The 122,768-nt window shown below is 43.1% G+C and overlaps 2 protein-coding genes across 2 annotated transcripts; both read right to left on the reverse strand.

The window, feature by feature from the left end:
- Positions 1 to 7,033: 7,033 nt before the first annotated feature.
- On the reverse strand, positions 7,034 to 9,781 carry SSTR3 (somatostatin receptor 3). The gene has a single exon (XM_075286269.1). The coding sequence runs from the start codon at positions 9,454 to 9,456 to the stop codon at positions 8,245 to 8,247; it is 1,212 nt and encodes a 403-aa protein (XP_075142370.1). The 5' UTR covers positions 9,457 to 9,781; the 3' UTR covers positions 7,034 to 8,244.
- A 4,867-nt stretch (positions 9,782 to 14,648) lies between these two features.
- RAC2 (Rac family small GTPase 2) lies at positions 14,649 to 83,495 on the reverse strand. Its single transcript, XM_075286889.1, has 7 exons — positions 83,349 to 83,495; positions 67,540 to 67,611; positions 59,402 to 59,519; positions 58,363 to 58,425; positions 48,834 to 48,993; positions 44,051 to 44,183; positions 14,649 to 14,976 (listed from the first exon to the last, which is right to left on the reverse strand). The coding sequence occupies exons 1-6, from the start codon at positions 83,381 to 83,383 to the stop codon at positions 44,053 to 44,055; spliced, it is 579 nt and encodes a 192-aa protein (XP_075142990.1). The 5' UTR covers positions 83,384 to 83,495; the 3' UTR covers positions 14,649 to 14,976; positions 44,051 to 44,052.
- Positions 83,496 to 122,768: the final 39,273 nt, after the last annotated feature.

Below are 122,768 nucleotides of genomic sequence, written 5' to 3' on the forward strand. Positions count from 1 at the left end.
CGCCAAATTTGCTGCATCTGGCACAGATGGAATCTGTAGATAAATCTGAGGTCAGAAGCCCTCACTTCACTGAACCTGGACCAGATGTTCCAAAACTGGCAGAGGGGTGTCCAGTGACAACCTAACTGGTGACTATTAGAGATGAATGGATGCACCTGGTACTTCCGCTTTGACGGCGGCCGGCCGCTTAACCCCCCGCGTGCCGGCTACGTCCATTCATTTCTATGCGAGCGTGCTGTTCGGATCGGCTGATCCAAACAGTACTCGCTCATCTCTAGTGACTATAGGGGTATCTCCAATGGTTCCATTCAAGTGAATACAATAGAGGCAAACCACTGAAATTAGGGTGCAAAGCTCCCAGTTGTCATTCTCTACTGGGACCACCTCCTTGACTTTTCAGGGGTAATATGGATGCAGTGTGCGCCAGTCCACATTAATGCTGTTATTGTACATAATCCAATAGCGAGAAATACTTCTGTCCGCTCACTTAGAAACAGAATCCCCTGCCTTGTAACACAGTAGTGGCGGATTGGGGAGATGACAACTGTTGTCAGGTTCCCTTCAAATAAATTTCAGTTCCAAACGAAAGCAGCAAAAATCTCCCATTCTATAACAGGGCTGAGTATTTGTGACATATACTGGTCATCTGTAAGAGCGTCCTTCACATGGGATGACAGCCGTGCTCTGCAGAATAAATGGTATGCTCAGACTCTGTCAATTATTGTATAATACATCTCGGTCTCTGATGGGAGTATGCAGACATGTACCAGCCGCTGTGACAGGAGGATGTCGTAACACACAGTGACATGAAAATAGGGCATATGTTCATTATTCATGGATTTACAATGAAATATTTAGTTCATTCATCCTGTGTATTAGATATTAATTGTGGATAATGGTATTCTTTACAATCGTCTTCCCTTTTCCCCACGGTAATTTGTAATTTCAGGACGGATAGGACACAGCACGAACAGAGAATATATAAGCAGTGTTTGCACAGTCTATTTGGTCAGCAATATTGCCATGGATCTGATATTGATGCCCTAGCCTAACAATAGGCCATCAATAGCCCCGAAGATCCCTCTAAAGGCTACACATTGACCCCTATTTCTTACTCACAGATCCTAACTCAAGTCAAAGAGATTGGTGGGATTCATTTCTTATGCTGGACTTGAATGAATTTTATCTCGAGTAAAGATGGTGACTGTACAGGGACAGTTATAGCCAAGCTATATGATCCTCCTGGGTCCTGTAACCCTAGTGCAGGGACGTCACTTATTTCATTGTGCTGGGTTACTAATATATATTTTGAAGGTCAAATGTCATGAATTACAATAAAACTCATTTAGACTGATGCCCTGCATAGCAGACTGCAACAAAAAAGAGCTGTTGGAAAACTGCGGCGACAATGCTACACGTTTTTCCCGGAGTGCTCTTCACAGGTTTCCTCTACGGTCTTTCTGCTTTCATTATACCTGTAGAGAAACCACCAACAATTCCGTAGGTATAGTTGACATGCTGCAATTTCCAAAACCACAACTTTTTTTGGAAATTTCAGCTTGTACACTGCACATATTTTTCTGCAATGTGTGGATGAGATCCGCTAGAATTGGTAAATACTGCATTTTTGCCGCAGCATCTTGCCAGGGCCAAACCGCAGTGTCTACGCCACGTGGGGCCCCAATATTACATTGTAACTGTCAGTTTAATATTTTGCCCTATGTGAAGTCAGCATTGTAAGTGTCTTTACTAGGGCAAGTTGTAAATATAGATATGAGACCCAGACCGTAGAGACCATAGATATGAAACCTCACGATTTGGCCTGAAGACACTCCCCTCCTCCGGACTAGGCCCATTCACTGGGCCTAATCCGGAGCAGAGTGCACCGGCTTTGAATCGCGGCTATCCGGTTTTTGGTCCGGAACCTGAGGCTGCCTCCCTCTCAGGTTCCAGACCAAAAAACCCGTCTGAACTTACCCTAATACATTTCCCCCCGACTTTTGGGTTGGTAATAAATGGTTTCACCTCCATACCCAATCTGGAAATTCCCTCTCCATGTCTTTACTAGTAAGACTCCAGATACCTCATTTGGCATTTGCATGTGATAGAGTGACTACTACTTGCAGCCATGTTGGCACATGAAATGCATCTATGTAAGGTCAGTGTAAAAAAGTTACGGGTCCATACTCATAGTGGTCAATGAAACCAAGAATAAACTAGACACAAACAGTAGTTTATGTGTCCAGTGTATTCATGAGGACAACGCTCTTCCCCTTTGTGAATGACGGGCTGCTATGTGTCCAGCGTGCAGAGGTGTAGCTTGAGGTTCCCTGGGCCATTTAGGTTAGTAGTATATTTTATGTGGTGAGAGACCATTGTGGCCTGCCAGTCACCGCTTTAGGATGGAGGTAGCACTGTGTCCACAGATATATTGAACTAGTATGTGTGCATTGAAGTCCTTGAGTAGTAATGTGCGTGCTAAATGGCATACCATACACCCATTGCCAAAAGAAACAACTCACCCAGATAGACATTTTGGATTTCTGCAAAACTTGATAGGTATATAAATGATATGCTATCTATAATTACCTCAAATATAGAACAAGGCCTTCCAAAAACCACATAACTATATATACGCTGGGATTCCATTGCAGTGGGCAACTCCCCACCCCTGTTTTGTGGGTGTGTTGACTTCATTGCGCCCATGTGGTCTGGTGCTCTGTGGTGGCGGGCATGCAGAATCATCGTGCTCTACATGGGCAGGTGTGTTGGCACTGAGTCTATGCACCATGGTGTTCATTGTTGCGCCTCTTGGGTGCAGCGGCAATCATCATGGGGTTGATGCGTCATCTTTTGCCATTGTTACAAGTGAATCATATCTGGTTTTCATTATTTCTGTTATATATACCTGGAGCTTTTACTTATTTGTTATCCTCCTGATGACATCTATACAGTGAAACCTGCGTCTTGGCGTGTCTCTTTCCACTGTATGGTAAGAAGCACACTAGGGCAAGTTGTATACATAGATATGAGACCCAGTATATGGACAAATATATACAAAATCTGTATTAGCACATTTGAGTCAGTTAAAAATAATTAAAAAAAAACAAAACAGGTCTTGTGAAAAAGTTGTGTTACAATACAGAGGAAAATCTTCCCACTATATGACACTACTGGAGACATTGGCTGCTGATATGCCCAAGGGGATGTTTTATTCATATATGCACTAGTATACCAAGTATTCCTATGTATCCCTTGGTATTGTTTTATGCATATTTAATATTCTTTGTCACCGTTTGGGAGTTGTCTTCCCCTAAGGTTGTGATTATATAACTTTAGGATGCATATCCTGCCTATTATAGGGAAAATTGTATTTTCTTTTTCTCTTCTCTTTTTATAGTATTCATCCATGAATTGTACTGCATTTATTACATATTTATTGTGGGGAATTGTATCCCAGCATTTACCTGTGAGTTTATTCTTTGTCATGATCTTTGTTACCATCTGCTCATACTGTGTCTCTGTGTTTTTAATGTTCTATATGTAATATTTATGAATTAATAAACATTTCTCTTATTTGATGTGGAACTGGGTATTGCCACAAGAGGGCATAAAAGAGCTTTCCCTACTGCCCCATAATAAGTCTCTCAGAGGCTACTTTTGGGTAGTGTAGCTCTTGGTACCACACATACCTTCAGAGACATTTCACAGGCCACAGACTTTGAGAAGGACACATCATTCCATTGAGATAAGCTGGATCATTGTTTCAATGAATTTCCCACTATCTAGGCTATTCTGACCTATCCATTAGAAGGTATTTGGAGCAATGGTTACATGCATGGCAAACAGGCTCCAGCGGACCCAGCAGTAGAGAGGATCTGTTGCTGCTCCAACAAGCTTATCCACCATGCCGACACAGGTGGCACCTTCATTACACGCTCCTGTCTCTGCCCAGACCATTTCCAGGTGCTTACCAGAAGGACATTTGGTGTCATGGAACTCATTACATGTTCTGCCATTAACAGCCAGTCATTGTTGCCTTTGTTTGCAGTGCTGTAATGCATGATAAACCTTTTATAGATTGGAACCATATTGTCTGTAGTGATGAATCCTGGTTATGACACGGATCCGGCAATGTTGGAGTTTGAGTATGGTGGCCATGTGGCGAGCTCTTCAATCCTGTGGAGTGACATAGTATTCCAACTGCTGATGTTATGATCTGGGGAATCATCTCATAAAACAGTCACCCCTAGTAGCAATACCAGGGACACTAACAGCTCATTGACATGTGCAGGACATCTTACAGCCACATGTGTTGTCTCTCATGGCAAGGTGGACAACTGGCATTTATAAGCAGGATAATACAGAATAAAGTTTTAATTTTGCAACCGTTTTCATTTAGGACATTATAGAGTTGGACATATCAAGTTCACAATGACTTTTATGTAAATTTTTCAACCAGTTGTATTAAATTTTAGACAATCAATGTTGAGGGATACCCATAGGGCAGCAATGAATAAGAACATGAAAGGGATTGTCTGGGGAGTTACATTTACCTTTCTTCATCCAGTGGTTTCTTCATTCTGGATCTTGGTATTCTAACCAGCCTCCAACCCTTGGTCACTCCCCCAATCCAATAATTAATTACCTGTGTTCTAGTAAATAGTAATTGGTTACCTATGAAATCAGTGGAGGGGTGACCCAGGGGTTGGGGGCTGGTTCTGATCAACCACTGGAGGAAGGAAGGTAAGTTTAATTCCCCTAAAGCAGGGGAATTAAATATATTTTGACTGGAAGATCCCACAACCTGCAGATGGGTTTTGTACAATTCTAGTTGATGACCTCATTATCATATTGTTTTAACACTTTCCCTTCTAGCTTAACCCCTTAAGGACCAGGCCATTTTTTGGTTTCGCATTTTCGTTTTTCCCTCCTCACATTTCAAGAGCCATAACTTTTTCATTTTTCAGTTCACAGAGTCACATGATAGCTTATTGTTTGCGGGACAAATTGTACTTTGTAATGGCACCATTCAATATGCTGTGCAATGTACTGGGAAGCTGGAAAAAAATTCAGAATGAGGCGCAATTGGAGAAAAAATGCATTTGCGCCATTTTCTTATGGGTTTAATTTTTACAGCATTCACTGTTTGGTACAAATGACATGTTACCTGTGTTCTACGTGTCAGTACAAACGCGGTGATACCAAATTTATATAGTATTTGAAATGTTTTGATACTTTTAAAAAAATGATAAACTTTGCAAAATAGAAAAAAAATTGTGTCATCATGTTCTAACACCTGTAACTTTTTCATATTTCCATGTATGGAGCTGGTTGTGGTGTCTTTTTATGCGGGACAAGATGACGTTTCTATTGATACCATTTGGGGAAAGATCCGATGGTTTGATCACTTTTTATTCAATTTTTTATAGGAGGCAAAGTGTTGAAAAAAACGCTTTTTGGCTGTTTTTATTTTTTTTGCCGCTACGCCGTTCGCAGTACGGGATAAATGTTTTAATATTCTAATAGTTCAGGCATTTTGGAGCGCAGGGATACCTAATATGTTTATGTTTAATGTTCTTTAATTACTTTTATAGCTGATCTGGGGAAAGGGGGGTGATTTGAACTTTTATATTTTTTTTATTTTTTTAATACTTTTAAAAACTTTTTTTTTTCTTCTGTTACATTTATGATCAGACCCCTTAGGTACCTTGAAACCTAGGGAGTCTGATCGCTCATACTATTCACTGCAATACTACAGTATTGCAGTGAATAGGAAAATCGCAGCACTTCTATTAGACGATGCCTCTGGCCTCTGGCATCATCTAATAGATCTCGTGCAGAGACAAGCCTGGAAGCCTTCAATAGGCTTCCGGCTGTCATAGCAACTGATCACCGCCCTCTTGTGACGTTCAGGAGGGCGGCGATCGGGGAAACATGGCGGCGCCCATGCCGCCGGCGCCGTTTACACACTGCGGTCACGTTTGACCGCAGTGTGTAAAGGGTTAACAGCAGCGATCGGCTCGGGCACCGACCGCTGCTGTTAGTGGCAGGTCCTGGCTGTATTATACAGCCGGCATCTGCCATGTATGGAGCGAGCTCAGCGTGTGAGCTCGCTCCATACATCCCCATGCGACCCATGACGTACAGTTACGTCAAGGGTCGCTAAGGGGTTAAAGTGAACGCTGTTTTTATGATTAAACTAGGTTTTCTAAAATAAGAAATAAAGCTCTGCTTCTTTTTCCAATCTCTTTACATACTGGCCTAGATTTACTTGGCACAATGTGGCACATCTTTGCACATCTAGTTTGGGCTAATGACTTGCTAGACATGTAGGTGTGGATTCTTACAAAAAGGGGTGCCAAACTTGTATTGAGAAAAATTTAATTACAAAGTAGGCCAATAAAAAGGTGGAAAATTAGGTAGAAAGTTAGTTAGACAGTGTAAAGGTATGCCAGATTTATCATCCAACATCAGACCGGCTATCTGGGTCTATGGGAGGAATATGCAAATCTGTCTCCCAAGATGTAAATAGGGAGACAGTGCCTCTGTTATGCCGCCCTCTAGAGGCACTGTCTCCCTGTTTACATCTTGGGAGACAGGTTTGCATATTCTTCCCATGTTCCCTTGCAGTGGAGCAACTATGGCTGTATAAGTTTCCACACACCTGAAAAGGTGGTCTCTCCTTAAGGATGGAAGTTATCCCCATATCTGGGTCTAGTTTTGCAAGTTTACTCCCTTTACGTCAATGGGGTAAAGCAGCAATACTGTGGATAAGTTTGGCACCATTTCTGAAAATTCAACAGACCATTTTTATAATCTCAAACAACCCCTTTAACTCACAAGGGTGTAGCTATAGGGGTTGCAGTGGTTGTAGTTTCTACCAGGCCCTGGATCCTGCATCCGGGGCCACAAAGGTCCTTCTGCCACATGTGTCAAGTTTCCTTTAAACTGACCATCTCCATATCACACTCATTCTTCCTTCCCCTTTATTCCTCCTTAGCTTTTGTGCTTGTATCAATATTTGCATACTTAATGCATTGATGGTCAGCTACATGGAAAAGGATTTGAACTGGAATATTTTAATAAATTCTCATTTGCTTGTATAGAATGGAGTCTGATAATTATTAAAATCAGATTAGAACACTATAACCTATTTGTCTGGGATTGAAAAGAGATATTTACTTTTCCAGCCTCAAGGAAAAATACTGGCTGCTCAAGGCCAAAGGGAAATGTCACGGGTCCTTATATTGACAGATTGCATTTTTGCGCCACTCAGAAATTCCATCCTGTTTTGCTACTAACTCATAAATTTCAGCAACATTTTCTGCGGTGAACAAAAATAGGACCGGATTCTTTTTGATGGGTTATAAAATAATAATTGATCTTTGTCACCCCAGTCCATCATCGTGAGAAAAATACATGCATGTCATAGCTTGGCAAACTTTTTAATTAATGACAACTTTCTGGTTTTTACAGTGAATTTCATTGTTCGGAATATTCTACCGACAGTCAGTGCGAAATTACAAGTGGAAAAAACACAGGATAAAAAGACAGAGAGGAGACAAGTGTGAATGGAACTGGAGCGTTCTGCTAATAAACAACCTTTTTTCTGTCGCCTTCTGTAGCATAAATTCAGGACACATTATTTTTTTGCTCATTACCTTTACAAATGCAGCATGAAATATAGAAAAGTCATATTTTGGCATATTGATCCTTGGTATTCTCTCGAAATAGAAATGTTTGTTGTAGATAAGAATAATACGATAGTATAGCATTGCACATGAAAGTTCTTTGGCTCTATACATCTCTGGCCCGCAGAGGTAACAATCTAAGACTTGCTATAAATTTAACATGACGTAAGAAATTTGAGAGCTTAATCTTCTCATTTTGTCGCTTCTCAATCCTTTTCATCCCTTCACTTCAAATACCGTACTTGAACATCCTGTCAAATGCTTAAGAAGATAAAAGGGATTATATTCCGAGATGGTTTGCACAGACCAGTCTGGCATTTAAGAATAAACTTTGGAAATTAATCCCAAATTGAATTTTCCAACTTTTGCTGATACAATGACCGAATTAAAATTCTAAATTTCCTTTCTGCAGTCTTGAGTTAAAATTACCTTTCCCAAAAAGACAAAGTGATTGTAACTGGTACAGTAGGTCATGTAACATTTGAGGACTATGGAAATTGCTTTTTTCCACTTCAGATTTAGAGAAACATGAATTGTCCAGAGTAGATTTTTACAAATAACTGATACCTAACATGTTTTCTTTTTCAGAAGCGCCTAGTTCCTCAGGGAGAGCATTTTGTGAAGAAGGACCAACTTCTTGCTGTAGTGGTTCTTCACTTGCAGCTATCTGTCCATTTTCACCCACACTAATCACTTTTGGACTTTTCCTTTCTTCCGAGATGCCACTAACCCTACTCAACTCTCCTTGTGCTCTGTTGTCTCCTCCACTCAAAACTCCATCTGCTACCCTCACAGAGGTCCTGCAGAGGACACGTCGTAGTCCACGCTGGAATGGACGAGCAAGTAGGGCATAAATAATGGGATTCAGACAGCTATTAGCATAGGAAAGGGCCACAACAAAAGAGTAAAGTCCATACAGTCTTGGACCTGCAGGCAGAGGCCACAGGAGATTGATTATGTTTAAAGCATAAAATGGTAGCCAACATAGTATGAAGGCAGTCACTGCAAGGGCAACCATCTTGGTAACTTTACGTTCGGGTCCCTGGCGTCGAGCTGGAGCCACTCTAACTCGATTACCAGATGATCTTAGCTGGGCCACAATGAGGATGTGGCAGATACAGATAACAAGCAATGGGCAGAAAAATCCAAGTGCAGCAGTATACAAAATAAAACCAGTCCTCCATGCTTGTTGTGGCTCAGGCCAAGCAATATGACACATACCAGATTCCTTTGGAACTCCAGCAAAGAAAACTACTGGGAGCACAACCAAAAAGGAGAGTATCCATACTGTGACATTGATACATTTTGCCACCTTTGGTCTTCTCCACTTTGCGGACTGTATAGGACGAACGACAGCTAAGTATCTGTCCATGCTGAGCACTGTTAGGCAGAAAATGCTGGTAAATTGGTTTACTGCATCCAAAGTCATTACTATCGTGCAGACAGGAGAGCCGAAGGGCCAATAGGACAGGGCACTTTGGGCAGCCAGAAAAGGAAGGCCCAACATAAAAAGATCATCAGCCAATGCCAAATTTAAAATATAAAGAGCTGTGACTGAATTCTGGCCAGCAGGACTTCTCCATGCCAAGTATATCACTAAGGTGTTACCCCACAACCCTACTGCACAAACAACTAAGTACACTAAAGGGATGAGTAGTCCTGGAGCAGCCACATTTGGTGTAGACGAGACATTGGCATACAGTGTTGTGTTAATGTCAATATAAGAACTTGAAAAGAGGCTGGTAGGAGATGTTGGTGTCATCTTTGCCAGGAGATCAGAACATGGTCCTTCTAATAGAATGCTCCTAGCATCTTATGGAAGTTAATAGCTCTCTGAATCTTTGAGAAATATTTACATATTTTGATACCAACTGCCACTTCATTTTTTCTTCAATATAGGAATTTATTTATTTTTTAACTAAAAATATATAGAAATTAGAACAAGGCTTCTGGTAGTTGTCTTACTTATCTTCTTTAGAGTGATCTTTTATGTTGTCTAGTCCCGTATTTTTCTCTTTGGTTGGAATTAGGTGTCTTATTTTTTCTTAGAAACGTAAATTTAGTAACATTTTTTCTCGTTATGAATGGATTTTTTTTAACAAACTACCTGGTAAAATAAATGGAATAGAAACTGATTCTTAGTTGAAGGTTTTTCCATGTAAAATTTTGGTATCAAGCGAATACATTGCTTCATTCAAGTCATGTTTCTATAGTGGTCTTTTTGCCAGGCCCAAAGTTTCACTGGGAGATCTAGGCTCTGACAAGAAAACAAAGAAAGAATGTTATTTATTTCAAAATTTACTTGTGATAAATGAATAAGTACATAAATAATAAATCATCTGGTACAATATAATCCTACATCCCATAAAAGTATTTGCATGTAACACTGTGACCAAGGCCAACTCCATGTGTATGTCTGACCTTGGGTAAATAATTAATCTTTGGTTTCACTAGTATTGTCCACTTTCACCAGGATCACTATGGGCTCGCCAAGTCCTGTGGGCCTTATAGACAGATGCCAGCCCAGCATGCAGTCTATATTGGAATATAAATGGAAAGCCTTAAATTCACCAATACTATTATAGATATTTTGGTAAAGAAGAATTATCAAATCTTCTGAAATGTCTGTTTTCTTAAATAGTTGTGTTCCCATTGAATTAACAATTCTGTGGCATCTTTTCTAAGTTCTTGACAATGTATCATTTCTCTATTATTCCTCATCCTAAAAATACATGAATAAATTGACAACTGGGTGTTACCAGGGGGGTGTCCTTACTCAATCTTACACTGTCCAATAAGGACAGGCAGTAGGGACTCATCTCTTTGACAAGGGGAATTCAGAAATTTGTAGTGGAAATATCAAGGAAGCGGCACAACACAGAATTATAAGAAGAGGTTCTCCAGAATTATTATAGCGAGGGGAACTGTACAAGAGTCTATGAAAAGAGACATGTCAGAAGAGTGACAGATACTCTTTAAGATAAAGGAATATATTGGACGGGCTATTATAAAACAAATCACACAGAAGTGCCAAAAATAATAACCCCCATGTCACTTTCTCAGCTGGAACTCCCACTTTTAGATGAAAGTTCCCGAGACACTTGTAATAAATCCTTTCCATGCTAGTCAGAGATGCTTTATCGCCTTTGAGGGTCTTAGCTCACGTTGACTACCAACTGTATTTTTGTCATATCTTTGTGGACTAGAGGTAGAGTTCCCCTTTCCACTTCAGATGAAATGATACCATACCAGTAACAGGACAAAGCTATGCAGATTTTTCTTTACCAATTTTGTGACTATAATTAATGTACAGACTTACTGCAAAAGAAGAACTGTTAATTTTCTCCCCTCTCACCAGTCCCCACCTTGGTTGAGTTGGGATGTAGCTGCCAGCTACATTAACACTGATCATTCAATTTCAGGAGGATCAGCAAACCATCTAATGTCTTTGAGAGTCTCTTGACTCCCCCCAACAGCAGATACGAGGCATTGGGTATGTTGGACTTCAACATGACTGATGTTTTTGTTCTCAAGAGAAATAGACTGCCAGAGATCTATAGAAGCAGCTTAGTCCCCTCTCCCTATTGAGGATACATGAACTCTCATCTAAGAGAGAATGCATGTGTATGGGGGTCGGTGGGAATAGTGGACAACTACTGAACTTATTGTCCAGCTTTAGACTGGCTATTGGGGTTTACTTTTTATATTAAATCTAAATGATGACTTATGACTTTGTCGTAGGGAGTGAAAGTTTTTATGTTCCTTTGTAAAGAAAGGGTTAACATAAGCTGCCCATCCACTAAATGACATATGACAGCTCAATGGGCCCAACTTTAACACCTGAAATATGGCTATCCTCTTGGGTTGTGTTGGTTGCTATAGAGATGATGTTAGAAGTTGCATCAAGGCCTTGTGTATTTCACTGGTAAATAATTAAAGAGTGGTATTCAAAGGCGCAAGCTATTATAGACGATATGGCCGCCAACTGTTTCCAGGCCAGATCAGTGGATCACAGTGATTTTTACGATTAGGTCCTCATGTGTACTTCATATATAGGAAATGAGCCCTCCGGTCTGCCTCTTTATAGGAAAAGAGGGATTAGTGACTCGAGTGACTCAAGTAATAGGGGAAACGTTCCATAGAAAATATTCCTCCTCTTTCCTGCTATGTGATCCAATCCTCCTTTCAATCTAAAGTGACAGAAGATCTCCCATACGTGAGGGGAAAGGGATGTAATAGAAGTGTTTCTGCCGTAAGGTAAAAATGGAATAAAATTATCATAATAACATGTGGACTACCCAATCTCTAGGTCACAGCAGCTAACACAGGAAAAATACCTCTAGCTTGGTATTGGATAGCATGCCAAATCTGATAATACAGCACTTGAATGTGTCACGAGACGAGAAGCAGTAAATTTCTTCTACTTCATCCAATAATCCAGGTCATCCAACTACCAAATCCCATTGATCATGGATTAAAGAACTTTTCTTATATATTGAAATCACTTCTGACTATATAAATGACTGTGCTGTGCAATTTTTTAAAATATTTTCATCTATTCAATCCCCTTTGGCAATTAAAACTAATATATATATATTACACCTTTCAGCCCTGATGACGTGGCGCCATGCTGAAAGGGTTAATAATCTGTTTTTATCGGTAAGATCACATGCATGGCTGTGTCCTGTGGTCTGTGTCGCCTTGTGACCGGACACTGATAATTAACTTCCTGACTTGGATTAACTCTTCTAGACTTCATGTGGCAGAACCTGATGTAATGTACTTGTACGAGTGCATAGAGATGGACAAGGTGATATAAACCTGGCAAACACACACAATAGCTATCGCTACGGGCGGAAGGTTAAAAGCACGGAAAGAGACTATATACACATATAGAAAAACCAAGGGCAGTGACTAAGAGAGTTACTTGGTGACGCATTGAGCAATGTACGTAAACCAGTGAAATACACAGGGGGCTTAGTAGTAAAACACAGAGGTTCATGTTAAACTTCATCATCCATATGCAAGCCTATACACAGTTATTACAGACTGTCAGAGACACTGGTGCGAGAGGTACAAGATTAAGACATGAAGGGGACTTGAGATTGATGCATAGATTAAGTTTCTAATAAAGACGTATACCGTAAATGCAGACAAATAACACATAGCTAGATGCTATAACCAAATGACATAGTGCAAGTAAAGGGTGCGACAAAATCTATTTTGAAAGACAATGATACGCAGTAATACAAGTTACAAGAGGATATAGCAATAAAAAGACATAGATGTGATAGCTAGCCCTAGACTTAACAATGCAGATGTATAGTGGAGAATGGAATAGGTATACATATAAACACCATAGAGTATATATCAGATACAGATAGAATACAGTTTACAGAATTATTTGCCATCATTCTCAGGTGTTCCCTTGTACAATCTTATACATTGAGCACCGCTGGCAGGTAAATCTTCCCCAGTGCAGGTTGTAAGTACCTACCTGTCCTAGCACTGCTCTGATCAGCTGTATGGCACTATATACATGCAGGCATGGTATATTTCTATAGGTAGAGTAGATGTAGGTACCTACCTGTCCTAGCACTGCTCTGATCAGCTGTATGGCACTATATACATGCAGGCATGGTATATTTCTATAGGTAGAGTAGATGTAGGTACCTACCTGTCCCAGTACTCTGCTCTAATCAGCTGTATGGCACTCTACACATGCAGGCATGGTACATTTCTATAGGTAGAGTAGATGTAGGTACCTACCTGTCCTAGTACTCTGCTCTGATCAGCTGTATGGCACTATATACATGCAGGGATGGTATATTTCTATAGGTAGAGTAGATGTAGGTACCTACCTGTCTGCTCTGATCAGCTGTATGGCACTCTACACATGCAGGCACGGTACATTTCTATAGGTAGAGTAGATGTAGGTACCTACCTGTCCTAGCACTGCTCTGATCAGCTGTATGGCACTATATACATGCAGGCATGGTACATTTAGATAGGTAGAGTAGATGTAGGTACCTACCTGTCCTAGCACTCTGCTCTGATCAGCTGTATGGCACTCTATACATGCAGGCACGGTACGTTTCTACAGGTAGAGTAGATGTAGGTGTTGCTTGCTGCTTATGGTGACTTGGACAGGTCAGTCTCACAGGTACAAGTGCGGAGCTCAGGTGCTGCTGCCTCTTTTTCTCCGTTACAATTTCTACTCCTTTGCCCCCTCTTTTAACCTGTTCAGTTTCCTTATCCCTCTGTCTCCATCTCTCCGTATCAAGAATTTGTCTGTCAGTGGCACACAGGTTGCAAACCAATCAGGGGCTGAGAAGGTGGAGAGAGGGGGAGTGAGTGGGAGTGAGGGAGAGAGAGAGCTATAAATACATAAGGGGAGAGAGGGATGGACAGATAGAAAGAGTGAGAATTTAAAAAAGGAAATCCAGAACTGCTACCGAAATAATGAAGAAAGCTATGGAGAAAAACATTAACCCCTTTCACGGCGCTGCTGCACGCTACAGCAGATAATGCTTTAATCTGTATACACAATACTTACAAAATATTCGTCATACATACAGCAAAAAGACTATTTCTTAAAGGCATTGGGTGCAAAAACAAGATTCCTTTCTGCCACCCTTTAAGCGCTGGAGATTCTCTAGCATGCCACACTGCATGCCTTAAGTGGCAAACAATGGGTTAATGAGAGTCATACAGTGACCTCCCCCCCTCTACTGCGTCATTCCTTACACTCATTCTCCCCCTCTCTGCCTCATTCATTTTTCCGCATGCATCCATTGTACCCCATTCATACCCTTGTGCACTGACGTTCACATACCAATGCACCCATATTATACACAGTCACAGCAGACATCCCTGTGGACTGCAGACATATCACATATATTATTGCCAACCATCACATGGTCCAGTGAGCAAAAAATAGAAATCTGTTCGGAATAATGTAAGCTGACTTTATTGCAAGACGTTCATCCGTAAAAGTCAAACAAAGTAATACATCTCATGTACAAGTATATATATATATAATGCAAAACCATTACGATATATTTTAGTTCACTTCTTAACATACAGGGTGACAAAGGACGACCGCAGAAGGAAAAGCAATTACTATTGAACAATGTGTTGGGCAAAAGCTAGAACTACATCAGTGTTTGGGGGGAAAGAGGAGGGGGCATAGGCAATAGAAAGAGCAAGCAAACACAAGTGTTTGGCAGAAGGGCTACGTCATTGTCTTCCGAGACAAGCTGGGGAATCCTCTTCTGCAATCCTGTGCAAGACAAAAGAAAGACAATTATTAAGAGCGTGGCTATAGAAATAGGAGCGCGGAGAACACACAGGGTACACTATGCCCTCCTAACCTTACAGTGACAGGCATACATGATCATTAGCATTGGGATAACATATGGTCACAGAGCTGAAGAATACGGCAAAGGAAAGTATCCGTAAAAACCAATAGATACAGCCAGTCAACAATGTAATGGATCGTATAGAAGCTTCGCTAATCTATAAATCAGACATTTTGCAGAGTTAATGAATATATTAGAGAAAGGAATTTGCGTCATGACCTGAGGTTTAAGGCTGGAGACAACTTCATTGTACTTGTAGAGCTAATGGTTGCCATACAATATAGTGTCTATAGGCTATGACAGCATGAAATGTCTACCAGCACATTGACATGGAGCCTTTATTCCACTGACGTCTGCACTGCAGGGTTATTACTGCATCACTCTGGTTGTAAAGAGAATGAGAAATTGCTAGTTTTGTAGTTCCATTATATGCATGTTACAATGGTTATAGATGTTACAAATGGATGCAGGTTCTTCTGAATTGCGCTATTGTTTCTTGGTAAAAGAAAGCAAATCTGTCAGGTGATTTCTGCTGCCCTGTCTGAGCCGGACATGACAGTGGGAGGTAACCTGATTTCTGGGATATAGGTTTATACCATCTGGAGCAGAATTTCTGAATAAAAATACACGCAGGACTCCTAGGAGAGACGGTGAGAGTCCTGCTTACCCTGCCCACACCGGATGATTGACAGTTTGGGCAGCAGTATATATATGGAGAAGTCTGTCATTAAACCTGTGTCGGTGGGGTTATCTGGACTCTCAGAGTTTCTCCTAGGAGTCCTGTCAAGATTTGACTACTTTTTACTCAAAAATTCTGCCACAAATCATCAGTGTTTTAGTGGTGGTTCTAGGAGAAAATACTGGGGTAACTTTATTCAGACTGGCATATCTGAAGTTAGTTGTAATTTCTTCCATAACATGCAAAAGATAAATGAAGAATATTGAAAGATTCTTGCTTCTTAATAGGTGGCAACTGAAGTCTAATCAATCTAAATCTGACAGACCAGATCTGCCTTGATTCCCTCCTTGTTCTGCCTACTGTCTACAAAAGCAGGGTGCAGGAGGACCAAGAGGACCATCATGGACCAAACATCAAAAATGTGCCAAGCTGAGGCAAATTTTTGCCTACTTTTTAGGTGCATTCCAGTTAATATAAATATCTATCTATCTATCTATCTATCTATCTATCTATCTATCTATATGTTTATTCATTTATTTTATTTATTTATTTATTTATTTATTTATTTATTTTTTGGGGGGAAGGTAGCTCAGAACAGCAATGCTGTGGACCCAACCCGTCAGAGACAGGGACACACAAACAGGTTTATTTAGAAAAAAGCCAAAATAAATAAACCTTTAGGCCAGGTACAAAAATAAGCAAAATAAAATACAGCCTTAACTTCAGGCAAAAGGCAAAACAAAACTCCTGCTCGTCCGAGCTCTAACTAAAACAGAATAAGGTTAACTGTACATGTGGCTTACTTCCGGCCACATAATCAAACAAGGCACAACAAGTCCCAGTCTGGTCTCACAAAAACTCAGCTCTCCTAGGCTCTGCAGTCTTTTATGGCCCAGTAACGAGCCTAGGACCCACACCTAGGGCTGAGGCCTATTCCAGACCCACACTGGACCAGGATTCTGGGGGAAATGTACCGTGACTCCAGCACTCTGCCTGTCACCTTCTCTCTATAAATATATTTATATATATCATGTTAAAACAATATTCAGAGCATCATAGTAATTACCTCCAGAGTGCTATGTCTTATGACCGTGACCACTGTCAGATATGTCGAAAGTATAATCTGGGCCTACTGATTCCTCTGACACCCACGTCATATAAGAGAATAATCCTAGCTATTATACTTTCAATACAGACTTTGTGACATGTCGCATCTTAGATGCTGGCCAAACATGACACATCTTCCACTTTTCCACTTTCTTGCTATAAATACTTAGATAAGTCATTCCGTATATAAACTGTTGGAGCTGACATTCCTGATGCTGTCAATTATTTAGCCTCCAGTTTCTTGAGAGAAATAATTCTCATGTGATGTGAAGATCAATTTTATATTCAATCCGTAAAATAAGTACCTGTACACATTGAATATGGCAGATTTTACTGGGATCTTCTGGATTCTAATATCTATGTGGGTTGGCAGTCCATTCGGCCACTGATATAAACAAAGGTCCGCCAGTATGGACGTTTAGTTCTCAAATCATATTTCCTTTCAGAAAAGTGTCTTGTACCTTTACACCCCCATATCCTTGAAATAACATGTATAACTCTGGGATCACCGCTATTGGCCAATCAACTGAAATCTCTATGGCCAAAACTATTCACTGGCAGAATTAGGATTTACATACTATAAGACTGGACAAGATGAAAGAGATGTCGATGACTACCCTTATGATCTTTGGAGTAAGAGTTGGACCAAAAGCTTTTGTCTAAGATGACATTCACATCTGCACCTGAGTCTCCATTGGAGACTCTATCGCAGTGTCCTCCAAATTGGTGGAGAAAAAGGTCCTGTACGGAGGACTTTTGTTCTTGGCGAATTACAGTTTAAAAACGATGGACATCCGATGGAACCTATTATTATGGTCAATGAAGTCTGCCAGACTCGGTTTGTAACCGCTGTTTTAGCAGTCTGCCTCTAGGTGATGCTAGTGTGAACATTGTGTAAGTTTGGGCAAGCCCTTTAAACTTAATATGTTGTTTGTAGCCTACACCAGATCAATGTGAATGTAGGAAACTGAAGGCAAGTTTAAAGCGGCAATGGTTGACGCAAATTTGAAGGAGGGTATTGGTGAAGAATAAAAAAAATATATTAAAAATAAAACTAGAAAATGTCAATTTCTGAAAAACCTTCACTAGATGTGTAAATTATTACAAGTGAGGCCAAATTACACACTATGACTTGCCACAAGATGATGTAAAAAGTGCTGCCCTATAAAAAAAATATATATATCTCAGATGGCTACTTTTGGGTAATGCACCTCTTGTGAGATATGGTTGACTGGTAGACATGCCTCTTTTGGGTAGTGTACCTCTTGCTAGAGATGGTTGACTGGTAGACATGCCTCTACAATGCACTCAAAGACATTTTGCCCATTTGACAGACCTTTAGAGATAGGTGCATCATTATACTAAGAGAAGTAGAAGGATCATTTTGATAAACCGCCTGCCATCTCAGATGTTTTCACCAAGCTGTTAGGAGTAGAGATGAGCGAACACTAAAATGTTCGAGGTTCGAAATTCGATTCGAACAGCCGCTCAATGTTCGTGTGTTCGAACGGGTTTCGAACCCCATTATAGTCTATGGGGAACATATACTCGTTAAGGGGGAAACCCAAATCCGTGTCTGGAGGGTCACCAAGTCCACTATGACACCCCAGGAAATGATGCCAACACCTCTGGAATGACACTGGGACAGCAGGGGAAGCATGTCTGGGGGCATCTAACACACCAAAGACCCTCTATTACCCCAACATCACAGCCTAACAACTACACACTTTCCACATTCAAAAAAACCTCTATCAAAGTGGGAAATACCTGGAAACCTTCTTTACTCCCCAAATGGATGGACACAAACCCCAATTTAAGCTCAACAAACAGTAACAACCACCCCTTTAAATCACGTTCCCCATGACAACCACGGATGGAATAGACAATGGGAAATCCAAAAGCCCTCACCCTTAACTGTCATTTTGAGTGTGTGTGTGTGTGTGTGTGTGATGTGGTCAGACCTTCCAAAATTCACTTTTCTAGCCCTTAACATGAGCCCTTCCAAACAAAGTTACAGGACCTTAAGCTGAGCTACCAGCAGAGATTGAGGCCCTTGGCATGAGTAGAGCCTTGCACCAGCAGTGTTTTTGGCACTTAGGGTGAGTTGAGCCTTGTACCAGCGTGTGTCCCTTAACATCAGGCGGGCCCTAAGTTCTGCGCTTTGCACAAAAGTTCCACATTAACTAGGCTGAATGGTACAAAGATTAGTAGGCCCGAGAACCAGGAACAGGTCTTGCAATGGCTGTCGGATAACGCTTAAAGCACATTGTCCACCAGCCAGTCAGCCTCTACCTCCTCTTACCCAACAGTCTTGTCCTCCTTCCACCAAAAATTCCCAATCTTCCCAGAACAATAACCCCAACTGTCCCTGCTCCCCAGAGCTGTTCTCCCTTCCTTTGACTGTACCGCAACCTGCCCCTCCATTTCGCGATTCCACAGACCTAACAGACGAGTATCTGTGTCCAGATGCTCAAACACTAGAGTCTCCTCCATTCCATCTCCGGTCGATTTGGTGGCGGATGACCAGCAACCCACCCTCATCGACGACGATGAGACGCAGTTGCTGTCAGGGCAGCCAGTTGACATGCGCATTGTGCAGGAGGAGGAGGCGAGACAGGAGTTGGAAGAGGAGGTGGTGGACGACGAGGACACCGACCCCACCTGGAAAAGGCGGATGTCAAGCTGGGAAAGTAGTGTGGATGTTGAGGCAGGTGCAGCACCAAAAAGGGTAGCTAGAGGCAGAGACATGTCCAGAGGCAGAGGTCAGCTGCTTTGCCGAAGCCAGGCCAGACCCGGAATGTCCGAAGATGTTCCCTTTTGTACCCATCCCAGAAAAACTCCCCCATCGAGGGCACATTTCTTGAAGGTGTAGAGTTTTTTCAAGGAATGCGCCGAGGACAGATATAGTGTCGTCTACACAATTTGCCTCTCGAAATCAAGTAGGGGCCCTGAGAAGAGCAACCTGTCCACCACTTCAATGCACCGTTATTTGGAATCCAAGCAATGGAATCAGTGGCAGGCAGCAACGGCAGGACAAACGTCGCCCGCCGTTCATGCCACTGCCTCTGCTCACAGTGCTGGCGATGCACTCCAGAGGACGAGCCAGGACATCACTTCATCTGCCTCCGCCACTTTGTTGACTTCTCCCTCATCCTCCCCTGTTTCTGTCTTATCTCCTTCTCCTGCACCATCAAAGGCACCATCAGGCGCTTCTTTACAACAACCCACCATCTCTCAGACATTGGAGCGCCGGCAGAAATACACCGCTAACCACCCACCCACGCAAGCCTAGAACACCAACATCGCTAAACTGCTGGCCCAGGAGAGGTTGGCGTTCCGGCTTGTTGAAACTCCCGCCTTCCCGGACCTGATGGCAACTGTGGCACCTCACTATGCCGTCCCTAGCCGTCACAACTTCTTCCGGTGTGGCGTCCCCGCCTTGCACCAGCACGTGTCACTCAACATCAGGTGGGCCCTTAGTTCCGCGCTTTGCTGCAAGGTCCACTTGACCACCGACACTTGACCACCCTGGTCAGGGATGCTGCTTATCTTTAAGGACAGGCAGGGTGAATGTGGTGGAGTCTGGTCCCGGGGTGCAAACTGAGGTACCCTATCTCCTCTCCCAGGCCAAAATTCATGGCAGGAGTAGACTGAAACCCTACGACGCTGCAACCTCCACCCCAGTTACTATCGGCAAACGCTAAAACACTGGTGTGGGGAGACGTCAGCAGGCGGTGCTGAAGCTCATCAGCTTGGGGGACAGACAGCACAGTGCCTCCGAGGTCAGGGATGCCATCCTGGCTGAGATGGCATTTTTTTTTCCCTGCTACACCTGGGGCCTGGCATTTTTACGCCTGTGATAATGGCTGGAACCTGGTAGCGGCTCTGGAGCTTGCCAGCCTCCAACACGTTCCATGTTTGGCCCACGTCTAACCTAGTGGTGCAAAGTTTTTTGAAAACATACCCAAATGTACCGAAGCTACTGTTGAAAATGCGCGCTTGTGCGCCCACTTTTGCAAGTGTACAGGAGTCGCTGCTAGCCTAAAAACACTCTAGCAAGGCCTACATCTGTCCAAACACAGGCTGTTGTCCGTCATTCACACACGCTGAAACCCTACAATACCATATCTTGAGCAGGGTGTGTGAGCTGCACAGACCTTTGATGGAGTTCCATCTACAAAACCCAAGGGTTCCTCAAAGTCAGCTCCCAAAGTTTCTGCACCATGAGTTTCCAGGGGTTGCAGAGTTATGGCTAGGGGCAGAGGCATGGATAGGGATGATGTCTAGGGACAAAAGCAGTGTGGATGTGGAGGCAAGCTGAGCAGAAAAAACTGGGGGTACAAGCTAAGGCATGGACTGGGGTGATGTCTAGGGGCAAAAGCAGTGTGGATGTGGAGGCAAGCTAAGCAGCAAAAACTGGGGGTACAAGCAGCCGGTGGCATCATCACTGACAAGCACAGCTGTCTGTCAGCTGACAGGCTGACTTTCACCAAAATGAACAGACAATGGATAGACTCATCATATACATGTCAGTTACATGACAAATTTAGTGCAATTTGCAAGTCCAAGATGGGTTGGAGATCTGCAGAGAGGAATCTCACCACCTCTTGCGGGTGCCATCATTTGGAAGGCAAGCCCTGGGCTCAGTGGGTGAGAGCAAGCACAGGATAATCGTCGTTTGGCCTGGCGGCCACTGCCTCTCCCACTGTTGACAGGGCTGGCGCTGCAGTCCAGACCAGCAGCCAGGACACCTCCACATCTGCCTCTGACACTTTGGGGAGTTCACCCTCATCCTCACCTTTTCCTGCCATTTCTTCTTTTGCCCGCGCCATCATGCGCCTCTTCCCAGCAACTCCCCATCTCCCAAGCCTTTCATTTCATGCTAAAGTACAGCGCAACCCACCCACATGCCCAAGGCTTCAACGGCCTCATCTCAAGAAATCTGGCCCAGGAGATGTTGGAATCCCGGCTGGGGGACACTCTGCCCTTTTTGGGCAGAGTGTCTACTGCGCCACCGCACTGTGCCGTCCACACCAGCACTTTCCCCCAAACATGAGGTGGTCCCTAAATTCAGCGCTTAGCCCTAAAGTTCCACGTGACCAGTTACGAATGGACAAGTGCATGCGGACAGGGACGCTACCTTTCAATTTTGGCACAGTGGTTGAATGTAGTTGAGGCGTGGACCGGGTCGCAAAATGTGGTGGCCTGACTTGTCTCCCCACACAACATTCCTGGGAGGAGGGCTGAAACACCACCCTCCTCCGCTGTTAAATTGACCCCAGCTACGAGCTGGAAACGCTGTAACACTGGTGTGGGGAGACGTCAGTGCTGAAGCTCATCAGCTTGGGGGCCAGACAGCACACTGCCTACAAAGTGAGTCATGCCATCCTCGATGAGACGGCAATGTGGTTTTTGCCACTGCACCTGGGCCCAGGCATGTTGTCATGTGTGATAATGGCCGTAACCTGGGATCGGCTCTGTAGCTTGGCAGCCTGCAACATATTCCATGCCTGGGCCACGTTTTTAACTCATTGCTGCTAATCATTTTATAAAGGTACCCCAATGTTCCTGAGCTACTGGTGAAAGTGTGGCGCTTGTGCGGATAGTTTTTAAAGTCTATAGTTGCCGCTGCTAGCCTCTATGCACTCCTACAACGCCTGTACCTGCTGGAACAATGGCTGTTGTGCGACGTCTCCACACTGCTGGCACTAAACATATCATGTGTTGAGCAGAGTGTGTGAGCAGCACAGACCTTTGATGTAGTTCCAACTCCAAAACCCTCGGGTTCGTCAAAGTCAAATCCCTCAGTTGCTCAACCATGAGTGGCCATGGGTGGCAGACTTATGTGAAATCCCATCCCATCCATTGCACTGGACACGAAACATTAGCATGCGCTCAGCACAACTTCGGATATGGCAGCTGCGTTAAGCAGGGTGCAGGGTACAACACAGACCAGGCCCGAGCACCAGGAACAGGTGTTAGAAATACTGCAGCATCCGCCATTTCCTTCCAATTTTGGGGTTTTGGACCCGCCACCGACTTGTCTGGACCTAAGTGGGGATCATGAGACACAGTTGCCATCAGGGCAAGCTGTGGTCATGTGCGGTTTGCAGTAATGGGCCAGTGCGCAATTGGAAGAGGAGTTGGTGGATGACGAGGCCACCGACCCCACATGGACAGGGGTGATGTCTAGGGGCTAAAGCAGTGTAGATGTAGAGGGAAGCTAAATCAACAAAAAACCTGGGTAGAAGCAAAGGCATAAACTGGGGTGATGTTTAGGGGCTAAAGCAGTGTAGATGTGGAGGGAAGCTAATTCAACAAAAAAAAACAGGGTAGAAGCAAAGGCATAAACTGGGGTGATGTTTAGGGGCTAAAGCAGTGTAGATGTGGAGGGAAGCTAATTCAACAAAAAAAACAGGGTAGAAGCAAAGGCATAAACTGGGGTGATGTTTAGGGGCTAAAGCAGTGTAGATGTGGAGGGAAGCTAATTCAACAAAAAAAACAGGGTAGAAGCAAAGGCATAAACTGGGATGATGTTTAGGGGTGAAAGCAGTGTAGATGTGGAGGGAAGCTAAGCAGCAAAAACAGTGGGTAGAAGCAAAGGCATGCAAAACTCTACCCTGTTGGAAGACTTATTCCTAGGTCTGGAACATGTTAATGGCCCCCCTGGACAAATTACTGCCACTCAGGGGCCTAGTGTCACCAGGAGGGACAAGTATAGGCGCATGTTGTGGGAATACCTGGCCGACACCAGCTCTGTCCTCTCCGATCCCTCTGTGCTCTACAGCCTACACTTATTTTCTCATCTTTTTTCCTGCACTGCACATCTCTTGCCTGCTTCCTTTGGGATCTTACAAGTGGTGGTCCACTTCCACAGATGGTTACTTCACTAGACAGTGTAACGGGAGTAGCTGAGGGATCGCTGTCTTAACCACTTTTTGGCACAAAATTAACTTCCAAAGCCAAATATGTTGCAAGTATATGATGCAAGGACACCTACACTCCTATCTCTGACACATTGGGGAGTTCACCCTTTTGGCCTGCACCATCATGCGCCTCTTCCCAGCCACTCCACATTTCCCAAGCTTTTCATTGCAGGCAGAAGTACAACACAACCCACCCCCATGCCCAAGCCTTTAACAGCCTCATCGATAAACTGCTGGCCCTGGAGATGTTGGTGTTTGTTTATGCTTCTGGAGACCCAGGCCTTCCGTCAGCAGATGGCAGCTGGGGCACCTCCCTATGCTGGGCCTAGCCGTTACTACTTCTCTTGGTGTGCTGTCCCTGCCTTGCGCCTGCATGTGTCCCATAACATCAGTCGGGCCCAGAGCTCTGCGCTTTGCTGCAAGGTCCATTTGACCACCGACACATGGACAAGCGCCTGTGGTCAGGGATGCTGCAGTGCTTATCTTTAATGACAGGCAGGGTGAATGTGGTGGAGTCTGGTCCCCGGGTGCAAACTGGGGTGGCCTATCTCCTCTCCCAGGCCAAAATTCATGGCAGGAGTAGACTGAAACCCTACGAAGCTGCAACCTCCACCCCAGCTACTAGCGGCAAACACTGTAACACTGGCATGGGGAGATGTCAGCAGGCCGTGCTGAAACTGATCAGCTTGGGGGACAGACAGCACAGTGCCTCCAAGGTCAGGGATGCCATCCTGGCTGAGATGGCATTTTTTTTCCCCTGCTACACCTGGGGCCTGGCATTTTTGCGCCTGTGATAATGGCTGGAACCTGGTAGCAGATCTGGAGCTTGCCAGACTCAAACACGGTCCACGCATGGCCCACGTTTTCCAACTTGTTGGTGCCATGTTTCTTTGAAAACTACACCATTGTGCCTGATATACAGGTCAAAGTGGGGCTATTTTCGTAAGTGAGAACTAGCCTCTGCTAGGCAGAAAACATTCAGAGCACACTCCTCTCATCTTCGCACCGTTGGCTGGCGGAGGAAGACGAGGGGGTTGGAGTGGCATCTGATGTCCCTGTCCCACACGAGGCTAGAGGGTGCACTTCAGTGCATCCCATTGCTTCACCACAAATGGTGTGAAGGGGAGTGGAAAATGGAGGAAATGGAGAGTGACCCTTACAGTTGGGGCCAGCAAAGGCATGCCAAGTAACACACTGGCACACATGGCTGACTTCATCTTGGGTTGCTTTTCAACACATATTTCACATCATGAAGAACAAATAATACTGGATTTTTACAAGCCTCGAACCCCGGTCTAGGTCTAATGTCTGTTCCTTTCTTATATTAGGGGAGAGGGAAAAAAAATTACTTCAGTGATACGTTTAGCGTACATAGACTGACTATTAATGTGTATCCCACTTAGTGTTGTTAGGGTTACACACCGTCACAACCTGGCTAAAGCTTCTATAGCTGTTAATAAAGTCAACATAACTTTACGGTATCCAAAAAGACAGCTGGTACCGACAGGGAGCAAGACAAATGTCAACCAAAGCTGTGAGCTCTGAACACCCACAGTGACTTTGGCGTCATCATCATTATAAGGGAGCGGGTGGTAATAAATAACTTGGCAGTGCCTAAAACCCAAAAAGCTTATACAACTATATTTACATTAAGATACACAAATGACACTTTTTAGTAGCATGTCATGAGACAAGCTGATAAGATCTTCCTTTGTGCAGTGCTATTTGAAAGTTAAACGCTGCCTTTATTTTAATTCTGGAGAAGGTGTAGACATTAGATTTAGAACATGTTGTCTTCATTGTCCAAATCCTCTATATAGGTAACGTGTTTTTCGGGCCGAGCTGTCTGGGAACGAGCTGGTGCAGCACTGACAACCTGGGTGAATATGGCAAGAGCCTGAGATGTAGGGTGAATGAATCCCCAAATTATTTGGGGAATTTCCACTCAGAAACTGGCACTATATACCAGTAGCAAAAATTGTGGGTGCACGTAACCCCAATATATTCTTTGAATTCCCAGTCAGAAACTGCCACTATATGGCAGTAGCAAGAAATGAGGGTATTTGTAACCCCAATATATTCTTTGAATTCCCAGTGAGACAATGGCACTATATACCAGTAGCAAAAATTGTGGGTGCACATAACCCCAATATATTCTTTGAATTCCCAGTCAGACAATGGCACTATATACCAGTAGCAAAAATTGTGGGTGCACGTAACCCCAATATATTCTTTGAATTCCCACTGAGACAATGGCACTATATACCAGTAGCAAAAATTGTGGGTGCACGTAACCCCAATATATTCTTTGAATTCCCAGTGAGACAATGGCACTATATACCAGTAGCAAAAATTGTGGGTGCACGTAACCCCAATATATTCTTTGAATTCCCAGTCAGAAACTGGCACTATATAGCAGTAGCAAAAATTGTGGGTGCACATAACCCCAATATATTCTTTGAATTCCCAGTCAGACAATGGCACTATATACCAGTAGCAAAAATTGTGGGTGCACGTAACCCCAATATATTCTTTGAATTCCCAGTGAGACAATGGCACTATATACCAGTAGCAAAAATTGTGGGTGCACGTAACCCCAATATATTCTTTGAATTACCAGTCAGAAACTGGCACTATATAGCAGTAGCAAAAATTGTGGGTGCACATAACCCCAATATATTCTTTGAATTCCCAGTCAGACAATGGCACTATATACCAGTAGCAAAAATTGTGGGTGCACATAACCCCAATATATTCTTTGAATTCCCAGTCAGACAATGGCACTATATACCAGTAGCAAAAATTGTGGGTGCACGTAACCCCAATATATTCTTTGAATTCCCAGTGAGACAATGGCACTATATACCAGTAGCAAAAATTGTGGGTGCACGTAACCCCAATATATTCTTTCAATTACCAGTCAGAAACTGGCACTATATACCAGTAGCAAAAATTGTGGGTGCACGTAACCCCAATATATTCTTTGAATTACCAGTCAGAAACTGGCACTATATAGCAGTAGCAAAAATTGTGGGTGCACATAACCCCAATATATTCTTTGAATTCCCAGTCAGACAATGGCACTATATACCAGTAGCAAAAATTGTGGGTGCATGTAACCCCAATATATTCTTTGAATTCCCAGTGAGACAATGGCACTATATACCAGTAGCAAAAATTGTGGGTGCACGTAACCCCAATATATTCTTTGAATTCCCAGTCAGACAATGGCACTATATAGCAGTAGCAAAAATTGTGGGTGCACGTAACCCCAATATATTCTTTGAATTCCCAGTCAGAAACTGGCACTATATACCAGCAGCAAAAATTGTGGGTGCACGTAACCCCAATATATTCTTTGAATTCCCAGTCAGAAACTGGCACTATATACCAGCAGCAAAAATTGTGGGTGCACGTAACCCCAATATATTCTTTGAATTCCCAGTCAGACAATGGCACTATATAGCAGTAGCAAAAATTGTGGGTGCACGTAACCCCAATATATTCTTTGAATTCCCAGTCAGAAACTGGCACTATATGGCAGTAGCAAGAAATGAGGGTATTTGTAACCCCAATATATTCTTTGAATTCCCAGTGAGACAATGGCACTATATACCAGTAGCAAAAATTGTGGGTGCACGTAACCCCAATATATTCTTTGAATTCCCAGTCAGACAATGGCACTATATACCAGTAGCAAAAATTGTGGGTGCACGTAACCCCAATATATTCTTTGAATTACCAGTCAGAAACTGGCACTATATAGCAGTAGCAAAAATTGTGGGTGCACATAACCCCAATATATTCTTTGAATTCCCAGTCAGACAATGGCACTATATACCAGTAGCAAAAATTGTGGGTGCACATAACCCCAATATATTCTTTGAATTCCCAGTGAGACAATGGCACTATATACCAGTAGCAAAAATTGTGGGTGCACGTAACCCCAATATATTCTTTGAATTCCCAGTGAGACAATGGCACTATATACCAGTAGCAAAAATTGTGGGTGTATATAGCCCCAATTCTATTGCTAGGGGACTTGCAGGGTATTTCTGAGGTGAAGGTGGGGGGGCACACCGTTAGAACGGGGATTTGGGGTGTATATATGGGGTATACGGGAATACACTGTCAGTGTGTTCCATTCAGGATCCTGGGAAAGCTGGGTTGCGGCGATTGAGCCCGTCAGTGCCACGTTACACTGACAAGCTTCTCCCTGGAATTGAAGTGATATGTAACCGCAATATATTCTTTGAATTCCCAGTCAGACAATGGCACTATATGGCAGTAGCAAAAATAGTGGGTGTATATAGCCCCAATTCTATTGCTAGGGGACTTGCAGTGTATTTCTGGGGTGAAGGTGGGGGGGCACACTGTTGGAACGGGTATCGGGGGTATATATCGGGTATACGGGAATACACTGTCAGTGTATTCCATTCAGGATCCGCGGAAAGCTGGGTTGCGGCGATTGAGCCCGTCAGTGCCACGTTACACTGACAAGCTTCTCCCTGGAATTTAGCTCTTATAAGAGCTGTTGTGGTTGTCTTCTCCTTCCTATCCTAGCCTGTCCCTGCCTACCCAGAATCTAACCCCTAGCTAACTGGACGGAAACCTCCGTCCCCGGTGAATTGCAAGCTCAGAATGACGCGAACCTGGGCGTCGCTGTTCTTTTAAATTAGAGGTCACATGTTTTCGGCAGCCAATGGGTTTTGCCTACTTTTTTCAACGTCACCGGTGTCGTAGTTCCTGTCCCACCTACCCTGCGCTGTTATTGGAGCAAAAAAGGCGCCAGGGAAGGTGGGAGGGGAATCGAGTAATGGCGCACTTTACCACGCGGTGTTCGATTCGATTCGAACATGCCGAACAGCCAAATATCCGATCGAACATGAGTTCGATAGAACACTGTTTGCTCATCTCTAGTTAGGAGGTGTTGGGAGCAGGGTTAGGGGGCGTTCACACTACCGTCGGTGTCCAACATGTAGTGTCCGCTCCTAGTGTCCGCTCAAAATCTGTCACGGACACTAGGAGCGGACACTAGATGTGTCCGTGACACCTGTCATTCACTTGAATGGGCATCTGGTGCGTTCTTTTGCACTCCGTGCCCGTCCTTCCCTGTCCGCAAGAGAAGATGTCCGACTTCTCAAGCGGACAGAGGAACCCTGCATGCAGGGTTTTTCTGTCCGCTTGAGAAGTCGGACAGCTTCACTTGCGGACAGGAAAGGACGGGCACGGAGTGCAAAAGAACGCACCCGATGCCCATTCAAGTGAATGACAGGTGTCACGGACACAGCTAGTGTCCACTCCTAGTGTCCGTGACAGATTTTGAGCAGACACTAGGAGGGGACACTACATGTCGGACACCGACGGTAGTGTGAACACTCCCTAACATGAGGGAATGGACACATGGTGAACAGATTCTGGATCGCCAAGACACATCACCAATGGGGAGGGTTGTTTGATGCACTAACAAGCCTGAACAGCTCCCATGGTTTCCTTGTCCACCATCCAAACACAGGTAGCACCTTCATTACTTACCCCTGTCCATTCCAACACCTCCTGTTTGGTGCTTTATAATTTTGGCAATGGGTGTAATAAGCAAGAGAAAGCATAAATAAGGACACATGTTGGTGGTTGTACTGAGCTGTAACATAATCATGTAAATTTTAAGTTATTACAATTCTGTGTGTACAAAGGAAAGCAAAAATTCACATTCCCATATCTATATTGATGTAAAAGGTTTTTGTTCTTGTGTTTCTATATTGTAGAAAAAAATTCTTTATGCATGCTTGCACTATAAATGCAAATCCATGGCAAGACCTTTACTTATAATACTTGCATTTCCAGAATATTGCTGCATCTCATTAGTGGTCTTTTCTAGGTCATCTCACCAGGCAGGTATATGCATAACATGTCGAGTATGATGACTAACATGATATAATTGAAATTGGAATATTTTACATTTTTGAATATTTAACAGGTTTTTCTGCCCATAGGAAGTGAATTCTAGAATATTCCACCACTGTGATCAGTGCTTGTCCAATCTATAGTCTCTGATCAGAGATATATCACCTATGCATACACTATATGGACACCTACACATTACACCTATGGGACCTTTTATAGTATGACGTCCCTATCTAAATCCATTAGTTGATCTCCATTTTGCTGCTAAAACAGGTTCCACCCTTCTTGGGAAGATACATCCAAGATTTTCGAGTAGGAATTTTTGCCCATTCTTCCATAAGAACATAAACATTGCACTCGCCAGGGGTACTCTCTAAGGCAGGGGTGGGCAATTAATTTTCCCATGGGGCCACATAAGAAATTGTAATGGTTCTAGAGGGCTATGCGCGTCGCGGTAAATTTAGCTCCATCCACTTCTCCGCTGACTCCGCCCATTTTCAATCATTTTTCCATGTGCCTCACAAAGTAAAATACTCCTACAGTCACCCTAACATTATACCCCCCCCCCCCCCCACATTATAACGTTTCCCTCCAAATGTCCCACAGTATTAAGTGCCTCTCCTGGTGCCCCAGAATAAACCAGCAGAAACTAGAGGGGACATTAAACTGGGGCAGCTGGAGGGGGACATTAAACTGGGGGCAACTAGAGGCAGACATGTCCCCTCCAGCTACCCCCCATGGTTTAATATCCTCCTCCAGCTGCTCCAGGTTAATGCCACCCTCCATCTGCCCCCTAGTTTAATGTCCCCCCCATGTGCATTCAGTTTAACTGCCCCCCTACATCTGCCCCTAGTTCCCCCCTCTTGCTCACACATGCTGTCTCTTCTCTCTTTATCATCCAGCAGCCTCCATTGCCGGCAGCTTGCAGAAAGCACACAGTCCTGTGTGGCTCCGCCCACTAACGAGTCATAGCCTATCCTGGTGATAGGCTGTGATGACATCATCACAGGTCCTTGAAAGACCTTCCACTAGCTATGCGGGCCGCATAGAAGTAGTCAGAGGGCCGGATGTGGCCCGGGGGCCGCACATTGCCCAGGTCTGCTCTAAGGAATCCCCTCTTTTGCTTACTCCCATCTGCTGAGAGGGTCCTAAGCTTGTCTCACCAGCACAAAATACTCTTGCTGTGGACAGGCTTAACAACTCTATTCACTGAGTGTCTATAAGATGGGCACTGCTCTTGTACTTCATGAGGGAGCCTGTTCTGTGGTAAAGGTTGTAGTGTCCCGTATCCTGGTCTGCACATCAGCCAACATGTGCTCCGGGCCTATGTACTACACTCTGCCCATTACCATAACTCCAATCACACAGATTACACCCAGGTTACCCCCACAGGGAGGGACATAGGGGCCCAATGCCCCTGCACACAAGGTCAAATGCACATATTTGTTAACTCTTTATTGTCCTGGGCCACTCAGCCCTTATAATAGTATCATGTTAGTAAGTAAGTTCTTTATATCTACATATTCTTTGGCAAATGTATGTAAAGGTAGACAGCCTGACTAGGGCCGGACTGAATGAAACACCTAAATACAAGAATTATGAGCCTGGACGTAATACTTTTCTTCATACAATGTATATTCACATATTTCTCTTCAGCCCTTATTAGAAATGAGCGAACACTGTTCCGAACAGCACGCTCCCCTAGAAATTAATGGAAGCGGCCGGCACGCGGGGGGTTAAGCGGCCGGCCGCCGGCAAAGTCTGCGTGCTTCCATTCATTTCTATGGGAGCGTGCTGTTCGGATCGGCTGATCCGAACAGTGTTAGCTCATCTCTAGCCCATATGAATGGCCCATACAGAAATTCAAGTGAAAGGTTAAGGCCCCACCTAGCGAAACACAGTAGGAAAAAATGCAGCGAAAACACATTCATTTATTAAATCTATAGAGAAAACACTTGCAATTCTTCAACTAAAATTAACAGTTTGCGTTTTCAGAAACACAGCTTTTCCACAAAGTTTGGATGAAATGAAAGAAATCTCATTCACTTTTCTGGAACTGTAAAATGCAGAGTTTTTTCTTTTCTGAAATATTTATGCAACATGTGGTCTTAGCCAAAAGCCGCCCATCGCTCCATCAGGGGGGAGATCCTTTCATCTCCAGAGGCAACAAGACTTCTTCACTGTAAGAACTGTGAATATTTCCTTGTGTACGTCACTCTTCTCTTCAGTCATGCTCTTTCCCATTGATCGGTTGACCTTGATAGATATATTTAATGGACATAATTTTTTTTCCATCCATACTAACAATATAATTATTAAAGATGCAAACCAGCTAATGTAGTGTGAAAGGAGAGATGGCAAATCATATGAGTGCATGAGATCAAGCAGACCTCTTCATAATGTTTTTCAAGCAGAACTCATGACAAAGGACTACAGGTCAGAGGTCACTCACACACACTATAAAACCCAAGAAAAATGAGAAGGTCTCCATTTTATGGGGATAGATTGGAGAGATAGGGTCTCAGACATAGCCAGAGAGATAGCAAAAATACACAGATAATACAGTGTGGAGATTCGGGAGAAGTGTAGTATATTTAAGATTAGAGAGAAGTCTGATTTCATTGATGGCAAGAGAGATAGGAGTCATTATGTCTGCCACATTGACGCTAGGTTCACACCTGCTTTCAGGTTTCTATTTTTGGGGTCCCCATGAACGGAAACCTAATCTGTTTAAAAAGGTGGTGTGAGGAAGGTAGCTCGGTAGAAGCAATGGTGCGGACCCAACCAGTCAGAGACAGGGACATAAATCTTGCAGCAAAAACTGGTTTAGTTTAAAAAAAAAACAAAAAAAAAAAACAGCAAAAAAAAATAAACCTTTACATCAGGCACAGATTAAGCCAAATAAAATACAGCCTTAACTTCAGATAAAAAGACTAAACAAAACCTGCTCATCTGAGCGCTAACTAAACAGAAAATACTAACTGTACATGTGGCTTACTATCAGCCACACAAATCAACCAAAACAGTAGAACAGCATCGTCTCACCAGACTCTCAGGGTTTCAAGATAAACTCAGCCACTTCGTCTCCTCCCAGGATCTGCCCTGAAGTGCAGGCTCTGCAGTCTTTTATGGCCTACTATCGAACCCATGACCCACATCTGGGCTCTAGCCTATTCAAGATCCACCCTGGACTACACATGTCAGGAATCTGGGGGAGATATACCAGGACTCTAGCACTCTGCCTGTCACCTTCTCACAGCGGTTACCCATGGAAACCCGCAGACCCCATATACTAGAATGGGGTCCACCAGGTATCTGCCTGAAAATGCAGAAAAATGGGGAGAGAAAAGTCCTGTTTGGTGGAATGCTCAATGGGATGTCCAAATGGTCAATGAGCCCAAGTGTGAATCCAGCCTGGGTGTATCAGTCCCTGTTATAATGGAAATGAGAAAAACAAAAACAAAAAAAACCCCTATATTAAAAGGTTTTTTGTGATGTCATGGGGGGCACAATGTAAAAAAAATAAAGATAAAAATTCAGACAAAAAAAAAAAAAGTTAAATTAAAATTCTACCACACCTACATCACAGGTTCTGTCTAGCCCTGCTCCTGGCAACAAAAAAGTACGTCACCCACATAAAGATCTCCATAAGGCTGGGGGCATACATTACGTAAACGCAGCGTTTTACAGTATCTGCAAAGTGGATGGGAATTTGGTTAATCCTATTCACATAGAGTAAAAGTAGAGTAGAAACTATTTGAAACTTTTTTTTTTTTTAGCATGGTGTGAAAACAGACATGGTCAGACTGTTGCTTGAGTCAATGTTTCATTTTGTCAATACTGTACTGTATCAAGGTGCATACTAAGCCAGATAGATCAGAAAGACTGCGACTGCCATGGTGGGAATAAAATTTGGTTCTCATCAGGAAAACTGATGTAGCTATAAAGTGGATTATACACTATTTATCGGTATGTTGTATGACGATATGTATCAGGACACTACATACTGTATTAAGTATCAGGACATTATGTATTATAGTCTTCATGGCATTATCTGGGTGTGTTTCTGAGCTTTACAGGTAGAAATATTATTTGCATCTATCTGAAGGTATAAATGAGAAAAAAAAACAGTATACAGTATATTAGTTATAGCCTTATAGCCATACCATTATATTTTGTGGCCAGTATTGTTTTAAAGTGATTGATTATACAGAATTCTATATAATATATAAAGTATACTTTATGAGCCATGTATGATATATATATATATATATATATATATATATATATATATATATATATATATATAGTATTCATTCAAAGAATCAATATTGCTGGCAGCAACATCCTGCCATACAAACAACAACAAGCGCATAGCCCAGCAGACCATGCATCAGGTTTACATTCATCAGTAACCAGGTAACAGCTTCACATTGTTCAATGTCATGTTCACCTTTAAAGAGTCTTCTTACTTGAATGCAAAAATCTCCTCTTGTGATCTGCAGTCTGAATGTTACCCACAATACATGGTAACAATAGACCGGGGTAAGGATGAGTAAGCTGGGTCCTCTACAAATTTTCCAACAATTTTGGGCCATGCTGCTTTCACGCAACCTTCATGCTGTCACTGCTTCCCACATGACCTCTGTGTTGACCCCAGGGCCTAACATCAGAAATGATGTCAGAAGAGGACCACAGATGTGGTCAATGGAGCTCAGGAGAGGTGAGGGAAGGTGTATTAGTGTTTATAGTAACCCCAAATTATAATAAAAGCACTTCCAGTTTGGAACAAACAAATTTGGTCTGAAACAAAACTAGTGGATGAACGTTGTGAATCTTCAAGAAACAAATCTCACAAGGTTGGTCCATCTCTAATCCTGAGTATCTAGGTAGCAGGTAGTAGATAATCCACATCCTCCAGGGTTAGATACAACTATGGACCCAGGAGATGAAATTGACATTGGAGATCATCACTTGTTAGTAGTAGAGATGGCTGAACCTCTCAAGATTCGTGACATGTCTATGGAAATCAGCGGATACAAACTTCGATTTAATCCATGACACTCGCTTTTATACATTTAACATTTGGTTTTTTTTAAACACACATGGCAGTTACATTACAAAAATTATTCCTTTAAAAAGCCAAATGTGAAATCAAAATATGTACATTAGAGTTCCATCAAATTAGAACGTTACAGATATGACTGTGCGAAGGCAAACTGTTTTGATGCTGCAAATCGAGCAGGACGTTTTTTGCTACATAAGAACTGATAAAGTGTGCAGAGATTTTTCCAGCCATGAGGAGCACCTATTTTAAGTCACTATACAGGTTAATAATGTGGCAAACCACACGTTTAAGGAACTACACCATATAGGGACAATATGTTATTTGCCCTAGGGGGCAACACGGTGGCTCATTGGTTAGCACTGCAGCCTTGCAGCGCTGGAGTCTTGGTTTCGAATCCTGCCAGGAACAACATCTGCAAGGAGTTTGTATGTTCTCCCCATGTTTGCGTGGATTTCCTCCCATTCTACAAAGAAATACTGATAGGAAATAAAATGTACATTGTGATCCCTATATGGGGCTCACAATCTACATACAAAAAGAAAAAAAATTTTTTATTTGTCCTAACTGCAGTGCAGCAACAATATTGGTGCCATTGTTGCTGGTACTGATGCCAAGTTGAAGTTGGCGAGAATACTTGCTGCAGGATACTGTGAAACAGCTCCTCTGCTGTGAGCCTCTTCTGATCCAGACTCATTAGCTGAAAAACTACATGGCAGCATTTTGCCTTACACCCATGAAACTAGGGGGGAGGACGAGAAAGAGGAGTGGAACCAGTGGCTTGCCCTGTTGAAGATGGCGGCGGAAAACGGTCCAGAAAGGAAGAGCCAGAGGAATTCATTGGGTCCTTTATGATGTTGGAACTGGGTCTGCACAATCAGGATGGAACTAGCAGCTGACCTTGCTGCAATTCTATATTGTGGCTGCTCAAAACATTGACCCAGTGGGCCATGAAAGCCAAGTATTGTCCTGTTTATAATTGCTGCTCCACATGTTGACAGTGGCATGCATGAGGAGCATGCTTGATGTATCCAAATAAACGCCCATGTTCTCCAAAACTTGGCGATATAAAACAGGGACAGTTTTCCTAGAGAAATAATGGTAACTAGGTATCCTCCATTGAGGATGAACACTTGCCATCTGTTAGCGAAACGCAGTGGAATCCCATAAGTGGTATGGCAATGACTGTACTGTCAACAGCTTGGTCGGGTGCGAGTAAAGTTGTCCATGTTCTTGATGTCTGGGCGCATATTGCTGACTCTTAGCCACACATTCCCTTATGGATGATTGACATTGGCATTGAAGAGGAGGAGGAAAAACAGTTGGTGATAATGATGATAACAGCGACCATGTACAAGTGCTACATGTCTGTGTGGCCTGCCTACCAGGAAGTTTACAGGGGAGAGTAGGAGAACCACTTTGCTCACTTCACCTGAAACCTCAAATAAGAAAGCAACGTCTTTTCATGTGAATATGTAGAGATGTCATTCCTACATTTGTTCCTTTACGGCCATGGCTAAGCTTCTGCTTGCAGATTTTGCAAATCACCATGGATTTATTGATTGGCAATGTACTAAAAAATTCACAAACAGGAGATAACCACATGTAGTTGCGACCGCCAGCAACAGTTGAAACAAGTCTGCCACTACCACCACCAGTGCCACTGAATCTCTTACTAAAAATCAGGCTTTGACCAAGGCAAAAATGGTCTCTTCCTCATATGCTACAACCGAAGAAAGAGACTCTCAGGGTTTTGACAGAAGTAGCGATGATTTAGACATAACTCAAAAAGAAGACCTATCCCCCTCGCACAGCCTTCATAAGCAAATGCTATGAAATGCTCTCTCTGCAGATATCAAGAAAGACATTTGTCATATTGGTCATAGGGTTGAATCCCTTGACATGATCCAGACATTCCTTATAGAATACAATGTCGCTGCTTCACAGAGCTTCACCTCCTGCCAAAAACATATCAATCTGCTTTACAGAGTATTGGCGGACCAGTAATACCACAGCAGATGCAACAATATTCGCGTGTGTGGGATTCCAGAATCTGTATCCAATTACACTATAACATAAGCGTTATGGAAAATCTTCCAATTGCTGCTGGGCCCAGAATAAGCAGCAACATGAGTGATAGAGAAAGCTCACAGAGCCTTACGTCCGAAACCAACTCTGCTGATCCCTGAGGAACATAATATGTTGCTTCCTCAGTTATCAGGATAAAGAAGCTCTCCTCTTTAAAGCAATAGGATCAGACTTCCTGAAATTTGAGAAGACCCAGATCTCCAGATTCCAAGACCTGTTCCCGGTAACCCTGTAGACAATCTACACTTTTTGTTCTGTGGATATCCCCCATAAGCCACAGTACACCCTTTGCTTTGGCTCCCTATTGCTGATTGACTGACTCCAAGAAGATTGGCCTGGCCACGCTGTTTCTCTTGTCGGCAAAACTGCTCCTCCATCTACACTGGAGAAAACCAGACCCCCCACCATTGCTCAATGGTTTAACAAAGTTAATGATCTATGCAGATTGGAGGAACTATTCCACTGGACCAATATATCTAGAGAATCCTTTCTAAAAACCTCATCCCCCTGGATACCATTCAAACAAACTTACATTTGAATCTTCAACTTTTGTGGCCATTGACCCACCTCTTACTTCCAACGTCTATGCTGCCACATTGCTAGGGGATCTCTGTACGATTGTCTCCTAAGGGCCTTACCGTTCTAGTGAGGTCTTGTGGCATATGTCTACTGTCTTTCCTTATTTATCATATATGTATCTCACATTCTGTGTACATGAAGATTAAGCCCTCAGAAGACCTAAAGAGCAAATATAGCCAGAGATGGTCACTTCCATTCTCTTAATATTAAATGTCTTGACCACGGCTCTCCTTCAATGTAAACCTTTGCATGTATGTATGGGATCTGCATAACCAGCATTTCTACAATATGTTGTTATTACCCAAATTGCTGTCTCCATGAGCAGGAACATTTTGAGTAATTGGAAGAACATTTGTTGGAGATCATATTAGTTACTCTCCTGGGGCTGGAAACAAAATACAGGCACCTGCCTTCTGTCAATTGAGGGATATTCAGTATGGCCTGTTGTGAAGCTCTCTATTGACATAATGCATATGGATGAATCTTAATGAATTAACTTCATTTCATCTTTCCTATTACTTGCTGCCACCTGTGATGCCAATCCCTCATGTAATATGTACCTAGGTTATAATGCAATTCTACAAAATACAAGTGATAGTTCATGTTTGGCCAATTTATTTTTCCCGACATGTCTATTATGTTAATATCTTTTTTTTTTTTTTTAAATGTAGATTGTGAGCCCCACATAGGGCTCACAATGTACATTTTTCCCTATCAGTATGTCTTTTTGAAATATGGGATGGAAATCCATGCAAACACGGGGAGAACATACAAACTCCTTGCAGATGGTTTTTTGCCCTTGGCGGGATTTGAACCAAGGACTCCAGCGCTGCAAGGCTGCAGTGCTAACCACTGAGCCACCGTGTGGCCCCTATTATGTTAATATCTGTATTCTCCAAGAATTTACAAATCTAAAGCAGCTTTTTTATAATTCTGATTTGCGCCATTCCTTCATGATATTTCTGAATACATTGACAACTTGATCTAAACATTGTCCCTATCAATGGGGTGTGTCTCTACAAAATCTGTCACCGTCAGCTCTGATTTATAAGATGCTGTAGAGTTATCCTACTAATATTATAAATGTGAAGGTTTGTGTGTTTGGATGGTTGTTACTCGATCACACAAAAACGGCTGAATGGATTTGAATGAAATTTGGCACATAGATTGTAACCTTGATTAAGACATAGGCTACTTTTTATCCCGGTAAATGACATGGTTTCACGACTGTTATGAATTTATGTTCACATACTATATTAAACTGCTCTTAGCAGCAGCTTATCTCAGGTTCTGATAACGCCAGGTATGTTATCTTGCTATGTAAAAATACAGCTAAACCTCAGTCCATTCTGTACATGCATTTGCATATTCTCTCATCAGCTCCAGGCAACAGCTGATACACTGGATAGGAAAACAGCTTTAATCCAAATTGGCAGTTTGCTACTTTTAAACATGCCGGGAAAAGGAAAATCTAATTTGTTGCAAAATTCTAAAACAACGAGAGCTATGAACATACCTAGAAGTCAACAGAATTCTCCTCAAATAGAGCTGGTGGGGATCATCGGCACCAACAACATGCTCATTATATGGTGTCCCAGTGAGCTGTTGAGATGCCGGAACAATCAAGGGCACAGTGCGAGGAATGAGTTGAGCGGCAGGCCAGCTTGACAGCTGCCAAAATGCCGGAACAGGCGGATCATCAACGCTAAAAACGCTTATTATATGGTGTCCCAGTGAGCTGCTGAGATGCCACAACAATCACACGCACGGTAGGAGGAACAAGTTCAGCAGCAGGATGGCTTAAAAGCTGCTGAAATGCCGGAGCAGGCAAACCATCGACGGCAGCAATTTACTGAATATAGGTGGATCATAGATGCCAACAACATGCAGACGAAGTCATGGGCACAGGCTAGTTATGTTATAAGGAATACATGTATTTACTAAAACAGTCATGTCAGGAGAGAATTAAGCAAACAGATTTCATTATGCTAAAGATGTTACCACCATTGTTACATATACTGAGTGCCTAGACAAAATAGCAAAATTCAGAATAATAGATGACTGTTTTTAGTATTATATGTTCATGATCATTGTTAATAAAGGGTTTGTCTCATAAAGGACATATAGAGAGTCCCTGGAGCAAATGTGGAGAGCTGCTGACAATGTAGTCGTGAGTCAAGCCCATCAGTGTGCTCCATGGTCAGCTATTCAATTCAATGGCCTTTATATAACACAATCTCTGCTGGGTTTTCAGACTTCTGCACATGAAGTCATTTCATTATACAGGTAGTCCTCGGGTTACGGCAGTCTCAGGTTACGACGTTTCGTGGTTATGACTAGAGATGAGCTAAAAAGTAAAGCTCCCTCGTAAAAGAAAGCTGCCAGCACTCCCGACTAGCAAGGATGAGCCTGCCGCAAATCAACGCTGGTTCTGCAGCAGGCTCATCCTTGCTCGTCGGAAGAGAGCTGGCAGCTTGCTTTTACAAGGGAGCTTACTTTTTCTCATAGGAATGAATTGACCATCGTTGATTGGCCAGTGTACAGCATTCAGACAATCAACGCTGGTTCTGCCGGAGGCTCGTTTGTGAGGAGGCGGAGTCTAAGATCGGACCACAGCAGTCTTCATTGTGGTCCAATCTTAGACTCCACCTCCTGGCCAGCATTGATTGGCTGAATGCTGTACACTGGCCAATCAACGCTGGCCAATGCATTCCTATGAGAAAAAGTAAGCTCCTGCATAAACGCAAGCTGCCAGCTCTCCCTGTACAGTACATGATTTAGTGTGCAACGGCTCGGAACCGAGGAATACTGTACTGTACTGTATTGTATATGGTACAGTCTTCCTCGGTTCCGAGCCGCTGCACGCTAAATCTCGTTGATCCGTTCCTACACGGCGTCGTATTGTATGTTTCCGACTTACATCGAAATTCGGTTTACGACGCCGCGTAAGAACGGATCAACGTCGTAAGTCGAGGGACTACCTGTATAAAAAGAATGTATGCAACTTTATATTGATTGAGAGGATGTAGTGGCTGAACTTAGTAGTACAGAAATAGGGATCAAAATTTGTTACAATGTATCTATCTAAGCTTAAATTCATATCTGCTTCTAAAGTCTGTTCTGATCAGAGGCGTAGATTGTGGGCGCCAACTCAATTCTGCATCTGCATGACACCAATGCAGTTGAAGTCCATAGTAGAGGAGGAAGCCTCTCGATTTTTGTTCTACTAGTAAGTAGCTTGTAAGCCACAAGCGCCTGCAGGTCTGTGGCCAACAACCTGCTCTAAGACACCTGCACCCTGGCGCAACACTGTATAACATCCCTGTCCTGCGCCTTTTGTGTCAGGATGTAGACATCCTTGTGCTTTCCCTTGAGTGGTGGACGAAGCCAAGGTTCCTCCTCGGGGCATCAGAGGTAGGTGAGTTTATTTTTTTACATACTTTGGGCATTGTAATAGAGGAAGAAGTGAAACATACAGGAGGGCAACTGGGGGCATTGTAAATTTAAGGAAGTGACTTTATATAATATAAAGGTAGCATACCTAATAAAAGGGCATTGGGGGCTTTAAAGGAAGTCTATCATTGGGAAAACTCAATTTGACCTAAACACACATCTAAATAGCCTTTAAAAAAAAGCTATTCTACTACTGCCTTTACATTTTCAATTGACCCCGCTGTTTCTTCAAAAATTGCTATAATAGCTTATGCAAATGAACCCCACGGAGTACCCTAGGCGATCCTCAGGACCTCTGAGCACCACCCCCTCCATGTCATACCTTTCATCCTGTCCCTCCACTGCTTGAGCTCCGTCTGCCCTCCTCTTCCCTGGATATTCTGCCGCCCAGATTGTGCTCTTGCAGTTCAAATCTCGTGCATGCGCAGTTCTGCTCCATTAAGAGTGGTACTGCGCATGTCTGAGCGCCATTTTGGTGTAGTTCACTGAAGAACTGACCTTACTGCTCAGTATGCTCAGTTCTCCAGCGAACTACACCAAAATGGCCGTGACATGTGCAGTACCACTCTGACCGGAGCAGCACTGCGCATGCCCAAGATTTGAACTGGTACAGTGCGTTCGGAGAAAAGGCACCATACGTGAGGAGGAAGATAGACAGAGAACAAGCACTGAAGGGGCATTATGAAGGGTATGATGCAGAGGAATGCTCGAAGACCCTGGGGAACGCCCAAGGTGCTCCGTGGGGTTCATTTTCATAAGCTATTATAGCAATTTATAAAGAAACGGTGGGATCAATTGAAAACATAAAGGCATGTGTTTATATAAAAACTACTTTTACCAATGATAGACTTCCTTTAATAAAAGGGGGAATAATTTATAAAGAAAATCGGTGGGGCAGTACGAATATAAGGGGGCATTGAGGAAGCATTAAAAGGGTTTTCCAGTGAGTAATAAAGTTTACTGGTAAGTTTTAATATTCCCCGGTTAACCCCTTTAAAGCAGTTGTTCAGTGTTTGGACAAATCTCAAAGAAAGCCGGGGAAGGTGAATCATAAAAGAAATACTCACCTGTCCCAAGCTCTCTGATGTCTGCAGTCGCTATTCGTTTCCTCTGCTTTCCCCAACATAAATCCTGCACTGCACTTGACTGCTGAGGTCAATCAATAGCCTCAGCAGTGGCTGGAAAGGACTCAATGATGTCACTCATATATGCCACTGGGCCACTGCTGAGGCCAATCGGTGCATTGCTGGGCTTAAGATGAGGAAGGCACAGCACACGCTGGAACATATAACAACAACGGACGCCAGGGACAGGTGAGTATGATATTTTTTGTCATGTTTCACCTACACCAGCCCCCCTTGTTTTGGTTCAAAATGTCATTCCCTTTTTTGTGATGTGACCTTTACAAAATGTGGTTACATCACATACAACAGAGATTATGGCGGCTAGGGAGCATTCTGGATGCAAAGAATTTGTCCACTCTTCCAGGATACCATGAGGTTACTTCTTTTTGCAGGAGCTGCACAGCCATTTTGGGAGTTTTTGCAAGTATGTATAATACTCCAAATTTATTATGCTGTAATGAGGTCTTTGGGCCCCTCAACCTGCAGGGCTCCATATTATCTGCAGCCTTTACACCCCCTGTAGCTATGGCCCTGATGTAGACAGAATGTGCTCTGTGTGCATCTGTCATATTACTTAACGTATATACTCGAGTATAAGCCGACTCGAATATAAGCAAAGGCCCCTAATTTTACTGGGAAAACTTATTGACGAGTATAAGGGGGGGGGGGGGGGGAATGCAGCAGCTACTGGAAAATTTCTAAAATTAAAATAGTCGGAGTTTTTGGGTGCAGTAGTTGCTGGGTGCTGGGGAAGGGGAGGGGGTGTTTTGGTTGTCTGTCTGCCCCTTCCCTGAGCTTGAGGACTGAGTTTTTTTTCCCTCACGTGGAATTCAACCTGGCTGAATATAGGATATCTGCAGTGCTCCTACTAACACCGTCCCGACAGAATAGGAGCACTGCAGATACCCTATATTCAGTAGACCGGGCACTTTCAGACACAGGGATACCTAATGTGTATGTGTTTCACAGTAATTTTCTACTGTTATATGTATTTTAGGGAAAGGAGGGATTCAGAACTTTTATTTACTTTATTTTTTTATTATATTTTTTAAAGCTTCTTTTTTTTACTATTTTATGGGAGATTCTATAGATTACTATTGCTGCTGGTCAAATTTTTTAATTTTTTTTGCTTCACTCGAGTATAAGTCGAGAGGGGCTTTTTACCGCACAAAAACTGTGGCTTATACTCGAATATATATGATCCTATGATGAATCTCATCAAAGGACTTAAAGAAACAGGTGTGAACTTAGCCTAAGAAATCATCGGTGAGCGAAACAAAGCAGGGCTCTTATACCACGGACATGGACCACCTGACCTTATAGGAACCGTGTTTGCAAATGAGAGTCTCCAAAAAAGTTTATTGAGCAAACAACAAAACAACAGAGAGTATCTCACCTCTTCTTTGCTGAAAGGATTCCCTGTTTTCTTGAGTGGTGGGATCCCACAAGAGCAATGTAAACTACCCATATAAATATTGACTTCCAGAGGAGAAACAAAACAATGATAGATAGATAGATAGATAGATAGATAGATAGATAGATAGATAGATAGATATTCACCTTGGGGCCCAGCCATTCCTAGTTATGCCACTAGATAGATAGATAGATAGATAGATAGATAGATAGATAGTCCAAGTACAGAGCAGCACCAAAAAAATAACCTGACTCGGCTGGTGGGTGCAAATCCTAAAGATCCGGCAAATGATCCAAGGTAAGTGATGCAAAAAATGGACAGCACTCCAAAAATGTGAATCAAAGATGAAGATTTATTCTATTGCAACATTTCGGTACTAAGACTACAGGATAGATAGATAGATAGATAGATAGATAGATAGATAGATAGATAGATAGATAGATAGATAGATAGATAGAAGTACTGGGTGGTCCCCAGTGTGGTCCCTAGGTTCCCAAGGTGGTGTCGACTCTGTGACCTGTGATTCTTGTGCTCTATTTACAATCTTGCCCTGGGTGCACAACTATAAGATCCTTGGATACTGATTCATAGAGTATGATAACAGCATAGCGAGATCACACGTGTAATGTCAAATGACAGTAGTGATTTTAGCTCACCTTTACAGCAAGATGCATCCGTGTTTCTTAGGCCTGGAGGGTGGCGGACATAACACTGCTCTAATAGCCTCATCAAACACTGTCTTGAGACCACGCTGTGTAAGAGCTGAGCACTCCAGATACTTCACAGACTCTGCAGACACAAAGAAACAAAGCTTACGAAAAGAGCAAAATGGAGAATAAAGCATATAGGTGATAAATGGAATGCAGGTAGGCTCAAAAATGGCTAAAGACAAGAAAGCGATCCAAGGACATTGTAGGTAAATATTGTACGTGAGGCGGATAGACAGCAGGCTGGTGGATTATTTATTATGGAAGCATGGCTTTTTAGTGAGTTTACATTCAGCCCTTGTCTGTGCTCAACCAAAAACAAGATCATTATCCATTCTTCTCCACGGCATCATTAGTCTTCCTTTTCTCTTCCCCACAGCTTCATGACTCCTTTCTCCATGCCGGTGATATTATGAGGACATATAGGATTTACTTAACCCCGCTACAGCTTAGATTCTTCATCTATGACACATTTACCCCAGAGGCATCACTGATACATTTAAAGGGATATTATGGTTTTACAAAAGCAAAGTTATTCATTGTACATTGAAAAGTTCTATCAGTTATAAGACACTTTCCCTCATGGTTTTTAAGACCTCTGCTTGCTGTCACTCAGAAGAAACCATCATTGATCTTCTTTTTATTAACCAGTTTAGACACTTTCAGACTTTTCAGCAGTTTGCATAGCAGGTCTTACTGTAAGGGGCTTGAGTGGGACTTAAAATGCCCTCATAACTGTAATGCTAAGATTTTGTCTCCCTGCGTAGTGTATAGGTCTTTAGTGTAGGCTGAGGCCACACATTACAGAAAAGCATTTTTTTCAGTTTTTTTGAGCCAAAACTAGGAGTGGACTGAGCGAAAGGTAAAAATATACAAACTTCCCATATATTTCCTATTCCTTTGGTAGCCACAATCAAAAAACCGCAGCAAAATCTGCAACCAAAAGAAAAACTGGTTTTCCACAATGCGGGGCTTTAGCCTAAGGCAAAAAAGCGTTGCAGAAAGAAAACGCTTAAACTTTCTGCTTTCCATTATACCTATAAGGAAATTCCCCACATTGCAGTAGGTATAATTGACATGCTGAGATTTTCCAAAATTGCAACGTTGTTTGGAACTGTGCATGTTACTATGGCACAGCAGGCCATGACACTTCCTATAGCGGTATACCCGCACATTTTCTTCATCTAGCTGCAGCTTCTTCTTCTAAATTCATTGGCAATCGGGTCTGATGAAGGTCCTTTGTGGACTGAAAAGGTTAACAACATTTCATTGGATTGCATTTCTTTGATGTACGATGACATAACACTGAAGTGTGAGAATAAAGTATTCACCTAAAGCTACATTATCGAGTGCCTGAATTGATTATTGATCTGCATTTGGGGTGAAACCCTTTCAGAGCACCACTACCATATCTATCTTCTGGAGTGCCATGATTAATCTAACAACAGAACATATAACAGTGATAAGTAATATATCCCTGTTATATATGTCACTTTTGTAGATTTGGAGAAAAACAGCTTTGAAGTCTTATGCAAATTAGGTAGTTGGTGCCTTCAGCTCCCTACAGCGTACCTCACAACTTTTAAAGGACAGAAAGAGGGACAAAATGAACGGGCCGTGGTAAATTTAGCTCCACCCACTCCTAAATTGACTCTGCCCATTTCCACCCATTTTTCATTGGGTACACCCTACACACCATACCTCTCCCCCCACAGTACACCCATGCACCCCACATCTCCCTCACACTCAGTACACACTGAACTCCACATCTCTCCCTCCACAGTACACCCTGCATCCCACATTTCACCCCCCCACAGTACACTCATGCACCTAACACCTCTCCCCACAGTACAACCTTCACCCCACATCTCTCCCCCCACAGTTAACCTTACACCCCATATCCCCCCACAGTACACTCTGTACCCCACAGTACACCCTGAACCCCACATCTACCCCTCACACTGTCCAGCCTGTATCCCACATCTCCCACACACACACAATACACCCTGAACCCCACATTTCTCCCCCACACAGTCCACCCTGCATCTCACATCTCTCCCTCTCACACACAGTACAACCTGAATCCCACATTTCTCCCTCCCACACACAGTACACCCTGAACCCCACATTTCTCCCACACACACACACAGTACACCCTGAAGCCAACATTTCTCCCCCCACACACACAGTACACCCTGAACTCCACATTTCTCCCACACACACATAGTACACCCTGAACCCCACATCTCTCCCACACACAGTACACTCTGCATCCCACATTTCTCCACCACACACACAGTACACCCTGCACCCGCAGTACACCTTGAACCCCACATCTCCCCATCACACACAGTCCACCCTGCATCTCACATCCCCTCCCCAGTACCTTAGATCGCACATCTCTCCATCTCTTCCTGCACTGCATGGGATACAAAGACACGCCTACCTAGTCACGTGACCATCTGATGTCACACAGGTCCTTCTGAGTACAGTAGTCAGACTTTCCCCTGATCACCACCCACTCTTATCCCAGTTACAACCTTTTATCTTTTATAAGAGCGGGTGGTGATCAGGGGAAAGTTTAATAAACAAAACACTTCTGGGGCAGAGTGAGACATGCGTTAATCCGTGTGGGACCGTGGAACAGGAGACTAAAGTCGGTTGGGAGCTATGCCCCAGAGCAATGCTTTTGCCACTTAATTTCCCACCATCTCCTGCCTGCACCACCCCTTAATATTTCAAACTACCCTGACTTTGATGAGAAGACTTTGGGTTGTAGCTTTTGCAGTTCTGTATCAGGACAGCCATTCATATTCCATAATAACTCACAGCCCCCGAGTTACAATTTGACTTCATGTTTTTGCTCTATTTTCCCTCCTGTCATAGTACATCATGATAAAATAGAGATTTAAACATTCATCTGTAAATTTGCATCTCCCGTGTGAGTGCTATGTATAATTAACAAGAGATATCAAAACCGTGAAATTAGGGAAGGATAAGCAGATGTCCTAAGTCATAGAAATCCACTATCCATTAATTATCATATATTCAGTCTATTAGGCAGAATGCCGCGAGAACTCCAATTATACCCAATATGTCTCAGAATTGCTTCACAGGACAATATGACTACTTGGCATTTGAGCTCTGTACAATCTGAGTATTATTTATAGGACGGAAGATATTTATGGCGGATACATTATTATATAAATCATTCAATAAAAATGTATATTCAGAATTAACATCAACTTCATGAAGATTATCACATGAATGATTACATCGTTTATATGAACCTTTATGGAATATTTTTGCATTTCAGTATGTAGTGTAACATGTGCCCATGTTGTGTTCCCTTCTACTGGTATGCCTACACTGAACCTTGCTACTTCTTAGCCTCTGTTCACACTGGTGCTAGTTCTTTTCCAGCAGGGTTCTTGCCTTTTGATGCTCAATAGCATGGCATTATGTGGTAATAGCAATAACTAACTGTTTAAAAGTCAATGGGGTCAAAACGAATGAGCTCCATTCGATAGTAATGAATCCATCATGGAACCTGTAGAAATGAAAGAAATGATGGCCTACCTATGAATTACTGGAGCATGAACATTTATGCATATATCTGTAAAGGATGTGCAGTATATTCTACTAATTTTATATAAAAGTTACCTAGCAGTCTCAGGGGAGCATTTTATATTGTGTGGGGCCACTGTGGAGCATTATACATCATGTGGGGTCACTGCTGGGGGCTCAGTTGAGCATTTTATACTGTGGAGAATTAAATACCATGTGGAGCATTATATTGTGTGTTTTGGTGTGTGTGTGTGTTTGTGTATGGAGGGGGGGGGGGGGGGATCAAAATTGCTGCTGGCAGCCCTGTGTGCTATGTCTGTATCACAGCTCCCTGACTATAATCTTGCACGTACATGTAGTGCTCCACAGCTGTGTCATTCCCCATACAGTACTGTGCATGAACTGGCCATGGAGTTATTGGGGCCTGCCCAATACTATAGGGATGAGGATGACTATGCTGAGAACATACTCAGTAACTCCGGATAGCCAGCACATATATAGGATTTCAATGAAGGAGCCATGGTGTAGACTATTACCAGGAAACTGTTGGGTAGGCCCCCAGAACAAGTTCCACTGGTGGGCCCTAGGCCCTTCTGTCTGACACTGACTGGGTCTTTACAAGACAAAGGTCTCTTTGCTGCGCTGTGACTGTAACAAGCTGTGCACCTGTGTGTACATCACATGACCATGGACTGTATATCACATGACCATGGAATGATCTTTAGTCACTAAAAGTATGCAGAATTAATGAACCTAGCAGAGATCTAGAAAACTATGAGGAATTGACACAGAAAGTATATTGAAAAATTGTAGAACTTTTCATTATACAAACAATAACATTTATTTCCTGAAACTGGACATCCCCTTTAAGCTGCTGACAGCTTTGTACAGGCAACCGTTTCTGATCAATGTTTTGTTTTGCTTATTTTCTGGGCCTCAATCTGCCTGTCTGCTGCCTTCACCCTATGGGGTTCCTACAACTTTGTGTCTCCCCATGTTCCTTCTTATCCCCATAGAGCCCCTATCACTTTCTGTTCTATTGCTTTACACCTCCTAAAAGCCTCTGACACTTTTATATCCTTCCAGTCCCCCTCCCCTATATAATAATAGTCCCCATTTTTGAGTCCAGCTATTTGGTCAGTTTGCCAACAGAGTATAAACTTACCAATTTCCTTGGCCAGAGCCAGGCCTTGAGGATAAGAAATCGGAGCCAATTTCTTTTCTTTAAGCTTCTCAATAGTTTCTTTGTCGTCGCGTAGATCAAGCTTGGTTCCAACAAGGATTATCGGGGTGCTTGGGCAATGGTGCCTGACTTCTGGAAACCACTGCCATGGGTCAACAAGTAAAACCATTCATTAGCAAAACAAAAATCTATATTCTCAGTTATAAATGCTTTTTTTTTTATAGAAAATACTTAATTTTTACTAGATTATGAACCTGAAAACTTACTTCCAGCTGAAACCCTTTTCTCTGTCTAGCCAGACAAGCCATTCTCTAGCCATCACACGGTTTGCTTACTCAAGCACTTGTCATCCAAATTATTAAGCAAATGCTCCAAGGCGATATAAAAATTCAACATTTATTTAAGCCGGTAATAGTAGCCCATTGTGGTACTTGTAACATGGATCTTTATATGTCCTTGGAGCATATGTTTCTTTGTTGTTCATGTGAAGAGAGCAAACAACATTGCAAAGGAATCCAGATATTGTAATAGAGGCAATAAACGGGTCCATCTTGATAGAATTGGTGCCAAATAACAAAAGCAAAGTCTTTTTGTCTGTTAGAAGAAGTCAATTACGGGTCTACTATGAATGCAGGTCCATAAAACTACTACAAAATTATAATATAGAGATGGTATCATACTTTATTAACAATCTGAGGAAATGATCAGAAATATTATGAGATTATGTTGGTACGCCATACAAAAATACAAAAAAAGGTGAAATATGAACCTGTTGTAAAGACATAACCTCAAATAGAGAAGAAATGAGCTAGAGAAATGCTTATATCTGAAGCAGCGCCACTGCAAATAGCCTTTAACATGGGAAAAGCTGAAATTACAATGTTGACATTGTTGGTGTGAAGACAGATGTCAGCATCATTTTTCTATACAATCTTTTCAACAGATGGAAAAAGTGTTGTTTTTTTGCCATTAAAGTCCATGGAAATGAAATTCCATGGACTTTAATGGATACGTTCTCCCTACTCTGACACTAACGTTAAAATCAATAGGATGACTGATGAAACCAATTGACGTTCTTTGTCCATCTATCCCATTATCTCATCCACTGGCCATTTGACAAATGTTGGAAAACTACATGACGTGACTGACTGAGGGGGAAAGTATTGTTTTCTCTAGGCAGGAAAACATTGCACGCCAAGCAAAGAGCACAACTGCACATGGACACCTTGAAATATGAGCATTTCCAGCTTCCTTGCTCTGTATTCTACAAGAGATGTTTCCTCTTTTCTTCACCCTTTTCCTTCCCTCCATATAAAAATGAATTGACCCATGGCCAGGCTTAGACTTGGCCATGGGGTAAGTGACATCTCTGGTGGCCACTGTGCCAGAGGGAGCCACCAGCCCCCATCACTTGTATGATTAGTGTGACATGACTTCTAGGTAGAGAAGTAGCCTGACCAATATCCTCCATCCCCATATGGCTTCTAAATTTTTGTATAGGGGCCCCAATCACCAATCCTCTTGTTGCATCTTGCTACTGCCTGAGGATTACTACTGCGTGACCACATATCCCTGGCTCACAGAGATAGGAAGGTTCTAGTTCAATGCAAGAGCTTGTCAGCAGGTGACTGACAGGGCCTCTAGGACTGAAACAGGGCTGAGCTAAGGACTAGGCCACACGCTGCTACTAAGAAAATGTTTCATTAGAGTTTCAGGAATTTGTCTAATGGGTGCCAGGTAGGGTTGAGCCGATCTTGACTTTTTAGGATTGATTTTAAAATCCGATTTCCGATCATTTTTCATTCGAACCTGATCTCGATCCCAATTCCGATCCCAATGCAAGTCAATGGGATTTTTTTATTAATCGGAGATCAGATTTTAAAAGCAATCCTATTCACTGTACAGCATGGAATCTAACAATTGTTAGAATCCACGCTGTGTAGTGAATCACTAAAGTAGCCAGAGGATTTTTTTTTAATTCTCTGGCTACTTAGTCCCCCCTGGTGTCCACTTACCTCTAGAGATGGCTGGTCCTGTGCCCCGTGCCTTCATTCTTCGCCTCGCTGCTGCTCCACACTGCTCTTCTCCCTTCGCTGCCCCCTCCCTGTCAGGTTAGGAGAGTGTGGGTGGGTTAGGAGAGTGTGGGCAGGTACTGGGAGGGGAGACGTCACGTCTCCCCGCCCTGTACCCGCCCACACTCTAAGCCACAAGCCCCGCCTACCTAGCGCTTTAAACACTAACCTGGGAGGCGGGGCAGCGAGGCAAGAAGAAGGAGGGCACCGGAGCAGCCATCTCTAGAGGTAAGTAGCTGCTAGAGATTTAGTTTAGCCTTCCATTCGAATGAATGGAGGCAGCCGGTGCGCAGGGGGTTAAGGCTGTGTGTCGGCTGCTTCCATTCATTCCTATGGAACGGCAGCGGAGCCTTCACACTGAATATACAGCGTATACTCAGTGTGAAGGCTAAGCAAAGCATTGTGGGAAAAATCACCGATCTCGATCCCACATAAAAAGATCGTGTTCGGAATTCCAAAGGTGATCGTGAAATTTTCTCGATCGCCAATCGGAATCCGATCTTTTCCGAACACGATCGCTCAACCCTAGTGCCAGGCAATTGCAATGGGTGACCGGTCACACTGTCTAAGGCTTTGTCCTCTCGGTTACAGATTGACATGGGGTCCTATCCCTGGTCTGCGCTACCTGGCCCACTCTGGCCCCCATTGCATGATAGCATCTGCTATTGGCATACACTGTAATGGTAATATTATGGCAATAATACAAAAAGTGAAGCTGCCTCTAGTTTACCTATATACACACCACAATAATGGATGTACAGACGTTATTACATGCTCTTTAATGCTTTAAGGGGAATGTCTCAAAAAGGCTCTGACTTCATGTAACATTTTCCTGTCCGTGATTTATGAGGGCAATGACTGATGCTTTTTTAATAACCTGAAGATCAATGTATAAGAGGATAGAAGAGGAAGGTAAATGTTGGATCAATGAGAACAAACCTTTGCAAAAATCTTTCTCCACAAAATCAGATAGAAAGTACGGGTACATAATGTCTATGATTTCCCTGGAATGGCCAATAACTAAGCAAACATTTCATGCTATCACCCATCCATAAAAAATTGAAGGTGAAAGAGATGGATGCTTCCAATGAGGCTTAGATTGTCATGAATGAACCAGCGCTTGAGCTTCTGATGGGGGTAAATGAAAAATTATTCCGTGTATCCTCATGGCTGGAGGCAATATTCCTTCCTGAATTATTAAAAGCTGTAAATCTGAGAGTGTTGAAAAGCTGATCATGATTTAACAAATTCTGTATCACCTGACCAAAATAGGAGACATGTGTGTGACAACATGAAGAATTATTCCATAAGAATGTGCAGATAGCTGGAGCCCATGATCAGATAGATCATTCCATATAGTGATTAATAGAAAATTAAAATGCAATCATGTATGGTCGCTGTAGGACAAAGATCACATTCACTGTAATTCAGTTTCCCTAAGGTTAAAGGGGGTTTCTGGGCAAAAAAATTTTTTTAATAAAAAATGTCTGTTAGTGCTATTAATGGGTTAATAAATGCACCCATATACCTTTAGCTGTGTTTTGAGTGATTTCTGGGTGTCTCTGGGAGACCTTGGTATCTCCCGCATTTGTTTACTTGGTTCAGCTTCCTGCTATGCAACTTCTTCACAAACTCCTCTCACTTTACCCCCCCTCATTCCGTTCTTCTCCCTCCTTCCTCATCCCCCCTTCTTCCCCTCTCCCTCCCTCCCATACACCCCCTCCCTGTCTCTCTAGCTATCCCACCCTTCTCTACCTACTCAGCCCAACCCCCAAGCCATATTATATACTTACCCTCCATTCTTCTTCCTGTAAGACAGCCCCTCCTTCTGTACTGATTCTGCCTGTGCTCACTCTTCTCCAGCGATGATCCACCTCTACTGTGCATGAATGGATGAGGGGAAGAGGTGAATTAACGTCAGTAGTGCGCACAGCGCTTGGAGAAGAGCGTGCACCTTGCAGAATCAGTACAAAAGGAGGAGCCATCTTACTGGAAGAAACGCGGAGTTTAAGTATAGGTGGATGGGGGGGGGGGTGTTTCCAGAAATGGGGAAACGGATCAATACCGGATAATCAGAAATTGTCCCTTGAACTGTCTCGTGACCACTCCAAGAGTATACATTTTTGATTAATTAATAGAGATGAGCGAACAGTGTTCTATCGAACACATGTTCGATCGGATATCAGGGTGTTCGCCATGTTCGAATCGAATCGAACACCACGTGGTAAAGTGCGCCAAAATTCGATTCCCCTCCCACCTTCCCTGGCGCCTTTTTTGCACCAATAACAGCGCAGGGGAGGTGGGACAGGAACTACGACACTGGGGGCATTGAAAAAAATTGGAAAAAGTCATTGGCTGCCGAAATCAGGTGACCTCCATTTTAGACCAATAGTGGATTTCAAATCCGGGTCATATGAGAATGTGAACTTTGTGACTATGAGACAGGGATAGCTGTACAGGCAGGGATAGCTAGGGATAACCTTTATTTAGGGGGGAATGTTATTAAAAATAACTTTTTGGGGCTCTATCGGGTGTGTAATTGTGATTTTTGTGAGATAAACTTTTTCCCATAGGGATGCATTGGCCAGCGCTGATTGGCCGAATTCCGTACTCTGGCCAATCAGTGCTGGCCAATGCATTCTATTAGCTTGATGAAGCAGAGTGTGCACAAGGGTTCAAGCGCACCCTCGGCTCTGATGTAGCAGAGCCGAGGCTGCACAAGGGTTCAAGCGCACCCTCGGCTCTGATGTAGGAGAGCCGAGGGTGCACTTGAACCCTTGTGCACCCTCAGCTCTGCTACATCAGAGCCGAGGGTGCGCTTGAACCCTTGTGCACACTCTGCTTCATCAAGCTAATAGAATGCATTGGCCAGCGCTGATTGGCCAATGTATTCTATTAGCCTGATGAAGTAGAGCTGAATGTGTGTGCTAAGCACACACATTCAGCTCTACTTCATCGGGCTAATAGAATGCATTGGCCAGCGCTGATTGGCCAGAGTACGGAACTCGACCAATCAGCGCTGGCTCTGCTGGAGGAGGCGGAGTCTAAGATCGCTCCACACCAGTCTCCATTCAGGTCCGACCTTAGACTCCGCCTCCTCCGGCAGAGCCAGCGCTGATTGGCCGAAGGCTGGCCAATGCATTCCTATGCGAATGCAGAGACTTAGCAGTGCTGAGTCAGTTTTGCTCAACTACACATCTGATGCACACTCGGCACTGCTACATCAGATGTAGCAATCTGATGTAGCAGAGCCGAGGGTGCACTAGAACCCCTGTGCAAACTCAGTTCACGCTAATAGAATGCATTGGCCAGCGCTGATTGGCCAATGCATTCTATTAGCCCGATGAAGTAGAGCTGAATGTGTGTGCTAAGCACACACATTCAGCACTGCTTCATCACGCCAATACAATGCATTAGCCAGTGCTGATTGGCCAGAGTACGGAATTCGGCCAATCAGCGCTGGCTCTGCTGGAGGAGGCGGAGTCTAAGGTCGGACCTGAATGAAGACTGGTGTGGAGCGATCTTAGACTCCGCCTCCTCCAGCAGAGCCAGCGCTGATTGGTCGAGTTCCGTACTCTGGCCAATCAGCGCTGGCCAATGCATTCTATTAGCCCGATGAAGTAGAGCTGAATGTGTGTGCTTAGCACACACATTCAGCTCTACTTCATCGGGCTAATAGAATACATTGGCCAATCAGCGCTGGCCAATGCATTCTATTAGCTTGATGAAGCAGAGTGTGCACAAGGGTTCAAGCGCACCCTCGGCTCTGATGTAGCAGAGCTGAGGGTGCACAAGGGTTCAAGTGCACCCTCGGCTCTCCTACATCAGAGCCGAGGGTGCGCTTGAACCCTTGTGCAGCCTCGGCTCTGCTACATCAGAGCCGAGGGTGCGCTTGAACCCTTGTGCACACTCTGCTTCATCAAGCTAATAGAATGCATTGGCCAGCACTGATTGGCCAGAGTACGGAATTCGGCCAATCAGCGCTGGCCAATGCATTCTATTAGCCCGATGAAGTAGAGCTGAATGTGTGTGCTAAGCACACACATTCAGCACTGCTTCATCACGCCAATACAATGCATTAGCCAGTGCTGATTGGCCAGAGTACGGAATTCGGCCAATCAGCGCTGGCTCTGCTGGAGGAGGCGGAGTCTAAGATCGCTCCACACCAGTCTCCATTCAGGTCCGACCTTAGACTCCGCCTCCTCCAGCAGAGCCAGCGCTGATTGGCCGAATTCCGTACTCTGGCCAATCAGCACTGGCTAATGCATTGTATTGGCTTGATGAAGCAGTGCTGAATGTGTGTGCTTAGCACACACATTCAGCTCTACTTCATCGGGCTAATAGAATGCATTGGCCAGCGCTGATTGGCCGAATTCCGTACTCTGGCCAATCAGCACTGGCTAATGCATTGTATTGGCTTGATGAAGCAGTGCTGAATGTGTGTGCTTAGCACACACATTCAGCTCTACTTCATCGGGCTAATAGAATGCATTGGCCAGCGCTGATTGGCCGAATTCCGTACTCTGGCCAATCAGCACTGGCTAATGCATTGTATTGGCTTGATGAAGCAGTGCTGAATGTGTGTGCTTAGCACACACATTCAGCTCTACTTCATCGGGCTAATAGAATGCATTGGCCAATCAGCGCTGGCCAATGCATTCTATTAGCGTGAACTGAGTTTGCACAGGGGTTCTAGTGCACCCTCGGCTCTGCTACATCAGATTGCTACATCTGATGTAGCAGTGCCGAGTGTGCATCAGATGTGTAGTTGAGCAAAACTGACTCAGCACTGCTAAGTCTGCATTCGCATAGGAATGCATTGGCCAGCCTTCGGCCAATCAGCGCTGGCTCTGCCGGAGGAGGCGGAGTCTAAGGTCGGACCTGAATGGAGACTGGTGTGGAGCGATCTTAGACTCCGCCTCCTCCAGCAGAGCCAGCGCTGATTGGCCGAATTCCGTACTCTGGCCAATCAGCACTGGCTAATGCATTGTATTGGCGTGATGAAGCAGTGCTGAATGTGTGTGCTTAGCACACACATTCAGCTCTACTTCATCGGGCTAATAGAATGCATTGGCCAGCGCTGATTGGCCGAATTCCGTACTTTGGCCAATCAGCACTGGCTAATGCATTGTATTGGCTTGATGAAGCAGTGCTGAATGTGTGTGCTTAGCACACACATTCAGCTCTACTTCATCGGGCTAATAGAATGCATTGGCCAGCGCTGATTGGCCGAATTCCGTACTCTGGCCAATCAGCACTGGCTAATGCATTGTATTGGCTTGATGAAGCAGTGCTGAATGTGTGTGCTTAGCACACACATTCAGCTCTACTTCATCGGGCTAATAGAATGCATTGGCCAATCAGCGCTGGCCAATGCATTCTATTAGCGTGAACTGAGTTTGCACAGGGGTTCTAGTGCACCCTCGGCTCTGCTACATCAGATTGCTACATCTGATGTAGCAGTGCCGAGTGTGCATCAGATGTGTAGTTGAGCAAAACTGACTCAGCACTGCTAAGTCTCTGCATTCGCATAGGAATGCATTGGCCAGCCTTCGGCCAATCAGCGCTGGCTCTGCCGGAGGAGGCGGAGTCTAAGGTCGGACCTGAATGGAGACTGGTGTGGAGCGATCTTAGACTCCGCCTCCTCCAGCAGAGCCAGCGCTGATTGGTCGAGTTCCGTACTCTGGCCAATCAGCACTGGCCAATGCATTTCTATGGGGAAAAGTTAGCTTGCGAAAATCGCAAACTGACAGGGATTTCCATGAAATAAAGTGACTTTTATGCCCCCAGACATGCTTCCCCTGCTGTCCCAGTGTCATTCCAGGGTGTTGGTATCATTTCCTGGGGTGTCATAGTGGACTTGGTGACCCTCCAGACACGAATTTGGGTTTCCCCCTTAACGAGTTTATGTTCCCCATAGACTATAATGGGGTTCGAAACCCATTCGAACACTCGAACAGTGAGCGGCTGTTCGAATCGAATTTCGAACCTCGAACATTTTAGTGTTCGCTCATCTCTATTAATTAAGTTATTTAGAAAGTAGGAGGGGGCTGAGATTAGTGTAAGGATTTCCAGTTATCCCAGACAACTCCTTTAGGGTAAGTTCACACGGCGAAAAGTAAAAGAGGAAATTGCTGTTCACTTTCTGCCACCAGCTTTTTCACGCGGCTAGCCACAACAGGATGCCGATGCAGTGCATCAGCATTCCGTCGCAGCATCCCACTCCTGATTAGGCCCCGGATGAATGGGCCTAATCAGGAGGGAGTCTTGAGTCATGGACACTATGGCTGACTCAGCTGCGGAATCCGCGTGAAGATAGGTCATGTCTCTTTTTTTCCCACTAGCTGAAAAAAATCGCGAGTGGCTCCCACTGAAATGAATGGGAGGTGTTTTTTCAGGCAGATTTTGAGGCGGATTCCACGTCAAAATCCACATGCAAAAAAACTCCATGTGAACATACTTTTAAGGTCACAATTATATTTACCTATAAAAATGAGTAGAATGTAAAAAATTGTTGCCCATATTTAACTATGTTAGAAGTGTGATACCAATCAGGCTATGTATACCCACTGTCTTATTAACATAACTACACATGCAACTAGAATGTCAAGATCAAAAAAGTGAAAATAACGTTCATTATATTCAGTGTTCTATATCCCCTTCCATCACCCATAGTTATAACTAATTGCACCCTAGATCCCAATTAAAATGGACCCCATAGCAGCTGTTATATCTACTACCCTGGTTGATTCATCCATGCCCCAGAAAATATAAAAATGGCAACACCCAAGGTTGGTTTATAACTTGTCGTGCAGATTTTATTGTATTGACTTGGTTTGAGCTTAAAAAAGTTCCCATTTGAAGAAAGAGTCCATGGTTTTACATTCCAGAGATTGTCTACCCTTACCTTAGCTAGTATTTAGTTATCAGAGTTTTCCTGGACTAGGATATAAATAATCTTCCCCTTAGAATAGGTCCTCATTGTCATATTGGTAAGGGTCCATATCCCTGCCCCCATGCTCAACAGCTTTTTGAGGGAACTGCAGTGCTCAGATGAGCAGGCCCATTGGTCACATGGGCATGCCGCAACTTAATCCAGTTTCGATTAAGCTGTATAAGAAATCACAGCTACTATAAAATGTATGGTTGCCAGGATAAAGGTACATTTGCGAGCACTGCCACAGTCTGTGTCACCTCTGGTCTCCAGAGTTTACTTATTATGGCGTGGCTGATCCACATGCAGTGTATCCACAATGGAGAAAACGTCTGGTCAAACTTAAAGTGTAACTCCAGTTATAAAATAAATTTACAGTACTAGTGAACTTAAGAAAGTTTGAAAATTTTCTTATAAAGAAATATGTTTCCTTCTCCTCTTATCTGGCTGAGGTACTTTATATCCATTGCTCAGTATACTTTAATACATGTATAAAAGTTCTCACCTTTGCGCGCACGTTTTCATAGGATGCTGGACTCACCAATGAAAAACATATAAGAAAAACATCCTGCAAGAAGAAAGAAAAAAATGAGATTCCTGACACCTTGGTTTGGTTTACCTAACCATTGTCATCAGAGACAACCCTTTTCAATATGCAAGCATTGGGTGATCAGCTGATCGGTGCAGGTCCTGCTCCTGTCACTTACGACAAACAGCCTGTCCTTTCCTAGCAGCACATGAAATGCTCAGGCTGAGGGAACATAAAATTCTTCAATACGAGCTACAAGAAATACACAAAATCATCCTTTATTGTACAATAAACATTTTAAAAACACATTCTAGAACAAATTTGGGTGGAAATTGATGTGAGAGTCACAAGATACATGTTACTTTTTTCGTTATAGACAATAATAGAAGTTCCTTTTGATGATGTAACAATGTTCCATCCTTTAAGGGGCCGAGACTCAAACACTTTCTAAACTTGTATTCTAAGGGTATTATTTATTATTGTTATTATTATTATTATTATTATTATTATTTATATAGCACCATTAATTCCATGGTGCTTTACATTTGGGGGTTTACATACAATACACAAAATATACAGGTATGTTCACATGTAGTTTTTTGGAGCAGATTTTGACTGGGAATCCACCTCAAAATTCGCCTCCAAAAACGACTCCCATTGACTTCAGCTAGTAGTGGAAAAAAGAAGCGAGCTGCCCTATCTTGCCGTGGATTCCGCTGCTGACTCAGCCACGGCGTCTGCGGCTCGAGGCTCCCTCCCTATCAGGCCCATTCTTTGCGGAATGCCGCAACTGCCGCATGGAAGTGTTCACATGTGGAATGCAAATTCCTCCGTGTGAACATACCCTAAGACCTACTGTACAAGGAAAATAATATAAAAAAATGCATTGCTATGGGCCTGTCTTTGCTTTGATTTTGGTAAGGAACATTTATATTTTTCAATATTAAAATCATTTTGTGAGTTTTGGTCAACCATAGAGAATTTATTGTCTTATCATCTATAAGAAAATACTCACCGTCTGAGGGTATGATAATGGTCTTAGACGATCATAGTCCTCCTGTCCTGCTGTATCCCATAATCCCAGATTCACAGGCTTACTGTCCACCATGACATTAGCTGAGTAGTTATCGAACCTGGTAAAGAATGGCCATAGATCATAGTATAAATTAGTAACGGTGTGTATTCTTACATTGTGTCCATTTTACTTTCATAATGTAGATGTTATATGCCAGAGCCACAAAATATATATATTTATATAAACATATAGGCCTAAATCAGCCATTACAATCTTCTGAAAGAGGTGACAGAAAGGCAGTTTTTACTTGCTCAGAACCAGAGTTCAAAACACACATATTGCTATTTGTGGACCACAGGCCTAACATGAAGCTGCAAGACCCCATTATGTAACAGGGCCCATGTGATATGTATAATCCTGGTGTCTTTTCTTTTTTTTTTTTTTTAAGAAATTCTTTATTCATAAACAATTTACAAATAAGCAAAACACAAAGCAAAATTATAACAAAACAGGGCCGAAGCAACCGGACCTACGGAACCAAGTCACACAAATAGGCATGTCCAAGTGGACGAAACAAAACAATACAATAGGAATCAAAAGTCAAAAACAACACACCTAGAAACAGAAGGGAAGGGAGGAAAAGAGGTGGAGAAGAAGTGAAGAAAAAGAGAAAAAGAAGAGAAAGAAAAATGGGGGGGTTGGGGGGGCAACCCCGAGTTCCGTCCACCAGCCTGCCAACTGCCAAGACACATCATCCAACCAGGTCCTGATACTGAGGGAAATGGGCCTATAAATGGTTCCTGCCCTTCTTATGTATAACTGTGATGTGGGTCCTAGTAAACTCAGGAGGAGTTGTCCCACCCGCCGATAGGGAGTTCAAGGCACGGACCAAGGGGGACACAAGGGTCTGGGAGCAATTCTTATAATAAGAGACCGGGAGACCATCCGGGCCAGGAGCTTTACTAGGCTGCATCAACTGTAGCGCCAGGGCAACCTCATCTCCGGTAATGGGGAGCTCAAGAGCAACCTGGGCCTCTGTGGGAAGTGTAGGCAGACGCAAACTCTCAATATATTGCTTTTTCGCATCCTTTAGTGGAGGGGCACCAGGGTCAGCGGTGGGGGAGGGGAGGTTATACAGATTACGATAAAAGCGGGAAAATTCCTCCGAAATAGGGTGCGGATCCAACAAGCAGCCGCCTGTCAAGTTGGATATCGTAGGGACATAATTACGGGTTTTCTGCTCCCTAAGGGATCTGCTAAAGCACTTGTTTCCAAACTCGTAATAGTGCCTGCGACCCCTGGCAAGAAGGCATTTGGTACGAATATAAAAACATTCTCTCAGTTTTTTTACAGGCCAATAGAAGAGCAACCTGAATACCGAGAGGCATGTGTACGCTTGTGCGCCTGTTCCAGGGAAACCTCCTCCGCAATCAAGGACACCATCTCACGCGACCTCTCTTGAGTTAGGTACCATGCTGTACAAACACCCCCCGGATCACACACTTATGAGTCAACCAAATCGTCAACGGAGAAACATCAGGGGTGTAATTCTCCCTGAAATAATTGGCCAAGAACACTGCCTGAGAAGTAGGAACGTCCTGAAGCAGCGACTCATTAAGCCGCCACTGCCAGGACCAGGGTCTGGTCGCAGGAGAGGAAAGCACAGCATGCACCATCGCATGATCAGCACCTGTTGTCTGTTTCTTGTTGTAGAAAGACCTTTGGGCCCCCTCAGGCTTCAGGGCTCAGTGGTGATTGCAACCTCTACGTCCACTATAGTGATGCCCCTGGTGAGGACACACCCTGGACACACATTGGGGGAATTTATTTCTTTAATTGGGGGAGTTTTCTGGCATAGATTGCTGATAATGTGGTACATCTTTGGAAAAAGGACCTTTCTTGTGCCAAGGATGCACCACATCCCTCATTCTGCACTTAGCCAGCCACTTTCTGAGATGGGCTGGTGGAGCTAGGCAGAGAGTGTGGCGAGACAAGCCCGAAAAGCGTTATACAGAAAATCTATGCCAGCTACTGACTAGTGTAGATCCCCACTCTGCTGTATGGACGTGTGCCTGATTCATTAAAGGGGTTGTCTACTTTCAGTACAATATTGAGAGGCAAATGTTATTGGTTGTGTAATAGAAAGTTGTACAATTTTCCAATATATTTTCTGTAGGAATTCCTCACGATTTTCTAGATCTCTGCTTGCTGTCAGTCGTTCTGCTTAATCCAAGTGGGTAAAAATCAGTCCGTGGTCACGTGATATACAGTCCATGGTAATGTGATGTATAGTCCATGGTCATGTTATATACCAGGGGTAGGGAACGTACGGCTCTCCAGCTGTTGCAAAACTACAACTCCCAGCATGCATACTTGCTCTGCTGTTCTTGGAACTCCCATGGAAGTGAATGGAGCATGCTGGGAGTTGTAGTTTCACAGCAGCTGGAGAGCTGAAGGTTCCCTACCCCTGTTATATACAGTCCACGGTCATGTGATGAGCACACTGTGCTGTGACTATAATGAGCTGGGCACCTGTGTGTCCATCACATGACCATAGACTGAATATCACAGTAGGTTGTAAAGTGAGATGCCTTGTGTAATGTCAGAGTGTGGTCTGCTCTGCTGACACCTAGTGGCAGGTGAAAATATGCAGTATTGCTTATGCTTAACTTAGTTTTGCATGTATAAATAGCAACATAAAAAATGAACACTGCCTAGAGAAAAAAGAAATGTCACTAGCTGATGACGTCCCTTTAAATGCATTCTGGAATGCCCTTTAAGTATAACTAAATATATCATTAAAAAATACATTTTTCTATTAATATCAAAAGTTATTGAGGTAGTTTTATAGAAAAGAAATCGGAACTGTAAACGCCATCAAAGAGCAACTTATTTGTCCATGATTTTGTCAGTAAAATCAAATTGAAGACTACATTTATTTTCACCTTTCTGCCACCCAGGTTTAAATTTGTTTGGCGTGAAGTATTGCTTTATGGCACAGTAAGAATTACCGCTGAATACCACTGTAAATATATTTGTGTAGACCGAGCGTTATTGAAAGATGTCAGGAAAGCTATTTTCTCCAAGCGTTTGCCATCAACTGCAGAATACAGCTTTTTGGCCCAGTGGATAATACAGTACTAGAAAATTATACTCTTTATGTTTTTGGTATCTTACATTTGCTCGCAGTGGACGCCGGCGATAAACCGTGAAAGTACTGACAAGCGACAGAAAACGCCGCATAAGATGTGACAGATTTGTACTGTTGTGTTCAGGTTATTGCCAGTGTACATACAATTTTGGGTACATTTTGCAACATTGTTGGATAATGTGAAGCGGGTACATATATTTACATGTATTTGAAAGCGGTTGTTTTACGAAGAAGCCCTTTGCAAAATTTAAGGGTCATCTTATTACCACATTCAATGGCTGACCATGTACGACATAGAGTCCACTAGAGCGAGCTCTGCTTTCAGTGTATTACTCACTGCTCTGCTTAGTCAAGATGGCCCTTAGAGGTTATATAGGAAAGGTTGTATTTGTAGGGCAATCCCCTTTAAATATTACCCCTTAAATGCACCTAAATAAAACTCCCTGAATTGTCTTTGTTTGTGAAGTCTTCTCCTTAATCTATTCAACCATTTCTTAGTTACAGTATATAATATTCAGTGTAACCCAGGTGTGAATCCAATACAAAATTAGAAATGGTAAATTCACTTGGTTTCACCTGTCAGGATTATACAGAAGTTGCTTCTGCATTTTTAAATTTGGCTTAAAAAAATATGTTGTTTGATACCATTACATTATTTTTAAAGCATGACTAAAATTTTCAAAAAAATAAAAAATAAAGAAATGACCATGCAGGTGAATATGACAAACTTTGCAACATACAGTCATGGCCGTAAGTGTTGGTACCTCTGAAATTTTTCCAAAAAATTAAGTATTTCTCCCAGAAAATTATTGCAGTTAAACATGTGTTATTATGCACATGTTTATTTCCTTTCTGCGTATTGGAACAACACAAAAAAAAAACTGAAAAAAGGCAAATGGGATATAATTTCGCACAAAACTCTAAAAATGGGTTGGACAAAATTGTTGGCACCTTTTCAAAATTGTGGGTAAATCAGGGCCGCACCTCTAATGAGGCAACGTGAGGCAGCCGCCTCAGACAGCAGTTTGGGAGAGGGTGGCAGCCACAGGACTTTTTTTTTTTTTTACCTAAACAGTATTAAAGTTAAAGGACCTTTGATGATGACAGTCGTGATGTCATCAAAGGTCCTTTTGCAATTCGGCATCTATCCAGGGTCCGTGTTAGGAGAGGGGGGGGGGCAAACATCCTCAGGGGTCCCATACTTTCCATCAGGACTAGATTGGCAGCAGATAAATCGCTGCCATTTGCAGGCGCTGCCGATCACTGTTTGTAAAAGTTTTTCTGCACATATCAGCTTGCTGTGCCGCCCCTCCCCCTCAGCATCGGAGTGTGAGGGGAGAAGTCTCTTGCGATGTCACAGTTTTCTCCACTGCCAGGCAGAGCTGCACAGGAGTTTCTTCCATGTCCTGTGCACCGAGGTAAGCCAAAGATAAGTATATATTCTTGGGTAAAATATATGTATATGTGTTTACATTATGTGTCTTATATACTGTGTGAGTCCTGTATGTGTGTAGATAGATGTGTGTGTGTGTGTGTGTGTATGTTGTATATGACTGTATGTGTGTGAGTATATACAACTATCTATCTATCTATCTATCTATCTAACTATCTCATATCTATCTGTACTTGCTTCTAAACATGTGTACCACTATATATACTAAAATTTTATTTTATAATGTGATGCTTAGGCCTGGTTCACATCTGCGTTCAGGTTTCCGTTCGGGGAGTCTGCTTGACCACTCCCCAAACAGAAACCTATACGCACCCCCCTGCGTCATACCTTCAAACCGCCCGGTCTTGCTTGCGCTCCGAAAATTCCTCTTTATCTCTCCCTGTAACTGCCTCCAGCATCTCTCATCACCATTTTTTGCATGCTTTCTTCATTTGTCCACAAGAAAATGGCACTTGGGCATGTGCAGTAGCGCTCAGAAGGGAGTGTTACTGCGCATGCCTGAGATTTCAATGTACAGGAGTGAGATGAGAGATGCTGGAGGTGGTTACAGGGGGAGAGGAGGAGGAATTTTCGGCGCGCAAGCTAAAGAGGGGCCGGTTTCAAGGTATGACGCAGGGGGGGTGCATGGTGGCTTGGAGGAGGAACGCCCAGGGTGCACAGACAGGCTCATTTACATATCGGTTCTACCGGTATGTAATAAAAATGGGGGAGGAAGGGGGGGTCCTTTAAAAAAAAGAGTAACAGCGGCCCCCTGCAACCACTATTATGCCCTACAGCGGGTGGGCAACTGTGGGGCATAATAGAGGTTTCAGGGGGCCGCTGTGGGACATAATATGTATAGACACACACCTTCCCCCCGCTACCTGATGCGGACGATCAAAAAAAAAAAAATCGAGCCGTCCCCCAAAGCCCTCCCCCCCCCGGTCTTCAGTCCGGAGGAGGTGGGCGTCTTTTGATCGACCGCCTCAGGCAGCAGAGGGACTAGGTTCACCACTGGGGTATATAACTTTGTTTCCAACATTTGATGCTCTTTCAAACTCACCTGTGGCAAGTAACAGGTGTGAGCAATATAAAAATACAACTGAAACCAGATAAAAAGGAGAGAAGTTGACGCAATCTTTGCATTATGTGTCTGTATATGCCACACTAAGCATGGAGAAAAGAAAGAGGAGAAGAGAATTGTGTGAGGACTTGAGAAACAAAATTGTGGGAAAATATCCACAATCTCAAGGTTACAAGTCCATCTTCAGAGATCTTCATGTTCCTTTGTCCATGGTGAACAACATAATTAAAATATGGCATTGTAGCTAATCTCCATGGACATGGACGGAAGATAAATTGATGACAGGTTTCAATGCAGAATAGTCCAAATGGTGAATAAGAGGCCAATCAGGTCCAAAGAAATTCAAGCTGTTCTGCAGGCTCAGGGGACATCAGTACCGGTGTGAACTATCAGTCGACATATGAATCAAATGAAATGCTATGCCAGGAGACCCAGGAGGACCCCACTGCTGACACAGAGACATAAAAAAGCTAGACTGCAGATTGTCAGAATGTACATGAGTAATCCAAAATCCTTCTGGGTAAACATCTTGGGGACAGAGGAGACTAAGATAGAGCTTATTGGTAAAGCACATCATTCTACTGTTTACTGAAAATGGAATGAGGCCTACAAAGAAAAGAAAACTGCTAACAGTCACTTATAGTGGAGACTCAAAGTGCTGGAGAATCCTGAAGTGGCCGCAATGAGTCCAGATATAAATCCCATTGAACACCTGTGGAGAGATCTTACAATTGTTGTTTGGAGAAGAAACCCTGAAAATATCAGAGACCTGGAGCATTTTGCAAAAAAGAGTTGTCCAAAATTCCAGTTGAGAGGTGTAAGAAGCTTGGTGATGGTTATAGGAAACAATTGATTTAAGTTATTTTTTCCAAAAGGATGCAACCAAATATTAAGTTGAGGTGGACCATTTTTGGAGTTTTCCATGAAATTATATAATTTTTGTCATTTTTTCTTTGTTTTTTTTGTGCAAAACACGCAAAGGAAATAAACATTTCAATAACAAACCATGTAATTGCAGTAATACTGAGGGGCAGCAAAAGTAGCACTCCTACCAGCACCCTGGCCCCTGAGAGGGTCTAAAGGGTCCTCTGTGTCTAAAGTGTCCTCTGTAAATAGGGGATTCTTCTAGATATTTTACCCAGGATCATCAAGATATTTCTCTGTCTAGTGATATAACAGGATAAGGGTGGGTTCACACCTGTGCCCAGTCTCCGCTTTCAGGTTTCCGTCTTCTGCCGAGAGAAACTGGACAGGGGATGGAAACCCCCAGTCAGTTTTCAAACCCATTCACTTGAATGTGTTTGCAAAGTGACTGCACTTGTGCATCTTGTGAACCCGCCCTAGCTGAGCAAAGTGGCCATGACTCCCCCAGAGATTGTGCAACAAATGATTCCCACTTCCGCAACCAAAGACCACAGATCTTGGGGGAGATTTGCTGAATGCACCAGAATTGTAGTTTTATTTGTGGCACAATACTGGCCTATATTCTGTGCGCCACATTTATTGTGTGTTTTAGGTGAAACACAGCTAATGCTGCAAGGAAAAAAAGTAGGGAGAATGAATTTAATTTTTTGTGTGTTTTTTTTCTTCCGTATTAAATACATGGGAGAAATGTTTGCAGCTCTGCAGCTAAAGTCATGTTTTTCCATAGCTCTTTTTTCCACAACGTGTGGATGAGATTAATGAAATCTCGTTCACTTTGCTTGTACTGTAAAACACAGAGTTTTCTGCAACTTGGGGCCATACCCTTACCCTTCTTCACATCTGCGTTCGGTATTCCAGTCGGGGAGTCCACATGGGGACCTCTCGAATAGAATACCGAATGCAAATGCAAGCGCACTATAATGGGGTCCGTGTGCTGGCCACGCGCTGCCCGCACGAATTATGCGGACAGGAAAGTAAATTGTGAACTACTTTCCTGTCTGCATGATCCCTGCGGAGATCTTACATTATAGTCTATGGGGTCCATGTGCTTTCACTGCACACCGCTTGCAGTTGCGTTCGATATTCTATTCGGGGGGGGGGGGGTCTTCATGTGGACTCCTTCGGATGGAATACCAATGCAGATGTGAACGAGTTCACACCTACGTCTGCTTTTGCATTCTTCAGGTTCACTTTGGGACCCCAAAAACGGAAAACCAATACACTTAAAAAGTGTTTACTCAGGCACCCCATGGACAATAATGGAGTCCACCCGATTTCCACCTAAAAAAATCGTAGAGAAAACAGCTTGAAGGACTTTTCTCAGCATTTTTTGAGCAGAATCGGGGACGGAATTCCCAAATGTAGAGCAAGCGCTAGTGTGAACCTAGCCTTAGTCACTTTTTCATATCGTCAAAAAGGAAGGATATTAGGTAGGATAAGGAACTGTCAGGACATTCAAAAGAGGGGATTCAAGGAGTGGATGAGTTTGATGCTTACAGTATTTCCATACCAAGGATCCTCCACTTGGAGCAAAATATTGTACTTACACAGTAGGGATGTATTCTCCAGGGAAGGCATTGGTGGTGTAACTGATGAGCAGACATGTCTTTCCCACCGCTCTGTAAGGAAGAAACAATGACAACATATTAGTCTCTACTGTATGTACAGGAACATATTAATTTTCTTTATTTCATTTATAAAGCAAGCTTTATTGGAAAAGGAGGTTTTCTGGGACTGTAATCTTGATTCAAGAATAGAAAAACATGGCCACTTGGTTCCAAAAATCCATTTTTTCACAGGTTGTGTGTTGTATTGCAGCTGAAACCTAATCAATGTAATATAGCTGAGCTGCAATACCAGATACAACCCATGCATAGGTGTGGCGCTGTTTCTAGTAGAGAGCAGTTTTCTTATCCTATTCAATCCCTTTATCAGAGTTTGTTGAAAGTTCTACCTTATCTCTCAATCCACTTTTATAGTTATAAAGTTCAGGGGTACTCTACTTCAATTCCTGGCATATTTTGCATTAAGGATGGTGGAAAAGCTGTGTGATAACCCCAGTAGAAACTAGAAGTTTCCATGTCACATTAAAGACAAAACTGATGGCCTATTCTCAGGAATGACCAGTAATATTACATTTCCTTGCACCGTGGCCCCTTCCATGCTCACCACAGTCTATAGTCATGTTTTGCAAGAGTGGGCACTGAAGAGGCAGGACAATGCTGGGGAGGGGGGTCCAATAGACAGATCCTCATCCTCATAGACTGTAAGCTCTTGTGAGCAGGGCTCTCACTCCTACTGTTTGATATGTTAATTTCTTTTTCACATTGTAATGTCTGATATTGTCTGTTCATGTGTCCTCTGCTTTGTAAAGTGCTACAGAATATGTTGGTTATTATTATCATTAGACCCCTCTATTCTGGGGATAGGACAGCAATGTTATCTGGCTGGGAAACCCCTTTAACTTTTGACAGATGATTATTCTGTTACATGTGGGAAATTCTCTTTTAACTGAGCCTTTGTACTAGGTGGATATTTCCGAACAAAATGTGCAAAATAAATTTTTCTATCACGAAAATAACAGTTGTCATGTGAGGGTTAGTAAAGAGCAAAATGGACCAGATCAGGAAATGTGCAGATAAGAAAACCTCATCGTAGCTCAAGGAGCTTTCAAAGAGTAGCTGGTAAACCAAGAGAATTAAAGGGAGTCTATGTCCCCCTAAGCATGGTCACCTGCCACCGCCATGTTACGGAGCACATTACAGGGATAAACCCCAGACCTGGTTATGTATATTACAAATACAACGTTAGTCTTTATTTTTATGCCTGGAAGGCTAATAAATCTTATTAGCAGCCGACTAATATATAATGCCACCCACAGTTTAGTTCATGAGGTGTCACTAGGGGCCATCGCCTAAGGCAGCCTCATGAAAGATGTGCCCCTGGTGGAAAAAAAATGCTGCATATTACAGTACCAGCAAAATGAATGAGATTACATTCTTCTCCTACCTTTCGTTGTCTTCTCCACGCTGCCGTTCGCTTGAAAATCCGATTTTTGTCGGTATGTATGGGCCCCAGCGCTCAAACAGCACAATGGTCGTCCCCAATGCTGCAATAGAACTCTCCAGCGCCGCCTCCATCTTCTTCTGGAACGAGATCTTCACCTTGTCTTCTTCCGGCGGTGGCTTGTAACTTCAAGCTCGGGCTTAGGGCAAGCCAACTGCGCATGCCTGCCGGCCATGAGAAAATGGCCGCTTACAATACTGGTGCCCGCCCCCAGTGCTGCGAGAGAACTCATTTACATACCAACAAAAAATGGATTTTCAAGCGAACGACGGCGCGGAGAAGACAATGAAAGGTAGGAGAAGAATAGCCTTTCTTAAGGCTATTCCGACTTTTTAATGAGAAAAAATTGTGATTGAATGATAGGATCCCTTTAATTTCATCCATACATTATGGATTTTGTTCCCCATGGGCTTTTTGCTGTGTTTTCCTGATGTATTTATGTTCCATTTCCGCAGTGTTTTTTTTTTAGCTGCATTTTGCTATGCGTGGCCTTAGCCTAAAAGACAATAAGACTTTGTGAAGTACCTAAAAGACATGTCATAGACGTGACCAACTTGCCAGGTTATTTAAGTTCATGTATGTTATCAGTTGTACTGGAAAAATGACAAAGTAATGTAAAGGCGAAAACATAAGAGAACTAAAATAAAACAATAGAAACAAAAGTGCATAAAGATAAAAAGAAATAGGAAGTTAAAGCAATATCTGCCCAGCCCTTCAGTATAAGGACACGTAGTGCCAGGGAATTATTCTTTTGCCAGATAAAAGACGAAGGAAATACCGTAGTTGCCATTATATTAGAAGAATCAGACATTGGGGTGCATTAGAAATACTTCCCCATCTTATAGGGAACTTCTTCTACTCCAGGACACCAAGACTAAAACATTAGAAAAGTAGAAGTTCAATTTTACAAAATACCCTTTTCTAGCTGATTCACCAACCACCAGACTGATGTTACAAAATCTCCCATACAACCCACATGTCTCCATCTTGGGCCATTGTTATGACCCGGTCTCAGCAGTCTCGGCCTGTTAGGTTCAGGCGCAGAGTGTCCGGACGGCATTCAGCGCGTGAACCACCTGATGCACGGCAGGGGAGTGTTCACACCAGACATGCAGTTTCTGCTCTGGCACTTGGGCGTGGATCACGTGGTGAGTGGCCTGGTGGATCAGTGCCTGGTGTGTCTTGGCCTCTGAAGGGGTTAAGTTCTCTGCAGTGCTGAATACTTTACAGGCCATGGGCGAGGCCTTCTCTTTACTATATAAGGCTGTTGTACATGCTATCTGATGCCGGTCTTAAACGTCTGTTCCTAGTGAATGTCTGTTGTCTGAAGCTGCTCCATCTGCATCCTGGCCCATCCAGTTTCTTGCTCCTGTTCACACAGGACTGGTTCGCTAAGTATTGAGCTTGTATCCAGACATAGTGTTCCGGGCGCAGCGAGCCCTAGGTATTTTTCTGTTTGGAAGTTTGGAATTTTGGTAGGGGTTTTTTGTGTGTGATCCTAAGTTCTGTTTTTCCCTATCCCTTGCTTAGTTCAGTTATTCTGTGTTTCACGTTTATTCTCTTCCTATGCTTTTGTGTACTCACGTTCACCGTTAGTCCAAGTCTGGACATCCGTAGGGGGCTTGTTCTGTATCTGCCTCTCCTTCGTAAACGTGAAGCTAGACAGGGGCTCTATTTCCCTTTGTAGGTTAGCTACTTCTCCGGCTGTGCTCGTGCCCCTTCAGGCAAGTTAGTCGGGCCCACGGCTACTTCTAGTTGTGCGAGGCAGGGTGTAGGAGGATCCACACTAGAAGTCCAAACTGCTCATACTTATTATTGTTTGTTTTCTTATATGTTTTTCCTGTACCGTACTGAGAAGTTATCAGTCCGGGGCCAGTCCGTGGTCAGGGATCCCGAGATCATAACAGCCATGCTGTGTATCTCATTTGTGCTTGTTCTATCTTCCAGTATTGATACACCTCCAATAGATGTCTACTATATGAGTTTGTGTTGCTTGTGTGACTGACGTCTGTCTCTTCCAACTCTTCAGTACACATGAATGCTCTACTGGGCTAAGTGTGCATGTGTTCTGAATTGGGATCGGGGAGTGAGCCGCAACGAAACACCCCTAGTGGTAGAACTGTCTCCACTGAGAACAAAAGGTTTAGACATGTAAAGTTTGACATGTTTGATCTTTCTTTTTCTAGCATCATTGGGACATCGTCATATATATCAGATAGTCATCCAGTCCTACCAGGTTCGCATGTTAACTTTTTCTGTATGAGCAACTTCAGGCTCTGTGCACATTACATGTAAATGTAAGGACGGCATCTGTATATACATAAAGGAAATAGTAGTGACACAGACATGCCAATGTATACTAAATACTGTAAGTATATACTGGGGTTGAGCCGATCTTGAGATTTCAGGATCGTTTTTAAAATCTGATTTTCGATCATTTTCCAGCCAATCCCGATCATGAAATTTGCTCAATCGCCGATTGGGATCTGATCTTCCCAAATCCCGATCGCTCAACCCTAGTATGTAACTTTCAAGATGTGTTTTATCTTGGGTTTGGGTGTCTCAGGTCCCTTACGCATTTCAGATCAACTTTGGTACAAACAGAAGTGAAATTATTATAGCACACCCTCTATCTGGTGCCGTCTGTATTCACCCCCATATTTAAAGCATGTCGGACACTTGCTTCCATGGAGGACAGTTTCCATCATGTGTTTTACATTGCAGTCAATGAAAACAGACACAGATGAAGGGGGCTTCCTCTGTGTCCATTACTATTGTTAATGTCCGTTGCTTTCATCCTATGACCGATGAAAGGAATGGACTGTAATAACAGTAGTGTGAACACAACATTGTTAGAAGGGTTCCTGCAGATATTAGTAGTGTGCCTTCTCCTCCCCTCTCTCCTCTTCATAGACTTCTATGTAAAAAGTAACTCGATAAATGGAAGTAGCTTGATAAATAGTTAAAGAAAAATATTTCTTAAATAAGATATTATACAAAATTTCTTATATTCACCCTAACTATTAATTTATACTTGTTTCATAATAAGTTACACCTTAAAATCCAAATGCTACGAGGCTGAAAGTAGTGGAGAGCCCCCTTAAGAAGGTCTGGCAGCTCATCAATGACTTGCATTCCCCATGGTGTAACAATCCAGGGACATGTTTTTCTATAGCTCTACGTTATGCCATTCCACTGTTACTCCTTCTAGACATTTCTAAATAAATCGACAACTGGGTGTTACCATTCCACTTGTCAAAGGGCTGTGCATTTGGATAGTTGGGCATAGATGGCATTGACTGAATAGTGTTAGGGTAAGTATCCGCCTCAAAATCCTTACCAAAAAGATAGCTCCTATTGAAATCAAAATAGAAAGAAGCGAGATGCTCATTCTCCAGGCTGATTCGCCTCGTGATTTGGCCTGAAGACACTCCCTCCTCCCGACTAGGCCCATTCATTGAGCCTAATCCGGAGCATTTACTATAACAGACAGTCAGTCGAGTTGACAGGTCCTCTTTAAAGTGTTGATAATTGTATCATGCACATGGATATAGACACGAACAGGTATCAGAAGGGGAAATGCTGATATCCAGGGGCCGTTATATAAGGGTCTGCAGAATTTCCATAAAATCAATCCTCTGCACCAGTTCCCTTGTAGCTTCATCTCACCATACAATTTGATAGCATCAATATGTCATTGCTAAATTGCCGCAGTCAGCCATCTTACGATTTAGGTGACAGGGGCTTGCGGCTCCCAATTTTACTATTCTGAGAAGTATTTGTCAAGCTCTTACATTTTTATAATTTTGCTGCTTTTCGACAGAAAGTGTCTGATTTACATGCTTTCTGTACAAGATGATTTCCGTATCATTTTCAGTGGGGGCTTGCATCCTAAAACCTCCATATTGTGGTTCCATATAATGTTCCTATGAATATGTTGAATTATGAAAGCTTTTATGTGTATAAATAAAACAAGATATGCCGCTATATATAAGGCTGCTTCTACAGTATAAGAAATGTGCCCATAAAATCCTTTGCAGTCAGACATAAGAAGCGTATGGAATCCAAATGGGAAACATAAGCCTCTACTGCCCCCTCCTGTTTGGTTACATATATTTATTAATTTATGCGGGTACTTTAGCTCTGTAGACTGGCAGCTGCAGCCGAACAGATGAATCCTTACTTCATTAGCAATAGTGATGGTTTGGCAGTAGTATGTGGCCTTACAATCGCACTTGTGGGAAGGGCTGAGGCTCTATAACTAAGGCTTTGTCAATGATATTTTGCATAATGCGGCTGGGAGATTGAGGACAATGACAAATCCTGATAGTCAAATGTTTCCCTGGATGTACAAGGGATGCTGTGTAGCATTTGGTGCAGCACAGCTATGAATCAAGTCTTAAGAGCTAGATATGAAAAGAGAAATGTAACTGTATCTGACTGATAAGATAAAAGTATACACTATATATGGCAGTGACTTGTTCATCTTGTACTCCCTGCTAGCTTAGCTTGTTCAGTCATGTAGTTTTAACCATTTCTTTATTGGCTGTAGCTTAGATCAACCCTCCATTCACTGATGTCCTAGCAAACTTGTGCAGGGCTTGTGATTGTTTAGTACATGCCACTAAGGTCACAGTTACAAACAGAGACCATATAGACAATCAAGCACGTGGAAGGTTCCAACAAAAAGAAGTGACTACCTGTGCACGGAAGGTCATATATATGTGATGTCACAGAAATCATGGCCAGCACTGTAAACACTTAACAAAAAAGTGGTGTCTTGCTAAAGAAAGGGGTGTGCTATACCTACAACAGCTATTTTCTGAAGAGTCCTTTATCACCAATTACATTGCACAATCTGCACTTAATCAATGTACACAATTCACAGCATGATTTTCATTATAGACAATTGCTATTTAATGGGGTTGTCCAAGAGTTGATAACTTAAAAGGAGTCTATCAGCAGGAAAATTGGTATCAAACTAATGACTGTACCTTGTAAGGAGCTTCCACACTTTCCAAAGATGCCTTTCTTACTCTGCATTGCAGCTCCATTTTAATAAAAATCGGAATTTTATAATGTAAATTATCTGAAAAGGACTTTAATGGTGTTTCTTCTGCTGCTGGAGCTTTAATCTTCCCTTTAGATAATCGCCCCTAACTGCAGATGAAGTGGCAGATGTCGCTAGAGTGGAGCTGGGTGAAGCCCCCCTAATACCCCATTTCAGTTAATTGATATTCATTAGAATGAAGCAGAAGTGCAGAATAAGAAAGACATCTCTGGAAAGCGTAAAAGCCGTCATTAGTTTGACAACAATTGTCCTACAGACTGACTCCCTTTAAATGAATCTTAAAATAGGTGGTCAAAATAAGATTAGCGGGAAAAAGACATCTGACACTCGACGATCAGCTACTGTGGGATCTGCATATTGTGACATACAGAAAACATACAGCTCTGTACACTGTATTGTGGCTGTGCTTCCTTATTTCAGCTCACCTCCCATTCATTTCAATGGGAGCTGAGCACTGCACTGCTTCAAAGCCACTATGCAGTACAGAATTGTGTGCTTCTGGCTCTGTGCACTGTGCAGATGCACCAGCCACAATCACTGAGCCATGTGATTGCCAGTTCTTGGACCCCCTCTGATTTTATATCAGTGGCCTTCAGAGAGGCCATCAATGCCTTAAAACCATGTCAAAAGACTCTGGGATAAAACATATCAAACCAGCAACAGTTAGGTATGTCAGCTTCACCAGAATTTAACCCTTGTTCCCCCATGATAATTTGTGCCTTCATTGCCAAGACATTAATTTATTTAACAATATGCAAATGAGCAGTCTAGAGCACTGACGGCGTCTCTGTTCCTCCAAACTGCTATGCCCCACATTGATATTCCAGTATGAAAAAGGAGAACACATGGCCAGGTGAGATTTCAACATAGCTCCCTGGCCCAGTCATTCAAAGAAGGGAGTGGGAAAGGAGGGCGTATCAGAGCAGGGGGGAGTGTAGCAGTTTGGAGCTTTCAGTGCTCCATATCACTCATTGGCATATTGTGAAATAAAGAGACATCAGAGACATGAATTTCTTGGGATAAAAAGGTGTCACATCAGGTGAGCCTGACTTGTCTGTGTTGCTGGTTTAATATGCTTCACCCTGGTGACAGACCAGACCCCCCTGGGGTTCAAGACCCTTAGGGGGTCTAATAAATGCAAAAAAATAAAAAAAAAAAGTAAAAAAATAAATAAATTTTTACAATAAAAAGTATTAATTCAAATCATCCCCCTTTCCCTAGAACACAGATAAAACATCTAAAAAATCTATAAAAATATTTTTCCTATACGGTAAACGCCATAGCGGGAAAAAAAAGTCAAAGCTGCCAAACCCACATCCACCATCTTCTATCAACAAACTTTAATTAGTGTTTCACAAGGTAAACATAAAAAACCAATCCGATTTTTTTTTAGCAGAAAACTGATGCAAAGTGATGCAAATAGATGCACATCCGTTAACAGATCAGTCTTTTTGATGCCTGAATTGCCATCAGGTTGCTACAGTTTTTTGATTAAAATAACGGATCCGTTTAACCGATCAGTTAAACTGACGTGAAAAACATGATGTGAAAGCGCCCTAATATGTACTTGAGGCATTGTATGGTGCAGTAAAGCTCCACAGACTCAGCCTTTATGGACCCAGAATCTTCTTAAATGGCATGTTCTTCTCAGCACAATAAGCACCAGAGAGCTGCGGACTGCAGAAGATAACCTTATTAGCTTTCTCCTGCCATGCCGAAAGAAAATTGGGTACAAGGATTATATGGCAGGTGTTCTTTTATTCATGTACTTGTCATGTTGTTTTGTGTGTATTTGTCACTCAGAATGGAGGAGACATGACAAGTGTCCTTTAAAGTGTGCCTTATCTGTTTCTTGTTTCCTACAGCTGAACCTTGTCGTAAATCTGCATGTGCCTAATAATTATGGGGTGCTAAGAGCATTTATAGGATTTGCATGACATTAACATATACAGTATACAGCATCACACCAGATTAAAGGCTGTCTGCCACCATAACCCAGCATATCACCCCAGCCTTGCAGATAGATAGGTTATTGTCACCAGAACCAGCATATCACCCCAGCCTTGCAGATAGATAGGTTAGGGTCACCTGAATCAAACAGAGTTTTCCCCTTTGTGAATTGCTGCTTCTTTTTCCAAGATATGTTTTACACATGCAAATGGATAAAGTAGTGCTCTAGTGCCGAATTCCCACACTCAGTGCACCAATTGCCTCATTTGCATAAGACTTTAATGTTTTTCTCCAAATCCGTAAATGTGACATACAGAACAGGAGTATGTTATCACTGTAATGTGGTCTTTAACATGGTAGAGATAGCTGAATATACTTGGAGAAGGTGGTAAACTCCCTTTATTTTCCCATCTCAGTGTTTCAGCAGTGTGCCTGCAGTCTCCTCTTCTCACTTCCCATATTTCTCCCTGCATTCACCAGCTTGTTGAATGACAATATGAAGCATCACAATACTTATGCATATCAGATAATATGCACATGCTTGTACAGAACAGACTCAGTGTTATCTGTGTGTTTACATAGAGAGATAACAGACTCTGCTTTATCAGCAAAACTGCAATTAGCTGAATGATTGTCCTGCCAGCAGAGCAGTGAGTGACATCACTGTCCTATCTCACAGGTCCATGGCTATGGTAACGCTGTGTAAACAATGGAAGGAATACGTTCACATAGCAGACAAACAAAGCAACATTTAGAAAGCAACATATTTAGGAAAAATCTTCAATTTACATAAGCTACCAGTATAAATAGGATCCTTGAAATTGGACAACCCCTTTAAGGTCTATAGCAAAAATTGTGAAAAGTTCACATTCAAGCATTTTTATTCTGCGTTTTTACAATTGTTTTGAAGTGTCAGGGGCGTTTTTTCAAAACTGGAGGCTTTTTTTCAGTTGCTTTTCCTAATAAACAATATAGTCCAATACCTTTACAGAAAAATATTAGAAAAGCAAAAAAAATAAACACATTAAAATAATGCTATGGAAAACTATTGAAATTTGCAGCATTTTTTACAGATTTATTCACCAGCTGTTATCATTACTACTATTTGTTTGCATTTCCCCATCACGTCTATTCAGATTTCTAAAGCGCATCCCTACAGACAATCTGCTAGAACATACATTGGCTCTGCATTTAGAATTACTATATTTAGATGTATTGGGACGCTCAGTTGCCAAATTATGCCCCCCTAGGCACAACACGGTGTGGTAAAACAGCATAAGTGTCAAAACTTATGAAAACACCATTCATATGCAATAGATGAATCCACCTACATGTGTGTGATTTGCATTATAAAAAGAAGCGATTGAATTATTTACATTTCGCTCATGTCTGGGCGCCGACGTGCATGAAACCTGTGTGATTAACCCCGAATACACAATGCAGCAGCCTTATTTAACAGATTATCGCTACGCGCCGCCGACGTGTCTTACAAATTTACTTTTTACTTTTTAAAGTGGTTTTACAGTCTTCTGTAAATAATGTTAAACCTCAGTAAATCTCTATAAAATTAAAATATATGCAGTTGTCTAATATGCCGATTGTTTCATTGTTATTTTCAATACCTTTATTTGCTTTTAGTGAATGGAACGTTTCTGTTTACACCCAGAGTTGTTGCCTCTTAAGTGGTCATTCTTATCCTTGGCTCCATGGAGGAAACCAGTATGGAGTGCTGAGGGGCTTATTTAATAATGACCTCATCAATGGGCGGTTTTATATACCGCTAGAAAGCCGACAGTGTGCTGAATTCAGCACACTGTCGGTTTTCCCGGCATGTGCCGTGGTGTTGATTTCAGCACCAATATCTCTCCACTGTCAGAAAGGTGGGCCTTACAGCCTTGCATCATCACTGGCTGTGAGGAATGTCGTGTCTCTTGCCATATGATGAAGGGAGACTTAGATTCTTGGTCATTCAGAAATGGCACTCAACAAAGACTCAGCCAAGAAGCAGCAAGGAGAGAGCACTGCCTCTGGGATCGCATGTAAAGGACACATGTTGTTTGGACTGATTTAAGAACGCAACCTGTGGCCTAGAATAAGGCTCAGCGAACCAAACCATCACTATGTTTGGTATTATATTATTTCTATTCTTTTATCCCATTTTATTTTACGTATAGTATTTTACTTTGATCTGTATTTGCTTATTCACTGATATATATCTCTGTATATATTTGTGGCTAATATCGTCCAACTTGGGTTACTAAATATAGAAAATGTATAAAGCTCTTTCCATATTATCCTATATGAGTCCAGGTACACTCACAAGACATGAGTGGAAGGTAAGAAGGGTGATTGCAGGTGGTGAGGCAAGATCCTTCACACCCACAGTCCAGCCTTACCTCCCTAACGCTAACTGGGCTGCCTGACGAAGTGCAACGTGCAACCCCATGTGCGGGGTATATCCTCCACTACTGCACCTCACAGTGCTAGTCATCTACCACATGACTGATTTTTTCAAGCAGGTATTGACAAACTCCAGCAATACCTCTGCTTAAAGTTTTAGTTACATATATTAAATATTATGTAAACAGAACACTTGTTAAGTCAGTTTCTACAGTTCAGATCATACGTACAGTGATGTGACAGTACCAGAATACAGCACACAGTGACATTGCAGTACAGGATAATAAACACAGCTTAGTCAAAGGATAATACACACAGTGATGCCACAAGTACAGGATAATGCACACAGTGATGTCACAGTACCAGGACAATGCAGACAGTGACATAACAGTATAAGGATAATAAACACAGTGATGTCACAGTACCAGGACAATGCAGACAGTGACATAACAGTATAAGGATAATACACACAGTGATGCCACAGTACAGGATAATGCACACAGTGATGTCACAGTACCAGGACAATGCAGACAATGACATAACAGTACAGGCATAATAAACACAGTGATGTCACAATAGAAGGATAATGCACAGAGTGATGTCACAGTAACAGACAATGCACACAGTGATATACAGTGATAATGCACACAGAGATATAACAGCACGGGGATAATAAACAGAGTGAGGCGCCTGGATTCCATTCCTGGATCTGCCTCCAATTCCGCTTGAAAAATGCAGAGAGTCCTGCAAATAGAAACTGGGTTTAGGTGTAAACCGGGCGTAAACCCTGGAGGACCCTATAGACCCAAGTGACCCTGAAGAGCAGAAACCCAAATGCAGGAATGAATCTACCATGACATCATAGCTCAGGGATAATATATCCACAAAAGATTAATCTACAACATGACATCATAGCATCGCAAAAAAGTAATTATAATGATGTCACATGACGAAATTATGATGTCCCAGTAATGTAGACATGTTCAGTCTTCCCCATCTCCTTCCATCATCAATAGCTATCACTAATTGCACCCTGGGTCTCAGTAGTAATGGGCTCCCTTAGTTGGGCTCTATAGTAGCTGCTACATCTGCTAACCCAGTAGTTATACCAAGGGGTGCAGATTCTGTTCTTGAAAACATAAGATTGGGCATGCTTAAAATCTACAGCCAGATTCTTCTTTCCCCCAACATCTAGACTTAGAAGAAAGTCGAGAGAATCCTATACAAATGAGACATCAGGCAATGGAAATCAGTGGGTTTAGTCATCATTAATCTAATGTGTATGGCCCCCTTATTTTATCAGGACAAGAAAAGGGCATTGCAGCTGCAAATCTTATATTTCCTGAGCAATAACTAACAATCCTTGTCAACGATAAGTGTTAAGATATTAAAGAAGATTTTCACCAAATGTTAGTTTAGAAGAAGTTAGAGACGTTGAACATTTTAGGTTATATTACAGTGATATTACTATTTGTCTACGTTGTGTTAGCTATTTTTGCAAACAGGAAGTGCAACCAATGTCACCAGTGAACTAAATATAATAAGAAAACTTCTTTAACCATGCAGACTAAGCAGAGTATGCCCACAAATATGTGCGAGCATGACCTAAGAAAAATAACCTTTACTAGAGTAGTGTACATAATAAGAGTTAGACCAGAGTCTTCATGTTTACACTGGACAAGAGAAATTAACACATAGTCAATACTGTCCGCCATATTTTCCTACACCACCTATTTTTATTTGTTCCCCATCATCCATTCTAATAGCCATTTAGATCATTTTGCTTTGTTATTGGATATTACTTCCTCCGAGCACCTGGACCCCATAGCACCTATCCTGACTATTTATGGAAAATCTACCATCATTGCTCTGTGACCAATATGTTTACAACAATACAAGAACATACATAAATCTAAAGAACTGTCTGTTCTGATCTATGAGATAAAAACGGAAATAAAAAGGATGTCTCTTTTGAAGATCAACAGTAAAACAAGAACAACCCTGAAAATATAATATGGGTTAAGCGCCATAACAAGATCATTGGCATAGAGCAGTGGTCCAACATGTGGTTCCCATCATGCTCTGACATACAAAGGTGAGAGGAAGGAGTAAAAAAAGGCTCCTCTATAGATACATTTTCACAAAGTTTATAATGTGTTTCAAATTTTTTGGCAAATTGGTGACCTCTTTAGACGATGGTGCTCTGCCTTATTTTGAAATGGGACCCCATAAAGCCTCTATAGTTGTTATAGGAAGGGAGAGAAGGTCAGAATAAATGTTTGTCTCATCTTTCCCCCTTTTGGTTTCTCGGTATGGCCTCCTGCTTGATCACATCCAGCTTGGCTTTTGACTGTATCCGTGGCCTGAAGAAGTCTTGAGTCAAGGCCTCTGTGTGTTCTCTGTCTTCTGCCTGGTTAGCTCTGCCCCATTCCAAATTTCTCTAATTCTGTGTCATGATATATGAATATATTCTACCAATCCTTCACTTTAGTATCTCAAACATGTCAACTCACTTGGGTTCTCTGCCCTCTCACCTCTTGAAAATGCCAAACCTTCTTTTGCCCATAAATGGCATTTGCGAATCAACCTGCGAAGGGCTCACCCAGATTGACATGTTTGGCATCTGTAGATGACCTGTCATCAGTTGCATCTACCAAATTCAACGTCCTTCTCCTACCCCTGCAGCTTGATGGGGGGTTTTGATCTACAAAGAATCCATATTTTATTGCTGAAAGGAGCTTAAGGCCAGGTCTCCATGTGGCGTAAATACTGCTGTTCATCCGTAGCGGAAACGGCATGGCAAAAAACTGCAGCTTTTTACAGTCCGTGCAAAGTGGATGGGATTCTAGCGACTAACACCCACAGTGGAAATGCTGCAACTTCCAAAACCGTTGCATTTTTGGAAATTGCAGTAAGTCAACTATACCTACGGAAACCTTGGCGGTTCCCTATAGGTGTAATTGAAGCAGAAAGTCCATAGAGGAAAATTCACCGAGGCCCACTACTTGGGGCCTTAACCTAAATAGTAAGCATTTGCTGAAACAGATTTATTGGTCATATGATGTTCTGAAAGGGGTCATGGAGGCCTCCAGTTAGGCCAATTCACGCCTTCATAATATAAAAAGATATATTGGGATCCATACAATGAGCTACGTGCAATGAGGAAAGAAAACTACAGTCCTGTAATAAGCATCGGAGCCTCAGATAACACTTCAAAGCTAACAATAATTCTCACTAAAGCACATCAGCATCACTTCCTCTACTAGTCTGGGTGTGGTGGTTTAGTGGCGTTCGCTGTGTTTCCACCAATCTGCTTTGCTCTGTTATTGGGAAGAACTTACAAAGCGTCATAGTGTATACCAATCAGATGTAATGTCACAGAACCTTCTATCTGATGAAGAGGAAGAGGATGACTGTCGTCGTGACCCCGCCATGATCAATTTGCACATTATTGTTACATGGCATGCAGATTTTTGATCTTTTCCCTTTTGATCTAAATTTGCATGCAGAACCTTTGTTAGGATGGTGCAGTCTGTAACGCTAGTCTTGCCATTGGAAATATGGTCTGGAACCAGAGTGGCCCCCATTATATTTAATAGGGTGTGTCATGGTTCACCAGTATCTGGTATATCCACCTAGGGCCAGAGAATTTTGCCTAAAGATAACATCTTGTTTTCTCTTAAACTTATTGACAATTGTCAATTTTATTCTCGATTTTCACATATTTGTGAAACAGTTGAGTGAGAGGCACAGGAATATATTTGATGCAAGTTTCCCCGTCCTACCAACCACTACTGACTAAAGGGAAGAAATAGCTTGCAGCAGGTAGACAAAGTCCGCAGGCAATATCTTGGACTCTAGGGAAGGGTGAACAGCGATATCCCCATTCTGATAAAAATTAGTGAGTGGCAAATACATTGAATGAATAGATTCATTGCACAGCCCTATATCCAGCATGACTGTTGGAAGCCATGAGGCTAGTGTGAACAGAGTTTGAAACATGATATGTGCTCTTAAGCAGCTACGTCTTTCTAAGTGCATGCTATTGCTATGAGGAAGGAAAATATCCCATAGCTGTAAGGGAAAAATAACAGGTTTCAGTTACCGTACACTATAAGGAAGAAAATAGGTGATTTTCGTGAGTTGTTATCAAAACACTAGGTATTAATGGCACGCAGGATGCCAAATTGCTTTGGAAGCAATGAAATAATGGCTGACAGCCCAGTGTTTAATAATCAGGTGATGAATACATGTCTGTAATCCTGCATGTAGACATCATTCCGAGTGCCACGTGAATTGCTAAAGGTTTGTTTGAAAACACATCGAAGCAAACATAAATTAGGGGAACATATGCCGAATGCTGGTATCAGTTACACTCATGCTATCACAAACGTGCACCTATGCCTCTAGGTCGTATTCACACTGGTGGCCAGGTCTGTCCTCCAATTCAATCCAATTAATCACTAAACTTGGGAAAGGATCCCAGGAATAGCCATTGTTAGGAATACAATAGTCCCGGAGTGACGAGAGTAAAGGATCAGAGCTTTCTATTACCTATGATAAGCTGCTGCTTGCATTGGTCTATAGTTTACTAATGGGGAACATACGGTAGTATTGGCTCAGGAATATATTATTAATATATTAGGGAATTGTTATTTGTGCACTTGCCATAAAACCTCAAAATCTGAGAAACTGAGCCAAAAAAAGTCTCCAAGTACTAAAAGGGCCGACATGCATAAACCACATAGACAGGAAATAGGTTGTATAGCGTAGAAAAGCTAATTCTACCATTGAAGTTTACATTAAATATTCTGTTTTATTATTATATATCTGCTACAACATTAATATAGTGAATATTCCAGGACTTACCCATCTCCCACCACGACACATTTTATGGCCTGCATGGCTGGTTAGAGAAGTGATCTTGTGTACTTGTATGCACTTGTCACTGAAAAAAAGGAACTTAAAGATAGAGAGAGGAGGAGGAGGAGGAGGAGGACGATGTCTACACAGAGAACAGACCACAAATGCTCAATGCTGTAAAACAGGAAAAAGATATTTCCCCAACTATACAGGAACTAAAAGCTGTAACCCTTTAAGTGACAAATAACTGTCATGTCAAATTCATTCTCGCCCAATCTTCGCAGGTTGCAAACATCTAAAATGGTCCCGGCAAGGTGCCGCTTTCTAAAGTCCTTGTGAGCTAGACAATAACTGGGGCCACAGCTTCTGCTCTCTTTATGTGCATTATATTCTATATTCATATGAGAAATAAGGTCTCTTTGATAGAAAATAATGTCATTTTGCTGATGTAACAGGGTCACAAATATAATGGTTGGGTGCACCTTAAAACTGGGATAATATGGCTGCGATACTATGGCCCTTTTCAGTGTTAGCACATAAACAGCAGAATCTTACTTACTAGAAGGCAAATAGCACATAGTTACATAGTCTCAAAGTAGGAAAACAGGTTCCTTGAAGAGTGGTAGAAAATTCTAACCATGTCACAGTGCTTTCTTATACTCAGTGTCTGGGTCACATAAAGCTAGTCAGCAATGCCCTTAGTGGTAACTGGTCTGACTGCTCTTGCGGTATCTGATCTCCTTGTCCGGTCTGATCTCACTGTGGCTTCCTCACAGTGGACCACTCTTCACGACCTACCTCAACTTAGTCACTGGTATGTGAAATGTTTGCTAGGTGTGATGTCTCATGTGGTGTGTATGCACACATTTATATTTTGTCTCTGTTATTATCCTTTAGGTTTTACTTTATTGAAATGGTTATATATCATTTTGGTGTTATACTAAGGCCTGGTTCACATCTGCATTTGGTATTCCATTCCGGGAGTCTGCTTGAAGACCCCTCAAATGGAATACTGAACATATTGACAAGTGGTGAGCAATGAAAGCACATGGACCCCATAGACTATAATGGAGTCCATGTGTTTTCCACACGGTGTCCGCACGAGTCAAGCGGAGAGGAAAGACGATCATGAAGTACTTTTCTCTCCGCATGCTCCATGCAGACACTGAGTGGAAAACACATAGAACCCATTGTAGTCTATGTGGTTTGTGCACTTTCATTGCTCACCACTTGTCAATGCGTTCAGTATTCCGTTCGGGGGTCTCCAAGCAGACTCCTGGAATGGAATACCGAAAGCAGATGTGAACCAGACCTAAGCCACTGACTACGACTTACAACTATGACTCCAAATTCAACTCTAGTTCCAACTCTGACTCAATCACAAATGTTTGGCAGCCAAGACATACAAACTAATGAATGATTTCCTATGACAGTAAATCTGGAAAAAGCTATATATCTGATTAATTATACAATATCAATAATTGTATAATATAATAGCTAATAATTTTATTTTGAAGCTTTTTTATGACACCAACTATATCCCAAAATAGCTCCAATTCTTATTCTACAACTCTGCCTTCAAATCCAAAACCCTAGTCAGAAAGGCAGGTTTTTCTCTTGGATGGGACAGACTGCTGGCCAAAGTAGCATTGTGCAGGTTTTACCTTGATGGCTAGTGCAACTCTAGCTGGCTACTGTATAGTATTTTTGTTGTCTCCTGTAGCACCTGGTTTACACTAAGGAGACACTATTACACCTTAGAAGCATGCTGCAGGACAAGCTGGACAAGCTACAGGACAAGCATGCTCTTACCATCCCCCACGAACTAATAAGGAGACTTAGAAAACGCAGAAAACGCGGAAAACGAGCCGGCATACTGAGACGCGAAGGAAGAAAACGCAAAAAGCATGTGATCCCGTCCATCATTATGGGGAATGTGAGATCAATTGTGAATAAGATGGATGAACTGACAGCACTGACCAGACATCAACAGGAGTTTCGTGAGTGCAGTATGATGCTGTTTACAGAGACTTGGCTTACTGAAATCACTCCGGACATACTTGCCTCCGTGGAGGGCTTCAAACTTCTTCGGGCGGACAGAACACTGGAGAGCGGTAAGCGAATAGGCGGAGGAATTGCAATATTTGTCAATGAGAGATGGTGTAATCCAGGACATATTGTGGTTAAGAAACAATTGTGTGGAAAGGATATTGAACTGCTAGCCGTGGGCATGAGACCTTTTTACCTGCCAAGGGAACTATCACATGTTATCGTACTAGCTGCATATGTCCCCCCCTCTGCTAAAGCTGACGCTGCCTGTGAAGTCCTCCATGCTGTTGTGAGTGAGCTGCAATCATCTCACCCCCATGCCCTGCTCCTAGTGTCTGGAGACTTCAACCATGTCTCAGCATCCACTCTACCAGGCTTCACACAGTATGTAACCTGCCATACAAGAGACAACAAGACGCTGGACTTGCTCTTTGCCAATGTAAGGGATGCATATAACTCATCTGCCCTACCACCCCTAGGCAGATCAGATCACAACCTGGTACATCTGCGACCCACATACATTCCACTGGTGCGCAGAGAACCGGCGGTTACCCATACCATGAAGATTTGGTCAGAGGGAAGTGTCGAGTCTCTAAGGGACTGCTTTGATATAACTTTATGGGAAGTGTTTCAAGACTCATTTCCAGAGGACATTGAGGGACTCACACATTGCATAACGGACTACATTAATTTCTGTGTGGACAGCACGGTACCAACTAGGAAGGTGAGGTGTTTCTCCAATAACAAACCATGGATTAACTCTGAGATTAAAACTCTCCTCAAGCAAAAAAAGAGAATTTTTAGGTCTGGGGACAAAGATGGCCTGGGGGCGGTTCAGAAACAGCTGAGACAATTGATCAGGGAAGGGAAAGCCAACTACAGACGGAAGATGGAGCTACAGATGGGGGAGGGTAGAATCTCTGAGGTGTGGGACAGCCTTAAGGCAATTTCAGGACACAAGGAAAAGACAGGGCACCGAACAGTAGGGGACAGGAAGTGGCTTAACGAGCTTAATCTATTCTTCAATAGATTCGACTCCAAGCAAATGCTCCCTCCACCAGCATGTCAGCCAACCGCCCTCCCCTCACACACCAAGACCCAACCCCCACCGACCTGCGGTCAACTGCAATCTGACTATCTGATCCTGCAGGAGTCTCAGGTGTGTAAGGAAATGAAGAACATTAGAGCGAACAAAGCGGGGGGACCAGATGGTATAAGCGCAAGAGTTCTTAAAATGTGCAGTGACCAGCTGTGTGGTATTATAACGCACATGTACAATATGAGCCTGAAGCTGGGGGTGGTACCTCAACTGTGGAAAACATCTTGCGTGGTACCAGTCCCAAAGAAACCCAACCCGATGGGCTACAATGACTACCGACCTGTAGCATTGACATCCCACCTGATGAAGGTCCTAGAGAGACTGGTCCTGACACACCTACGCCCCCTAGTGAGCTTCGCTCTGGACCCCCTCCAGTTTGCCTACCGGCCAGGCATTGGGGTAGATGATGCCATCATCCACCTTCTTCATAGAGCTCTCTCTCACCTGGAGAAACCCGGGAACACTGTGAGAATAATGTTCTTTGATTTCTCCAGTGCGTTCAACACCATTCAGCCAGGGCTACTGAGGGAGAAGCTGAACCTTGGTGGTGTGGACCATCACCTGTCCAACTGGATCCTAGACTACCTGACAAACCGCCCTCAGTATGTGAGAGCCCAGGACTGTGTGTCTGACACTGTGATCTGTAGTACGGGGGCACCTCAAGGTACAGTTCTTGCCCCATTCCTCTTCACACTGTACACTGCTGACTTCAGGCACAACTCATCCAGCTGTTACTTACAGAAGTACTCCGATGACTCTGCTATAGTCGGTCTTATCACTGATGGCGATGATAGGGAATACAGAGACTTAAACCGGGATTTTGTTGAATGGTGCCAGCAGAACCAGCTCAGGATTAATGCTGGGAAGACCAAGGAGATGGTGGTGGACTTTAGTAAACGGAGAGGTGCTCCGACCCCGGTGGAGATCCAAGGAACATGTATTGAGATAGTCAGGACCTATAAGTACCTGGGCGTGCTCCTCAATAATAAACTAGACTGGGCTGATCACCTGGAGGCGCTGCACAGAAAGGGCCACAGCAGACTCTACCTGCTCAGGAGGCTGAGGGCCTTCGGAGTCCGGGGGACACTTCTTAGGGCCTTCTTCAACTCTGTGGTTGCCTCAGCCATCTTTTTCGGTGTGGCCTGCTGGGGAAGCAGTATATCAACCAGGGACAGAAATAGACTTGACAGGCTGATCAGGAGGGCCAGCTCTGTCCTGGGGAGCCCCTTGGACCCAGTACAGGTGGTGGGTGACAGAAGGATACTGTCTGTGGTGACCTCCATGCGGGAGAACAAATCCCACCCCATGTATGGGACCCTGATGGGACTTGGCAGCACTGTAAGCGACCGTCTGCTTCACCCCAAGTGTGAGAAGGAGCGCTATCGCAGGTCCTTCCTTCCAACCGCGACCAGGCTGTATAATCTACATCAGACCAAACGAAGAGCTCTCCGCACAGAGAACTAATGATTATGAGGATGACCATGAGGTCTTCCTCTTTCTCTTCTGTTTTTCCTTAGCTGCCATGGACTCCTAGTATATCTTCTCTTCTCAGCTTATCTGTGTCTACGTCTGTAACATATTACTCTGTATTATCCTGTATCTGTATTACTATACTGCTGTAACACGCTGAAATTTCCCCAAGGTGGGACTATTAAAGGATTATCTTATCTTATCTTATCTTCCTGTCTGCTACCTGAGATGTCCTACCCCTATTGGTACCAAACCACTTCTATTTTTGCCCATGAAAGCCATGGAGGTGTGAGGACACTGTTAACTGACCATACATTGACCTATGACCCTGCCATGTCTTTGTCAGGAACCTTAATGGAGTTTAAGGTTCTGTAGTTTAAAGTAACCATGCCAACTTGTGAAGCTTCTGCAGGTTTCAGGACTCTCTTTCGATGATCCAGTCAACAGCTGAGGAGGGATATATAAACCTTGTTCCTATTCATCCAGTTGGATGCTATTTGGTTATACCTAATATGGCTTCCATATCCAGATAGTTTGTGCTTAGAGAGCCATATGTTGACCTTTGGCTTGTTATCGGAAATTGGCTTATCTTCTGATTTTGACTCTGATGTTACCTCTCGGACTAATTTTTGGTTTTGACACGTTCACTCTTCTGATTCATCCCCCTGGTTTTCTTCTGCCTTGTGAGTTTATTGTGGATTCTGATTAGACATCAGTTTGTATTATTTCTTATACCGGTTTCTGTGGTGATAACTTGGCCCTCAAATTCTACACAAGACCAACAGACTTTGCAGCTGGCGCAGGTGAAGACGTTTGGGTCCCCAAGGTCTTTCTCTCTGTATGAGATTTAAACAGCTCGTTCTCTAGTGCCAGCCAGTTCCTGAAATTTCTGATGTTTGCTCCAGAGATACTATCATAAACAGTCTCTGTATGGCAAGAGTGCACTATTTAGGACAAAGAGCAAAAGCATTGCTCCCTATGATACCTTTGATCTACTTCAGCTAGTCGGCGACACTCTGCCTCTGGTATCTCTCTTATCAGAGGTATATCTCTCTTAGCTCTCACGTCACATGTCTACTGGTTGCCTAACGTCTGTCAGTCTTATGTCAGTCACATGCCAGTTGTATGTGCAATAAGTGTTTAACTGTAGGATAATCCTCTTACCACTGGTGTCTTTCACAGCAAACTATCCATGGCCTATTATGCTTTTTGGATGTACTATTCTCTTCTATTGTTCTCTCCAACTACTGCCATGAGATTTACTAAGCATCCTCCTTATAGATCTCTGCATATCTCTATATATTCAATGCTTGTGTCTGCTGTAAGTCGATGGCCGGCAAAATAATGGAGGGGGTACATCTCACCCAAACTAATCAGGTGGACAAGTTCAGGAATGACTTGTTCTCAACAGACAGCTTTTGTCTGTTGAGCATTTTGTTACATGCTCAGTATTGGGCTGGATTTTTTAGGAATGGCAGGTAGGATTGGCAGTGGGACCTGTCATTCCAGCCCCCTCCAGTCCACACATTGTGGATGTTTCTGCAGGATGTCAGCTGCTGTGGATTGTCCTCATCAGTGAGGTTTAAAAGGTCAGTTCCAGCAGCAAGACTTTGGACAGAGCTGGGCTGGAGATCCAGCAGGAAGGTCACACTGTGAGAGCTGTGTCTTGTACCCTTCAATTTTGCTATTGAATCTGTTATTATAGGTGAGGTAACCTATTTATGGGTGTATTTAGAGCCTAGCCGGCAGGGATTTATTTTGTATTGTTTTGTTTTTTTTCTTTTTGTTGCTGCACTGTTTCTTGTGGAGTAAAAATAAAACTCTACCTTTTTGGACTAAAAATCTAGACTAGTGTGTCTATGCCACCCCACCTAGCAACCTCAGACCCTGACACTGCATGATGGGAGAAATAACATATTGGAAAAAACTAACTGGGAATATTAAAATTGATACTAACCAGATGCTGTACAAAGCTAAATCTAGTCCTACATACAGATAAAACTGACTCATACACATCTAGGCTGCAACCAGGGGTGTACCTGCCCTTTTCGCCGCCCGAGGCGGACGACAGAAAGCCCCCCCCCAGGAGGAGGGGGCGGAGGGAGCGGGGCGACATGAAGGGGACGGGGCGACGCGAAGGGGCGGGGCTTAGCGGCGTCCGCAGGCAGAGAGCAGGCAGGGATAGGACCTGCTTTCTGCCTGAGCATAAGGGGAGGCCGCTGGAGCAGCACTGCTCCAGTGGCCTCCCCAATCCACTGCTCGGTGCTAAGCCAGTCCAGGACAGCTTGTCCTGGACTGGCTTAGGTAAGCAAAAATGCCGCCCTCCCTCGGGCCCTGGTATAGCGCCACCTGAAGCGATCGCTTCAGGTCGCCTCATGGGAAGTGCGGCGCTGGCTGCATTGCCACCATATTTTGGAGAGTTGATATGAATCAAGTCTAGGTCAATTGCTGCAAAATATAATTTTATTTGTAAGGACTCAATTCTAGCTGTTGATGTCATTAGGACATACAAGATATATTTTACATCAGGTTAGTTATAGTTTTTTATGCGTTATAATACTTATATTTTATTTAAAACTTAAGAAACTGTTTGTATTATGGTTTGGGGCACAGGCAGTTCTATATACTGCAGGAAAGCCGACAGTGCGCTGAATTCAGCGCACTGTCGGCTTTACCAATCTGTGGCGCTGTAAAGAGCTATCGGTGCTGGTACCGTAGCTCTTTACAGTCAGAAGGGCGTTCCTGACAGTCAGTCAGGTACGTTCTTCTTCACAGCAGCGCCTATCGCGCTGTACAGTGTGAGTGGGGAGGAACGCTGGAACGCCCCCTCCCTCTGCTCAAAGTGCTCGCCCATAGACGAGTATTATCAGGAGGGGAGGGGGGACTTCCTCCCCGCTTACACAGCACAACGTGATAGGCGCTGCTTTGAAGAAGGACGTATCTGATTGACTGTCAGGAACTCCCTTCTGACTGTGAAGAGCTACAGTACCGGAACCGAAAGCTCTTTACCTGGGGCACAGATCAGGAAAGCCGACAGCGCACTCTCGGCTTTCCAGCAGTATATAGAACTGCCTGTGTTCCGGACCATGAAAGGTCCTCTTTAAGAAGAATTCCCAAGAGGCAGATACTTACTTTAATTCTAGTACGCAGGGAAACATTGTACACAACATCTTGTTCCTGAGGCCACCTATGGTGAGCGGCTTTATTTTCTGCTGTTGAAGAAGATTCACAAAAAACAGATGATTTTGCAATCGATTTGTCTTAAGTGTCTGTAGCCTCAGACATTTTCCAGGGATAATTTAAAGGGGTTATCTGGTTTCCTTAGGATACTTCATCAATATAAGATCTGCAGGGGTTTCACAACCGGGAACCCCACAAATCAACAATAGGCCTTCAATCTTGGAAACCAGATAACCCCTTAAGCTTTTCAATACCCCCTACTGGTTGACCTTAAGGCTTCTACCAAAGGCAGCGCTGAATGTACTTTACTACAGTTGCCACAAAAGCCATACTTACCCGTGCAGGCTGCTCACAATAGCACAAGCAATTTGTGGCCTGGGGTTGTCTTGTTGAAAAATGACTCTTGGGACACTATGGAGAAATGGCCTTACAACTGGTTCCAAGCCAAAATCAATGCAATGCTATACTGTTAGTGTACCTGAATTAAGACTAGAGTTTCCACTACACTACACTATGCCACTCCACAACATTATCCCGGAGACTCTGGTGTTGGTGTCAGTGTAGCCTGACAAGGATAGACGTCCATTTCAGCTTCCTTTGCCATCTTGCTGAGAGTCTTTGAGAGTGATGGCATGATGTCAATAGTCAATGGATCACTTGGACGTCTGGCTTGAAGCCCAGTGTTGAGCAAATACCTTTTGGGGGTTTTGTTGACACTTTCTGTCACCTCAGGCTAGGAATTATGACCTTGAATTTAACTTGAAGTGTAAAATAGATCACTATGCGCCATTCATCCAATCACATGATCTGTGTGTTCAGAGATTCGCCTCCAGGCATCTTGTGCTGTCATTCCTGTTTGTAGTTTCCAACAATTGGGGCCTGCAAAGATGAATAGCGCTGACATCTCAGACTAGGTGTGTAGTGACCAATTTGCATAACTTTACAGATTTTGCCTTCTTGTTGTAGCAGTGTCAATATTAAGGAGGACATAAGTACAATTTTGTAAGCATCCGGCTGCTGATCTGCATTCAGACTTGAATTTTCAACTCTTTTTGTGTAAATAATATGCAAATCTATTCTGCAGGATGTAATTAGGAGAACAGTGCCTCTGTGTGCTGCCCTCTAGAGGGCAGCCTCCTTAACATCATGCATGACTCAGTTAATAAGCCTACTATCATGATGCGGATTTAATTGCCAAATTAGTATTTCTGTTCCAGAAGGAACAGATTCCCACCTGTGGACAGCACTGTTTCGGTCTTTTGGACCTCCTCAGCATAGCGCAGGGATACTGATTTGGCAGAGTGAAAGACTATAGACCAGGGTCAGGGGATAATTGTACATATCAGAGAGAGTGTGTGCCTACATAGGCAGTATGGAGACTTACAAGTCATTCCTTCTATGCTAGGGATTCTGGGTAAAAAATATGCAAATCTATTCTCCAGGATGTAATTAGGAGAACAGTGCCTCTGTGTGCTGCCCTCTAGAGGGCAGCCTCCTTAACATCATGCATGACTCAGTTAATAAGCCTACTATCATGATTCGGATTTAATTGCCAAATTAGTATCTCTATTCCAGAAGGAACAGATTCCCAGCTATGAACAGTGCTGTTTCAGTCTTTTGGACCTCCTCAGCATAGCGCAGGGATACTGATTTGGCGGAGTGAGAGCCTATAGACCAGGGTCAGGGGTTAATCGTACAAATTAGGGAGAGTGTGTGCCTGCATAGGCAGTACGGACACTTACAAGTCATTCCTGCTCCTGGAGAATAGATTTGCATATTTTTTACCCAGAATCCCTAGCGGAGAAGGAATGACTTGTAAGTCTCCGTACTGCCTATGTAGGCACACACTCTCCCTAATGTGTACGATTATCCCCTGACCCAACTCTTTTTGAGTAGAGTTAGGTTTTAAGATTACTTTCTCTACTAACATGGTGTATTCTCATCATTCCACATAAGTAAGCTTTTTTAATGAACGCATATTAACAAAAATGCCAGTGAAACAAAGTGCCCATTGGGAATGTCAGCTCAAGGTCATTACACAACTGGAGCTTGTCCAGAATCCACTGGAATTAGAAATAACCTTTTGCTGTTATAACTTTAATATATTGAACATTCGTCGCACTGTATAACCAACATGATATAACCTGATTAAAAATCTATTCCAGCAATACAAACCTCTCTGCAAGAGCCGGATGTAGGAAAAAGATGCATACTGGGACCTCTATCTTTCAGAATTGATTTTTTTTTTTACAGGGAAATCTGTGGGTGGTTTCCATTGAAAAATCAATGTTAAAAAAAAAACCTTTTAACATCTTACATGCTGGATAACATGCACTTGACTTTAACAAAACCCTTTCTTTATCATCTTATAAATAGCTGTCTACATTATACCTCTGTAGTAGATGCTATGTAGTATACATGGTACTAAGGTTACCAATCTCTCCCTCTTGGATAGTCTACAATTTTTATGGTCAAAAAAGTATCTTCCGTGACAAAGATCTGGTTAGCACTAACACACTGGCCTCTGTCTGGTTACTTTTGTTTAAAGGGGTTTTCCAATATTAAAAAATGATCTGGAAATGATGTGAGTGTAGTATAATTCATAACTTACTAATGCACTGTCTGTAATGGAAATACCTCTGTAAGCCATTCTTAGATGCTGTCATATGACCCTGCAGCTGGTGTCTATTTCCTGCTTTACTCGGCATGCATGTTCATCTCTACAAAAGATATAGGACATCACACAGCACATGCTTCCCCTCTTCTTCATGGCTTTCTCCCTGTCCTTCTCTCTGAAATGGTTGTGTTTCAAATGCTGGGCAGCAGAATGTATAGTGTCCTTGAGATGCAAAACAGTAGAAGAACACCTTGTAGTAGAGAGGCATGCAGGCAGAGGTAATTTCTATTAGAGGGGAAAAAATTGTGGGAACTGTAGACCCTTACAATGGTAATCCAGTAAGCCTTTGCACCATCTAAACAAGTGTGCTGCACAAAGCTAGGCAAGATAATAGAAATTAAGAACAACCACATTTAAGTTAGAATGGTATCATCTGGTTGACATCCAGTCACAGAGTGGTACTTTTATGTATTTTCCATATGCTTAGATAACTACTTGCAGCCATACAGTAAAACTCAGCCAAACTTGTTGCTTTGTATGTTGGCCCCCAGTCTCTCCCCAATCAATGGCAGATGTCAGGGTCAGGTATGTTAGATTACAATATGTCTAACTCTTTGTGCCGATGCCAAGGCTGGTGCCTGGCAGTGACTAATTCCTCTACGGTACAGTATCGAATTGCAATTCAGTCCAAGGAGGCAATGTTGAAAACAGGAAGATTATCTCCAGCGGGCAATTTGCCTTGCTGTCCAATCAATGGTAGAATAATGTTGTTTCAGCTAATGTGAACCCAAGAGAACAACAGTAGAAGAGGATTAAAGCATCAGGAAAGAGATCTAGTCAGCATGAAAGACCCACACTGGAAGTTGTACTGAAAACATTCAAAGTCAGCACGAAAGATCCACACTTGAATTTGGACTGATACCATCCAAAGCAAGACGTGTCCCTGTGGAATAAAAAAATCTATTGACTATATAGTGAAAACTATGTGCTTTTAAAGAGTCACAAGGAATCTGAACTCTCCTGAATCCTGTATTTTTGCACTAGACAATCAGTCATTTGGTCATTTGAAGTAAGCACCAAGACACAGGGTTTGGGCTTTAAGTATAAAAGAGCCAATCGCTGGACAGTCAACACTATTGAAATCAATAATGGCCGATAACTCTTCAATTATTGGCCTGTTTGAATTCAGCACTAAAAACCTGTAATTTGCCCTTAAGTTTAAGTGGCCAAATCATAGCAAGATCACCAGTAGTAATGGCGGTGGTGACTCTGCTATTATTTATTGCAGTGTCAGACTGGGTTGCTTAGGATCCACCAGTAAAATTCATCCTGGAGGCCCACTATACAGCTACATGCAAATTTAATATTATATCTGATGCTCATTCCCAAATTCCTAAAATGTCCCTAATATCATTTATTCTAGTAGTAGCTTGCTGCCTGGCCCTTGACTCTGATTGTTTTTTTTTTCCTGGTGTCCTGTCAATAGTATGCTGCCTTGCTCTTGCTTTTGATTGTTTTTCTCCTGGAGTTCTGGCAATAGCCTGCTGTTTTACTCTTGCCTTGAACTACAACCCTTTTGGCTATGTGATCTTAGCAGACCGCATGATGATTGGTTATTGAATATATAAGAAATGCACTAACCAGCAATTCATTTGAATTGACAGGCAGCTCCTGTACTCATGGGTGGTGGTGCGATTCATGCATCAATTATTTAATGCCTGGTACGTACTGTATGCTTTTCTTAAAGGGGTTGTCCCATCACAAGGATCCTATCTATACTGCTTGTTAATGTGAATGTAAAACTTTTCCTAAATACACTGCTTCAGCAAAACTTCTTTGTTTGTCCACTATCTTACTTTATTCAATTCATTGTTGGCACAGCCCTGACTTATCTGCTCAAAAGTCAAGTGATGTATCTGCCTGCTCTCAGGGGGGATGGAGGAGGGGCTAAGTGCACGGGAGCGAGCCTGTGTGTCAAGCTATTCCTGTGTCTACACCATGTGACCTAGCTTCCTGCTATCAGATAGGGGAGAGGAGCTGCTTTCATTTCTGAACTTGTCTTCTGTTCTCAAAGTTATCAGGCTAGCTAATTCAATTGTGTTCAATATGGCAGAGACAGGCAGTCTCTGTATGTAACACAGAATGGAATTGCTCCTGCCTGTACTTCATAGTCCAATATTGTGCATATAGTGTTATTTGAGGACCTTTGTTGACATCACAGGCCCTTCAGCCGCCCCATAGGATCACGCTATGCGGTGGGCGGAGCTACACACTAATTTGGGGCGGAGCTAAATGGCAGGTTGCATGTGAAACCCCGCCCACCAAATGACGCAAGAAACTAGGAAGAAAGAAGATTTTACAGCAGTGAAGACTGGTGAGTATGCGACGTGGGAATACCCCTTTAAGAACTGGATTTAGATTCATAATCTTGTAGTGAGGTATATCCAGTTCAGAAGAAAGATCTTGACTTAACAGTTCCTCTTTGATATGGCCCTATAAGTCTTTGTAGAATGGCACAACCATAACAGTAATTTAGATGCTAGGACACAAAATTCTACAGCATATTAACTGACAGTGGAAGAACTCTCCCTGAGCTGAAGAGAAGTTGAAAGAGCAGAAATAAATTCAACTTCTTTGAAGACATTCCATAAGGAAGCCAGAAACGCTAGCAAGAACTCCATTGGATCATGTTTCCATAGAGGAAGTCAAAGCCACAGTCTCTCTCGGAAGCAAGAGAACTAGGACACTTAGTTTGAATTTTCAAAATTTTTCGTTGTTTTAACGAAATCGAACACATGGCAATTCGCTTTGGACTATCAAAAATGGTTGTGCTACAAGAAAATAGCTGCTGCCACGTGATTGACCAGGAAATACAGAGCAGACAATCACATGATAGGTGGACCTTACAGTACTGATTTCATATGGAGTATGAATAGCTCGGACACTTGCGATCAGTCTGTAGTTTGTGTAATGGTTGACATGCAAATACAGTAGATTTGATATCGATCTCACTGCATCATAGCTAGGCTATAGGCAGAATAATTCAGAAGGTCTACCAATAGTTATAGGAGGACTAAGAGACTCTAGTAATTAATTTTTGGGGAAAGAGTTAACATTTTTTCATTAAATACATAGTGCTGTTGTAATAGCAAAGTGCTTCTGATTTTGCCTTCAAACCTTCAAAAAAACAATGCCATTCATTTAAATACAAGCGGTTTCTTGTATGCAGCCCTGTATGCTACTGATGGTAGTGCTGGCGTAGTCCCTAAGGGGGAATCGGTTAGGAAATTTGAGGGCATATAGGAATCTCATTGCCATGATGAGTCACAAGAAAATGAGGAAGGTAATACAGAATCTGATGATCATTCTATTTGATAAGACCTGGCAACCAGTTCAGGGTGACACACGAAGAGGGTGGTGGCAGCTGGCAGACACATTTCTGGTTTTGGTGGCAGCAGTTACATGTGGTCATCTCCTGTATTGGAATTTTTCTATACATTACCAATTGACAAAGATCTGTAAACAGATAATTATCCATGGCTAAAAGGCACGCATGAAGGAACTAGGACTCGCCATACTCATATAAGATTGTGTCACCAGCATATTTGGTGCATCAGTCACCATTATGAGTAGCACCAAATGAGCAAGACAATTCCATTCTTTCCCCCTATGATTGTCTTTGTCGGCAGGCCACATCCATTCAACGCCTAGCACATTAACAGATCGCATCATCATTATTATCCTCATTGTCATCTGCTCCTCTTCCTTCTCTTCCATTCAATCTGCACCCAATCCTACTGCTGGTCTACAAGATTAACTCCCACCTCGCCAAGTTATCGGTGATGCTGTCGCTTCCATCCCACTTAGTGGAATCCACCTGATGGCAGCACACAGTCTCCATGGAGAATACCTAGCCACCATTATTTCTCGAGGAAAGTTGTCCCTGCTTCGTGATCATGTTGGCCTCTCCTTGTAAATGTTCATGTGGAGAAAGGTGCACATCACCCTCAATACACGGAGCGTAAATTGTGGAAAGGGGACAATACAATATTTGTAATGGCCCACTTGGTCAATGTTTTGAGCATCAGAGTCCACAGTCTAAAACACAGCAAGGCCTTGTTTTTCCTAGTACTGACGTCACCTCACAGGTGAAGGGCAGGAACAGTCATTTTTTTTGTTTGTTTTTTCTCCAAGACGGCGCCGCATGAGTGGCAGCCTCGATACAGAGCTCCAAGCTGAGCGCAGCCTTTATCTTTCCTTTTCACTCTTTTTGTCTATATCTTCAAGAATCCTCTAACCAAGCAAACTAGCACTATGAATTAGCAACTATAAATCGAATGGAAGACCCTGTGGAGTATTTTTTTTCCTTTTTTTTCTATTGTTAAAGCATGGACAAGACTCAAGACCTGATGAGCTGGAATTTCCTGTGTGGACATGTGCCTGTTACTATCCCCCCACGAGCTAAGGACAGCATGGACAACATGAGGCAGGCAAAGCATGGAGGAGAAACCTGCATGGAAGTGTGGACTTCTTCTTTCAAGGAGATGAGTTTTGGCATCTATTGCTGATGTGTGAAGATGCCTACAGCTGACTGGTATTTCCTTCTTTTACTTTGGACACGTGGGACTCTGTTACAGCCTGGGAACCTACCATCACCCACCTACCCCATGAGTTTATGGAAGCTTGGCAAGAGAGCAGCACCCTGTCTACCTGTATGGCTTCAGACTCCTTTGGGCAGTAGAACACAGTGGTAAAAAAAAAGGAGGAGGGCTTGTGATGAAGGACATTTGGGGCATTTTTTGTGGTTAAGAAACAATAGCGCTGATGCAAGATACCGAACTATCAGCTGTGAGCATGAAATCTCACCACCCACCAAAGGAACTACTACATGTTATCGTGATAGCTGCATATGTCCCCCACCTCTGCAAAAAAAAAAAAAAAAAAAGTTTCTGCCTGTTATATGTACATGCTGTGACCCCTCCTCGTGTCCTCCAACCACGGTCAGGCCGTATTATCAACACCACTTCACACAGAGAACTAAATGATCCTGCAGTGTGTCTTTGTTTCTTTCTTTTTAGTTGCTATGATTCCTAGGATTTCTCTATCTGCCATGAGCTTGTATGTGTTTTCTCTCTTGTTATATACTACTGTACCATCCATGAAACTGTATCACTGAAATTTCCCCATTGTGTGAATATGAAAGGATTATCTTATCTTAACACCAGGCCAATTCCTCCATTTCCTACTAACTGGACCATTTCCCAAGCCAACTTCACCAGGGCAAGCCTTTGATTCCATTCCTACTCCCTCGTTTCATGGTTGTAAGATAAAGTGCACATTGAGTGGTCTTTTTGATAGTGTGCCCCAAATTTTTCTTCAAATGATATCAATTGTCACTCAGTCACACTACACTAGTTGGTACTGCATGGACACCCATAGTAGCAGCAAACCACAGACAAAATGATCAAATTTGGAAGATCGCCCAGCTTTTTCAGCTGGCAAGCAGTAGGCACACTGATAGTGAACCCCAAATTTTTCTTAAAATTAAGTCAATTGTCAGTTATTCACTGTCATTACATTATTTGCTTGCAAGGAGAAGCACACATTGAGCGGCAGTGTTGCAAAACTAAAGTGTCAGTTTGAGGAGCATACAGTAAATGATAACTGCATGCAACAAACCACAGACATAATGATCACTTTTGGAAGACAGTCCAACTTTCTCAGCTGGCTAGCAAGCCAGGCACGCTGATAGCGTGCCTCCAATTTTTCTGGAAATTCTGTCAATTGTCATTCCACTAACAGGTTCATAGAATCCATTCCATTTTGCTTTTTCAGCTGCCAGGAAATGCGTGGCACTCTTTATCATTATCTTCCATTTACTGTACTGCTGCTGATGCTGGCTGCTACTCTTGAACAGTTACAACCATTGCCAGCACACAGTTGGACATGTCCTGGGCTTGGTCCACCATCACATTCTACTATACCCAACTGTTGGTATCTTTACCAAAGTGTTGGTATAAAAAAAAAAAATTGATCTCACATATGCTTGCATCACAATATAATTTTTTGTGGATTATTTTTTGAAAAACCAATTCATGATCACTTTTCAAGTGGCTCATAGCCACAATTTTGTCTCCCAAATAACAATAAGCCCCTGAGTTTGTATCCACTGCCTACCATTTTATTTTCCATAGACATACATGTCACATTCACAATGACTTTGGCTGTGTTTGCCTTAGAGGTGCTAGAAATTAGATAGATGGGTTCCTAGGAGCCCTAAAACTGTTCTACGCAATGATTTAAGCCAATTTAAGGTGTTATTCGGACCAACCTTGTTCGACCCAAAATGAATCGGGACCATGAGCCACCTGAACCCCCCAAAAAAATTGTGGGAGGTATTTCCATATATAGATGAGACCTCAACAGAATATACTGTATATTTGTAGTCAGGGGCATACACTGACAAGCAAAAGGGTAACAGTGTTTGACCTTCAGGTTCTATATCTCACCATCCACTACGGCTTCAACGTTAGACTACCATCATCTTATAGACAATCATCTTGGCTATCTCATACATAAATTTGACTTGCAACTATTTAGCATATGATTAGTTATACATATTCTTGCTGTGTAACTGTATTGTTACACATTGCATTGTATCTAATTTTCACTTTTTATTATTTTGTTAATCCTCCTTTGGCTTTCAACACTCTCAGTCAGATTCAAACATGTTTCGACTGAAATCTGATCGCAGGTCTCTTCTACACGTTGCCAGTGTTGGTGCATACTGGTCACTGATTTGGGTACAAATACAGCTTTTTCTTCAACTCTGCCTACAAGTGTTTGATTGGCTTGAGGTCAGGGGGCTGTGTGTGTGTATGGGGGGGGGGGGGGGTCAATCCAGCACCTCTATTTCTTAGTCATTGAACCATTCCTTCGCTAATCTCAACATATGCTTTAGGTTGTTGTAGTGCTGGAACACTAGGTCGTCCTTTTCACAGTACTCAAGTGTATGAAGTAACTCGACGGATAGTAACTTGCAGAATACTCACATATAGCTCAGCATTGAAACCACCATCATTCCTGGTCAAGTATGGAATGCCTTTGGCTGTGAAACAACCCCATGCCTTCAGGTTTCCTTCACCAAACATAACAGTTCCGTCAATTTTTCAATCCGTTAGCCCCCTTTACCCTTCAGACCCATTTACACCCAATATAAACAGCAAGGACTAGAAGGTCCAAATAGTTAAGACATTCAACATGAGAATAATTATAAAAGTGTAATTTTATTGATACAAAATATCTAAAAAAAAATCCACATTACACATAAAAAATACCACAAAGACACTGACATTCAATACTGTAGAAACAGGGCCACCCACTGGATGGGAGCCTGTGTCGGAAATCACCACACTAAAGGACAAGACAAGAGAGAAAGCAGCATAAGCGTCCTTATAGTACCCTAATCACACATGTGTATAAATGCCCTGTATCCCTAAGTAGCAGGATAGAGGAGGGGGGGACAATATTTAAGATATGACAAGAGAGAAATAGCATATGTATACACAGAAAAATGCTGCTCAGTAATTCAAGTGCTAAACACGAAGCATCCACAGTTTCAAGTCTGTCCACAGTATATCTCTAAATATGACAAAAACATTTCTTACCCATAATTTGTTGTAGTTCTAAATAAATACACAGGATCCCGCCATGCAGGTGTAGCCCACCCAACGCACGTTTCGGCGTTTCAGCCTTCTTCCGGGGGGTGGTGTGAATACGTAAAACAGGTCATGATAAAGGGAAGCATTGACCAATCAGCAGATAGTATCTGATCACATGTCCAGGTGTTGGTAATACGCCCCCAATGAGTCACAAATAGATGCCGGAGACTGGATGTGTGCAAAATAAAAAACTAAGCCTACGTCCAATACCAGCACTAGATGCCAAAGTGTATTGACAATCACCTCTGCAGGCAGATACCCGCGATCCTCCCCTGATACTCAAAGGCTGTGAGCCCGCTGCTTGTGTGGATTAGCATGTAGCATGTAAGCGCCGCCTCCCCCCCAATGACGCGGGCCACGGCATCACGTGACCTTAGGTCACGTGACCGCGTCACCGGGGTAACACCGCAGACGCTAGCCCGAGAAGGAGACGACCGGAGGCATCTGATATACCACACCAAACACAAAAGTAAACAAAAAATAGAATATATGAGAGATGTGTGACATCAGGGAAGTGAAACTACTGTGTGCAGAAGCGAAATAGAGTGAAGATGAGAGAAGATCCATAAAATATGAATATAGTATACACGTGTAATGAACCATAATAAATTAATAAGCATATGAGTGTCAGTAATAGTACCAAATAGCTCCAAGCACAATAACTGAAGATAACAAAAAAATATAAATAAATACCTATGATTATAATTCATATGTCAACATACACCGTGTAGTAAAATATTCATTTTTGCCAGAGCTATCCAAAATACTATTGGGCTTAGAAAATTAGTATACGCCAATCCAGTCTGAGTATGCACCCACAAAGTACCGCAGAAACTGCGCCACCAAGTGGATGCACAAACCGACACTCAAAGGAAAAACGTAACAGTAGCTATAAGACAGACCATGGCATAAACTCGCATATGTTAAGAAATATACACAAAACATATCAACCAAAACTTTTAACAGTGTACTACATTGATCCAAGGGACATCCAGCAGGACCACCTCAGATTAGCAGCAACAAAGTGAATAAATATAGTGAAAAAACATCTTTCAGTCCACCACTAATTGCGTAGGCATGTATAATGCATGATTGTATTCACTCTCAAAGGAATCCAGCTTACTCGGGCATCATGACGACACAAAACCAACAACACCAGGAGGTCAAGGTAAGTAGATGTTGATCGAAGAATAATAACAAAAAAACTTCTTTTTCAAACAGAGTGCATTCCCATTCTTCAAAATTCTGAGATCAAACAAATAACTAAACAAAAAATAATAAAATAAATTACCACACAATATTGACATAATAAAAACCAAGATCAGGAAGATATCCACAACACCACGAGAAACAATAACAATGACAAGATGACAGACATAACAAAACAAATACTTTAAATATTCATAATAAAAAGGTTGTTACATTAATGAAAAGCACCCAGGCCAGGAGAAGATCAGAGAAAGGCACCAAAATTCATTTTCTCATTCAATCCATGTGGGGTCATAGTTCTCAGGGTCCATAGCCATCGTAACTCCATCTGTGCTAAGCATTTTTTAATGTTTCCTCCTCTAATGCCTGGCACAATGCAGTCAATCCCTCGAACCTGCAGCAGACTAGGGTCACTATTATGGCAGGCCGCAAAGTGCCTTGCTACAGGCTTCAGTCTATCCCCATTCCCCTCGATATTAGCCATAATGTCCCGCACATGTTCTCTCACTCTAGTTTTTAGCTCTCTTGAAGTAAGGCCAATATAGATTTTCTTCCATGGACAGGTAGCATAGTATATAACACATTTTGTCTGACAAGTGATGCGTTTCCTGATTTGGAAAACCCTATCACCTTTCGAGTTTGCAAAGCAGTTGGTCTTAATAATATTTGAACATGCAATGCACCTACCACATGGTACACAACCAGGTGGCGGTAAACCAGAGCCAAAGATGCCAGTTGGTTTGGTCTCATAATGGCTGTGTACCAATATGTCTCTCAAGTTTTTCGCCCTTCTATATTTACACCCAGTCTATTGACTTTCATCTCATTGCTCCAAATTACCCGTTTCTAACCTTCTACTGTCCACTTTTTGTAAGCACGTACCTACTCTCAGTGTCTCATTCAAGTGAATGGACTGAACTGTGATATCAAGCTCAGTCTCTGCACAAATGTAAGTACTGAAGTGCTCAATGCTAGGAGATAGGATAGGTCATTAATTCTAAATAGGTCATCAATTATGTAGCCTGGAGAACACAAGCAACAAAAGAAAGTTAACATTACACAAGTCGGTTGTCAGTTGCAGCACCATGAATGGCTTCACCACCCATAGTATACAGTACAAGTAGAAAGGGGCAGATTCACGAATACTTGAGCATTGACTAATACTAAGTTTTAGAAGCTTGGACTATGTTTAGAAATCCTGCAATCCCAACATTTTCAGTTAGTAAGGACGGACACCCGATATATAGTCAATGAGGTACCTTGAGTTCCTTTTGTACCTGTCTTAAAATAGATCAATTTTTCTGTTCTTCCGCTCCACCAATGGACCAGAGGAATGGAAACACAGATACGGATATGAACCTAGTGTAAGTTTGACAAAAAGTCCACAATTCTGGCATGTTTTTGGTGCAAGGTGTCATATTGAAAGCTCTACCTCTTTTAGTAAGACTGGCCCACCTGATGTATAAGGCATCGACATTCTCAGGTAATTGAGGTATAATGTATGCATTAATCTCCAATATTCTGATTTAATAGTAACTCTGCCCAAATAAAGCTACAAGAAATTGTATGAATGTTTGATCATTGGGAGTCTAACACGAAGATCCCCCCCCCCCATAATTGTTTCAATCCTCTTTGATATTAGTTATGGAGACCATCGCCACTATTGATCCCTATCTGTGGTAACTGGGGGCCCCTGTTTTGCCAGTGTGGGGAAATCGCTCAGGTAGATGCCTGTAGCAGTGCAGGAAACAGGGACACAGACACTGGGTTGCACACAGGTTCAGGCTTTTAACTTGTAGTGTGTACACTGCCTTTTCAAAGGCACAAAATAAACAAAACAAAAGCCTTCTCAGCTGAGAACTCACTAAACATAGGAAAACTGTTCTCTGACTATACAGGAGACTGGCTACCAGACTCCCACCTTGGCAACAACAACCGGTGGCACAGTACCTGCTTTGTAAATTCGGTTTGGACACATCAGCTCTGTCAGTGTGGTGCCACACTGCTAGTCTTCACACACAGACTAATATCAGGCCTTGATTACCCAGCTGACCTCCCTGGTGTGGGTCTTTACCAAACACTCTTTAGCTGCCTGGCTGGAATATACCTGTCCTCCCAGACCGCACCCTTCACTCTCTCACAACAGTTAAAGGATGTTCCATCAGACTCTCATCAATCTCACATTACATGTCTACGGGACCATTAACCCTTTAAAGTAACACTCCAAAAAATTTTCTTTTCATTATATTTTTACCTTTCTCTTCGAGAGAGTCCTGTGATCTCATTTTGACCGGATGAGAATAACATGTTTGTCTTTTTCTCTGTAAAAGTCCCACCAGAACTTCCTGACACTACATGGACTGTTCCACGCAGGATCTCCTTAGAGGAGACACAGACTCTTATGACAACTATGGCTGATAATTAGGCAGCTATTGTCACACAGTCATTACTACTACTACTTTTTATGCATACATTGTCTTGCTTCCAAAACATGTTATACTATGATCAGTAGAAATAGTAATTCCAGTACAACGTGTCCTGCATGTTTGGGACACACAGGATAGTTGTGGTTGCAGATAGAGCCAACATATTGTAGCTGACTTTGGTCTGAAGTTAGGAAATAAGTAATATTAGATGGAAGTCTTACTATTCTCTTGTGACTATGAAAGCAAAGCCTCATCCCAACTTACTGTAATTCATCTCAACATCTCTACTGCTAGAGATGGACCATACATGGCAATAGCTAGTGGGCTGCAATGGAAGGAAATATCTAGCGACCTAGATCCACTACCATTGCATGGTTGGAGCAGGCAGAAGACGGCAAGAGCTGAAGGCTAGCTCCAGATGTACCAACTACTTCATATGCATAAGAGGTCAAAAAATTTTTCTCCAAAGCTACAAAAGTGATATACATAACAAAGGTATGGTATATATCACTGTAACGTGCCTTGTAACATGGTGGTGACCATGGAATGGGAATGGGTGAATATGCTTTGAGAGGTGGTAGACTCCCTTTAGGCATTTTTGTTCAGTAGAAAAACATAATTTTAAGTAAATTTTTCATTTTCATGGTGACATCATAATTAGAGATGAGCGAACAGTGTTTTATCGAACACATGTTCGATCGGATATCAGGGTGTTCGCCATGTTCGAATCGAATCGAACACCACGTGGTAAAGTGCGCCAAAATTCGATTCCCCTCCCACCTTCCCTGGCGCCTTTTTTGCACCAATAACAGCGCAGGGGAGGTGGGACAGGAACTACGACACTGGGGGCATTGAAAAAAATTGGAAAAAGTCATTGGCTGCCGAAATCAGGTGACCTCCATTTTAGACGAATAGTGGATTTCAAATCCGGGTCATATGAGAATGTGAACTTTGTGACTATGAGACAGGGATAGCTGTACAGGCAGGGATAGCTAGGGATAACCTTTATTTAGGGGGGAATGTTATTAAAAATAACTTTTTGGGGCTCTATCGGGTGTGTAATTGTGATTTTTGTGAGATAAACTTTTTCCCATAGGGATGCATTGGCCAGCGCTGATTGGCCGAATTCCGTACTCTGGCCAATCAGTGCTGGCCAATGCATTCTATTAGCTTGATGAAGCAGAGTGTGCACAAGGGTTCAAGCGCACCCTCGGCTCTGATGTAGCAGAGCCGAGGCTGCACAAGGGTTCAAGCGCACCCTCGGCTCTGATGTAGGAGAGCCGAGGGTGCACTTGAACCCTTGTGCACCCTCAGCTCTGCTACATCAGAGCCGAGGGTGCGCTTGAACCCTTGTGCACACTCTGCTTCATCAAGCTAATAGAATGCATTGGCCAGCGCTGATTGGCCAATGTATTCTATTAGCCTGATGAAGTAGAGCTGAATGTGTGTGCTAAGCACACACATTCAGCTCTACTTCATCGGGCTAATAGAATGCATTGGCCAGCGCTGATTGGCCAGAGTACGGAACTCGACCAATCAGCGCTGGCTCTGCTGGAGGAGGCGGAGTCTAAGATCGCTCCACACCAGTCTCCATTCAGGTCCGACCTTAGACTCCGCCTCCTCCGGCAGAGCCAGCGCTGATTGGCCGAAGGCTGGCCAATGCATTCCTATGCGAATGCAGAGACTTAGCAGTGCTGAGTCAGTTTTGCTCAACTACACATCTGATGCACACTCGGCACTGCTACATCAGATGTAGCAATCTGATGTAGCAGAGCCGAGGCTGCACTAGAACCCCTGTGCAAACTCAGTTCACGCTAATAGAATGCATTGGCCAGCGCTGATTGGCCAATGCATTCTATTAGCCCGATGAAGTAGAGCTGAATGTGTGTGCTAAGCACACACATTCAGCACTGCTTCATCACGCCAATACAATGCATTAGCCAGTGCTGATTGGCCAGAGTACGGAATTCGGCCAATCAGCGCTGGCTCTGCTGGAGGAGGCGGAGTCTAAGGTCGGACCTGAATGGAGACTGGTGTGGAGCGATCTTAGACTCCGCCTCCTCCAGCAGAGCCAGCGCTGATTGGTCGAGTTCCGTACTCTGGCCAATCAGCGCTGGCCAATGCATTCTATTAGCCCGATGAAGTAGAGCTGAATGTGTGTGCTTAGCACACACATTCAGCTCTACTTCATCAGGCTAATAGAATACATTGGCCAATCAGCGCTGGCCAATGCATTCTATTAGCTTGATGAAGCAGAGTGTGCACAAGGGTTCAAGCGCACCCTCGGCTCTGATGTAGCAGAGCCGAGGCTGCACAAGGGTTCAAGTGCACCCTCGGCTCTCCTACATCAGAGCCGAGGGTGCGCTTGAACCCTTGTGCAGCCTCGGCTCTGCTACATCAGAGCCGAGGGTGCGCTTGAACCCTTGTGCACACTCTGCTTCATCAAGCTAATAGAATGCATTGGCCAGCACTGATTGGCCAGAGTACGGAATTCGGCCAATCAGCGCTGGCCAATGCATTCTATTAGCCCGATGAAGTAGAGCTGAATGTGTGTGCTAAGCACACACATTCAGCACTGCTTCATCACGCCAATACAATGCATTAGCCAGTGCTGATTGGCCAGAGTACGGAATTCGGCCAATCAGCGCTGGCTCTGCTGGAGGAGGCGGAGTCTAAGATCGCTCCACACCAGTCTCCATTCAGGTCCGACCTTAGACTCCGCCTCCTCCAGCAGAGCCAGCGCTGATTGGCCGAATTCCGTACTCTGGCCAATCAGCACTGGCTAATGCATTGTATTGGCTTGATGAAGCAGTGCTGAATGTGTGTGCTTAGCACACACATTCAGCTCTACTTCATCGGGCTAATAGAATGCATTGGCCAGCGCTGATTGGCCGAATTCCGTACTCTGGCCAATCAGCACTGGCTAATGCATTGTATTGGCTTGATGAAGCAGTGCTGAATGTGTGTGCTTAGCACACACATTCAGCTCTACTTCATCGGGCTAATAGAATGCATTGGCCAATCAGCGCTGGCCAATGCATTCTATTAGCGTGAACTGAGTTTGCACAGGGGTTCTAGTGCACCCTCGGCTCTGCTACATCAGATTGCTACATCTGATGTAGCAGTGCCGAGTGTGCATCAGATGTGTAGTTGAGCAAAACTGACTCAGCACTGCTAAGTCTGCATTCGCATAGGAATGCATTGGCCAGCCTTCGGCCAATCAGCGCTGGCTCTGCCGGAGGAGGCGGAGTCTAAGGTCGGACCTGAATGGAGACTGGTGTGGAGCGATCTTAGACTCCGCCTCCTCCAGCAGAGCCAGCGCTGATTGGCCGAATTCCGTACTCTGGCCAATCAGCACTGGCTAATGCATTGTATTGGCTTGATGAAGCAGTGCTGAATGTGTGTGCTTAGCACACACATTCAGCTCTACTTCATCGGGCTAATAGAATGCATTGGCCAGCGCTGATTGGCCGAATTCCGTACTCTGGCCAATCAGCACTGGCTAATGCATTGTATTGGCTTGATGAAGCAGTGCTGAATGTGTGTGCTTAGCACACACATTCAGCTCTACTTCATCGGGCTAATAGAATGCATTGGCCAATCAGCGCTGGCCAATGCATTCTATTAGCGTGAACTGAGTTTGCACAGGGGTTCTAGTGCACCCTCGGCTCTGCTACATCAGATTGCTACATCTGATGTAGCAGTGCCGAGTGTGCATCAGATGTGTAGTTGAGCAAAACTGACTCAGCACTGCTAAGTCTGCATTCGCATAGGAATGCATTGGCCAGCCTTCGGCCAATCAGCGCTGGCTCTGCCGGAGGAGGCGGAGTCTAAGGTCGGACCTGAATGGAGACTGGTGTGGAGCTATCTTAGACTCCGCCTCCTCCAGCAGAGCCAGCGCTGATTGGTCGAGTTCCGTACTCTGGCCAATCAGCACTGGCCAATGCATTTCTATGGGGAAAAGTTAGCTTGCGAAAATCGCAAACTGACAGGGATTTCCATGAAATAAAGTGACTTTTATGCCCCCAGACATGCTTCCCCTGCTGTCCCAGTGTCATTCCAGGGTGTTGGTATCATTTCCTGGGGTGTCATAGTGGACTTGGTGACCCTCCAGACACGAATTTGGGTTTCCCCCTTAACGAGTTTATGTTCCCCATAGACTATAATGGGGTTCGAAACCCATTCGAACACTCGAACAGTGAGCGGCTGTTCGAATCGAATTTCGAACCTCGAACATTTTAGTGTTCGCTCATCTCTAATCATAATCACATATAAATAAATTTACCATGCTACATTTCTATTGTATGACATGTATGATGACATACCATACAGTGCCTACAAGTAGTATTCAACCCCCTGCAGATTTAGCAGGTTTACACATTCGGAATTAACTTGGCATTGTGACATTTGGACTGTAGATCAGCCTAGAAGTGTGAAATGCACTGCAGCAAAAAAGAATGTTATTTATTTGTTTAATTTTTTTTTTAATTGTGAAAAGTTTATTCAGAGGGTCATTTATTATTCAACCCCTCAAACCACCAGAATTCTGTTTGGTTCCCCTAAAGTATTAAGAAGTAGTTCAGGCACAAAGAACAATGAGCTTCACATGTTTGGATTAATTATCTCTTTTTCCAGCCTTTTCTGAATATTTAAGACCCTCCCCAAACTTGTGAACAGCACTCATACATGGTCAACATGGGAAAGACAAAGGAGCATTCCAAGGCCATCAGAGACAAGATCGCGGAGGGTCACAAGGCTGGCAAGGGGTACAAAACCCTTTCCAAGGAGTTGGGCCTACCTGTCTCCACTGTTGGGAGCATCATCCGGAAGTGAAAGGCTTATGGAACTACTGTTAGCCTTCCACGGCCTGGACAGCCTTTGAAAGTTTCCTCCCGTGCCGAGGCCAGGCTTGTCCGAAGAGTCAAGGCTAACCCAAGGACAACAAAGAAGGAGCTCCGGGAAGATCTCATGGCAGTGGGGACATTGGTTTCAGTCAATACCATAAGTAACGTACTCCATCGCAATGGTCTCCGTTCCAGACGAGCCCGTAAGGTACTTTTACTTTCAAAGCGTCATGTCAAGGCTCGTCTACAGTTTGCTCATGATCACTTGGAGGACTCTGAGACAGACTGGTTCAAGGTTCTCTGGTCTGATGAGACCAAGATCGAGATCTTTGGTGCCAACCACACACGTGACGTTTGGAGACTGGATGGCACTGCATACGACCCCAAGAATACCATCCCTACAGTCAAGCATGGTGGTGGCAGCGTCATGCTGTGGGGCTGCTTCTCAGCCAAGGGGCCTGGCCATCTGGTCCGCATCCATGGGAAGATGGATAGCACAGCCTACCTGGAGATTTTGGCCAAGAACCTCCGCTCCTCCATCAAGGATCTTAAGATGGGTCGTCATTTCATCTTCCAACAAGACAACGACCCAAAGCACACAGCCAAGAAAACCAAGGCCTGGTTCAAGAGGGAAAAAATCAAGGTGTTGCAGTGGCCTAGTCAGTCTCCTGACCTTAACCCATTTGAAAACTTGTGGAAGGAGCTCAAGATTAAAGTCCACATGAGACACCCAAAGAACCTAGATAACTTGGAGAAGATCTGCATGGAGGAGTGGGCCAAGATAACTCCAGAGACCTGTGCCGGCCTGATCAGGTCTTATAAAAGACGATTATTAGCTGTAATTGCAAACAAGGGTTATTCCACAAAATATTAAACCAAGGGGTTGAATAATAATTGACCCACACTTTTATGTTTAAAATTTATTAAAATTTAACTGAGCAACATAACTTTTTGGTTTGTAAGATTTATGCATCTGTTAATAAATCCTGCTCTTGTTTGAAGTTTGAAGGCTCTAACTTATTTGCATCTTATCAAACCTGCTAAATCTGCAGGGGGTTGAATACTACTTGTAGGCACTGTATATGTGCTCTTATTCACCTTATTCACATTAAAGCTGGTCTTTCAAGACATACATATACACATTTACTCCAGAATTACATGGCCAGTCCTTCTAAATCCAGTCCCAGATTTTAAGTGCCCTATTAAAAGTCCCTTCACCAATCTTGTCAAGGCCTTTAAGGTCTCAGTAGCTGGACGGGTCTTCAGGATTCATTAAAGCCGATAATTGAACTTACTAATATGTTTATATATTATGTAGATCATCCTAAAGAATCACGCCCATCCAGGGTATTGCACATTTATCAAACATTAACGCGTCATTTTTTTTAATGCAATGCTTCTAATGGCCACCAGGGGTCCTACCAGACAAGCAAATATTGTATTGTGCTTGTGTCACAGACATATAGCGTACTAGATTATGTGTCTGCTAGGAAGTAGCTACCTAGTAGCCATGAACGAATACAGTAGAGGTTTACACATTAAGACAGAGGCGTAACTTGAAGCTCGTAGGACTCAACGCAATATCTGTAATGAGGTCCCCACTTATCTTGTGCCAGAATGGTTGCATATTTAATATGGCAGACACCTCCTATGGCTGCACCCGCTATATCTATGGCCGTGCATAAGCATATACTTACACATTAGGATATAAACTGTGCAAGTCAAAATCTGTATTGATCAGAAAAGTTGTAGCTTTGTGTCGCATGTTACTACATGCCATGAAAAATTTATTTGGAAGCTTCATAGAAAGTCAAATAGTATTGAGCCTCTTCTCCACCCCCTCACCCTTCCCATAGTACTGTCATCTAAATCTTTGTTCATTCTGTACGTAAGAGTCCAGTGGGCGGTCCTATGTATGACTAACATCCATCTCTGCACACGAGCGCATATAGAAATAACTGTCAGTCACTGATTAGGACCGCCCACAGGACTCCGAACGAGTTATACAAAAAAACTATAAATATTTTCAGCTGATTTTCCATTATAGCATACTGCTTGTAAATTGAAGTTTGTATAATCACATGAACCAATCTTCAAGTTCATTGCCCACAAAAGGAATTTTCTATGTAATAAAGCCATTTTCACACCCGTTTGTCATGCATGGTGCACTGGTTGTCATAGATCTCTCATAGACTTAAGCCGGTGGCACATGACCGAGTGTTAGCCGCCAGGCGTTATTGAATGGCATGGGCAGAACAGGGATGTCATCTGTGTGCCGCCCATGCTTCTGCTGCCCCATTCATTCAATGAATAGAAGTGGTAGATTTGTTGGGCTCTTATGGCTGCTTTGTTAGTGTTTTTGATTGAATCATTTTCATCATGTTTGTCTTTTACCTTTCTGACATGGCCCTTCATTAGGGTTGAGCCGATTTTGAGATTTCAGGATCGATTTTAAAATCTGATTTCCGATCATTTTCCAGCCGATTCCAATCGCGATCGTGAAATTTGCTTGATCGACGATCGGTATCCGATCTTTTCCGATCCCGATCCTCAACCCTAGTCAATGCTTCTCTATGGGGAAAAGTCACTTCTGGGGTTGAGCCGATCTTGAGATAACCTCTGGCCTCGATCCCGCTGGAAAAGTTTAGGATCAGAATTCCAATTGCGATCGTGAAATTTACTCGATCGCCGATCGGAATCCGATCTTTTCCTATCCTGATCGCTCAACCCTATCCATCATACCATAGGTTAGTTAATGTTAGCCTTCTTTGTTCTCTCCATTTCCTTTACTATGAGACATTTGTTTGTCCTTGAAAATTTTTTTTTTTTTTCTTATAGGGTCCTTATAGTAAAGATGGGACTGGTTCTGCAGAATACAACAAGATCCTCTAGTGTGCTCAGGCTATAACACAGTAACAGATCCTTAATGCAAAAGGAAGCTAAGGCCCATTCACGCGAATGTGAAAAACGGATGGACATTTTCTTAAAGCCCGTTTTAGAACAGCAGGAGTCAATGGCATACTGTATATAATTGTCAGTTTTTTAATGGACCGTTTTAAGGACCATTAAAAAAAAATAGGACAAATCCTTTTCATGGATGGATGGACCATTACAAATCAATGGGTTCATTTTTATCTTTTGTGACGGCCATTAAAAGCGGATGAGGCGGGATGGGTCAAAAAAATAAAAAATAAACCAATGAACCTCATCTGTCTTATAAGTGACAGGTACAAAGGACGAGAGACTGATGCAAATGGGAATTAAAAGCAAATAGAATGGCAGAAGACTAATAAGAGACTGATAGAAAATGAACATCAAAAACTGACAGCGTCATCTGTCTTAAATGTCTGTTTCTATCACTGTCTTGCACCTGTAGCCTAAGGCCTTATTCACATGACAGTAATATTTGTGACAGAACTAACAGCCGTTAAATGCTCTATAATATCCATTTTGCATCTGTTTTATCTGTTGAATCCTTTTTATTCTGTTTTTCCATTTTTAATCACAAAGTATCATTCATTTTGCATCAGTTTTTAACTCAGTGAAAAAAAAATTAATTTGTCTTTCTTTTTTGACCCAACCCACTGATTCCTTTATAATAAATGTAAAATGGACATCAATCTGTCTCATATCTGTTAAAAACCCATTGATTTCTATTGGGTCCATGTAAAAGGAGATTGATAAGCACACACATTCAGCACTGCTTCATCGGGCTAATAGAATGCATTGGCCAGCGCTGATTGGCCGAATTCCGTACTCTGGCCAATCAGCACTGGCCAATGCATTCTATTAGCCCGATGAAGTAGAGCTGAATGTGTGTGCTAAGCACACACATTCAGCACTGCTTCATCACGCCAATACAATGCATTAGCCAGTGCTGATTGGCCAGAGTACGGAATTCGGCCAATCAGCGCTGGCTCTGCTGGAGGAGGCGGAGTCTAAGATCGCTCCACACCAGTCTCCATTCAGGTCCGACCTTAGACTCCGCCTCCTCCGGCAGAGCCAGCGCTGATTGGCCGAAGGCTGGCCAATGCATTCCTATGCGAATGCAGAGACTTAGTAGTGCTGAGTCAGTTTTGCTCAACTACACATCTGATGCACACTCGGCACTGCTACATCAGATGTAGCAATCTGATGTAGCAGAGCCGAGGGTGCACTAGAACCCCTGTGCAAACTCAGTTCACGCTAATAGAATGCATTGGCCAGCGCTGATTGGCCAATGCATTCTATTAGCCCGATGAAGTAGAGCTGAATGTGTGTGCTAAGCACACTCATTCAGCACTGCTTCATCACACCAATACAATGCATTAGCCAGTGCTGATTGGCCAGAGTACGGAATTCGGCCAATCAGCGCTGGCTCTGCTGGAGGAGGCGGAGTCTAAGATCGCTCCACACCAGTCTCCATTCAGGTCCGACCTTAGACTCCGCCTCCTCCAGCAGAGCCAGCACTGATTGGCCGAATTCCGTACTCTGGCCAATCAGCACTGGCTAATGCATTGTATTGGCGTGATGAAGCAGTGCTGAATGTGTGTGCTTAGCACACACATTCAGCTCTACTTCATCGGGCTAATAGAATGCATTGGCCAATAAGCGCTGGCCAATGCATTCTATTAGCGTGAACTGAGTTTGCACAGGGGTTCTAGTGCACCCTCGGCTCTGCTACATCAGATTGCTACATCTGATGTAGCAGTGCCGAGTGTGCATTAGATGTGTAGTTGAGCAAAACTGACTCAGTACTGCTAAGTCTCTGCATTCGCATAGGAATGCATTGGCCAGCCTTCGGCCAATCAGCGCTGGCTCTGCCGGAGGAGGCGGAGTCTAAGGTCGGACCTGAATGGAGACTGGTGTGGAGCGATCTTAGACTCCGCCTCCTCCAGCAGAGCCAGCGCTGATTGGTCGAGTTCCGTACTCTGGCCAATCAGCACTGGCTAATGCATTGCATTGGCGTGATGAAGCAGTGCTGAATGAGTGTGCTTAGCACACACATTCAGCTCTACTTCATCAGGCTAATAGAATACATTGGCCAATCAGCGCTGGCCAATGCATTCTATTAGCTTGATGAAGCAGAGTGTGCACAAGGGTTCAAGCGCACCCTCGGCTCTGATGTAGCAGAGCTGAGGGTGCACAAGGGTTCAAGTGCACCCTCGGCTCTCCTACATCAGAGCCGAGGGTGCGCTTGAACCCTTGTGCAGCCTCGGCTCTGCTACATCAGAGCCGAGGGTGCGCTTGAACCCTTGTGCACACTCTGCTTCATCAAGCTAATAGAATGCATTGGCCAGCGCTGATTGGCCAGAGTACGGAATTCGGCCAATCAGCGCTGGCCAATGCATCCCTATGGGAAAAAGTTTATCTCACAAAAATCACAATTACACACCCGATAGAGCCCCAAAAAGTTATTTTTAATAACATTCCCCCCTAAATAAAGGTTATCCCTAGCTATCCCTGCCTGTACAGCTATCCCTGTCTCTTAGTCACAAAGTTCACATTCTCATATGACCCGGATTTGAAATCCACTATTCGTCTAAAATGGAGGTCACCTGATTTCGGCAGCCAATGACTTTTTCCAATTTTTTTCAATGCCCCCGGTGTCGTAGTTCCTGTCCCACCTCCCCTGCGCTATTATTGGTGCAAAAAAGGCGCCAGGGAAGGTGGGAGGGGAATCGAATTTTGGCGCACTTTACCACGCGGTGTTCGATTCGATTCGAACATGGCGAACACCCTGATATCCGATCGAACATGTGTTCGATAGAACACTGTTCGCTCATCTCTAGTTACTAATGATACGTCCTTTATGTGCGATGACATATTGACAAGTGGTCATGAGAATGTTCTATGGAGATTGAAGATGGGTCATCAGAATCATTCTCTCTGACGGACCCAGTCCAACTCTGCTCATGCTATAAACTCATTACTTCCTGTATTCTTCGGACTATAAGACGCACTTCTTTCCCCCAAAGGGGGGGGGGGAAGGAGCGGAATTGCAGCATCCCCGCGCTCCTGCCACCGCTGGTTTTCTGCAGGAGCATGACAATACTGCAGGCCCTGTGCCGGCGGCTAACACACTATAACAGAACGGCAGATGCCGGGTCCGGAGCGAATGCCTGCAATCTCTGTAAAAATTACAGCGGAGATGCCTACCGGAGATGTCCTCTCCCCCCCCCCCCCATAAAAAGTTTAAAGTTAGCCTTGGGGCCAGTCACCACTGGCCCCATACCTTTAAAGTTGCAGGCCAGCTCTTGCGCGGCGAGCTTGCAGGAGCCGACCTGTTCCAGTGACAGCCGGGAGCCTACTGAAAGCTCCAAGGCCTGTCATCGCTATATTACTATTGCGGCTGGTCTATGACCCTCCGCAATAGTAATGTATAGAATCTCCCATAGAATCTCTATGGGACTTGCAATCAAATGATTGCAGGTTCAAGCCCCCTAGGGGGCGCTAATAAAATAGTAAAAAATAAAAAATAAAATAAATAAAAGTTCACCTCCTTTCCCTAGAATACATATAAAAGTATAACATTACTGTGAAACATATATACAGTCCTATGAAAAAGTTTGGGCACCCCTATTAATCTTAATCATTTTTAGTTCTAAATATTTTGGTGTTTGCAGCAGCCATTTCAGTTTGATATATCTAATAACTGATGGACACAGTAATATTTCAGGATTGAAATGAGGTTTATTGTACTAACAGAAAATGTGCAATATGCATTAAACCAAAATTTGACCGGTGCAAAAGTATGGGCACCTCAACAGAAAAGTGACATTAATATTTAGTAGATCCTCCTTTTGCAAAGATAACAGCCTCTAGTTGCTTCCTGTAGCTTTTAATCAGTTCCTGGATCCTGGATAAAGGTATTTTGGACAAACAATTCAAGTTCAGTTAAGTTAGATGGTCGCCGAGCATGGACAGCCCGCTTCAAATCATCCCACAGATGTTCAATGATATTCAGGTCTGGGGACTGGGATGGCCATTCCAGAACATTGTAATTGTTCCTCTGCATGAATGCCTGAGGATTTGGAGCAGTGTTTTGGATCATTGTCTTGCTGAAATATCCATCCCCGGCGTAACTTCAACTTCGTCACTGATTCTTGAACATTATTCTCAAGAATCTGCTGATACTGAGTGGAATCCATGCGACTCTCAACTTTAACAAGATTCCCTATGCCGGCATTGGCCACACAGCCCCAAAGCATGATGGAACCTCCACCAAATTTTACAGTGGGTAGCAAGTGTTTTTCTTGGAATGCTGTTTCTTTTTGGACGCCATGCATAACGCCTTTTTTTATAACCAAACAACTCAATCTTTGTTTCCAAAATGAAGTTGGCTTCTCCAAATGTGATTTTGCATACCTCAGGCAACTCTATTTGTGGCGTACGTGCAGAAACGGCTTCTTCCTCATCACTCTCCCATACAGCTTCTATTTGTGCAAAGTGCGCTGTATTGCTGACTGATGCACAGTGACACCATCTGCAGCAAGATGATGCTGCAGCTCTTTGGAGGTGGTCTGTGGATTGTCCTTGACTGTTCTCACCATTCTTCTTCTCTGCCTTTCTGATATTTTTCTTGGCCGGCCACTTCTGGGCTTAACAAGAACTGTCCCTGTGGTCTTCCATTTCCTTACTATGTTCCTCACAGTGGAAACTGACAGGTTAAATCTCTGAGACAACGTTTTGTATCCTTCCCCTGAACAACTATGTTGAACAATCATTGTTTTCAGATCATTTGAGAGCGGGCTGTCCATGTTCGGCGACCATCTAACTTAACTGAACTTGAATTGTTTTGTAGAAAGAAATGGTCCAAAATACCTTTATCCAGGATCCAGGAACTGATTAAAAGCTACAGGAAGCGACTAGAGGCTGTTATCTTTGCAAAAGGAGGATGTACTAAATATTAATGTCACTTTTCTGTTGAGGTGCCCATATTTTTGCACCGGTCAAATTTTGGTTTAATGCATATTGTGCATTTTCTGTTAGTACAATAAACCTCATTTCAATCCTGAAATATTACTGTGTCCATCAGTTATTAGATATATCAAACTGAAATGACTGCTGCAAACACCAAAATATTTAGAACTAAAAATGATTAAGATTAATAGGGGTGCCCAAACTTTTTCATAGGACTGTATATTAAGTATCCCTGTGTCTGAAAATGCCCGGTCTACTAATATTTTTCCTGTACAGTGAATGTCAAAATCAAAAGTGCTAAACCGTTTTGCCTCTGCTTTAAATAAAAGGTGATCTAAGCAATAGACATTTCCCAAATTGGTATAACTAAAAAGTACATCTGGCCCCACAAAAAAACACCCTATACATGTGGCCTTGCAGCCGTTGCAAAACTACAACTCCCATACATTAAATATTTTACCATTTTTTGCTTGAAAATTTTTTTTTACCCATTTTTCTCCTCTAAAACCTAGGTGCGTCTTATAGTACAGTGCTTCTTATAGTCCGAAAAATACGGTACATAAACATAAATACATAAAGCCCCCTGTAGGGTGCATCTGTGACCCGAAGTCAATCCTAAAAAATATACTATAGTATGATGAGAGAGTTCTGAGATATCTTTTACCACTTTCTAACAGTGACAAGGGGCAAAAATATGAAGGGATTTCAGTTGAATATGTTGTGTTAGTAATGGCACAAAGGAAGAGGATGAAAGAGCTCACAAGGGAGGCGAGCGGAGAAGGCAGACTTTGTGGTTGTAATTAGAAAATGTGTGTTTAGCTGCAGCACAATGAGTCACCGGCATAAATATAATCTGGGGTACCGCAGTCCCTTCATCCATAGATCCCAGTCTATCTTCTTATCATGTCATAGTATTAAGTCAGGATATCAAGACAAGTGGCAGTTGTGAACCTAGCCTCTCTGCTAAACATACCACCCCTCCCCTGAATACAGGGGGAGGGGGAGGGGGGCTAGTGGTAACATTAAAGTGAATACAGTGCAGTAATGTTTTGTTACTTACAGGAGACATCTTCTCACAATCCCCGTCTGTTTCCTTTGGACCGTCATGGCCACTTCATCCAGCTGTAACTTGTCTCTGTAAAGTTTGCAACACAGACATCTTTGACTCCAGACACACATCCCATATATAATATATATATATATATATATATATATATATATATATATATATATATATATATAGTCAGGGTCTGGGGTTGCTAGGTGGGGTAGCATAGACACACAAGTCCAGTTTCTTTAGTCCAAAGCAAAGGTTGAGTTTATTTTCACTCAAAAAGGTAGTACAGCAACAAAAGGAAACAATACAAAAATAAATACCTGCCCGGCTAGGCTCTAACTAAACATAGAATAGGTTACCTCACCTAGAATAACAGAAATCCAAAAGCCAGTAGAACCATTCAGGACACAGCTCCAAAAATATGGCCTCTCTGTTTGCTCTCCAGCCAAGCTCTGCCACAGTGTTGCTGCTGGAGCTGGCTTCTTAAGCCTCCTTGATGAGCAGACTCTCAACAGCTGAGTCACTGCCGGAACATCCCCAAAGTGTGGAATGGAGGGGGGTAGAATGAAAGGTCCCACTACCAACCTACCTGCCATTCCTAAAAATCCAGCCCAATACTGAGCATTTACCAAAATGCTCAGCAGATGAAAGTTATCTGCTGAGAACAAACATTCCTTCTGGAGCTTTCTCATCTCACCCACCTGAGTAGTCTGGGTGAGATGTACACCCCCTCCATTACCTGACCAGCCATCGGCTTACTATATATATATATATATATATATATATATATATATATATATATATATATATATATATTGCCCCTTCTATTCATAATGCCCCCTACAGCCGCATCAGCAGACAGGGAAGTGCAGGCAGCCGTGAGCGGGAACGAGGATTGGTAAGTAAATAGGGACGGAGTAACCCAAGCAGGTAACAGCCTATTAAAAAGAAACACATCAGGGGCCCACCGGACCCCCTAATGTCCCGTAATGCCCCAGGCCCTGTGGCGGCTACCGCTGCTACCCTGGTAGTTACGCCCCTGGACAGTACTGAATGCTTTTTCAATCATCACCACTAATACCTCTGACCTGCTTCACCCGACTTCCTGCAGTTGCCACCGATCTGACAGTGTCTCTTCCCCACCATAGAAATGTTGACCACTAGCTTGTTGATGCTGTTTTCCTCCCCATTATCAATTTGCTCCCAACTCCTAGGCCTTTCCTATCTGTTGCTGATAGCTGCGTCTTCTCTTTACAGACATTGCTGCCATCTCCCTCCTTGCTGATGCTACAGCCTGCTGCAACACCTAGGATACCAGGTGGAGATAGACTGTGCCCCAACATCAATCAAGAAAAGAAGGGTGGGTTAGACTGCTCTAGTGGGTTCTAGGAGAGCTCTCTTTGGGAGAGCTGACAGAAGTAAGGGCTATAAAGCTTGTTAAAATATGGACCAGTAGATTGAGTTTTCATATAAAAGGAGAAATGCAACCACTGTGGACTTTCTGTGAAAAGCATTGCAGGAAAAACCACAATGTGTTGCCGCCGTGGTTTTTGCCGTGGCACTTTTCTGCTGTGGCCTGCTACGTGGGGCCTTAGCCTTATACTTGTTCCCGGAGTGTTGATTCGTGCAATGTTGTATAAACCAGAGGCCTCTTAAATTTACTGACAGTGCAGTGTAAGCATAGGATGGATGAAAGTTATGCAGATTTAATGACCAGGGAATCCATATTTTAATGCCCCTGGTGATGTGATCTGGACAAGTGAGAGGTGAAAACTGCTGACAGACTCCCTGTAAACCATTGTTCACTATAAACCATATGTAGCAAATGGAAAGAATTAACAAATTCCATTTACACGTAGCAGGTAGTAGATTGACAATTCGCTACCTTCACATGTAGCCTGACAACTAGGCCAAAAGTTTTGCACAAGTAAGTTATTGTGCTAAAACTTTTGCTTTTTGCACTTGCACAACATTATTTCATAATGGGAATGACTGGTGTGAGACCTAACAGGAGCAAACACGAGATTTACTATAATGTAGGTCACGCTTCCTAAAATGTATGCATGTGCCAGTCTTGATAAATTCTCCCATAATCTGTTGTGGAGGATTTTTGTACTTACCCATAAAATGTATATGTTTATGTTTTTTCTGTGCTGATATTCTTATAGTTATGAATCTTTTAACATGCATATCTTTCAGTATTTTTCCTTAGATAGAAGTCTATAAACTTCTGTACTCAGAGTATTTTACCATTTGCAACAAGCCACTTGGAATCAGAAAAATGATAGGCACAATCGCCTGCCCCCCCCAAAAAAACACCACTATAGTATTGGTGCTGTGGCACAGAGGAGGGGGCGCTTTTACACATTTTTTGGAGCTGCTCTGCATTGAGAGACTTCTTGGACGGTGTTAACCGTTTGCTTTCCCAAATCTTCTAGACTACCCTCCCTCATTCGCCAGCCTTCTCCACCTTTCGGACATTTCCCTTCGTGCATACCGTAAATCGACGATAAGGCACATGGTCAATGCTTCCAGGGCGTGCATTCCGGCACTGTGGAAGTCCTCTAACCCGCCCTCTCTTCGCCACTGACTCTGCAAAGTGGAGGAAATCCAGTATATGGAGGACCTTACGGCATCTCTCAGGGATGTTCGAGAGGCGTTTATGGTGGCTTGGACAACCTGGATCCTTTTCCAGGGGTCTCAGCCCCACAGAGACATTATGGGTTGAAGTCCCGTGCCGAGTTAGGTTTGTCCCTGGCTGGGGGTCGGGGTCCCCCTTCCCCTCTTTTCTTTCCCATTCCCCCCCTTTTTTTTCTCTTTTCTTCTCTCTCTCCCCCTCCTCCTTCCTTCCTGGGGTGTTTGTACTTGAGATACCCTGTTTCTGTGCTGCTCGCCCTCTATTATTTAGTATTTGGCCTTTGTTGTGTTTCTTTGGGAAGTCTGGTTTTCTGTTCTGTGCCATTTCATTTTGAATTTCTATGATGTTATTTTTTTGTTGTAAATAAAGAATTTATAAAAACAAAACAAAAAACACCACGACAATAAACACTATTTTTAGGATGTTTAATAATTCCCTATTGACCTAGGTGCCCTTATTCTGTAAGGGATTCCATTTTCCATTCCGCTTGGAAAATGTGGAAACCCAGCAGGACTATTCTATGGGGCCCAGGCAGACCCAAAGAACAGAAACTCGAACATAGGTGTGAACCTAGCCTTACATGTACAGTACTGTGACATCTGAACACCGGACCTTTTGTCACAATATACTAACGTCTGACTACAGGCGCTTAAACCCTCAGATGCAATGGACAGATGTGACCAAGGTACATGAGGAATTCATTCACTTTCTATGCCCCCTCTAAATGAGTTCCACGCAGTGAAATTGTGGGAGCTGTTTGGTTTGGGAGTCTTCTGTAGGGTCTTTGGTCTGCCGTAAAATTATAACTAATGAATCTTGCCTGTAACAGGGCAATATTCCACATGGTAATAAAAACCCATAAGGATAAGGCCTCGTCAACCCAACTATAGTTAATTTACAATCCACAAATACTGATCTGCTATCTGCACATATACATGTCCGCATCGCATCAGTAAAGTCATCCACAATCACGAATCTTGTATGTTTGTGTAGACAAATATAAGACATAATTTGCGGAAATTCTTATAGACGTGTGTATGAGCCCATAAAAAGGTATGGGTCCGTACTTTGATCCACAATTGCGAATAAAATTACAGCCTTGTGTACGGGGCATATGAAAATGGTAAACTATTTTTCCAATTCCATTACATTCTGACTTTTTTCCAGCTTCTAAGTAAATTGCACAAAATATGAATGCCATGATGAAGTATAAT

The sequence above is a fragment of the Leptodactylus fuscus genome, chromosome 9 (genome assembly GCF_031893055.1).
Source record: "Leptodactylus fuscus isolate aLepFus1 chromosome 9, aLepFus1.hap2, whole genome shotgun sequence".
Classification (NCBI taxonomy): Eukaryota; Metazoa; Chordata; class Amphibia; order Anura; family Leptodactylidae; genus Leptodactylus; species Leptodactylus fuscus.

Coding starts and splice junctions, on each gene's coding strand:
- SSTR3 (XM_075286269.1), bottom strand. CDS start 9,456: ATGACACCAACATCTCCTACCAGCCTCTTTTCAAGTTCTTATATTGAC.
- RAC2 (XM_075286889.1), bottom strand. CDS start 83,383: ATGCAGGCCATAAAATGTGTCGTGGTGGGAGATGG. Junction 59,520..67,539: donor GGAGAATACATCCCTACTGT/GTAAGTACAATA, acceptor ATTCTTTACCAG/GTTCGATAACTACTCAGCTA. Junction 58,426..59,401: donor CATTATCATACCCTCAGACG/GTGAGTATTTTC, acceptor TTCTTCTTGCAG/GATGTTTTTCTTATATGTTT.